The sequence below is a fragment of the Salvelinus namaycush genome, chromosome 34 (assembly GCF_016432855.1).
Source record: "Salvelinus namaycush isolate Seneca chromosome 34, SaNama_1.0, whole genome shotgun sequence".
In the NCBI taxonomy this organism is placed as follows: Eukaryota; Metazoa; Chordata; class Actinopteri; order Salmoniformes; family Salmonidae; genus Salvelinus; species Salvelinus namaycush.
The window spans coordinates 33,819,342-33,963,520 of record NC_052340.1 but is presented as its reverse complement, the minus strand read 5'-3'; the positions used below and the strand labels follow the sequence as shown (position 1 = coordinate 33,963,520).

General features: G+C 44.1%; 4 protein-coding genes across 4 annotated transcripts in view; 2 read left to right on the top strand and 2 right to left on the bottom strand.

Moving 5' to 3' along the window:
• Positions 1–10,495, top strand: part of LOC120028914 (glutamate receptor 4-like) — a gene marked incomplete at its 5' end in the record, with an annotated part of 83,180 nt that extends 72,685 nt beyond the window's left edge. The window contains 3 exons of the mRNA XM_038974182.1: positions 1,329–1,443; positions 4,296–4,433; positions 9,236–10,495. Of these exons, the coding sequence (XP_038830110.1) occupies positions 1,329–1,443; positions 4,296–4,433; positions 9,236–9,394 (412 nt within the window). The remainder of the gene's footprint in view (positions 1–1,328; positions 1,444–4,295; positions 4,434–9,235) is intronic.
• A 7,955-nt stretch (positions 10,496–18,450) lies between these two features.
• Positions 18,451–25,620, bottom strand: msantd4 (Myb/SANT-like DNA-binding domain containing 4 with coiled-coils). The gene is made up of 4 exons (XM_038974261.1): positions 25,529–25,620; positions 24,372–24,951; positions 23,488–23,757; positions 18,451–20,354 (listed from the first exon to the last, which is right to left on the bottom strand). Exons 2-4 carry the CDS (start codon positions 24,705–24,707, stop codon positions 19,623–19,625), a joined length of 1,338 nt encoding a protein of 445 aa, XP_038830189.1. The 5' UTR covers positions 24,708–24,951; positions 25,529–25,620; the 3' UTR covers positions 18,451–19,622.
• Positions 25,621–25,677: 57 nt separating this feature from the next.
• aasdhppt (aminoadipate-semialdehyde dehydrogenase-phosphopantetheinyl transferase) lies at positions 25,678–37,346 on the top strand. The gene is made up of 7 exons (XM_038974005.1): positions 25,678–26,111; positions 26,687–26,918; positions 27,734–27,855; positions 29,388–29,549; positions 36,601–36,669; positions 36,804–36,969; positions 37,120–37,346. The coding sequence occupies exons 1-6, from the start codon at positions 25,968–25,970 to the stop codon at positions 36,966–36,968; spliced, it is 894 nt and encodes a 297-aa protein (XP_038829933.1). The 5' UTR covers positions 25,678–25,967; the 3' UTR covers position 36,969; positions 37,120–37,346.
• Positions 37,347–75,245: 37,899 nt separating this feature from the next.
• On the bottom strand, positions 75,246–127,003 carry LOC120028864 (guanylate cyclase soluble subunit alpha-2-like). Its single transcript, XM_038974116.1, has 9 exons — positions 126,270–127,003; positions 119,962–120,023; positions 118,628–118,755; positions 115,136–115,995; positions 90,477–90,689; positions 89,968–90,240; positions 86,817–86,960; positions 78,844–78,998; positions 75,246–77,730 (listed from the first exon to the last, which is right to left on the bottom strand). The coding sequence occupies exons 1-9, from the start codon at positions 126,504–126,506 to the stop codon at positions 77,511–77,513; spliced, it is 2,292 nt and encodes a 763-aa protein (XP_038830044.1). The 5' UTR covers positions 126,507–127,003; the 3' UTR covers positions 75,246–77,510.
• Positions 127,004–144,179: the final 17,176 nt, after the last annotated feature.

Here is a 144,179-nt window from a genome sequence, read left to right as displayed (position 1 = left end):
AATGAGTGTGTGTGTTGGTGTGTGTGTGTGTTTGGACCAAGAGGTGTCCCATCTATAGCAGCAGGAATACTGACACCCTTTCTATAACTTTTCCTATAACTTCCCCCTGTGCACCGTGCAAAGAAGTCCTCCCACTCCCCTACCCCTTTACAAGGGTTCCTTTTCCACTGAGATAAATGAAGGTTTTCTGTTTCCGAGGGAAAAGTGACAGCCAGTGGACGATAGTCCCCATCTGGCCTATCACTATTCTGGGACTATCGACTGCTGTCTATGGCTTCTCCTGATCATGGGAAAACCTACCGGGACCATGCACGTGGACAGGAGAGCGCACGTCAGGCGAGTGCCCCTGCTCGCGGCAAGCCATTCAAAGCCCTGATTTGATATGATGAATCTTATTATTAGTTTTAAGATATGTAGTTTAAACCATATGTTGGTAATTCATATGATAATATATATTGCTTATATAATTCAAATTATTTTCCATGTTTGTAAAGCCTTATTCCTTCCCCCTATCCTTCTTATGATGGTGATATTTTCCATGGCTTGCAGCACACCTCGGAGAACTCTCTCTCTCTCTCTCTAGCCTCTCAGCCATGGGGCAGCTCAGTGTACAATTCCACAATAATGACTGTCTTTCTGACTCCCTGTCTGTCCATACCAGACACACACACACACACACACACACACACACACACACACACACACACACACACACACACACACACACACACACACACACACACACACACACACACACACACACACACACACACACACACACACAGTGCCAGTGTGAGTGTGTGCTATTTTAGCCCACAGTCCGTTTTTAGAGGTCGTTTCCCCTCAGGGGTGTGAGGTAGAGAGCTGCCGGGGATTAGGACAGGAGCGGCAGGGACCAGAACACCAGCAGCAGGGTATTAGCTCTGTGTCAGCAGGGGACTGAGATAGGCTTTAACACAACATTTAACCAGGGCTCCACCACTCCCCTTTACTTGCCCTGCTGCACATCATTCAGACAATAGCCTGGTAAAGGTGGACTGAATGAAAGGGGTTTGGGCTATTTGCCTCTGTTGTCTCTCTCTATAGGCTCTATATGTTGAAAGGGTGGGCATTCAATGTTGCAAATATATCTCTACAATAAAGTGGGATGTAAAAGCTGGAAAAGAGAGAGAAAGAGAAAGAGAGAGGGTTGTCTGGAGGTTTGTACATGTCCACTAATCTGATGCCTTCCAACCAATCCCCGGCGTTCCTTTTTCCTCATCCCATTGGCTCATCATTGGCTGATACTCCATCCCTCCTCTGACCAACTATGTTTTATCCCTCTGAAGAAATGCGGTCAACCTGGCCGTGTTAAAACTCAACGAGCAGGGCCTGTTGGACAAATTGAAAAATAAATGGTGGTACGACAAGGGAGAGTGTGGCAGCGGGGGAGGGGACTCCAAGGTTAGCCTCTCTGTCTCCGAACACGGTTCAACCGTGTTCGGGAAGTAATGTGTGCATCTGCCCCAGCCACACAGATCACTGATGAACATAACCTCCCCCCCCCCCCCCCCCCCCCCACACACACACTTCGACTCCCCCTGTACTGAAACGAGGGAGGAAAGAAGAGAGATAGGAGAGCAATTACTGTCAAAGCAAGAATATTGGCCCTCTAGTGGATGCTCTGGAGAGAGGAGTGTGGACCAGAACCCTGTAGTGGATGCTCTGGAGAGAGGAGTGTGGACCAGAACCCTGTAGTGGATGCTCTGGAGAGAGGAGTGTGGACCAGAACCCTGTAGTGGATGCTCTGGAGAGAGGAGTGTGGACCAGAAGGCTGTCAGAACATAGAGCAGGGTTCCCCAACTGGCCTGCGTGTGGTTTTATTTGAGAAAAAAAAAATCAGGAAATCAGATCCAAGTGATTTTAATTTCGTAAATTTGTTCCCAAGTATTCCCACACATACAGTATGTGTTTGTATGCAAATAATAATAATGAATACTATTTGATTGGATTTATATAGCACTTTTCTACCAACTGAGATACTCAAAGCGCTTTACATAGTTGGGGGAAATATTCACCTTATTCACCATCAATGTGTAGCACCCACCTCAGTGATGCACAGCGACCATTTTTGTGGCAGAACTCTCACCACACATCAGCTATCAGGGGGAGAGGTGAGGAGGGATATATGCCAATTAGGAATAAAGGGAATGATGGAATGTGGCCAGGTTGGGAATTTAGCCATGACACCGGGGTGAACAAGACACCCGTTTTAACGTCCCATCCAAAACACGGCACCCTACGCAGGACAATGTTCCCAAATGTAATCAAGGTATGAAATTATTATGGTTTAGTGAAATATTATATCTGTTTAGGCTTCTTGTGGTCAATTTGCAGTATAATAATATATATTTTTATTATGTTCCGGCCCCCTGACCATCTGCTCAAGAAAGAATTCGCCCGTGGCTGAATCTAGTTGATGATCCCTGACGTAGAGGGAGAGATAGAGAGGAAGGATGGACGGATGAACTAGAGCGATGATATACTTCATGTTTTGATTTACTTTATTGTTTGGTGCCTTTTAGATTCATTTTCAGATCTCTTACCCAGGTCTTGTTAATGACGTGCAGTAAATTGCCCCATGCAGTCCCCTCTCTCCCAGTGTGAGTAGGCCATGCCAATAGTCCTGTGTTCACAGTAATTGCCTCTGCTTGTGTAGCGCCGGCTGGGGCAGCATGGGCACGTTACCTGAAGTGATGCAGGGGGGTCCCACTCATATGTCTGTAGCTCGCTTAGCTCTCGCCCCCCTCAGCCCCCCAACGAGCATACACACATGTACTCAGTGGGACCCAGACTGGGTCACTTTTACCAAGCAGTACCATTTATGTGACAGTTCTGACTGTATGTGACCTAATAACATAAAATAACATGACCTATGATGTTATTTATGTTATTTTTACACGCCAAGAACCCCGGTAAACCTTGCGGTTTTGAAACTGAGTGAAGCAGGCGTCTTAGACAAACTGAAAAACAAATGGTGGTACGATAAGGGCGAGTGTGGACCCAAGGACTCGGGAAGTAAGGTCAGTGTCACGGGCAGAGTGGGGGACCAAACACCCTCACTGTGTGACAGACAGGCACGACTCTAGATTAGCCTGGAGACTAAGATTAGCATTAGGATTAGCATCAGGATTAGCATCAGTTACATTTTGATATAATCTAATAATAATATTTGATTGATTACTGTTGAATAGTTCTATCACTGTTAGTATTCTGCCTATGCCACATCTGCCTGTATAATGTGATTATGGCCTTCATAATAATGGCCTTACTCTCAGAATACCATTCAGTTGACTATTCTCTGGTTTACTCTGGGTAGAAGACAAGTCAAAGAGTGGAGAGGTTCTTTGAAACATAATGAGTCTTATAAAACTACAGATAATCTTAGAACATGTAAATTGTCTTTAGAAGAACACTAGAGAGATTCATAGAACATGTGAGTTGTCTTTAGAACACTAGAGAGATTCATAGAACATGTGAGTTGTCTTTAGAACACTAGAGAGATTCTTAGAACATGTGAGTTGTCTTTAGAAGAACACTAGAGAGATTCATAGAACATGTGAGTTGTCTTTAGAACACTAGAGAGATTCTTAGAACATGTGAGTTGTCTTTAGAAAAACACTAGAGAGATTCATAGAACATGTGAGTTGTCTTTAGAACACTAGAGAGATTCTTAGAACATGTGAGTTGTCTTTAGAAAAACACTAGAGAGATTCATAGAACATGTGAGTTGTCTTTAGAAGAACACTAGAGAGATTCTTAGAATATCAGAGAACTTTTAAGAATGCCAGTGAAGTTCTTAAAATACCGGGGACCTTCACCAAGACTGTCTGAATAGAATACTTTATCATCACTCATCCAAAAGCCTGACTAATACGATGACTGAATATACTTTAATTGGTATGATGTACTAGTCATCCTCGACTTAATACTTAATACTTGTAGCAATATTAAAATGTTTATTTACTTAAATTGTAGTCATGCATTAGTAGTAGATATGCAGTTGATGTAGTACTACTGTCATAGTAGTAGTAATAGATATATTATATGCACTTGTAGATAATACGCTTTAATGATGGTAGTAGTAGAAGTGCTTCCCGTAGTAGACTAGTCATAGTAGTGGTAGATGCTGTAGTTGTTTGTAGAAGTAGACGTTATTGTGCTGAAAACTAAATAACTAAGCTGCCTGTTCTGTGTCTCACTAGCTCCACTGTCTCTCTCTCTCTAACCCCTGTGCTCTCCGTCCCCCCTCCCAGGACAAGTCCTCCCAGGCCCTGAGCCTGAGCAACGTGGCTGGGGTCTTCTACATCCTGGTGGGGGGTCTGGGCCTAGCCATGCTGGTGGCCCTGGTCGAGTTCTGCTACAAGTCGCGTGCCGAGGCCAAGCGCATGAAGGTGGACCTTAGCCCCCCTCACTGCCCCAGCCCCTCTCCCAGCACCCAGAATTTAGCCACTTATAGAGAGGGGTACAACGTATACGGCTCCGAGGGGGTCAAGATATAGGGGTAGGACTTAGGGCCTCCTATAGGTGGGCTGGTGTGAAGTTTCTTGTGCGTGTAGCCTCTAGCAACAGCAAACCAGTGTTGTTGTGACTGTGGTGAAGCATTGTGGAACCAATGTGCTTTTGTTTTTCCCTTTATTTTCCTGTTGTGACAGCTTCTTATGTTTCAGTTTTTGTTTGTTTTTCTGATCGTTGATGTGTAGCGCTTCACCCCAGAGCACTCTGGGGGCAGGTGGCAGATTGGTTCCATCGTCTTTGGCTGCAGATGATGATGATGATGAGGATGTTCTACACCTGCATTCTGTCCATACTCAGTACACTACACATACAGCACATAAGACATAGAACATTGGTGCACATCTCCTGTCCTCAAGGCCCGCACTGTCTGCTGGTTTTAACACTGTTCTAATAAGTGACTGATTTAGACCTTGGTAAGCAGGTGTATGGACCATCTCTCTATTCAATCAATAACATTGATTGACCAGTTAGGTACTAAGGAGAACAGAAAACCAGCAGGACTGCTTCATTGGAGGACTGGAGTTTAACAGACAAGTTAAGCCCCCTGTCAGAGTTCTAGAATTGTAGAATTGTTCTAGAAATGCCCAAACATCCTGAATGAGGTGGAGTTAGAAAAACATCCCGAATGAGGTAGTTAGAAAAACATCCTGAATGAGGTGGAGTTAGAAAAACATCCCGAATGAGGTAGTTAGAAAAACATCCTGAATGAGGTGGAGTTAGAAAAACATCCCGAATGAGGTGGAGTTAGAAAAACATCCTGAATGAGGTAGTTAGAAAAACATCCTGAATGAGGTGGAGTTAGAAAAACATCCCGAATGAGGTAGTTAGAAAAACATCCTGAATGAGGTGGAGTTAGAAAAACATCCCGAATGAGGTGGAGTTAGAAAACCATCCTGAATGAGGTAGTTAGAAAAACATCCCGAATGAGGTAGTTAGAAAAACATCCTGAATGAGGTGGAGTTAGAAAAACATCCCGAATGAGGTGGAGTTAGAAAAACATCCCGAATGAGGTGGAGTTAGAAAAACATCCTGAATGAGGTGGAGTTAGAAAAACATCCTGAATGAGGTGGAGTTAGAAAAACATCCTGAATGAGGTAGTTAGAAAAACATCCTGAATGAGGTAGTTAGAAAAACATCCTGAATGAGGTGGAGTTAGAAAAACATCCTGAATGAGGTGGAGTTAGAAAAACATCCCGAATGAGGTGGAGTTAGAAAAACATCCCGAATGAGGTGGAGTTAGAAAAACATCCTGAATGAGGTGGAGTTAGAAAAACATCCTGAATGGGGTGGAGTTAGAAAAACATCCCGAATGAGGTGGAGTTAGAAAAACATCCCGAATGAGGTGGAGTTAGAAAAACATCCTGAATGAGGTGGAGTTAGAAAAACATCCTGAATGAGGTGGAGTTAGAAAAACATCCTGAATGAGGTGGAGTTAGAAAAACATCCCGAATGAGGTGGAGTTAGAAAAACATCCTGAATGAGGTGGAGTTAGAAAAACTGTACAAAACCTCACCTCACCGTACAAACCTCACTTTACAAAACCCTCACCTTACTGTACAAAACCTAACCTTACTGTACAAAATCTCACCTTACAAACCCTCACCTTACTGTACAAAACCTCACCTTACAAAACCTCACCTTACTGTACAAAACCTCACCTTACAAACCTCACCTTACTGTACAAAACCTCACCTTACAAACCTCACCTTACTGTACAAAACCTCACCTTACTGTACAAATCCTCACTTTACAAAACCTCACCTTACTGTAAAAAATCTCACCTTACAAACCTCACCTTACTGTACAAAACCCCACCTTACTGTACAAATCCTCACTTTACAAAACCTCCCCTTACTGTACAAAATCTCACCTTACAAACCTCACCTTACTAACCTCACCTTACTGTACAAAACCTCACCTTACTGTACAAATCCTCACCTTACAAACCTCACCTTACTGTACAAAATCTCACCTTACAAACCTCACCTTACTGTACAAAATCTCACCTTACAAACCTCACCTTACAGTACAAAAACTCACCTTGCAAACCTCACCTTACTGTACAAAACCTCACCTTACTGTACAAAATCTCACCTTACAAACCTCACCTTACTGTACAAAACCTCACCTTACTGTACAAATCCTCACTTTACAAAACCTCACCTTACTGTACAAAACCTCACCTTACAAAACCTCACTTTACAAAACCTCACCTTACAGTCGTGGCCAAAAGTTTTGAGAATGACACAAATATTACATTTCACAAAGTTTGCTGCTTCAGTGTCTTTAGATATTTTTGTCAGATGTTACTATGGAATACTGAAGTATAATTACAAGCATTTCATAAGTGTCAAAGGCTTTTATTGACAATTACATGAAGTTGATGCAAAGAGTCAATATTTGCCGTGTTGACCCTTCCTTTTCAAGACCTCTGCAATCCGCCCTGGCATGCTGTCAATTAACTTCTGGGCCACATCCTGACTGATGGCAGCCCATTCTTGCATAATCAATGCTTAGAGTTTGTCAGAATTTGTGGGTTTTTGTTTGTCCACCCGCCTCTTGAGGCTTGACCACAAGTCAATTAAATTAAGGTCTGGGGAGTTTCCTGGCCATGGACCCAAAATATCGATGTTTTGTTCCCCGAGCTACTTAGTTATCACTTTTGCCTTATGGCAAGGTGCTCCATCATGCTGGAAAAGGCATTGTTCGTCACCAAACTGTTCCTGGATGGTTGGGAGAAGTTGCTATCGGAGGATGTGTTGGTACCATTCTTTATTCATGGATGTGTTCTTAGGCAAAATTGTGAGTGAGCCCACTCCCTTGGCTGAGAAGCAACCCCACCAATGAATCGTCTCAGGATGCTATACTGTTGGCATGACACAGGACTGATGGTAGCGCTCATCTTGTCTTCCCCGGACAAGCTTTTTTCCGGATGCCTCAAACAATCGGAAAGGGGATTCATCAGAGAAATTGACTTTACCCCAGTCCTCAGCAGTCCAATCCCGGTACGTTTTGCAGAATATCAGTCTGTCCCTGATGTTTTTCCTGGAGAGAAGTGGCTTCTTTGCTGCCCTTCTTGACACCAGACCATCCTCCAAAAGTATTTGCCTCACTGTGTGTGCAGATGCACTCACACCTGCCTGCTGCCATTCCTGAGCAAGCTCTGTACTGGTGGTGCCCCGATCCCGCAGCTGAATCAACTTTAGGAGACGGTCCTGGCACTTGCTGGACTTTCTTGGGCGCACTGAAGCCTTCTTCACAACAATTGAACTGCTCTCCTTGAAGTTCTTGATGATCCGATAAATGGTTGATTTAGGTGCAATCTTACTGGCAGCAAATTCCTTGCCTGTGAAGCCCTTTTTGTGCAAAGCAATGATGACGGCACGTGTTTCCTTGCAGGTAACCATGGATGACAGAGGAAGAACAATGATTCCAAGCACCACCCTCCTTTTGAAGCTTCCAGTCTGTTATTCGAACTCAATCAGCATGACAGAGTGATCTCCAGCCTTGTCCTCGTCAACACTCACACCTGTGTTAACGAGAGAATCACTGACATGATCTCAGCTGGTCCTTTTGTGGCAGGGCTGAAATGCAGTGGAAATGTTTTTGGGGGATTCAGTTCATTTGCATGGCAAAGAGGGACTTTGCGATTAATTGCAATTCATCTGATCACTCTTCATAACATTCTGGAGTATATGCAAATTGCCATCATACAAACTGAGGCAGCAGACTTTGTGAAAATTAATATTTGTGTCATTCTCAAAACTTTTGGCCACAACTGTACTGTACAAAACCTCACCTTACTGTACAAATCCTAAATTTACAAAACCTCACCTTCCATGTTTTTCAAACCAAGACCCCAGAAATGCATGGTCACCTTGAAATGCAGATGTCTCACAAAAACGTATTTGAAACGTATCCTAAGCATCTGTGTGTTTGTTTTTGCCTGCCTTTTTTATACAATGCTAGTTTAAGTAGTCATATACAGGTAACAGCCAAAATAAAGGAAACACCAACATAAAGTGTCTGAACAGGGCGTTGGGTCCCTACGAGCCGCCAGAACACCTTCAGTGCACCTTGGCATAGATTCTACAAGTGTCTGGAACTCTATTGGAGGGATGCGACATCATTCTTCTACAATAAATTACATAATGTGGTGTTTTGTTGATGGTGGTGGTGGAAAACTGTCTCAGGCGTCGCTCCAGAATCTCCCACAAGTGTTCAATTGTGTTGAGATCTGGTGACAGACACACACACACCTTAATGAGACCAGTCTTTCAAAGTCACTGAGATCTCTTCTAGCCATAGTACTGGGTACTTTTATACATGACCATAAGCATGATGTAATGTTAACTGCTTAATTAACTCAGGAATCACACCTGTGTGGAATCACCTGCCTTCATTATACTTTGTATCCCTCATTTACCCAAGTTTTCCCTTTATTTTGGCAGTTACCTGTATGTTCCAATTCTTGTGTGTGTGTGTGTGTGTGCATTAATTTGTGCTTATGAGCATATGAACATGTATTTGTGTGTTCCTATGTTTTGACAGTGAATTATGTATATGATTCATTAGGGTCATATTACAAAAACTCACAAGTGTTTCTTTCTTTCCTCTTTTCCCATTGCCCATCCCACTCTAATCACCCTGTCATCCTCCCCTGGCTCTTCCCCTCCAGCTGCCCTTTACAGAAGCCATGCGGAACAAGGCTCGGCTGTCAATCACGGGCAGTGTGGGTGAGAATGGGCGTGTCTTAACACCGGACTGCCCTAAGGCCGTCCATGCTGGCCACTCCCTCAGACACCCAGGGCTTACCCTACCATCGGGCCTACCCTGAAAACCAAAAACACACACTGTGCCTTAACCACACACACGGCTACGTCATTACCACCCCGACGCCACACACACAGACACACAGACCAGAGACCGCCAGCAAGCTAACAGCAACAACAGGGAGAGAGGAGGGACAAATATGATGATCACCATCACACTAAAATCCTAATTTGAGCTCCATGAAACAAGGACAACAAGGTGACAAACTAACAGTGTTAGAACACTGACGACGTGGAACCGGAAAGAAAAACTGAGAAAGATAAAAAGATGAAAATGGTGATGATGATGGTGATGATGAAGACTTTGAGCACTGTCATGAGCAGGCAGACGTGACTTTATCTGCCCCAATGTGATAGACTGCGTCCTCTAACAAGCCACACCCCTGATCCCCTACCAGGAAACAATGCTTTAGGACAAATCTTCATCATCTTCACTTGCCTACGAAGAATAAGCTCCAGGCGAATCACTTATAAGACCAGAAAACTGTAAACCTGAAAACGTTGGACTGTACAAACCTGCTCTTTCTCCATGAACTGTTCAGACGAACATGCTTTTACAACGCTTTGGTTAGCGTCTCGCAAACACAATGCAGAGATCACTGAAGTTACCGTAATAGATGAAAACTCAACTGATATCTCCAAACTCTTATGGCTAACACGACCGTAGGATTCACAGGGGTTTGTAAAAAATGAAAATAAAAAGAGTAATAGCTACTGAAACGATCCATAATAATGACAGTAACGCTAAATAACAACTACATGTATCCCTTCTCTGGGCGGGAAACAGAGGTAAAGCTGTACATTCTGTGAAAAGTGAAGAAAACGTATAAAGGTAAATCCCCCATATAAGGTATTGTTTTTGACCAGGGCCAGATTTAGCCATCTAGAGCGCTGGTGTAAAGTAGTCCACTATATGGGGGACAGGGTGTCACGTGGGACATGTTGTTTTCCAGTGGAGAGGGAAGGTACTGACTGTTTCAGAAGCTTGCATTTTAAACTGTTGTAAATTACTGTGTAGCAAAACTGAACTCACCTCTCTTTTTTAACCATCTTAGGTAATAATTCATTGCAATAATGAATATAAGAAAATGCCACTTGTAATTATGAATACATCTTTTTATAAATACATATTATATATAATACAAATGAATATATATATATATATATATATATATATATATATATATATATATATATATATACACACGTCTATAGAGAGCTATAGAAAATGATATGATCACCATTGAGTGAGGCCATGACATATGTTCTGTTAAAGGGTGTTTTGATAATGATAATGATTATGTTCCACAGTCCTTGTATGTCCTAATCCACACTGAATGTCAATCTGACACCCACAAACAAATTTACAAACACGAACACACATCGTCACTTACACAGTGTCAACTCTTACAGAACGATCTTTGACACGAGATGTTTATTTTTTTCTAGTTGTTTGTTTGTTCCCCGTTTTTATTTCGTTTTTTTGTCCACCATTTTGAGCACATAGCCTCTGTTCGTACAATAGTCCCAGATCTTTGTGTTTATTCCTGTGAAAGGGTTATTTTGTCTGACCGTCTTCTGTTTTAAAGTCTATTGCAGCTGTCTGGATGGGCTAAGAGGAAAGGGAGAAAGAAAAAATAACTAAAATAACTAAATTCAAGTTTATTTTTAAGTACCACACGTTTAAAATGAAAGAGTTCTAACTGAATGGTGGAGTTTGGTGGCATTGACAGCAGTTGCGTGGGTAGTATTGCCTTGGCCCTGGCATTTTGAGCACTGTGTATCTCCTCTCCTCCACTCTTCTCCTCTCCTCCCACTGACAGGGTCCTGCCTAAACTGAGTGTCAATGCACACAAAGTCACCTTGACCTAACCCTTTTCATTAAACCTTTGACCTTCTCTAGCTTTGACCTTTCGACTCTTATAGGCACTGACATGACCAGTCAGTCTTTAAACTCTCACTCTAAGCCCTAGTCTTTTTCTCTCTCCCTCTCCTAACCCTCTAGAGTCTAGAGCTTACAAGATATTTAGATCGTTGTTTTAGTTTTCAATCTCCCACCAAATGAACTAACCCCAGGCAGGCACTCCTATCTGTGTATCGTTGAAGCAGACAGGCTGACTGCTGGCTGACTACTAACCACCTTAGGTTTTTCTGGGTTTAACACAATCTTTCTTTGTATTAGGTTTCTTTTTCTAGTAAAATATCAACCCCTCTTTTCTCTGCGTATTTCTTTAACCTCTATGGGAACGGTGTGTGTGTCCCCCCCCCCCCCCCCCCCGTGGGACGGTTGAGCTAACGTGGGCTAATGTGATTAGCATGAGGTTGTAAGTAACAAGAACATTTCCCAGGACATAGACATATCTGATATTGGCAGAAAGCTTAAATTCTTGTTAATCTAACTGCACTGTCCAATTTACAGTAGCTATTACAGTGAAATAATACCATGCTATTGTTTGAGGAGAGTGCACAGTTATGAACTTGAAAATGTATTAATAAACCAATTAGGCACATTTGGGCAGACTTGATACAACATTTTGAACATATATGCAATGGTTCATTGGATCAGACTAAAACTTTGCACATACACTGCTGCCATCTAGTAGCCAAAATCTAAATTGTGCCTGGGCTGGAATAATACATTGTGACCTTCCTCTTGCATTTCAAAGATGATGGTACAAAAAAAATACAAAGATCTAATGTGTTATATTCTCCCACATTCATTTCACATTTCCACAAACTTCAAAGTGTTTCTTTTCAAATGGTGTCAAGAATATGCATATCCTTGCTTCAGGTCCTGAGCTACAGGCAGTGAGATATGGGTATGTCATTTTTGGTGAAAATTGAAAAAAAGGGTTGGATCCTTAAGAAGTACTTATTTAACAACATATTTGGTTGTACTGTGTGGGACTTCAAGATTATAGTTTCTGAAGAGTTATTGGAGAAGACCCTTCCAGACATATAGTGTAGTTACTCATTTTCCACATGGAAATGATGACAATGACAATATTGGCAATAACTATAGATATCATTGACATTTACATTACATTTATATAGCCATTGGCACCATACATTGAGTGAACAAAATATTAGGAACACCTGCTCTTTCCCATGACACAGACTGACCAGGTGAATCAAGGTGAAATGATGATGCCTTATTGATGTCACCTGTTAAAACCACTTAAATCAGTGTAGATGAAGGGGCGGAGACAGGTTAAAGAAGGATTTTTAAGACTTGAGAAAATTGAGACATGGACTCTGTATGTGTCATTCAGAGGGTGAATGGGCTTGATTTTTTTTAAGTGCCTTTGAACGGGGTATGGTAATAGGTGCCAGGTGCACTGGTTCGAGTGTGTCAAGAACTGCAACGCTGATGGGTTTGAATGGTGAATGGACAGATATGATAACCACTAGGTATTTTACTGGACAGATATGATAACCAGCAGGTATTTTACTGGACAGATATGATAACCAGCAGGTATTTTACTGGACAGATATGATAACCACTAGGTATTTTACTGGACATATATGATAACCAGCAGGTATTTTACTGGACAGATATGATAACCACTAGGTATTTTACTGGACAGATATGATAACCAGCAGGTATTTTACTGGACAGATATGATAACCAGCAGGTATTTTACTGGACAGATATGATAACCAGCAGGTATTTTACTGGACAGATATGATAACCAGCAGGTATTTTACTGGACAGATATGATAACCAGCAGGTATTTTACTGGACAGATATGATAACCAGCAGGTATTTTACTGGACAGATATGATAACCAGCAGGTATTTTATGGACAGATATGATAACCAGCAGGTATTTTACTGGACAGATATGATAACCAGCAGGTATTTTACTGGACAGATATGATAACCACTAGGTATTTTACTGGACAGATATGATAACCAGCAGGGATTTTACTGGACAGATATGATAACCAGCAGGTATTTTATGGACAGATATGATAACCAGCAGGTATTTTACTGGACAGATATGATAACCAGCAGGGATTTTACTGGACAGATATGATAACCACTAGGTATTTTACTGGACAGATATGATAACCAGCAGGGATTTTACTGGACAGATATGATAACCACTAGGTATTTTACTGGACAGATATGATAACCAGCAGGGATTTTACTGGACAGATATGATAACCAGCAGGTATTTTACTGGACAGATATGATAACCAGCAGGTATTTTACTGGACATATATGATAACCACTAGGTATTTTACTGGACAGATATGATAACCAGCAGGGATTTTACTGGACAGATATGATAACCACTAGGTATTTTACTGGACAGATATGATAACCAGCAGGGATTTTACTGGACAGATATGATAACCAGCAGGTATTTTATGGACAGATATGATAACCAGCAGGTATTTTACTGGACAGATATGATAACCAGTAGGTATTTTACTGGACAGATATGATAACCACTAGGTATTTTACTGGACAGATATGATAACCACTAGGTATTTTATGGACAGATATGATAACCAGCAGGGATTTTACTGGACAGATATGATAACCAGCAGGGATTTTACTGGACAGATATGATAACCAGCAGGTATTTTACTGGACAGATATGATAACCAGCAGGTATTTTACTGGACAGATATGATAACCAGCAGGGATTTTACTGGACAGATATGATAACCACTAGGTATTTTACTGGACAGATATGATAACCAGCAGGTATTTTACTGGACAGATATGATAACCAGCAGGTATTTTACTGGACAGATATGATAACCAGCAGGTATTTTACTGGACAGATATGATAACCACTAGGTATTTTACTGGACATATATGATAACCAGCAGGTATTTTACTGGACAGATATGATAACCAGCAGGTATTTTACTGGACAGATATGATAACCACTAGGTATTTTACTGGACAGATATGATAACCACTAGGTATTTTACTGGACAGATATGATAACCAGCAGGTATTTTACTGGACAGATATGATAACCAGCAGGTATTTTACTGGACATATATGATAACCACTAGGTATTTTACTGGACAGATATGATAACCACTAGGTATTTTACTGGACAGATATGATAACCAGCAGGTATTTTACTGGACAGATATGATAACCAGCAGGTATTTTACTGGACAGATATGATAACCACTAGGTATTTTACTGGACAGATATGATAACCAGCAGGTATTTTACTGGACAGATATGATAACCAGCAGGTATTTTACTGGACAGATATGATAACCACTAGGTATTTTACTGGACAGATATGATAACCAGCAGGTATTTTACTGGACAGATATGATAACCAGCAGGTATTTTACTGGACAGATATGATAACCACTAGGTATTTTACTGGACAGATATGATAACCACTAGGTATTTTACTGGACAGATATGATAACCAGCAGGGATTTTACTGGACAGATATGATAACCACTAGATATTTTACTGGACAGATATAAGGGACATTTTCAGTTTTTTCACAGTTGGTGAGCCTAAGTGCTGCAAATATTTTCTATTCTACACACTTTGTTCTTTATTTAGTTATTAAACATAATTCAAGACACGTTTCACCAGTGAAAAAGCACCATTTAATCAAACATAATTTCACATTAAAATCCTAAGCCAGTCAGCAGCTGAAGCAGATCCTTTCATATAGGCTTTCCTTGCAGAAACAGACAACAGAAAATCCCAAAGTTTAACAAAAGCCTAGTCTTTGTGATTTAAACTTCCTACTCTGTGTGTGTGTGTGTGTGTGTGTGTGTGTGTGTGTGTGTGTGTGTGTGTGTGTGTGTGTGTGTGTGTGTGTATACAGTTGAAGTCAGAAGTTTACATACAGTTAGGTTGGAGTCATTAAAACTTGTTTTTCAACCACTCCACTAATTTCTTGTTAACAAACTATAGTTTTGGCAAGTCGGTTAGGACATCTACTTTGTGCATGACAAATAATTTTTCCAACAGTTGTTTACAGACAGGTTATTTCACTTTTAATTCACTGTATCAAAATTCCAGTGGGTCAGAAGTTTACATACACTAAGTTAACTGTGCCTTTAAACAGCTTGGAAAATTCCAGAAAATGATGTCATGGCTTAAGGAGCTTCTGTTTGGCTAATTGACATCATTTGAGTCAATTGGAGGTGTACCTGTTGATGTATTTCAAGGCCTAACTTCAAACAGTGCATCTTTGCTTGACATCATGGGAAAATCAAAAGAAATCAGCCAAATCCCCCAAAAAGAATTATAGACCTCCACAAGTCTGGTTCATCGTTGGGAGCAATTTCCAAAGGCCTGAAGGTACCACGTTCATCTGTACAATCAATAGCACGCAAGTATGAACACCATGGGACCACGCAGCCGTCATACCGCTCAGGAAGGAGACGTGTTCTGTCTCCTAGAGATGAACGTACATTGGTGCAAAAAGTGCAAATCAATCCCAGAACAACAGCAAAGGACCTTGTGAAAATGCTGGAGGAAACAGGTACAAAAGTATCTATATCCTCATTAAAACGAGTCCTATATCGAAATAACCTGAAAGGCTGCTCAGCAAGGTAGAAGCCACTGCTCCAAAACCGCCATAAAAAAGGCAGACTATGGTTTGCAACTGCACATGGGGACAAAGATCATTTTTTGGGGGGAGAAATGTCCTGTGGTCTGAGGAAACAAAACTAGAACTTTTTGGCCATAATGACCATCGTTATGTTTGGAGGAAAAAGGGGGAGGCTTGCAAGCCAAAGAACACCATCCCAACCGTGAAGCACGGGGGTGGCAGCATCATGTTGTGGGGTGCTTTGCTGCAGGAGGGACTGGTGCACTTCACAAAATAGATTGCATCATGAGGAAGGTAAATTATGTGGATATATTGAAGCAACATCAAGACATCAGTCAGAAAGTCAAAGCTTGGTCACAAATGGGTCTTCCAAATGGACAATGACCCTTAGCATACTTCCAAAGTTGTGGCAATATGGCTTAAGGACAACAAAGTCAACGTATTGGAGTGGCCATCACAAAGCCCTGACCTCAATCCTATAGAACATTTGTGGGCAGAACTGAAAAAGCGTGTGCGAGCAAGGAGGCCTTACAAACCTGACTCAGTTACACCAGCTCTGTCAGGAGGAATGGTCCAAAATTCACCCAACTTATTGTGGGAAGCTTGTGGAAAGCTACCCGAAACGTTTGACTCAAGTTAAACAATTTAAAAGGCAATGCTACCAAATACTAATTGAGTGTATGTAAACTTCTGACCCACTAGGAATGTGATGAAAGAAATAAAATCTGAAATAAATCATTTTCTCTACTATTATTCTTACATTTCACATTCTTAAAATAAAGTGGTGATTCTAACTGACCTTAAAACAGGGATTTTTTACAAAGATTAAATGTCAGGAATTATGACAAACTGAGTTTAAATGTATTTGGCTAAGGTGTGTGTAAACTTCCGACTTCAACTGTATTTACAGTGCATTTCAAAAGTAGTCAGACCTCTTGAGTTTTTCCACATTTCATTACGTTAAACCTTATTCTAAATGCATTGCTTTTTTCTCCCCATCAATCTACACACAATACTCCATCATGACAAAGCAAAAACAGGTTTTTAGGATATTTTGAAAATGTAAAAAAAATTAAAATAATGAAATATCACATTTACATAAGTATTCTGACTCTTTACTCAGTACTTTGTTGAAGAACTTTTGGCATCAATTGCAGCCTTGAGTATTCTTGGGTATGATGCTACAAGCTTGGCACACCTGTTTTTGAGGAGTTTCTCCCATTCTTCTCTGCAGATCCTCTCAAGCTCTGTCAGGTTGGATGGGGAGCGTTGCTGCACAGCTATTTCCAGGTCTCTCCAGAGATGTTCGATCGGGTTCATGTCCAGGCTCTGGCTGGGCCACACAAGGACATTCAGAGACTTATCCCAAAGTCACTCCTGCGTTGTCTTGGCTTTGTGCTTAGGGCCATTGTCCTTCTGGAAGGTGAACCTCCACCCCAGTCTGAGGTCCTGAGCAGTTTTTTAAAATCAAGGATCTCGCTGCAATTTGCTCCCTTCATCTTTCCCTTGATCCTGACTAGTCTCCCAGTCCCTGCCGCTGAAAAACATCCCCACAGCATGATGCTGCCACCACCATGCACCACCGTAGGGATGGAGCAGGGTTTCCTCCAGACATGACGCTTGAGATTCAGGACAAAGAGTACAATCTTGGTTTCATCATACCAGAGAATCTTGTTTCTCATGGTCTGAGAGTCCTTTAGGTACCTTTTGGCAAACTCCAAGCGGGCTGTCATGTGCCTTTTACTGAGGAGTGGCTTCCGTCTGGCCACTCTACCATAAAGGCCTGATTGGTGGAGTGCTGCAGATGGTTGTCCTTCTGGAAGGTTCTCCAATCTCCACAGAGAAACTGGAGAGCTCTGTCAGAGTGACCATCGGGTTCTTGGTCACCTCCCTGACAAGGGACCTTATCTCCTGATTGGCCAGTTTGTCCGTGCGGCCAGCTCTAGGAAGAGTCGTGGTGGTTTCAAACGTTCGTTTAGGAATGATGGAGGCCACTGGGTTCTTGGGGACATTCTATGCTGCAGATTTTCCTGAACCCTTCCCCAGATCTGTGCCTCAACACAATACTGTCTCGGAGCAACCTCATGGCTTGGCTTTTGTTCTGACATGCACTCTTTCCCCAATCAATTGCATTTACCACAGATTGACTTCAAGTCGTAGAAACATTCCAAGGATGATCAATGGAAACAGAATGCGCCTGAGTGCAATCTCGAGTCTCAATGCAAAGGGTCTGAATACTTATGTAAATAAGATACTTATGTTGCAAATATTTCTAAAAACCTGTTTGCCCTTTGTCATTAGGGGGTATTGTGTAGATTGATGAGGAAAAACATATATTCCATCCATTTTATAACAAGACTAACGTAACAAAATGTGGAAAAAGGGAAGGGGGTCTGAAAACTTTCCAAATGCACAGTATACATCAGGTGATTTAAGTGTGAATGTGGGGGTTACACCAGATGTATTCAAAAACAGGCAGATTAAAGTAAAAACACCCTATTCATGTATATCCTTTATTGTGAGTCAAGGCAATGCAGAAAACATATTCCATCTCTTTTTTCCCCTCCTTCTTAAATAGTTACTCAACTCTTTCCTTGGACGACAGGTGAACCAGCAGATATATTCAACTACAGGGCTACTATAGAACACCACACAAAACATTTCATCATAGTACCAAACCACACCCACTATCAAAATAAAACAATTATAAAAGACTTAGGTTTGGAAAAATAAAGACATATGTAAGGCCTGATATGACACTGGTTGGAAAACAGTCACACATAGAGCATTTTGTGCTTTGGAGTTTACAGCTATTCTACATGATGTCCACTTCCTATGCAGTACATGGATGGTACTACTGAGCTACACACAACTTTACCAGGGACAAAACCGTTTCTCCCAGTACACAACCACTTTATACAAAACACATTGTACAGACAGATTATCTTTGTTAAAATGAACCGCTCTTTTGAATTGAAAGAATCCCTGTTAATGCAAGTCCACAGACATAACAGAATGATTGGCAGGGAGATTTTTTTAATGTGATTGGATGAGGCTACTGAGTTTGAGTGGCAGTTTCAGTCTTGGTCCTGGCTCTACAGGAAATAAAACTGGATACAAATCCTCTGTCATCTACCTGGAGTTGGATGATGACACCCTGCTGATCTAAGGTCAGTTTGGTTGAGCTGTGCACCTCATTTCAACCATTGTGTATCAGACTGAACTGTAACAAGTAATTGGAGCTGTCAGAAACAGACAGGGAGGAGAGAGCCTCACTGGACCATGGAAGTGACTGCTCATATAGGCTTGTAGCTGGCCTGCCTACACTGAGATAACCCCCCTCGTTTGCTCTTCTTCCAGGCACTTCTCTCATAGATATCCTTTAATGCTCACCACATACGCTGCTTCTAAGGTTTACTCTGTACATCTCTTTCTCTCAATTACCTCGTACCACTGCATATCGACTCGGTACCTGTACCACTTGTATATAGCCAAGTTGTCGTTACTCATTGTGTATCTATGATTACGTGTTTTACTTTTCTATTTTCTTTCTCGCTGCGTTGGCGGGAAGGGCCCCTAAGCATTTCACTGTTTGTCTACACCTGTTGTTTACCAAGCATGTGACAAATACAATTTGATGCTATCCTTCCTCTCTCCTTCCTCCCGCTCCCTCAGCGACCCTGATCCTGGTGAAGCTGTATTCTCTCCTTCTCCACCTCTAGTCTCTCCCGCTCTATCTGCAGTCGTCCAGACTCAAACTTAAAGAACTGCAGCCTCTCTTTCTCTAACTGCAGTCGCTCCTTCTCCAGCCTCAGTCTCTCACCCTCCAGATCTATCATAGAAGGCCAGGGTTTATTCTCCCTTCTCTCATTCTGTCCATCCACAGCAGAGGAAGAGGTGGTGGTAGGGGTGGAGGAAGAGGGAGGGCTTTGCTGGGGGGGAGCTGCGGCCCGTTCTGATTGGTTCATGAGCAACACCCGAAGTCGCTCTTTCTCCAGCTGCAATCTCTCCTTCTCCAGCTGCAATCTCTCTTTCTCCACATCAGACTGACTCAGTCTTTCCTTCTCCAGTAGGAGTCGCTCCCTCTCCACCGCTAGCCGCTCCGTTTCCACAGCCAGACGCTGCTTCTCAAGCTCCACACGCTGCTTCTCCAAGGCAACCAGAAGTCCCGCACTCTCGTGATTGGCTAGTCCTAAGCCAGCAAAGCCCAGTCCACCCAGGCCGGTCGATGAGAGGTCCCGATTCATTGAGGCCGCCGCCCCCTTTGATGCGCTGAGCATTCCAAACTCATCAATGTGTGAAAAGACTTCAGGGATACGTCCATCTCGCTCTCCCATGTCGGGTAGGAGGGAGGGGAAACAATCATCATCCTCTACCTCACCCTCACCACTATCACCTTCCAGCTGACAGAGACAGAGACAGATCATTGATATACTGATTAATATCATACACACATCCTGACACGCACACTAGTGATGCACAGGTCAGCGATTTGTTCACCCGCAATTGCTAATAACCCATTCACCACCGCCCAACTATGTGACAGTAAAAATCTGAGGCCCGCACCCGACCCTAACCCACAATATAGAAAATGTGCTGTACAGACGTAAAGATCCGCCGCTTAGAATTGATGACATTTTAGTAGACTATTTGTTAGTCAAAAATACCCATACTAACATGCTGTATACAATTAGTTCATTTTAGTATACTGTAAACAAACTATCCTTTCAGTTGAGCGTACTAGCTCGTCGCCCGTCTACCGGAAGTTGATGCTGTTGCTACGCAACCTCTTACTAGCTAGTTAGTATAACAAATTACTAGTTAGACATTTTACGACTTCGGGTGTGTTCTTAAATTCAAATCTGGAGTGCGCTCGTAAATTCAGAGCGTTGCAAGATTGTCAGTTTGTAAATTCAGAGCGTTGTCAGATTGTCAGTTTGTAAATTCAGAGCGTGTCGTTCTTGGAGCGCACACTGGACGCTCAGGCCGAGGAGTAGGGTTGATTTGAGCGTTCTGACCTTACAACGGAAGTCAAGCACCCAAGCTAATGTTGGCTAGCTACTTCCATACACAAATGAGACCACTGACCATTTCTCGCCCTAGCAGAGATGGTTAGGCAGTTTAAGTTATCCAGAGCGTTGGTGACCAACTGAGCTGCTGACAATTTAATTATGCTTTTTGCTGACTTTTACTGACACCGGCCATATTCAACGGGTATTGAGCGTTCGTAAATTAATTATTCTGCGCTCTGATTCACTCAGACGAGAGTGCTCTGAAATCAGAGTAGATTGCCAGAGCGAATTTACAAAAGCACCTTAATGTCCATTGAGAACGCACTAAGACTATACCATAAAGCTAAGCTAAAAATGACATGAATAATCAAGTAAATGTTGGGTAGTTAGTTAGCCTATAGTTATTATACTGCCATATTTAATGTATAAGTAGCCAACTAATGTTAGCTAGCTAGCAACGTAGCGGTACATACTGCTGTAATGAAATGCTACGTGGTTCGTAAGGACAGCGTAGATAACAAATTGTCAGCCAATATAACGTGTAACGTAACTTATTTGAAAAGTCATTACTTTATTACATTCACTAATTATGACAAATGTTGAGCAAAACAATAAATTTGTATCCGCTCTCGTACTTCGGCTGCATTTTCTCTGCCATTTTCTTCAAATCTGAAAACGATGTGAAGCCACGCCCATTTCCTGAAATGCATTATGGGCCCGAAAGTACAGAAATAGTGTCCCCTGTGTGTATACTTCATATTTTGGCGAATTTAGTACGACATCCGTGAACTTGGCATACTAACTATATCCATACTATGACCAATAACCATACTATATACTCAATTCACGTCACAAAAACTCAGCAAAAAAAGAAACGTCCCTTTTTCAGGACCCTGTCTTTCAAAGATAATTCATAAAAATCGAAATAACTTCACAGATCTTCATTGTAAAGGGTTTAAACACTGTTTCCCATGCTTGTTCAATGAACCATAAACAATTAATGAACATGCACCTGTGGAACGGTCGTTAAGACACTAACAGCTTACAGACAGTAGGCAATTAAGGTCACAGTTATGAAAATGTAGGACACTAAAGAGGCCTTGCTACTGACTCTGGAAAAACACCAAAAGAAAGATGCCCAGGGTCCCTGCTTATCTGCGTGAACGTGCCTGAGGCATGCGGCAAGGAGGCATGAGGACTGCAGATGTGGCCAGGGCAATACATTGCAATGTCCGTACTGTGAGACGCCTAAGACAGCGCTACAGGAAGACAGGACAGACAGCTGATCTTCCTCACAGTGACAGACCATGTGTAACAACACCTGCACAGGATCGGTACATCCGAACATCACACCTGCAGGACAGGTACAGGATGGCAACAACAACTGCCCGAGTTACAACAGGAACGCACAATCCCTCCATCAGTGCTCAGACTGTCCGCAATAGGCTGAGAGAGGCTGGACTGAGGGCTTGTAGGCCTGTTGTAAAGCAGGTCCTCACCAGACATCACCGGCAACAACGCCGCCTATGTATCGTTGAAGGAATGGACGTTACACAGAGGCCTGTACTCTGGAGCGGGATCGATTTGGAGGTGGAGGGTCCATCATGGTTTGGGGCGGTGTGTGTCATCATCGGACTGAGCTTGTTTTCATTGCAGGCAATATCAACACTGGTGCGTTACAGGGAAGACATCCTCCTCCCTCATGTGATACCCTTCCTGCAGGCTCATCCTGACATGACCCTCCAGCATAACAATGCCACCAGTCATACTGCTCATTCTGTGCCTGACTTCCTGCAAGACAGGAATGTCAGTGTTCTGCCATGGCCAGCAAAGATCCCGGCTCTCAAGCCCATTGAGCACGTCTGGGAACTGTTGGATCGGAGGGTGAGGGCTAGGGCCATTCCCCCCAGAAATGTCCAGGAACTTGCAGGTGCCTTGGAAGAGTGGGGTAACATCTCACAGCAAGAACTGACACAGTCCATGAGGAGATGCACTGCATTACTTAATGCAGCTGGTGGCCACACCAGAAACTGACTGTTACTTTCAATTTTGACCCCCCCCCCCTTTGTTCAGGGACACATTATTCCATTTCTGTTAGTCACATGTCTATGGAACTTGTTCAGTTTATGTCTCAGTTGTTGGATCTTATGTTCATACAAATATTTACACATGTTAAGTTTTCTGAAAATAAACACAGTTGACAGTGAGAGGACGTTTCTTTTTTTGCTGAGTTTAGTACGGTTAGTATGAGTATTCGAACACAGCCCTCGTCTTTCTTGCCTCAGTGGATTTACTTTTTCTGCCCAAGTTCCCAAAATCATTTGGCAATTGGCGTGTATTTGGCATTCCACAGTTAGGAACTAAAGCTTAGGCTACGCACTAACACCAGATAAAAATAAATATAAATGTAGCCTATGGATATCGATTGCGCAATAATTCTACAATTATGGATTTTTTTATGAATCATGTTCCCTTTATTCAACTCACAAATCAATAACGCACACACAAACACATGGATCCTCACCCTGTATCCATTGGCCTCCTCCTCCAGCTTAACCCCCGTAGACATCGAGTGTCCGCTGGGCTCTCCAAGATCCGCCAAGTCCTGCCAGTCACACTGGGACTCCTTGGGAAAGCCAGAGAGGTCGAGCGACTGGTCCCCTGAACCCAGTGAGGCGTCGTGTTCAGGGGAGGACGGATCATACTCTGCCTTCAGCCCTGTGGAGAGAGACAGCTCAGCACGGAGCTGCTTCCTCTTCATTAGCGACCGCCAGTCCAGGTAACGCCGCTTCACCTGGAACCACACACACAACCATTACAAACAGTGGTGATGTCACAACTCAAAATGCTTCAGGAAGTTTAGGTAAAATCGGCACTGGGAAGTGGGAGCCCAAAGGAACTCCTTCTAGTGAATCGGGGTGAATTAAACTATTGAAATGCGGCCCTTAAACGTAGGATACAAACTCTTTTTAGTGTTGTGTTTGATGCCACCTAAAGTGAGGGCAAAGAGAGAGAGCCACTACAAATTATCAATAACCCAAACAAGTCTATAATAAATAAAAACACTAAATATGTTCCAACTTCCCCTGGTCTCCCAACAGTATATGATTAAAGTAGGAAGCCCAAGTTTCAATAGGCGATAAGATATGAATGTGTCATAAAAGGAGTGAGGATATTTGGGCTTGCGAAGCAGTTTTATGCCATGACAATGGGAGCTGATAATTATGAGTTTTTTACACCACTTGTCTCTGGAAGAAATTATGAATCCTCATTGTCCAAGACCAAGTCAAGACGGAGTACAAATGTATCCGATACGAGACACTCAATGTGGTCTAGAGAACAGACTCGAGTGCCACAAAACTCTTTTAGAACATAATTTGTCACTATGGAAGCCCCCTCCACACACACCTCTGAAGCTGTGCGTAGTTCACCCTCTCCCAGTGCGTTGACGCCTCCTGCTACCTCCTCCCAGGCTCGTCTCTTCAGCTCGTTGATGGCGGTGTTCTGCTGGCGGGAGAACAGCACGTCTCGTCGCTTGTGGATCTCCCGGATCAGCGTCTGCGTCTCACGAACGCTGTAGTTACTCTTCCTCTTCCTCTTCAGGTGTTTCATTTGCAGGAAATCCAGCCTGGCGGTCAGGAGAGGTGCGCACGCAGATGGCGAGAGAGAGAGATCAAGGAGGGATGGAGATAGGGATGGAGAGACAGAAGTCTTACAGAGGGACTCTGAAATGGAGAAGGACATAATTGGGCAGAAGCATAGAGAAGTGTGAAAGAGGGAGGGATGAAAGGGGGGGAGAGACAGAGAGAGGTGGAGAGAGCAGTCAGGCTGTAGATCGCTGGATGAAGGACTGCTGTTGAGAAGAATCCCACTGTGCTGCCTCAGGTGACACTCCCTTAGTTCACTCAAAGGTCACACAAAATAGGTAAGTGCTACAGCAGATGTGTTCTCAGGCAACCAGAGCACCAGGACAGGGCTCAGCTTCCTCCTGAAAGACGAACACAGAGCAACCAGAGAACGATTAGTTGATTCAAACCAGTGGTAAACTTATCTTCAATAGAACTCAAAACGGGTCTGTTCTTTATCTGTCACAGGACAAGTGAATGCTTTGACAGACCCAAGACTGCATGTGTAAGAAGACTGCTGTGTATTTGAACTGCTGAGTATCGCAAAAGCAAAGATTTGCTTGCAGGTAACCATAATTTCAAAACATGCCACAACCTTGGTTCTTTATCATTTATTTGGGCCCACGATTGACGATGGGGAACAGATAGCTATCATATCTGTCTCTATTTTCCGAGGTGAGACGGGGATCAGGATAGGTTCCAGTTTGGACTATGTAAAAACTCAGTGCAGTGCTTAGCATTACGCTTTTTGTGAAACGCATCAGCTAGCTTGGTAATGTAGCATAATCGGCGGTGTTTGTGGAACCGATAGCTAGCTAGCACACCAGCACGTTTGCACCATAAAAACTCTAATCCCCACATATCCTTTTTATTGAGCCAACATGGTCACGCTCTCCCACGTAATGTAATGCTATTTATGATCATCGTAAAATAACTCACCTTATCAATCGTAGAGAATAAATCAGATGCTCATCAACGCCAAAATCTGAATCGGAAAGACACCTTTTGGCGACGCACCATAAACATCCTACCCATTGGTCCCTTCATTGCCACGCCCACTTTTGACGTGTCACGTCCCACCAGTTTTTCCGGGTGTGGGTCCGCCGTCGTGTTGTTATAGCTAGCATGTTCTTAAAGTGAAGCAAACACTATAGCTCAGGAGGTGACACTTATCAAGTTCTCATGCGTTGCTAGCTAACTATGTTTTTTGGTTTGCGGCATTTGTAGTGCCTACAATACCGACACACTTACCTCACAGTTAACAGTTAGCTAGCTAATCCACAAAAGCGGTCAGTGTTATCCAGCTGCATTACGAGAGGTAACGTTAGCTAAAAGCGGAACGTCGGTCTACCGGTTCTTAGCTCTGAAACTGGCCGTCATGGGAGGCGTTCGCTGGGCGTTCCGGTGTGGCTCGTGGACGCCGACCCGGTCCGAGTGGCTGTTGGCGGCCCGGTGTGTGCAGCGCGAAGAGAAAGAGCGAATCGGACAGTTCATGTTTGCCAAAGATGCCAAATCAGCTATGGTGCGTTGACTGTGTTATTCCGATAGAAAGTAATCACTGTGCCACGTTCTCCCTTGATTATCAAATAGCAATTTCCACGTTCTAGGTTTTTGTCACTTCCCAGCAGTTACACACCTGATTCTGCTAATTATCAGGCCTTGGTTAACCATGTCAGGCAAGGCTGTGATGTGTGGAGGTGTGATCAATGTCAGGAGGAGATGGAGGTAGTGGAACATGTTCTAATTCAGTGCCATTAAATATGGGAGGGAAAGGGAGCGATTTGTTATTAGATTTGAGGAGTAATGGGGTTGAAGAGAAAAGATTAAGTGAACTACTGGTGAAATCTCCTGGGGATCTAGTATTTCATTATTTAATTTGTTTCCTTTGGGAGATGAGAATATTGGGTAGGATTTAGACCTTCCCCTGTCTCTGGTCCACACTCCAGTCCAGTTGGTGGCGTTAATGCACCTTAAAGTTGGTTGCCAACCGCCAAAACTATCCACAGAAGAAGATAACGACGCTTCAGAGTTACCGTTCACTGGAGAGAGGAGAGGCAGCACCCTTATTGACACTCTCCTTTTCCCCTGCTCTTCCAGGCTGGCAGGTTGTTGTTGAGGAGGTTGGTGTGTGACAGGATGGGTGTTCCCTGGGCTGACATCCGCTTAGAGCGTTCTCCCAAAGGAAAGCCCTACCTGGCCAACCCAGCCTGCTCCAGCCATGAATCTTTGGGCTGGAGTTTTAACATCTCCCACCAGGGTGACTACGCTGTGCTGGCTGCAGAGCAGAGGCTGCAGGTCGGGGTGGACGTGATGAAGACCACCATGCCAGGTGTGTGTGTATCTGCACGTTCTTTAGTGCTTTGATGTGTCAGTTTGATTAAATAAGCAGCATTGCGAAGAGCTCACTCTTGCAGTAAACTGTCTTACTACATCCTGAACCCTTCTCTCTCCTGTTTGTGTGAGAGAGAAGTAACCCTTCAATCTTGTCTAACTCCCCTGCCTGAGTCTTTCTATTTCACCCTTCTCACCAAATCTCATTTGGCGTCCTCCTCTCCAAGCCTTCAGGACGCTAATCTGCTAACCCAGTCCTGTCACTCACCCAGACCTTCTCCCAAATCCCTCTTTAAATAGGCCTAGACCTCTTCATCTGAAAGGGTTGAGCGTTCTACGTAGCCTCATTCTCTTAAGGATGGTGATACCTTAAAGCACATACTTATCTTCCACATTGCCCCCCAGGGAGAATAGCTAGCTAGGCCCTTTATTAAACCTTATAGATGGGCTGTCATTCACAAATCCCTAAATCCATTTTACAAAGTTATCTAAAGGAAGTTTGCTGCAGTTCCTTTCTTTACCACATGATGCCACTGTTGTCTTTCATATTCCCTGAGAGTGATTTGGCAGTGCTCTATCACAGGGATCTCCTGCCGATTCCCATTCCGTCTATGTTTAAAGATGGTTGTAGGAGAGAAAGTGATGATCCCAAACAAAGTAGGAGAGTGTGTGTTGCTTTTCTCTCCATTTTCAACCTCTTCTCCCTCAACTGTTTCCTTATTGTCAGAGCTCAAACCCTTAGGTTTGTGTTTATTTTATTATTAAAAATGTTTTCCTTGCACCCTCCCTCTCTCTCCCTCCCTCTGTCTCCAGGTAGCAGTTCTGTGCCAGAGTTTTTCCGTATCATGACGAGGCAGTTTACTGATTATGAGTGGAGTGTTATCCGCAGAGCAGGATCGGAATGGGAGCAACTGACCATGTTCTACAGACACTGGGTAACCATCACTCTCACGTCCATGGTGACGCTTGGCACGCTTTACTTGCACACTGAGTCATACACATTACATGCAGGTCCTCCCCAATTAATTGAGCTGCTCAGTCGAGAAGTTGTCAGATTGAGAGAGCGGCACAAAGGACATTAAGTACTGGTATCATTGCCGTTGACTAATCTTAGTGCTTTCCCGTTGCCATAGTGACTTGCCTTGTAATTGTGTTACTGTGGCTTGCCCTCGTGTAACAAGGTTTGTTTGACTTCAGAGACACATCCACACACACCATGATCATCACACACAGAACCCTGTGTCAATGCCTGGGACAGGGAAAGTTTTCAACCTGATAACTGATGATTTTGAATGCCTTATGGTTACACCAATGGTTGTTCGCCATTTAAAATGATTATTGTGTACAGGCAGTGCCTTCAGAAAGTATTCACACCCCTTGACTTATTACACATTTTGTGTTACAGCCTGAATTCAAAGTGGATTAAATCGTTTTTTCCCCCTCACACAGTACACCCAGTACCCCCCCCCCCCCCCCCCCCCCCCCCCATATAATGACAAAGTGTAATTAATAACTTCACCATGCTCAAAGGGATATTCAGTGTCTCCTTTTTTGTTGTGTTTACCCATTACCAATAGGTGCCCTTCTTTGCGAGTCATTGGGAAACCTCCCAGGTCTTTGTGGTTGAATCAGTGTTTGAAATTCATAGTGAGTAGACTTATGTGACTCGTTAAGCAAATTTGTACCCCTGAACTTATTTAGGCTTGCCATAACAAACGGTTTGAATACTTATTGACTCACCATTTAAAGCTTTTAATTTTTTATTATTTTAAAAACGTAATTCCACTTTGACATTATGGGGTATTGTGTGTAGGCCAGTGACACAATCTCAATTTAATCAAGTTATATTCAGGCTTTAACGCAAACATTTTTGGAAAAAGTAAAGTGGTGTGAGTACTTTCTGAAGGCATTATATAATTAAGCAATAAGGCCCGAGAATGTGTGGTATATGGCCAATATACCTTGGCTAAGGACTGTTCATGGGGCGGCAGGTAGCCTAGTGGTTAGAGCGTTGAACTAGTAACCGAAAGGTTGCAAGGTCAGCTCGGGGATTCGACAAGGTTCAAATCTGTCGTTCTGCCCCTGAACAAGGCAGTTAACCCACTGTTCTTAGGCCGTCATTGAAAATAAGAATTTGTTCTTAACTGACTTGCCTAGTTAAATAAAAATAAGCGCAACGTGGAGTGCCTGGACACAGCCTTTAGCCGTGGTATATTGGCAATATACCACAAACCCCTGAGGTGCCTTATTGCTATTATAAACTGTGGTTACTAACGTAATTAGAGCAGTAAAAAAGTTTTGTCATACACGTAGTATACCACGGCTGTCAGCCAATCAGCATTCAGGGCTCAAACCACCCAGTTTCTTATCTCACTTGTACACAATAAGAGTAATTTAACTCTATTCTTTTTACACTACTCTTCATCTGATATTTTTGTGGCTCTGGTTATCTTTCCTGTCCGTCAAGGCATTGAAGGAAAGTTTCATCAAGGCGATTGGCACAGGGCTGGGCTTTAATCTACAGAGGGCGGAGTTTCACCTGTCACCTGAGCCAATTGCAGAGGGCAAGGTGTGTCGCCGGACCACAATGCACCTGGATGAGGAAGAAGAGGAGGTCTGGACCTTCGAGGTGAGCAGGGTCCAGTGGAGAGACGGAAAAAGGAGCAGGAAGAGTAAAGAAAGTTCAAGAGTGTCCAACCATCTCCCGCCTGTTTCTGTGTGTCCAGCCATCTCCCGCCTGTTTCTGTGTGTCCAGCCATCTCCCGCCTGTTTCTGTGTGTCCAGCCATCCCCCGCCTGTTTCTGTGACCAGCCATCCCCCGCCTGTTTCTGTGTGTCCAGCCATCTCCCGCCTGTTTCTGTGTGTCCAGCCATCCCCCGCCTGTTTCTGTGACCAGCCATCCCCCGCCTGTTTCTGTGTGTCCAGCCATCTCCCGCCTGTTTCTGTGTGTCCAACCATCTCCCGCCTGTTTCTGTGTGTCCAGCCATCTCCCGCCTGTTTCTGTGTGTCCAGCCATCTCCCGCCTGTTTCTGTGTGTCCAGCCATCTCCCGCCTGTTTCTGTGTGTCCAGCCATCTCCCGCCTGTTTCTGTGTGTCCAGCCATCTCCCGCCTGTTTCTGTGTGTCCAGCCATCTCCCGCCTGTTTCTGTGTGTCCAGCCATCTCCCGCCTGTTTCTGTGTGTCCAGCCATCTCCCGCCTGTTTCTGTGTGTCCAACCATCTCCCGCCTGTTTCTGTGTGTCCAACCATCTCCCGCCTGTTTCTGTGTGTCCAACCATCTCCCGCCTGTTTCTGTGTGTCCAGCCATCTCCCGCCTGTTTCTGTGTGTCCAGCCATCTCCCGCCTGTTTCTGTGTGTCCAGCCATCTCCCGCCTGTTTCTGTGTGTCCAACCATCTCCCGCCTGTTTCTGTGTGTCCAGCCATCCCCCGCCTGTTTCTGTGTGTCCAGCCATCTCCCGCCTGTTTCTGTGTGTCCAGCCATCTCCCGCCTGTTTCTGTGTGTCCAGCCATCTCCCGCCTGTTTCTGTGTGTCCAGCCATCTCCCGCCTGTTTCTGTGTGTCCAGCCATCTCCCGCCTGTTTCTGTGTGTCCAACCATCTCCCGCCTGTTTCTGTGTGTCCAGCCATCCCCCGCCTGTTTCTGTGTGTCCAGCCATCTCCCGCCTGTTTCTGTGTGTCCAGCCATCTCCCGCCTGTTTCTGTGTGTCCAACACACTATCACAGATTGTTGTGAAATGGACACAATTTTCTTGTTGTGGCTAATGTTAGCTAGGTTAGGGGTTAAGGTTAGGTTTGAGGGGTAGGGTTAGCTAACATGCTAGCTAAGTAGTTAAAAAGTAGTAAGTAGTTGCTAAAATGCTGAAGTTAGCCATCATTTGATTCAAACATGCAAGGTTTGGGTTGCTTGACCTTCCGGTTATACGCTCACCCATCCTCCCCGCTGGTTTCTGTCTTAAATAACCTACTGCCTTCATCAGTGATTGAACTGCGCTGTATACAAAATCACGTGGTGAACATGAACATTTGTAAAAATGTGTCACACTTATGCGAAATTTGTATTTCACTGTAATTTGTGATAGTGGGTTGATGTATTACAGACACGCTAAGCAGCAGGTGGTTTATAGTAATCTTTTTGGCGGCAGCTCAAATGCCGTTCCAATTCCACTAACAGCAGCTTAGCAGGGTCTCTTTAGCAGCTGTAGCTTACTCTATCAAATTTCAATTTAATCATTTCGCTTTACCGTTACCCACTAAAACTAATGCTACCCTGCTCCAATTTCATCAGTTAGCTTTAGAGTTACCCACTAAAGCTATTGCTATCCTTATTGCATTTCAGAACCACTAACGACAGATTAGCAAGGTCTTGTTAGCGGCTAATACATCGTATGGCTATCTCTTTATGATTGCTCTGGCCCTCTCTCTTTCTCGGAGTCTTTAAATTCTCCAACAATGTAACCTTGAAAGAATGTGTAAAGTACTTTTCTAGGAAATACTGGGGACCGTTACCTAGGATGCTCTCAGTACCTCTCACACCAAGGCTTTAGAGTTGTAAAAAGTGACCTCTTTATTTAGTCTCCTTTCCTCATCTCCCTCTTTTCATCCACACTAGTCTGAAGAAATACTGTATGTCAGGGGAAAGCAGTATTGTGGAAACCTATTGTTGGGTTGGATCTGACCTATAAAGCTGAAAATTATTAATGGTCCATCACAGAATCCGCTCTGTCCTCTGCACTGGTTTTTCGGGCTAATGGTGTTTCTGTTGTGACACTTCTGCCTCCAGAGAATAGCAATATACCTACAGTATTGATTGCCAGCTCAGGGACAGTACAGCTAAGCTGTGGATCTGCTGCAGAGATGTTTTCTAAATGGAAGCGGGAGGGAAGGATGGACGGAGGCAGTGAGGGAGCTAGGGAGGACTGGGAGAAAACTAACTGCCCAATTTCGGGAGCACCGGAGAGACCAGGTTTCAGTACTGGAGCACCGGAGAGACCAGGTTTCAGTACTGGAGCACCGGAGAGACCAGGTTTCAGTACTGGAGCACCGGAGAGACCAGGTTTCAGTACTGGAGCACCGGAGAGACCAGGTTTCAGTACTGGAGCACCGGAGAGACCAGGTTTTAGTACTGGAGCACCGGAGAGACCAGGTTTTAGTACTGGAGCACCGGAGAGACCAGGTTTCAGTACTGGAGCACCGGAGAGACCAGGTTTCAGTACTGGAGCACCGGAGAGACCAGGTTTCAGTACTGGAGCACCGGAGAGACCAGGTTTTAGTACTGGAACCAAGGGATTAAAATCATCACTTTTGGACCTTTCGCTGTTGGTTGGGTCATGTGCACACACACACACCTTTTGCCTGAGTGAGCAAGAGAAGAGATCATGTCCTTGTCTCCCCCCTCCCTCACTGCCATATTGATCAGAGTAATGAGAAACAACTAGGATGCTAGACTTCACATCTGATAAGGTCTGCAGAATGAATGTTTCTTCCAGATAGGCTGAATAACTGCAGAAACACTTGTCACACACACACACACACACACATTCAGCATCACAGCATCACCTATTAAGATACATACATACATACATACATACAGTACCAGTCAAAAGTTTGGACACACCTACTCATTCCAGGGTTTTTCTTTAGTTTTACTATTTTCTAACATTGTAGAATAATAGTGAAGACCTCAACTATGAAATAACACAAATGGAATCATGTAGTAACCAAAAAAGTGTTAAACAAATCAAAATATATTTACCTACCCTTTGCCTTGATGACTGCACACTCTTGGCATCCTCTTAACCAGGTAGTCACCTGGAATGCATTTCAATTAACAGGTGTGCCTTGTTAAAAGTTAATTTGTGGAATTTCTTTCCTTATTAATGCGTTTGAGTCAATCATTTGTGTTGTAACTGGTATACAGAAGATAGCCCTATTTGGTAAAAGACCAAGTCCATATTATGGCAGGAACAGCTCATATAAGCAAAGAGAATTTACTTTAAGACATGAAGGTCAGTCAATATGGAAAACTTTGAAAAGTTTCAAGTGCAGTCGCAAAAACCATCAAGCGCTATGATGAAACTGGCTCTCATGAGGACCGCCACAGGAAAGGAAGACCCAGAGTTACCTCTGCTGCAGAGGATACGTTCATTAGAGTTAACTGCACCTCAGATTGCAGCCCAAATAAATGCTTCACAGAGTTCAAGTTACACACATCTCAACATCAACTGATCAGAGGAGGCTGCGTGAATCAGGCCTTCACGGTCGAATTGCTACAAAGAAACCACCACTAAAGGTCAATAAGAAGAAGAGACTTGCTTGGGCCAAGAAACACGAGCAATTGACATTAGACCGGTGGAAATCTGTCCTTTGGTCTGAAGAGTCCAAATTTGAGATTTTTGGTTCTAACCGCCGTGTCTTTGATTGCTTTTATTTAGAATTCAAGGCACACTTAACCAGTATCCCATCTGGTTTGCACTTAGTGGGGGCTATCATTTGTTTTTCAACAGGACAATGACCCAACACACCTCCATGCTGTGTAAGGGCTATTTGACCAAGAAGGAGAGTGGAGTGCTGCATCAGATGACCTGGCCTCTACAATCACCTGACCTCAACCAAATTGAGATGGTTTTGGATGAGTTGGACCGCAGAGTGAAGGAAAAGCAGCCAACAAACGCTCTGCAAATGTGGGAACTCCTTCAAGACTGGTGGAAAAGCATTCCAGGTGAAGCTGGTGGAGAGAATGCCAACAGTTTGCAAAGCTGTCGTCAAGGCAAAGGATGGCTACTTTGAAGAATTTCAAATATAAAATGTTATATTTTGATTACTACATCATTCCATATGTGTTGTTTCATAGTTTTGATGTCTTCATTTTTATTCTACAATGTAGAAGATAGTAAAAATAATGAAAAACCATTGAATGAGTAGGTGTGTCCAAACTTTTGACTGGTATTGTTTGTATGTATGTGTACACACACGCACACTCAATTAACATACAGATGAGGCAAGCAGCAGTTCTGACCTGGTGCCCTCTGAGCGCTGCGTATTGATTGGCTGGCTTAATGAGTTGGCAACCAAGGTCTTTCCACTTCCTGGTGACCCTGTGTAATGTCATGACCCCACTGTGTTATGAGGTCATGACATTTGGTAGTGAGGGAATTAACAAGAGGACTCACGTACACAGAAACACATACAGGGTTCTTTACAACTCATACATGTACAGTCGTGGCCAAAAGTTTTGAGAATGACACAAATATTAGTTTTCACAAAGTTTGCTGCTTCAGTGTCTTTAGATATTTTTGTCAGATGTTACTATGGAATACTGAAGTATAATTACAAACATTTCATAAGTGTCAAAGCTTTTAGTGACAATTACATGAAGTTGATTCAAAGAGTTAATATTTGCAGTGTTGACCCTTCTTTTTCAAGACCTCTGCAATCCGCCCTGGCATGCTGTCAATTAACTTCTGGGCCACATCCTGACTGATGACAGCCCATTCTTGCATAATCAATGCTTGGAGTTTGTCAGAATTCGTGGGTTTTTGTTTGTCCACCCGCCTCTTGAGGATTGACCCCAAGTTCTCAATGGGATTAAGGTCTGGGGAGTTTCCTGGACATGGACGCAAAATTTTGATGTTTTGTTCCCCGAGCCACTTCGTTATCACTTTTGCCTTATGGCAAGGTGCTCCATCATGCTGGAAAAGGCATTGTTCGTCACCAAACTGTTCCTGGATGGTTGAGAGAAGTTGCTCTCGGAGGATGTGTTGATACCATTCTTTATTCATGGCTGTGTTCTTAGGAAAAATTGTGAGTGAGCCCACTCCCTTGGCTGAGAAGCAACCCCACACATGAATGGTCTCAGGATGCTTTACTGTTGGCATGGCACAGGACTGATGGTAGCACTCACCTTGTCTTCTCCGGACAATCTTTTTTGCGGATGCCACAAACAATCGGAAAGGCGATTCATCAGAGAAAATGACTTTACCCCAGTCCTCAGCAGTCCAAACCCTGTACCTTTTGCAGAATATCAGTCTGTCCCTGATGTTTTTCCTGGAGAGAAGTGGCCTCTTTGCTGCCCTTCTTGACACCAGGCCATCCTCCAAAAGTCTTCGCCTCACTTTGCGTGCAGATGCACTCACACCTACCTGCTGCCATTCTTGAGCAAGCTCTGTACTGATGGTGCCCCGATCCCACAGCTGAATCAACTTTAGGAGACGGTCCTGGCGCATGCTGGACTTTCTTGGGCGCCCTGAAGCCTTCTTCATAACAATTGAACTGCTCTCCTTGAAGTTCTTGATGATCCGATAAATGGTTGATTTAGGTGCAATCTTACTGGCAGCAATATCCTTGCCTGTGAAGCCCTTTTTGTGCAAAGCAATGATGACGGCACGTGTTTCCGTGCAGGTAACCATGGTTGACAGAGGAAGAACAATGATTCCAAGCACCACCCTCCTTTTGAAGCTTTCAGTCTGTTATTCGAACTCAATCAGCATGACAGAGGGATCTCCAGCCTTGTCCTCGTCAACACTCACACCTGTGTTAACGAGAGAATCACCGACATGATGTCAGCTGGTCCTTTTGTTGCAGGGCTGAAATGCAGTGGAAATGTTTTTGGGGGATTCAGTTCATTTGCATGGCGAAGAGGGACTTTGCAATTAATTGCAATTCATCTGATTACTCTTCATAACATTCAAATATGCAAATTGCCATCATACAAACTGAGGCAGCAGACTTTGTGGAAATTAATATTTGTGTCATACTCAAAACTTTTGGCCACGACTGTACACACACACTGTCACAATTATTTCACTCTTATCCAGACAGTTAGAATCAGATTGAATCCGCAGTAGGGGAAACAGCGCCCCTGTCTGCCACACAGCCGTTACTGTTTTTGTTTTGTTGACAATGATGTCTGGGCGAGAAAAAGTATTTGTTTTCAGTGACTTCTCTGCATCGCAAACAGATGTTGCAGGGAGTCATCCGTCCATTAAGAACATGAGATATAGATGGAGGATCTTAATTTGATCCAGTTTGCTCCTGCAAGAAAATAATCCTGCAGCAACAGGAAATGTGGATTATAATTAATGGACATGTTTGCAGTGGTTGATACATTTTTCGAAAGGGAAAATTTTAAGTCTAAAATTTCAAAGTGCAAATTACAAACTTCAGAAGCCTTTTTAAACCACAAATGCACTACATGTTTTAAATGTCCTACATTGCAGGAAAGTTCTCACGCTAAATGTTAGATCCTACATCTGTAACCTCCCTCCCTTTAACAAGTAAAGGAGCGAGGCTATTTTCTCCTTTCAATCTCCTCTCCCCTCTGTCTCCCCGGGGCGAGGCGTCCAGTACTCCTGGAAAGCCAGGCAGTGAGATGGAGATTGCTTGTCTGGGATGTACACAACTCCCCGAATGGGCCTATGATTAGGGCCAACTGTGGAATGAAAGAGAGAGAGAGGGGAACCGCGATGATGAACAGCCAGTATTAGGACACTGATGTGTTCGAACGGGGAGAGGAGAGTTGTGTGTGTGTGTGTGTGGCCGGCTGCATGCGTGATCCTTTCAGTAAACGAGAGCTATTTGTCACCTTAACCACTCTTATAAGTCAACACCTATAACCTCATGCTGTTTGTATGTTGTGTGTATTTCATGTAAACGTGTGTGTTTACCTGCTCCTGTCCTCTTTCAGGAGACTGTATTGGGTAATGACCACCATGTTGCTGTGGCACTGGGACCCAGCCATACAGTCAGATCTGTGGTGAGTCGTGTGTGTGTGTGCTGGTGCGTGTGCGTGTGCGTGTGTGTGTGGGAGGGAGGGAATGTAAGTGAGTCTGTGTGCTGGAGAAAAAACCCCACAATGAAGTAGATTTCTAACCTCTCCTTTTTCCTCAGCCTCCCCCTGCCCTCACCTATCCTCCCCCCTCCTTCACCTTCCTCTCCTTCAGTGACCTCATCAGCATGGCCACACCCCTCTTTGAAGAAGACTCCGCCTACTGGGAGAACTTCCAGAAAAAGGCTGAAGCCCCGGAAAGACAAAGACTCACAGCTACAGTATGAGGTAGACAGGTTAGGTTAGGACTGTGGGTAGAGTAATCTGATCCTAGATCTGTGGTTAGTGGCGACGTGTACCTGACCGTGGAGAAAAAAAAGTGAGGTGGAGTGGTCAAAGGGCAGACAGGTGATGTCACTCCTGTTGATCTCCATGCAGGACCGTACAGGAACAGTCGGTGAACAGCAGGGTTGGTGTGATGGAGGCATCTGGAGGAGCTGGCCACTCTGACAACAAATCAGACTTAAGCATTGAAATAATGTTGGTCCTCAGACCCACCCAGAGTCAATGTGTTATTCAAATGCCAGTGATGAAAAGGGTTCCATGACTGCAAATTGCTCTTAATCATGGTATTGCATGATAATAAAGCCACCACAGTAATACTATTTAAGGTGTGTGTGTGTGTGTGTGTTGATTTTGTAGGTTGCAATCACCTGAATTGATTGTGGTCATCTGTCATTACTACAGTGTTGTTGACCAACCTCCCTGTAATGTGATTAAAGGTTTGTATGGCTTCTTATCATAGGCTTTTCTGACATTCCATATTCATTCATGTTCATTTTAGTGACCCTGTATGACTCAGTTGGTTGGGAATGGTGCTTTCACCGCCAGGGTTGTGGGTTCGATTCCCGGGGCCACCTATATGTAAAGTCGCTTTGGATAAAATGTCTGCTAAATGGCATGTATACAGTACCACTCAATTTTGGACACACCTACTCATTCCAGGGTTTTTCTTTGTTTTTAATATTTTCTACATTGTAGAATAATAATGAAGACATCAAAACTATGAAATAACACATATGGACTCATGTAGTAGCCCAAAAAAATGTTAAACAAATCAAAATATATTTTATATTTGAGGTTCTTCAAAGTAGCCACCCTTTGCCTTGATGACAGCTTTGCACACTCTTGGCATTCTATCAGCCAGCTTCACCTCCACTGGCTTTGAGCATGTGTGATGCGTACTCTTTATAGCTCTCTCACATCTCTTCCCTGCTATCCCTCTCATCTTTCCTCTTTTTCCCCATGCCTAACCCTCTATCTCTTTCTCTTTTTCCCCATGCCTCACCCTCTATCTCTCTCTCCCTTACTCTCTCTCCATCTGGCTGTGCCTCTATTTTGGGCAGAGACATTTAGTGGGCCAATAGGAGCTTGTGTTTGGAAGACAGCAGGGCTTTTAACAGAGCAGGCGGACTTCAATTTCAAGTTAAGGGGCATTATTAGCATGGGAAACATATGTTTACATTGCCAAAGCAAGTGAACTAGATAATAAACAAATTAACAGTAAACATTACACTCACAAAAGTTCCAAAATAATAAAGACATTACAAATGTCATTATGTGCAAATAGAGAAAGTACAAATGGGAAAAAAATAAACATAAATATGGGTTGTATTTACAATGGCGTTTGTTCTTCACTGGTTGCCGTTTTCTTATGGCAACAGGTCACACATTTTTCTCTCTCTCAAATCAAATTGTATTTGTCAAATGCGCCGAATACAATAGGTGTAGATGTTACAGTGAAATGCTTACTTACAAGCCATGAACCAACAATGCAGTTTTAAGAAAAAAAAAAAAAAAAGGAAATAAAAGTAACAAATAATTAAAGAGCAGCAGTAAAATAACAATAGCGAGGCCATATACAGGGGGTACCGGTTAGTCAATGTAATTGTGGTAATATGTACATGTAGGTAAAGTTATTAAAGTGACTGAATAGATAATAACAGAGAGTAGCAGTAGCATAAAAGAGTGGGAGCAATGCAAATAGTCTGCGTAGCCATTTGATTATATGTTCAGGAGTCTTTTGGCTTGGTGGTAGAAGCTGTTTAGAAGCCTCTTGGACCTAGACTTTGCCCGCCGGTACCGCTTGCTGTGCGGTAGCAGAGAAAACAGTCTATGACTAGGGTGGCTGGAGTATTTGACCATTTTTAGGGCCTTCCTTTGACACCGCCTGGTATAGATGTCCTGGATGGCAGGAAGCTTGGCCCCAGTGATGTACTGGGCTGTGCACACTAGCCTCTGTCGTGCCTTGTGGTCGGAGGCCGAGCAGTTGCAATACCAGGCAGTGATGCAACCCGTCAGCATGCTCTCGATGGTGCAGCTGTAGAACCTTTTGAGGATCTGAAGGCCCTAAAAATTGTCTCTCCCTCTCTCTGTCAATTCAAAGGGCTTTATTGGCATGGGAAACATATGTTTGCCAGAGGAAGTGAAATAGAAAATAAACAATTTAAAAAACTAACAGTAAACATTACACTCACAAAAGTTCCAAAGGAATAGAGACATTTCAAATGTAATATTATGGCTATAAACAGTGTTTGTAACGATGTGCAAATAGTTAAGCAAAAATAAATAAACAAATAAATATGGGTTGTATTTACAATGGTGTTTGTTCTTCACTGGTTGGCCTTTTCTTGTGGCAACAGGTCACAAATCTAGCTGCTGTGATGGCACACTGGTATTTCACCAAGTAGATATGGGAGTTTATCAAAATTGGATTTGTTTTCGAATTCTTTGTGTGTCTGTGTACTCTGAGGGAAATATGTGTCTCTAATATGGTCTTACATTTGGCAGGAGGTTAGGAAGTGCAGCTCAGTTTCCACCTCATTTTATGGGCAGTGTGCACATAGCCTGTCTTCTCTTGAGAGCCAGGTCTGGTTTCAGCGGCCTTTCTCAATAGCAAGGCTATGCACACTGAGTCTGTACATAGTCAAAGCTTTCCTTCATTTTGGGTCAGTCACAGTGGTACTCTCTTTTTACTGTCAAATAGCATTCTAGTTTGCTCCGTTTTTTTTGTTAATTCCTTGAAATGTGTCAAGTAATTTTCTTTTTGTTTTCTCATGATTTGGTTGGGTCTAATTGTGTTGCTGTCCTGGGGCTCTGTGGGGTGTGTTTGTGTTTGTGAACAGAGCACCAGGACCAGCTTGCTTAGGGGACTCTTCTCCAGGTTCATCTCTATGTAGGTGATGGCTTTGTTATGGAAGGTTTGGGAATCGCTTATTTTTAGGTGGTTGTAGAATTTGAACGGCTCTATTCTGAATTTTTATAATTAGTGGGTATCAGCCTAATTCTGTTCTGCATGCATTATTTGGTATTTTACGTTGTACACAAAGGATATTTTTGCAGAATTCTACGTGCAGTCTCAATTTAGTGTTTGTCCCATTTTGTGAAACCTTTGTTGGTGAGCGGCGCCCAGACCTCACAACCATAAAGGGCAATAGGTTCTATAACTGATTCAAGTGTTTTTTGCCAGATCCTAATTGGTATGTGAAATTTTATGTTCCTTTTGATGGCATAGAAGGCCCTTCTTGCCTTGTCTCTCAGATTGTTCACAGCTTTGTGAAAGTTACCTGTGGCGCTGATGTTTAGGCCGAGGTATGTATAGTTTTTTGTGTGCTCTAGGGCAATGGTGTCTAGATGGAATGTGTATGTGTGGTCCTGGCAACTGGACCTTTTTTGGAACACCATTATTTAGTTCTTACTGAGATTTACTGTCAGGGCACAGGTCTGACAGAATCTGTGCAGAAGATCTAGGTGCTGCTGTAGGCCCTCCTTGGTTGGGGACAAGCACCAGATCATCAGCAAACAGTAGACATTTGACTTCAGATTCTAGTAGGGTGAGGCCGGGTGATGCAGACTGTTCTTGTGCCCTTGCCAATTCGTTGATATATATGTTGAAGAGGGTGGGGTTAAAGCTGCATCCTTGTCTGTGGAAAGAAATCTGTGTTTTTTTTGCCAATTTTAACCGCACACTTGTTGTTTGTGTCCATGGGTTTTATAATGTTTTTCCCCAACACAGCTTTCCATCAATTTATTTAGCAGACCCTCATGCCAAATTGAGTCAAAAGCTTTTTTGAAATCAACAAAGCATGAGAAGTCTTTGCCTTTGTTTTTGTTTGTTTGTTTGTCAATTAGGGTGTGCAAGGTGAATACGTGGTCTGTCGTACGGTCATTTGGTAAAAAGCCACTGTTGAGGATTTTCCCAAGGTTGCTGTTGACGCATATCCCACGGTAGTTATTGGGGTCAAATTTGTCTCCACTTTTGTGGATTGGGGTTTATCAGTCCTTGATTCCAAATATTGGGGATGATGCCAGAGCTGAGGATAATGTTAAAGAGTTTAAGTATAGCCAATTGGAATGTGTGGTCTGTATATTTTATAATTTCATTTAGGATACAATCAACCCCACAGGCCTTTTTGGGTTGGAGGGTTTGTATTTTGTCCTGTAGTTCATTCAATGTAGTTGGAGAATCCAGTGGGTTCTGGTAGTCTTTAATAGTTGATTCTAAGATTTGTATTTGATCATGTATATGTTTTTCCTATTTGTTTTTGTTATAGAGCCAAAAATATTGGAGAAGTGGTTTATCCATAGATCTCTGTTTTGGATAGATAAGTCTTCGTGTTGTTTTTTGTTTAGTGTTTTCCAATTTTCTCAGAAGTGGTTAGATTCTATGGATTCTTCAATTACATTGAACTGATTTCTGACGTGCTGTTCCTTCTTTTTCCGTAGTGTATTTCTGTATTGTTTTAGTGATTCACCATAGTGAAGGTGTAGGCTCAGGTTTTCTGGGTCTCTATGTTTTTGGTTGGATAGGTTTCTCAATGTCTTAGGTTTTTGCATTCTTCATCAAACCATTTGTCATTGTTGTTAATTTTCTTAGGCTGCCTGCTTGAAATGTTTGGATTTCATAGGGAAGCTGAGAGGTCAAATATACTCTTTAGATTTTCTAAGTTTACACCCTCATTATTACAGTGAAACCTTTTGTTCAGGAAGTTTTCTAGAAGGGATTGCATTTGTTGTTGCCTAATTGTTTTTTGGTAGGTTTTCTACACTACTTTCCTTCCCTCTATAGCATTTCTTAATATTATTCTGTTCCTTTGGCTTTGATGCCTCATGATTGAGTATTGCTCTGTTCAGGTAGACTTTCATTTTGCTGTGATCTTATAGGAGTGTCAGTGGGCTGACTGTGAACGCTCTGAGAGACTATGGGTTGAGGTCAGTGATAAAGTATTCTACAGTACTACTGCCAAGAAATGAGCTGTAGGTGTACCTACTGTAATTGTCCCCTCAAAGGCCTACAGTTGACTATATACAGACCCACCGTGCGACAGAGTGGCAGGAGTTGTAACCTGTTTTTGTTTGTAGTTTTGTCATAGTTGTGTCTAGGGGGAGGGAATGCTGTCACCTCCAGGTAGGTGTTTGTCAGGTTATTGTCCAGTGTTGGCATTTAGGTCGCCACAGACTAGTACATGTCCCTGAGCCAGGAAAGGGTTGATCTCCCCCTCTAGGATGGAAAAGCTGTCATCGTTAAAGTATGGGGATTCTACTGGGGGGATATAGGTAGCACACATGAGGACATTTTTTCTCTGTTAAGATAATTTCCTAAAAAATGTCTAGCCAGATGTAAAATGTTCCTGTTTTGACTAATTTAATAGAGTGGGTTAGGTCTGCTCTATACCAAATAAGCATACCCTCTGAGTCTCTTCCCTGTTTCACACCTGGTAGTTTGGTGGATGGGACTCTCTCTCTCTCTCTCTCTCTCTCTCTCTCTCTCTCTCTCTCTCTCTCTCTCTTTCTCTCTCTCTCTCTGTGCCTCTCTCTCTCTCTCTCTCTCTCTCTCTCTCTCCTCTCTCTCTCTCGGTGTGTGATTTGGGTATGTGTATGATATAGAGAAAGGTAGATCAGGGGGAGCAGAGTTGTGTGAGCAATATCTGTAATAAAACTGCCCACAAGCTCATCAAACTGGGGGGTTATTCCCTGCCTCCAACACTTAACAACTCCCTGGAATATTTTCATTGAGGAAGGGCGTATCATGGCTAGCCTGTAGCACTCTACATCTGAGCTGAATTTCTCTCCCTAGTATACACACAGGAGCAGACACACAAACACAGACAGACAAATACGCACGCACGCCCTTCAGAATGCAGGTCGTAAAAGAAGGCCTTCAGGCAAAGAGATGGCACTGGCCCTCTACACACTCGAGTACCCATCTTCCAATGTTTATCCCAGGTCTCTCTCTATGCTAGCCCAGTGGTTAACCCAGATCTCTCTCTATGCTAGCCCAGTGGTTAACCCAGATCTCTCTCTATGCTAGCCCAGTGGTTAATCCAGGTCTCTCTCTATGCTAGCCCAGTGGTTAACCCAGGTCTCTCTCTATGCTAGCCCAGTGGTTAACCCAGATCTCTCTCTATGCTAGCCCAGTGGTTAACCCAGGTCTCTCTCTATGCTAGCCCAGTGGTTAACCCAGGTCTCTCTCTATGCTAGCCCAGTAGTTAACCCAGGTCTCTCTCTATGCTAGCCCAGTGGTTAACCCAGGTCTCTCTCTATGCTAGCCCAGTGGTTAACCCAGGTCTCTCTCTATGCTAGCCCAGTTGTTAACCCAGATCTCTCTCTATGCTAGCCCAGTGGTTAACCCAGGTCTCTCTCTATGCTAGCCCAGTGGTTAACCCAGATCTCTCTCTATGCTAGCCCAGTGGTTAACCCAGGTCTCTCTCTATGCTAGCCCAGTGGTTAACCCAGATCTCTCTCTATGCTAGCCCAGTGGTTAACCCAGATCTCTCTCTATGCTAGCCCAGTGGTTAACCCAGGTCTCTCTCTATGCTAGCCCAGTGGTTAACCCAGGTCTCTCTCTATGCTAGCCCAGTGGTTAACCCAGATCTCTCTCTATGCTAGCCCAGTGGTTAACCCAGGTCTCTCTCTATGCTAGCCCAGTGGTTAACCCAGATCTCTCTCTATGCTAGCCCAGTGGTTAACCCAGGTCTCTCTCTATGCTAGCCCAGTGGTTAACCCAGGTCTCTCTCTATGCTAGCCCAGTGGTTAACCCAGGTCTCTCTCTATGCTAGCCCAGTGGTTAACCCAGGTCTATCTCTATGCTAGCCCAGTGGTTAACCCAGGTCTCTCTCTATGCTAGCCCAGTGGTTAACCCAGGTCTCTCTCTATGCTAGCCCAGTGGTTAACCCAGATCTCTCTCTATGCTAGCCCAGTGGTTAACCCAGGTCTCTCTCTGTGCTAGCCCAGTTGTTAACCCAGGTCTCTCTCTATGCTAGCCCAGTGGTTAACCCAGATCTCTCTCTATGCTAGCCCAGTGGTTAACCCAGGTCTCTCTCTATGCTAGCCCAGTTGTTAACCCAGGTCTCTCTATGCTAGCCCAGTGGTTAACCCAGGTCTCTCTCTATGCTAGCCCAGTGGTTAACCCAGATCTCTCTCTATGCTAGCCCAGTGGTTAACCCAGATCTCGCTTTATGCTAGCCCAGTGGTTAACCCAGGTCTCTCTCTATGCTAGCCCAGTGGTTAACCCAGATCTCTCTTTATGCTAGCCCAGTGGTTAACCCAGGTCTCTCTCTATGCTAGCCCAGTGGTTAACCCAGGTCTCTCTCTATGCTAGCCCAGTGGTTAACCCAGATCTCTCTCTATGCTAGCCCAGTGGTTAACCCAGGTCTCTCTCTATGCTAGCCCAGTGGTTAACCCAGGTCTCTCTCTATGCTAGCCCAGTGGTTAACCCAGATCTCTCTCTATGCTAGCCCAGTGGTTAACCCAGATCTCTCTCTATGCTAGCCCAGTGGTTAACCCAGGTCTCTCTCTATGCTAGCCCAGTGGTTAACCCAGGTCTCTCTCTATGCTAGCCCAGTGGTTAACCCAGGTCTCTCTCTATGCTAGCCCAGTGGTTAACCCAGGTCAGTCAATGAAGGTCAGTCAATCAGTAAAATTTCAAGAACTTGGAACGTTTCTTCAAGTCCAGTCACAAAACCACCAAGCACTATGATGAAACTGGCTCTAATGAGGACCGCCACAAGAAAGGAAGACCCAGAGTTAGCTCTGATGCAGAGGTCTGCACCTCATATTGCAGCCCAAATAAATGCTTCACAGAGTTCAAGTGACAGACACATCTCCACATCAGCTATTCAGAGTAGACTTTGTGAATCAGGCCTTCATGGTCGAATTGCAGCACAGAAACCACTACTAAAGGACACCAATAAGAATGAAGAATTAGAGACTTGCTTGGGCCAAGGAACACGAGCAATGGCGAAAGTGGGATACCTTGTCAGTTGTACAACTGAATGCCTTCAACTGAAATGTGTCTGAATCAGAGAGGTGCGGGGGGCTGCCTTAATTGACATCCACATCTTCAGCGCCTGGGGTACAGTGGATAAACTGCCTTGCTCAGGGGCAGAACGACAGATTTTTACCTTGTCAGCTCAGGGATTCGATCCAGAGTTGAAGAAAAAGCCATATCTCAGACTGGCCAATAAAAATAAAAGATTAATATGGACAAAAGAACACAGACACTGGACAGAGGAACTCTGCCTAGATGGCCAGCATCCCAGAGTCGCCTCTTCACTGTTGACATTGAGACTGGTGTTTTGCAGGTACTATTTAATGAAGCTGCCAGTTGAGGACTTGTGAGGCATCTGTTTCTCAAACTAGACACTCTAATGTACTTGTCCTCTTGCTCAGTTGTGCACCGGGGCCTCCCACTCCTCTTTCTATTCTGGTTAGAGCCAGTTTGCGCTGTTCTGTGAAGGGAGTAGTACACAGCGTTGCACAAGTCATTCAGTTTCTTGACAATTTCTCACATGGAATAGCCTTCATTTCTCAGAACAAGAATAGGCTGAAAGTTCTTTGTTTCTGGCCATTTTGAGTCTGTAATCGAACCCACAAATGCTGATGCTATCAGGTATCAAGGTAAGACCCAGATGCAGACCGGTGTCGAAGTAACAATTGTCATGACGTTGCCCTGTTGGGGGAGGTTTATGAGCCCCCCCCCCATAAATACCTTTCCCCCTTTTTCTCTCCACTCTACAGAATGTAATCCAACCAGTTGAAAGTCTCCGTTGGTACTGAAAGACTGATGTCAGATCAGTTGTCGTCTGAGACATTATTACTGATGATAGGATGACATAAACTTTATCTTTGAAAGTCTACACATTCTAGTTATCAGATTCACATGGAATTGTTGTGCAATTTAAATGTTTAAATAGGAAACTATTTGTGAAAAGATGAAATGTAATTTTAGCTTCTAAATGAGAGAATTGTTTTCATAAGTGAACTATGCTCACTCAGTGGCCCCGCCCAAGTGAACAGGCATTGGTTGTGAACTATGAAACACACCCTTCTCTCCCCCACTACAAAAGCCCATTGACAAAAGTTAACCTTATGTTCCCGATGACGTGAGGACTGCTGTCCATACGTTTAAGAGGGCTAATATAAAATACAGAACTAAGCCAACCTCAGCGTGAGCTCTGGTTGCGAATGGTTGAACGACTACAAGCTAACGAAATGAACATTGTGTTCCCGATGACGTGAGGACTGAGAGCGAACTTCAACGTGGAGGTGACGATCGCCACGCTAGAAGGATGAATGCGACTACACCAGCCAGAATATAGCATGAGCTTATAGTATGGCAACTTGGTATGAACTTTGAACTATTTTTCACTAAAGAAGTGATACATCCTAGACATTTTCCTTTTCCGAATGGGCGGTTATTTAGAATGCATAAGATTCTGTATTTACGATAGCATAGCTTCATAATGTCCGATAGAGACCCAATCCTTTTGTTACTTGGTCTTCCCGCACTTACATTCAAACCCAACCCCCTTTCTTTGTGTAACCAGCCGTCATATTAGTTTCGGCCGCTAGGGACGTTTTCTTTTATGACATAAGTAGTAATCAATGAATGATCCATCCTGCGTATATGTAATTCTGTGTGATTGTTTAGGTAATTAGTAAATAAATAATTAAACCGGATTTTGTATTGCTGATTCAAGTTGTTAGCCAAGGGTCGTGAATATAACCAAGAATTTTACATCGTTCAGATGAGACTGAATATGGTGACGATTAATAATTGACTGCTATTGATATAAAAGATTACCAGGTCTTTAAGAGTTTATTAGGAAGACAACAGCTCTATGAACATTCTTCCGTGGTGCCCCGACTTCCTAGTTAATTACATTTACATGATTAGTTTAATCAGGTAATATTGATTACAGAGAAATTATTTTATAAAATAGCATGTCATATCATTTAATCCATAGTAAAGACATGATACAATGTTTATTACAGCAAAGGTACAGGATGGCAGGCAGGGTCAGGGTCAGGTCAGGCAGAGGTCGGTAGTCCAGAGGTGGGGCAAAGGTACAGGACGGCAGGCAGGGTCAGGCAGGTGGGTACAGGGTCAAAAACCAGGAGGATGAGAAAAGAGAGGCTGGGGAAAAGCAGGAGCTGACACAAAAACGCGGGTAGGTTTGACAAACAAGACGAACTGGCAACAGACAAATAGAGAACACGGGTATAAATACACGGGATAATGGGGAAGATGGCCGACACCTGGAGAGGGGTGGAGACGATCACAAAGACAGGTGAAACAGATCAGGGTGTGACAGATGCTCCAGATACTCAATTAGTCTAAAGAAGGCCAGTTTTATTGCTTCTTTAATCATCACCACAGTTTTCAGCTGTGCTAACATAATTGCAAAAGGGTTTTGTAATGATCAATTAGCCTTTCAAAATGATAAACTTGGATTAGCTAACACAACGTGTCATTGGAACACAGGAGTGATGGTTGCTGATAATGGGCCTCTGTAGCTGATAATGGGCCTCTGTACGGCTATGTAGATATTCCATAAAAAATCTGCTGTTTCCAGCTACAATAGTCATTTACAACATTAACAATGTCTACACTGTATTTCTGATCAATTTGATGTTATTTTAATGGACAAAATATTTGCTTTTCTTTCAGAAACAAGGACATTTCTAAGTGACCCCAAACTTTTGAACGGTAGTGTGTATATATATACAGTATATATATACAGGTACAGTAGGTAGTGTACATACACTTATGTTGGAGTCATTAAAACTCGTTTTTCAACCACTCCACAAATTTCTTGTTAACAAACTATAGTTTTGGCAAGTCAGTTAGGACATCTACTTCGTACACAAGTCATTTTTCCAACAATTGTTTACAGACAGATTGTTTCACTTATAAATCACTGTATGATGTCATTGTCTTTAGAAGCTACTGATAGGCTAATTAACATAATTTGAGTCAATTGGAGGTGTACCTCGATGTTTTCAAGGCCTACCTTCAAACTCAGTGCCTCTTTGCTTGACATCATGGGAAAATCAATAGAAATCAAGACCTCAGAAAAAAAATTGTAGACCTCCACAAGTCTGGTTCATCCTTGGGAGCAATTTCCAAACGCCTGAAGGTACCACGTTCATCTGTACAAACAATAGTACGCAAGTTAAACACCATGAGACCACGCAGCCGTCATACCGCTCAGGAAGGAGACACGTTCTGTCTCCTAGATATGAATGTACTTTGGTGCAAAAAGTGAAAATAAATCCCAGAACAACAGCAAAGGTCCTTGTGAAGATGGTGGAGGAAACGGGTACAAAAGTATCTATATCCACAGTAAAACGAGTCCTATATCGACATAACCTGAAAGGCTGCTCAGCAAAGATGAAGCCACTTCTCCAAAACCACCATAAAAAAAGCCAGACTACGGTTTACAACTGCACATGGGGACAAGATCGTACTTTTTGGAGAAATGTCCAGCGGTCTGATGAAATAAAAATAGAACTGTTTGGCCATAATGACAATCGTTAGGTTTGGAGGAAAAGGGGGATGCTTGCAAGCCGAAGAACACCATCCCAACCGTGAAGCACAGGGGTGGCAGCATCATGTTGTGGGGGTGCTTTGCTGCAGGTGGGACTGGTGCACTTCACAAATTATATGGCATCATGAGGCAGGAAAATGATGTGGATATATTGAAGCAACATCTCAAGACATCAGTCAGTTTTACCCTCGGCTGCAAATGGGTCTTCCAAATGGGTCTTCCAAATGGACAATGACCCCAAGCATACTCCCAAAGTTGTGGCAAAATGGCCAATAAGGACAACAAAGTCAAGGTATTGGAGTGGCCATCACAAAGCCCTGACCTCAATCCTATAGAAAATTTGTGGGCAGAACTGAAAAAGCGTGTGTGAGCAAGGAGGCCAACAAACCTGACTCAGTTACATCAGCTCTGTCAGGAGGAATGGGACAAAATTCACCCGACTTATTGTGGAAAGCTTGTGGAAGGCTTCCTGAAACGTTTGGCCCAAGTTGAACATTTTATAGGCAATGCTACCAAATACTTATTGAGTGTATGTAAACTTCTGACCCACTGGGAATGTGATGAAAGAAATAAAAGCTGAAATAAATCATTCTCTCTACTTTTATTCTGACATTTCACATGCTTAAAATAAAGTGGTGATCCTAACTGACCTACAACAGGGAATTTTTACAAGGATTAAATGTCAGGAATTATGAAAAACTGAGTTTAAATGTAATTGGCTGGGGTGTATGTAAACTTCTGACTTCAACTGTATATGTGTGTATATACACACTGCATGACCAAAGTATAGATTCTGTTTGTGTGTGTGTGTGTGTGTGTGTGTGTATAAAATATAAATAATTTAGCAATTTGTTGATTTGAAATAGTCCGTTATGAACGACTGGCATGAAACCCTTTGATTACTGTGTGTGTGCGCATGCATGTGTGTGTATGTCCGTGTGTGCTTCGCCATGAGCCTGTGTGTCACTAGGTGTATTTGATTAGCTGAGCTCATCCCCACCTTAAATGATCTCTTCATAGACTGAAGGAGTGGGTGGAGAGGAGGAGGTTTAGAAGGAGGTAAAAGGATGTATTTGTATTTTGGCCAGAATTGATTTTGTATTTTGTAATTTAGTGTGCTGTCACGTCCTGACCATAGTTCTTGTGTGTTTTGCTTGTTTAGTGTTGGTCAGGACGTGAGCTGGGTGGGCATTCTATGTTGTGTGCCTAGTTTGTCTGTTTCTGTGTTCAGCCTAATATGGTTCTCAATCAGAGGCAGCTGTCAATCGTTGTCCCTGATTGAGAATCATATATAGGTGGCTTGTTTTGTGTTGGGGATTGTGGGTAGTTGTCTTCTGTCTTTGTGTTCTGCACCAGATAGGACTGTCTCGGTTTTCACGTTTGTTATTTTGTATTTTGTATAGTGTTCACGTTATCGTTTCTTTGTTTATTAAACATGTTGAACACTAGCCGCGCTGCATTTTGGTCCTCTCCTTCATCAACGGAAGAAAACCGTTACATGTGCTGTCAGAAACCAGACCCAGCAAAGCCTCTCTGGTGTTATAACCATGTTACCACTGTTAAAGGGGAAATATGCAGTTCAAACAACAAAAAGGTACCCCGCCACTGTTTTGGTAAACAGCTGAAGGATGGGGCTGGAGAAGGACTAACCATCAATGATATCAAAATGATATTTTGAGGCTACACAATGTTTTATTTACGATTACAATTTGTTGATTTGATATCAGTTATGAGCGACTGACTGGCATGAGACCCTGGGATTAGCCCTGCTCTGTGTGTGTGTGTGTGTGTGTGTGGTTGTGTTTGTAAGTGTGCGTGCTTTTGTGTGTGTGTGCGTCTCAAGACCATTTTATCCCTCTGAGCTAAAGCCTAGGTATTAGTTCTAGGAGATAACAGGACAAGGGGCGGATGATGTTTGGTCGGGTTCAAAACACACATTGTTCCCTTTCCACAGAGGTAGCATCTTCTCTCCTGTGTAGCGCTGTTGTGAAGTTAACACAGCGTACAAACACACCTCCTCCATTTAGGGGGAAAGAGTAGGACTGTCATTTATGCTTGTGTGACAATGACACACACACACACACACACACACATCAGTGTAGGTTTGCATTAGTGTGGTTGGATGCATGTATGTGCTCTACTTTCTCCACAGGGCAGGGAATAGGGCTGCGTTAACCAAGGTGTGTGTGTGTGTGTGTGTGTGTGTGTGTGTGTGTGTGTGTGTGTGTGTGTGTGTGTGTGTGTGTGTGTGCGCCATCCGTACTAATGCAATCTAGTTCTGCTGGCACAACACTGGCCTCGGTCATAAGGGCATGAGGTGGGAGAGAGACAAATACAGGCAGGGAGACAGAGAGAAGATGGGGGAGAGAGTTAAAGGGGAAGGGGGATACATAGTGAAGATGGGGGAGAGAGTTAAAGGGGAAGGGGGATACATAGAGAAGATGGGGGAGAGAGTTAAAGGGGAAGGGGGATACATAGAGAAGATGGGGGAGAGAGTTAAAGGGGAAGGGGGAGACAGAGAGAAGATGGGGGAGAGAGTTAAAGAGGAAGGGGGAGGTGGAGACAGAGAGAAGATGAGGGAGAGAGTTAAAGAGGAAGGGGGGAGGTGGAGACAGAGAGAAGATGGGGGAGAGAGTTAAAGAGGAAGGGGGAGGTGGAGACAGAGAGAAGATGAGGGAGAGAGTTAAAGAGGAAGGGGGGAGGTGGAGACAGAGAGAAGATGGGGGAGAGAGTTAAAGGGGAAGGGGGAAACATAGAGAAGATGGGGGAGAGAGTTAAAGGGAAAGGGGGATACATAGAGAAGATGGGGGAGAGAGTTAAAGGGGAAGGGGGAGACAGAGAGAAGATGGGGGAGAGAGTTAAAGGGGAAGGGGGATACATAGTGAAGATGGGGGAGAGAGTTAAAGGGAAAGGGGGATACATAGAGAAGATGGGGGAGAGAGTTAAAGGGGAAGGGGGATACATAGAGAAGATGGGGGAGAGAGTTAAAGGGGAAGGGGGATACATAGTGAAGATGGGGGAGAGAGTTAAAGGGGAAGGGGGATACATAGAGAAGATGGGGGAGAGAGTTAAAGGGGAAGGGGGATACATAGAGAAGATGGGGGAGAGAGTTAAAGGGGAAGGGGGGAGGTGGAGACAGAGAGAAGATGAGGGAGAGAGTTAAAGAGGAAGGGGGGAGGTGGAGACAGAGAGAAGATGAGGGAGAGAGTTAAAGAGGAAGGGGGGAGGTGGAGACAGAGAGAGAGAGAAGATGAGGGAGAGAGTTAAAGAGGAAGGGGGGAGGTGGAGACAGAGAGAAGATGGGGGAGAGAATTAAAGAGGCAGGTGGAGACAGAGAGAAGATGGGGGAGAGAGTTAAAGGGGAAGGGGGATACATAGAGAAGATGGGGGAGAGAGTTAAAGGGGAAGGGGGATACATAGTGAAGATGGGGGAGAGAGTTAAAGGGGAAGGGGGATACATAGAGAAGATGGGGGAGAGAGTTAAAGGGGAGTGGGGATACATAGAGAAGATGGGGGAGAGAGTTAAAGGGGCAGGTGGAGACAGAGAGATGGGGGAGAGAGAGAGAGAGAGACAGAGAGGTAGTAGGCAGTGGTGTAGTGTACCACATACTGGTCGGTCGGTCGGTCGGTCGGTCGGTCGGTCGGTCGGTGTCTTTCTGTCTGTGAACAGTCTGAATTTCATGTTAGAGTCCTGTCTATGTGGGCCTACATACAGTCATATTATATGGCAGAGGTTAAATTGGGAATTCAGAGGTGGGAAGCCCTGTTTGGGGGAGTTCTGCTTAGGTTTAGGGCTAAGCCAGCTTTGAACATAAGTTCAGGGTAAGGCTTGAACCTGGATGTGGACATGAAGCTAGGGTTAGGGTTAGGGTAGTGGTTGAGGCTAGGGTTAGGGTAGTGGTTGAGGCTAGGGTTAGGGTAGTGGTTGAGGGTTAGGGTAGCGGTTGAGGCTAGGGTTAGGGTAGTGGTTGAGGGTTAGGGTAGCGGTTGAGGCTAGGGTTAGGGTTGTGGTTGAGGCTAGGGTTAGGGTAGTGGTTTAGGCTAGGGTTAGGGTAGTGGTTGAGGCTAGGGTTAGGGTTGTGGTTGAAGCTGGGGTTAAGCTAGTGGTTGAGGCTAGGGTTAAGGTAGTGGTTGAGGCTAGGGTTAGGGTAGTGGTTGAGGGTTAGTGTAGTGGTTGAGGGTTAGGGTAGTGGATGAGGCTAGGGTTAGGGTAGTGGTTAGGGTTAGGGTTAGGGTTGTGGTTGAAGCTAGGGTTAGGGTAGTGGTTGAGGCTAGGGTTAGGGTAGTGGTTGAGGCTAGGGTTAGGGTAGTGGTTGAGGCTAGGGTTAGGGTAGTGGTTTAGGCTAGGGTTAGGGTTGTGGTTGAGGCTAGGGTTAGGGTAGTGGTTGAGGCTAGGGTTAGGGTAGTGGTTTAGGTTAGGGTTAAGGTAGTGGTTGAGGCTAGGGTTAGGGTTGTGGTTGAGGCTAGGGTTAGGGTAGTGGTTTAGGTTAGGGTTAAGGTAGTGGTTGAGGCTAGGGTTAGGGTAGTGGTTTAGGCTAGGGTTAGGGTAGTGGTTTAGGTTAGGGTTAAGGTAGTGGTTGAGGCTAGGGTTAGGGTAGTGGTTGAGGCTAGGGTTAGGGTAGTGGTTTAGGTTAGGGTTAAGGTAGTGGTTGAGGCTAGGGTTAGGGTAGTGGTTTAGGCTAGGGTTAGGGTAGTGGTTTAGGTTAGGGTTAAGGTAGTGGTTGAGGCTAGGGTTAGGGTAGTGGTTGAGGCTAGGGTTAGGGTAGTGGTTTAGGTTAGGGTAGTGGTTTAGGTTAGGGTTAGGGTAGTGGTTTAGGTTAGGGTAGTGGTTTAGGTTAGGGTTAGGGTAGTGGTTTAGGTTAGGGTAGTGGTTTAAGCTAGGGTTAGGGTAGTGGTTTAGGTTAGGGTAGTGGTTTAGGCTAGGGTTAGGGTAGTGGTTTAGGCTAGGGTTAGGGTAGTGGTTTAGGTTAGGGTAGTGGTTTAGGCTAGGGTTAGGGTAGTGGTTGAGGCTAGGGTTAGGGTAGTGGTTTAGGCTAGGGTTCGGGTTGTGGTTTAAGCTAGGGTTAGGGTAGTGGTTTAGGCTGGGGTTAGGGTAGTGGTTGAGGCTAGGGTTAGGGTAGTGGTTTAGGCTAGGGTTAGGGTAGTGGTTGAGGTTAGGGTAGTGGTTGAGGGTTAGGGTAGTGGATGAGGGTTAGGGTAGTGGTTAGGGGTTAGGGTAGTGGTTAGGGGTTAGGGTAGTGGTTAGGGTAGTGGTTAGGGGTTAGGGTAGTGGTTAGGGGTTAGGGTAGTGGTTAGGGGTTAGGGTAGTGGTTAGGGTTAGGGTAGTGGTTGAGGCTAGGGTAGTGGTTGAGGCTAGGGTTAGGGTAGTGGTTGTGGGTTAGGGTAGTAGTTGAGGGTTAGGGTAGTGGTTGAGGGTTAGGGTAGTAGTTGAGGGTTAGGGTAGTGGCTGAGGGTTAGGGTAGTGGCTGAGGGTTAGGGTAGTGGCTGAGGGTTAGGGTTAGGGTAGTGACTAAGGTTTAGGGTAGTGGCTGAGGGTTAGGGTAGTGGCTGAGGGTTAGGGTAGTGGCTGAGGCTAGTGTTAGGGTAGTGGTTGAGGGTTAGGGTAGTGGTTGAGGCTAGGGTTAGGGTAGTGGTTGAGGCTAGGGTTAGGGTAGTGGTTGAGGCTAGGGTTAGGGTAGTGGTTGAGGCTAGGGTTAGGGTAGTGGTTGAGGCTAGGGTTAGGGTAGTGGTTGAGGCTAGGGTTAGGGTAGTGGTTGAGGCTAGGGTTAGGGTAGTGGTTTAGGTTAGGGTTAAGGTAGTGGTTGAGGCTAGGGTTAGGGTTGTGGTTGAGGCTAGGGTTAGGGTAGTGGTTTAGGCTAGGGTTAGGGTAGTGGTTTAGGTTAGGGTTAGGGTAGTGGTTGAGGCTAGGGTTAAGGTAGTGGTTGAGGCTAGGGTTAAGGTAGTGGTTGAGGCTAGGGTTAGGGTAGTGGTTGAGGCTAGGGTTAGGGTAGTGGTTTAGGTTAGGGTTAGGGTAGTGGTTTAGGTTAGGGTAGTGGTTTAGGTTAGGGTTAGGGTAGTGGTTTAGGTTAGGGTAGTGGTTTAGGTTAGGGTTAGGGTAGTGGTTTAGGTTAGGGTAGTGGTTTAGGTTAGGGTTAGGGTAGTGGTTTAGGTTAGGGTAGTGGTTTAAGCTAGGGTTAGGGTAGTGGTTTAGGTTAGGGTAGTGGTTTAGGCTAGGGTTAGGGTAGTGGTTGAGGCTAGTGTTAGGGTAGTGGTTTAGGCTAGGGTTAGGGTAGTGGTTGAGGCTAGGGTTAGGGTAGTGGTTGAGGCTAGGGTTAGGGTAGTGGTTTAGGCTAGGGTTAGGGTAGTGGTTTAGGTTAGGGTAGTGGTTTAGGCTAGGGTTAGGGTAGTGGTTGAGGCTAGGGTTAGGGTAGTGGTTTAGGCTAGGGTTCGGGTTGTGGTTTAAGCTAGGGTTAGGGTAGTGGTTTAGGCTGGGGTTAGGGTAGTGGTTGAGGCTAGGGTTAGGGTAGTGGTTTAGGCTAGGGTTAGGGTAGTGGTTGAGGCTAGGGTAGTGGTTGAGGGTTAGGGTAGTGGATGAGGGTTAGGGTAGTGGTTGAGGGTTAGGGTAGTGGTTGAGGCTAGGGTTAGGGTAGTGGTTGAGGCTAGGGTAGTGGTTGAGGCTAGGGTTAGGGTAGTGGTTGAGGGTTAGGGTAGTGGTTAGGGTTAGGGTAGTGGTTGAGGCTAGGGTAGTGGTTGAGGCTAGGGTTAGGGTAGTGGTTGTGGGTTAGGGTAGTAGTTGAGGGTTAGGGTAGTGGTTGAGGGTTAGGGTAGTAGTTGAGGGTTAGGGTAGTGGCTGAGGGTTAGGGTAGTGGCTGAGGGTTAGGGTTAGGGTAGTGACTAAGGTTTAGGGTAGTGGCTGAGGGTTTGGGTAGTGGCTGAGGGTTAGGGTAGTGGCTGAGGCTAGTGTTAGGGTAGTGGTTGAGGGTCAGGGTTAGGGTAGTGGATGAGGGTTAGGGTAGTGGTTGAGGGTTAGGGTAGTGGATGAGAGTTAGGGTAGTGGCTGAGGGTTAGGGTAGTGGTTGAGGGTCAGGGTTAGGGTAGTGGCTGAGGGTTAGGGTAGTGGTTGTGGTTGCGGTTGCGGTTAGGGTAGTGGCTGAGGTTAGGGTTAGGGTCGTGACTGAGGGTTAGGGTAGTGGCTGAGGCTAGTGTTAGGGTTGTGACTGAGGGTTAGGGTAGTGGTTGAGGCTAGGGTAGTGGTTGTTGTTGAGGCTAGGGTTAGAGGTGAACCAAAGTGTGGACATGAAGCTGATGGGGGAATGACTCAGGGATTTCCCAGACACAAATCAGATAGTAATTTGAGCTGTCAGTGTCCATGGTAACACATGTCATCCAATAACAGGGCTATTAATTTCAAGCCTACCCTTGGTTTGTGAGAACAACCTCTGGTAGGCTGTAGGTTATCAAATTAGGATGGACAGTTTAGGCCCTGTCATCGCCGTGTGTGTGTGCATGGGGAAATAGAGAGATGTGACAGAAAAGCAAATGAGGGATTAGAGAGACATGGAAAGAGAGAGAGATGGAGAGAGAGGATGAGGGAGAGATACATTTGTTTGGGGCGGCAGGTAGCCTAGTGGTTAGAGCGTTGGGCCAGTAACTGAAAGGTTGCTGGATCGAATTCCCGAGCTGACATGGTAAATGTATGTCGTTCTGCCCCTGAACTAGGCAGTTAACCCACTGTTCCTAGGCTGTCTTTGTAAATAAGAATGTGTTCTTGACTGACTTGCCTAGTTAAATAAAGGTTAAATAGAAAATACAAAATTCATGGATACTGGAACATGGATCTTTCCTGTCAACTGTTGCCGGTAGCAACACATCCATGTCATGTGTAACATGTTTATTGAGTTATTCAGTATGATGGTGATTGATATTTGGTTATTGAACTTCAATAGCATTGAGGAAATACATTCCACTGACAAGTACATGCAGCACACATTTATCTGAGTGGTGGGTTTCACCAGTTTGAGAGGGAATCCCTCATGGGTCGAAGAAATCAAAATCAAATCAAATTTGATTTGTCACATGCGCCCAATACAACAGGTTTAGACCTTACAGTGAAATGCTTACTTACAAGCCCTTAACCAACAATGCAGTTTTAAGAAGGAAAAAAAAGTGTTAAGGTATTTACAAAAATACTAAACTGAAGTAAAAGAAGGAATAAAATAAAATCTAAAAATAACGAATAATTAAGGAGCGACAATAAAATAACAGTAGCGGGGCTAAATACAGGGGGTACCGGTACAGAGTCAATGTGCGGGGGTACCGGGTAGTTGAGGTAATTGAGGTAATATGTACATGTGGGTAGAGGTAAACTGACTATGCGTAGATAATAAACAGAGAGTAGCAGCAGCGTAAAAATGGGGGTGGGGGAGGGACAATGCAAATAGTCCGGGTATCCATTTGATTGTTCAGGAGTCTTATGGCTTGGTGGTAGAAGCTGTTAAGAAGCCTTTTTTTATAGACTTGGTGCTCCGGTACCGCTTGCCGTGCGTTAGCAGAGAGAACAGTCTATGACTTGGGTGGTTGGAGTCTTTGGCAATTTTTTGCGCCTTCATCTGACACTGCCTGGTATAGAGGTCCTGGTTGGCAGGAAGCTTGGCCCCAGTGATTTACTGGGCGTCCGCATTACCCTCTGTAGTGCCTTGCTGTCGGAGGCCGTTCCTTTAGGGGTCAATACACACACACACGCTGGGCCTAAACAGTTAACGTCAGATGAACATCGGACCAACGTCAGACCTGCCACTCTGAATCAGGCCTCTCCCTTTCAGTCTGTGACTTTGTAGCTCTCCCCGAGGTGTGGGGAGACACACACGCACACACACACATTAATACATGCGCATACACACACATTAAATCACACACACATGTACACAGCAGAACCCCTACCCCGTCCCAAGCACAAACACAGGGACAATGATGAGCTGTGACAGTGTGTCCTGTAGGAAGGAACCATCACCCCAAAATAAACCTCTCCTGAGGGCAAAAGGGCAGACACCCCTACAGACAACAGACTACACACACTACTCAACACAACCCTCTAACCGTATTGCAAACACACACACACACACACAAACAGGAAACCCCTCTACCTCAATCTAACACACACACACTGGGTGCCCCGTAGACTGTGTGAGTACGCATTGGAACAGATGCTGTAATTGCATGTGAATGTGGTGCTGTTATTTATTCATGTTGTGATGGGCGATGCAGTCAGATGAAATGTGATGCTTATCGCTCTAAACTACAGACCAACACACACGTGCAGTCAGGCATGCTGAAATGGGATGCTTATCACTCTAATAATATCCACGAACAAGAGACATGACACAGACCACAAACACAAGCCGAGAGATAGAAGGGGAGGAGAGTAAGAGGGTGGCAGTGAGGGGGAAGATGGAGTGAATGAAAGATGGCGGCAGAGAGAGGAAGTCAGAGAGAGCGGGAGGGAGTGGGAGATATAGAAAGTGAAGTTGGGAGGTTGGCGTGTTGGAGTAAGGGAATGAGAGAGGAAGTCAGAGAGAGCGGGAGGGAGTGGGAGATATAGAAAGTGAAGTTGGGAGGTTGGCGTGTTGGAGTAAGGGAATGAGAGAGGAAGTCAGAGAGAGCGGGAGGGAGTGGGAGATATAGAAAGTGAAGTTGGGAGGTTGGTGTGTTGGAGTAAGGGAATGAGAGAGGAAGTCAGAGAGAGCGGGAGGGAGTGGGAGATATAGAAAGTGAAGTTGGGAGGTTGGCGTGTTGGAGTAAGGGAATGAGAGAGGAAGGGATAGAGGGTGAATAACCGAGGCACTGGACAATAGCAGTATCGCAATACTCGTTAGTATCGTGGTAAGGAAACAAAACACAATACACAATTTAACTACTTTAGGAAAACAGCCCTAAAGAAACAAACATCATTATGTAGTCATCCAGAGTCACAAGTATTACAACACACATTCCAGCGTTCACCACTGTAACAAGACGCTTCCAATTGCAATGTCCGAGATAGTTATAACGCCGGAAGCTGCTTGCTGATTTGACAGCTCCAACGTCGCTCCGACTAGGGCTGTAGCGGTCATTACATTTTGTCAGCCTGTGAATGTCAAGCAAATAACTGCCGGTCTCACGGTAATTGACCGTTAATTAACATAAACAAGAGGAGGTAGACAAGGGTGTCCGCTGTCACCATATCTATTCGTTATGGCCATCGAAATGCTAGCTGTTAAAATCAGATCCAATAACAACATTAGAGGATTAGAAATCCAAGGCTTAAAAACAAAGGTGTCCATGTATGCCGGTGACTCAAGTTTTATGTTGAGTCCGCAAGTTAGATCCCTGCAATGTCTCATTAAAGATCTAGATAACTTTTCTGTACTCTCTGGACTAAAACCTAATTATGATAAGTGTACAATATTACATATTTGATCTTTAAAACATACAACTTTTACATTACCCTGCAGTTTACCTATAAAATGGGCTGATGGTGAAGTAGACATACTTGGTATTCATATCACAAAATATATAAATAAGCTCTCCACAATGAATTTCAATAGAAAACTTGTAAAAATAGACAAGATCCTGCAACCATGTAGAGGTAAATACCTGTCTATTTATAGAAAAATTGCCCTGATTAACTCCTTATTCATATCTCAGTTTACTCACTTGCTTATGGCGCTGCCTACTCCTGATGATTCGTTTTTCAAATCGTATGAGCAAATAATATTTTGTTTTATCTGGGACGCTAATCCAGACAAAATAAAGCGTGCCTATCAACAGTTGAAGTTGGAAGTTTACATACACTTGGGTTGGAGTCATTAAAACTCGTTTTTCAACCACTCCGCAAATTTCTTGTTGACAAACTATAGTTTTGGCAAGTCGGTTAGGACATCTACTTTGTGCATGACACAAGTAATTTTTCCAACATTTGTTTACAGACAGATTATTTCACTTATTCACTGTATCACAATTGCAGTGGGTCAGAAGTTTACATACACCAAGTTAACTGTGCGTTTAAACAGCTTGGAAAATTCCAGGAAATTATGTCATGGCTTTAGAAGCTACTGATAAGCTAATTGACATCATTTGAGTCAATTGGAGGTGTACCTGTTGATGTATTTCAAGGCCTACCTTCAAACTCAGTGCCTCTTTGCTTGACATCATGGGAAAATCAAAACAAATCAGCCAAGACCTCAGAAAAGAAATTGTAGACCTCCACAAGTCTGGTTCATCATTGGGAGCAATCTCCAAATGCCTGAAGTTACCACGTTCATCTGTACAAACAATAGTACGCAAGTATAAATACCATGGGACCAAGCGGCCGTCATACCGCTCAGGAAAAAGACGCGTTCTGTCTCCTAGAGATGAATGTACTTTGGTGCAAAAAGTGCAAATCAATCCCAGAACAACAGCAAAGGACCTTGTGAAGATGCTGGAGGAAACGGGTACAAAAGTATCTATATCCACAGTAAAACAAGTCCTATATCGACATAACCCGAAAGGCCGCTCAGCAAGGAAGAAACCACTGCTCCAAAACCGCCATAAAAATGCCAGACTACGGTTTGCAACTGCACATGGGGACAAAGATCATACTTTTTGGAGAAATGTCCTCTGGTCTGATGAAACAAAAATATAACTGTTTGGCCATAATGAACATCATTATGTTTGGAGGAAAAAGGGGGAGACTTGCAAACTGAAGAACACCATCCCAACTGTGAAGCACGGGGTGGCAGCATCATGTTGTGGGGGTGCTTTTCTGCAGGTGGGACTGGTGCACTTCACATAATAGATGGCATCATGAGGCAGGAAGATTATGTGGATATATTGAAGCAACATCTCAAGACATCAGTCTGGAAGTTAAAGCTTGGTCGCAAATGGGTCTTCCAAATGGACAATGACCCCAAGCATACTTCCAAAGTTGTGTCAAAATGGCTTAAGTACAACAAAGTCAAGGTATTGGTGTGGCCATCACAAAGCCCTGACCTCAATCCCATAGAACATTTGTGAGCAGTACTGCCTACAAACCTGACTCAGTTACACCAGCTGTCAGGAGTAATGGGCCAAAATTCACCCAACTTATTTTGGGAAGCTTGTGGAAGGCTCCCCGAATCGTTTGACCCAAGTTAAACAATTTAAAGGCAATGCTACCAAATACTAATTGAGTGTATGTAAACTTCTGACCCACTGGCAATGTGATGAAAGAAATAAAAGCTGAATTAAATCATTCTCTCTACTATTATTCTGACATTTCAGATGCTTAAAATAAAGTGGTGATCCTAACTGACCTACAACAGGGAATTATTACTAGGATTAAATGTCAGGAATTGTGAAAAACTGAGTTTAAATGTATTTGGCTAAGTATGTAATGTAAACCTCCGACTTCAACTGTATATAATGAATATGAATTGGGTGGGTTGAGATTATTAAATATAAAAGCACTAAACCTCTCTCTAAAAGCTTCACTTATTCAAAAATTTTACTTGAACCCTAAATGGTTATCAAGTAGATTACTAAGAAAAACTCATCCATTGTTTAAAAATGGCCTTTTTGCCTTTGTGCAGATTGCCATGTCTCATTTTCGATGAATTGAAAATGATACTTTTTTCAAAGTATCTCCCTTTTTCAAACAAGCATTGCAGAGCTGGCTACAATTTCAATTTCATGTCCCTGAAAAGATAGAACAAATATTATGTCTGAACTCAAATGTGCTGGTTGATAAAATACCTGTATTTATGGGAAAGAAGTTTGAAAAGGGTATTTTGTTCTTAAAAATGATATAGAGTTATGTCCTTTATGGAGTTATCAGAATTGTTCAGGAAGGTCTGCTCAATCCAAGAGTACAACCAATTGATTACAGCCTTACCCCAAAAATGGAGGAGGCAGGTGGCAGCAGGAGGAGGTAGGGAACTGGTCTGTCTGCCCAATATAAAGGATCAAAATGGAGGAGGCAGGTGGCAGCTGGAGGAGGTAGGGAACTGGTCTGTCTGCCCAATATAAAGGATCAAAATGGAGGAGGTGATGTAGTTGTTGGGTGGCTTCACTGCAAGTATATTGTATGTTTCAGATATTCAATAAAATAATAAAAAATAATAAAACATTAACATAAATACGTTTAGCATCTCCTGGCTTCCACGCACAGCCTACAAGCCTCTGATGCAAACCTTTGGAACATCTACATTTTAAAAAGTTGAATAAATCCATGTTAGATAGCCTACACCAGTGGTTCGCAAACTTTTTATAGTCCCGTACCCCTTCAAACATTCAACCTCCATCTGCGTACCCCCTCTAGCACCAGGGTCAGCACACTCTCAAATGTTGTTTTTTACATCATTATAAGCCTGCCACACACACACTCTACGATACATTTATTAAACATAAGAATGAGTGTGTCTCTGTCACAACCCGGCTCGTGGGAAGTGACAAAGAGCTCTTATAGGACCAGGGCACAAATAATAATATAATAATAATCAATAAATTGACTCTTTATTTAGCCATTTTACAATTAAAACCGTATTTGTTCATCAAAATCTGTGAATAACCTACCACAGGTTAATGAGAATGGTGTGCTTGAAAGGATGCACATAACTCTGCAATGTTGGGTTGTATTGGAGAGAGTCTCAGTCTTAAATCATTCTCCACACACAGTCTGTGCCTGTATTTAGTTTTCATGCTAGTGAGGGCTGAGAATCCACCCTCACATAGGTACGTGGTTGCAAAGGGCAAGAAACTCTGAGCGCAGCCCTATCCAGAAATCTGTCAGTGGCTTCTGATTAAATTACATTTTCACATAACCACTTGTTGTAATTTCGATGAGGCTCTCTGGAGGCAGGGCATGAAAGGGATAACGAATCCAGTTGTTTGTGTGGTCCATTTCGGGAAAGTACCTGCATAATTGCGCACCCAGCTCACTCAGGTGCTTCGCTATATCACATTTGACATTGTCCGTAAGCTTGAGTTCATTTGCACACAAAAAATCATACAATGATGGAAAGACCTGTGTGTTGTCCTTGTTAATGCAGACAGAAAAGAGCTCCAACTTCTTAATCATAGCCTCAATTTTGTCCCGCACATTGAATATAGTTGCGGAGAGTCCCTGTAATCCTAGATTCAGATCATTCAGGTGAGAAAAACATCACCCAAAAACATTCTAGTGTGAGAAACTCGTCATCATGCAAGCAGTCAGATAAGTGAAAATTATGGTCAGTAAAGAAAACTTCAAACTCGTCCCTCAATTTAAAAAATGTGTCAATACTTTGCCCCTTAATAACCAGCGCACTTCTGTATGTTGTAAAAGCGTTACATGGTCGCTGCCCATATCATTGCATAATGCAGAAAATATACGAGAGTTCAGGGGCCTTGCTTTAACAAAGTTAACCATTTTCACTGTAGTGTCCAAAACATCTTTCAAGCTTTCAGGCATTCCCTTGGCAGCAAGAGCCTCTTGGTGGATGCTGCAGTTTTCCCAAGTGTTGTTGGGAGCAACTGCTTGCACGCGCGTTACCACTCCACTATGTCTCCCTTTCATGGCTTTTGCACCATCAGTACAGATACCAACACATCTTGACCACCAAAGTCCATTTGATGTCACAAAGCTGTCCAGTACTTTAAAAATATCCTCTCATGTTGTCCTGGTTTCCAGTGGTTTGCAGAAGAGGATATCTTCCTTAAGTGACCCCTCATAAACTTAACGGACATATACCAGGAGTTGTGCCAGGCCCGCCACGTCTGTTGTCTCATCTGGCTGTAATGCATATATTTCCCTGGCTTGTATGCAAAGCAGTAATTGTTTCAAAACATCTTCTGCCATGTCACTGATGCGTCATGAAACAGTGTTGTTTGATGAAGACATTGTCTGTATAGTTTTTTTTGCCTTTTCCCCCAGCATTGCCACAGCCATATCCGCAGCAGCAGGAAGAATTAAGTCCTCCACAATAGTATGGGGCTTGCCTGTCCTAGCCACTCGGTAGCTCACCATATAAGACGCTTCTAGCCCCTTCTTATTAATGGTATCTGTTGCTTTTATACATGTCTTACTACTGGAAAGTCGTATTTTGTCTGGCAAAACTTTTCATGTTTCGTTTCTAAATGTCTGCGCAAGAGTGGAGGTCTCCCGTGAGAGAGTAACGGTTAATGTGATTCGATGTTAAATATTTGACTAGGCTACCTGCATTTGACATTGTGTTGTTATTTAGCTGAAAACTAGATGGTGTAATGAACATGATGGGAGGTCATACACAGGGGGTCCAAAAGTGCCACAGTACATGCAGGGAAAAGGCCAGTAACGTCGTCCGGGAGATCAGGCAATAGGTTGATAACAGGAAATCCGATAGGCTAAAGTACAGGCAGGGAATAAGCAAAAGGCTTCGTTATTGAGGCAGGCCAAAACTATCATACACGGGAGGAGTAAATTACGGGAAAAACAGAGCTCCGAATAGAAGTGTGTCACAAAACAAACAATACCTCACAGTGATGGGGTGTAAAGAACTGAACTAAATGGTGTGTTAATGACATACAGGTGTGTGAACAGGTGATCAGAATTCAGGTGATTGGGATCTGGAGAGTGAGCTGTGTTCAGGGGATCTATGTGTTTGAGAGTGTGAGCTGGAAAGTGAGATGCGTTCAGGGGATCTACAGTTGAAGTCGGAAGTTTACGTACACCTTAACCAAATACATTTAAAGTAAGTTATTCACAATCCCTGACATTTAATCCTAGTAAAAATTCCCTGTTTTAGGTCAGTTAGGATCACCACTTTATTTTAAGAATGTGAAATGTCAGAATAATATTAGAGAGAATGATTTATTTCAGCTTTTATTTATTTCATCACATTCCCAGTGGGTCAGAAGTTCACATACACTCAATTAGTATTTGGTAGCATTGCCTTTAAATTGTTTAACTTGGGTCAAACATTTCGATTAGCTTTCCACAAGCTTCCCACAATAAGTTGGGTGAATTTTGGCCCATTCCTCCTGACAGAGCTGGTGTAACTGTGTCAGGTTTGTAGGCCTCTTTGCTCGAACACGCTTTTTCAGTTCTGCCCACAATTTCTATAGGATTGAGGTCAGGGCTTTGTGATGGCCACTCCAATACGTTGACTTTGTTGTCCTTAAGCCATTTTGCCACAACCTTGGAAGTATGCTTGGGATCATTTTCCATTTGGAAGACCCATTTGCGACCAAGTTTTAACTTCCAGACTGAAGTCTTGAGATGTTGCTTCAATATATCCACATAATTTACCTTCCTCATGATATTTTGTGAAGTACACCAGTCCCTCCTGCAGAAAAGCATCCCCACAACATGATGCTGCCACCCCGTGCTTCACAGTTGGGATGGTGTTCTTCAGTTTGCAAGTCTCCCCCTTTTTCCTCCAAACATAATGATGTTCATTATGGCCAAACAGTTATATTTTTGTTTCATCAGACCAGAGGACATTTCTCCAAAAAGTACGATCTTTGTCCCCATGTGCAGTTGCAAACCGTAGTCTGGCTTTTTTATGGCAGTTTTGGAGAAGTGACTTCTTCCTTGCTGAGCGGCCTTTCAAGTTATGTTGATATAGGACTTGTTTTACTGTGGATATAGATACTTTTGTACCTGTTTCCTCCAGCATCTTCACAAGGTCCTTTGCTGTTGTTCTGGGATTGATTTGCACTTTTTGCACCAAAGTACATTCATCTCTAGGAGACAGAACGCGTCTTCTTCCTGAGCAGTATGACGGCTGCGTGGTCTCATGGTGTTTATACTTGCGTACTATTGTTTGTACAGATGAACGTGGTACCTTCAGGCGTTTGTAAATTGCACCCAAGGATGAACCAGGAGGTCTACAATTTTTTTTCTGAGGTCTTGGCTGATTTCTTTTGATTTTCCCATGATGTCAAGCATAGAGGCACAGAGTTTGAAGGTAGGCCTTGAAGTACATCCACAGGTACACCTCCAATTGACTCAAAGTATGTCAATTAGCCTATCAGAAGCTCCTAAAGCCATGACATAATTTTCTAGAATTTTCCAAGCTGTTTAAAGGCACAGTCAACTTATTGTATGTAAACTTCTGACCCAGTGGAATTGTGATACAGTGAAATTTAAGTGAAATAATCTGTCTGTAAACAATTGCTGGAAAAATGACTTGTGTCATGCACAAAGTAGATGTTCTAACCGACTTGACAAAACTATAGTTTGTTAACAAGAAATTTGTGGAGTGGTTGAAAAATGAGTTTTAATGACTCCAACCTATGTGTATGTAAACTTCCGACTTGAACTGTACGTCTTTGAGAGGGTTGGAAGCATACGTTACAGATGGTTCCATTTTATTTTGGCCAGTGAAACGAGGCTACTCAGGTGAGAAAAAAAGCTCACCCAAATGTATAGCCCCGTTGGAAAATGTAAATGTACTTTTGAAAATGTGAGATAAAATATATATATTTGGCGAACCCCCGACGGCATTGCGCGTACACCAGTTTGGGAATACCTGGCCTACACCATCACAATAAATCCATTACTTATTTTAGACAGGTCTAAAGGAACATAATATGAAGAAAATGTCATCTATTTCAGAAGAACAGAATAGCATTCTCTGTTGTCCTTATGTTAGGCCCTGATCTGGCTATGTCATATGGCTGTGGGCTACACTAGTTCATTTAGCAGACAAGATTTGCTTAGAATTTTATATATATTTTTTAATATTATTTTATAGTATGAAGAATACAATTGAACATAGCTAAAATTGAAAGTATATTTTCTCCAAATGACTTGAGGGAGTGTACTATTCTATTCTGTGTTAGGCGGTTAAGAAAGAAACAGGTACTCCTATATGCTTAATTTAGAGTTATTTATGTAACTTTAGTTGTGATACAAATGTTGGGATATATGTTTTGATTTGTAATACATTCTAAGGCTGCATGATGCGACTCTAATGATGATTTCAAAAAGTTGCATGAAAGGCATATGCTCTGCTTTTTTTACGCAGGCTGTACACACTTCATCACTCTCTCATTCACAATTTGACAAGCACTTGATAATGCCTCGGATTTCCTGGCTGCTTCCTTTTTGTGTGGCCGTAATGCCCCCTAAATAAATTCATGCCTTTTGTGGCCAGTGACCTCTCACTCATATGGCTCTCCGTCATGTGATCGGGTCTTTCTCACAGGCTACAAGTGAAGACAGACACATCGGGGACGCAACTGCACGCGTCCTTATCCAATTCCGAGGCGCATATTGAAGAGCTCTTCACATTTACTTTTCGTCAGCCAACAAAATGAATAGGCCTAACGAACAACAAAAACACTATCCCCCATTTTACATAAGTTTACCTATTCTATTCTGTGCGAGAAATAAATATTCCAAACATAGTCTGGGACAGTGGTGGGTTATGATAGATCCCAAATTAATACAACCACTAGAATTTAAAAAACAGTTTTAAGCAATGAGCCTGACGTAACAGATGAGAATGTTTATGTTAAAATGTTGATAAACTATTGGGCTATTTCTTCACGTAAGTGCAGCAATGCACACACGGCAGTAGGCTATAAGCGCTAATGTTCCATTAGCAGGAAAACAGCCTTCTCAAAAGTGACCACAAATGTGATTATGTATGTAATGCTTTTATTATAAAGGTGCATTTTTATGGTGAAAATGATCTTCCCCCAACTTGAAACTCACGTGCTGCTTATGTATGTCAGTTATGCTCTACACTTGTTGTAAAGCCGATTAATGTGCTTCATTTTATCAAAACATATTCACCTTATCAAAACATATAGGCCTATGGGCTGGGCAACATGAGGTGTGCTGTTTGTTGCATTAAACTGGGCATCATTCACAAATGATAATATATAATTTACAAGTGATAGGCTAATAGAGTGATTTATTTCACCTTTATTTAACTAGGCAAGTCAGTTAAGAACAAATTCTTATTTATGGCCTAGGAAGAGTGGGTTAACTGCTTTGTTCAGGTGCAGAACGACAGATTTTTACCTTGTCAGCTCTCGGATTCAATCTAGCAACCTTTCGGTTACTGGCCCAACGCTCTAACCACTAGGCTACCTGACGCCCCCATGATGACAATGACAATGACACTATTCTTTATTTAATATTGTCTTTACATATAGTAAATAATATATGTGTGAAATTTGTTTTGATTTAGAATGGACCATTGTAATGCACCGGTCTCAAAACAGAGGCAGCAGGGGAAAAATACGTAATCTATGCACTTAAATAGTGAATGGAATCTGCTTTTCCCGTGGTTAATTTTCATGCCAGCCAGTTAGGCTATACACCTGTTGTAAAGAGAAGCAATGTGCTTAATATTAGAGGTGTGTGTGTGTGTGTGTGTGTGTGTGTGTGTGTGTGTGTGTGTGTGTGTGTGTGTGTGTGTGTGTGTGTGTGTGTGTGTGTGTGTGTGTGTGTGTGTGTGTGTGTGTGTGTAAGCGAGCGTGTGTAAGCGAGCTTGTGTAAGCGAGCGTGTGTAAGCGAGCGTGGATTGTTCTAAGGGACATACACTGTGTCCTCTTCCTTCTTCCAGGAACATGCTGTAATCTCATTAGCGTATTCATACACTCATTAGTCAGTCATTTATACCAATCACACCAGGGTAATCGAATCATTCGGCATATATTATCAGAACAAGCCATTATTTCTCCAGTCAGTCTCTCCTCAGTCTTCCAGGCTGCATCAGTCATGAGCCAGGGATTCAGTCATGACTTCATGAGACCAGAAATAAACCACAAGAGGACCACTGGGGCGGCAGGTAGCCTATTGGTTAGAGCGTTGGGCCAATAACCGGAAGGTTGAAGGATCGAATCCCCAAGCTGATAAGGTAAAAAATGTGTCGTTCTGACCCCTGAACAAGGCAGTTAACCCACTGTTCCCTGGTAGGCCGTCATTGTAAATAAGAATTTGTTCGTAACTGACTTATCTAGTTAAATAAAGGTAACCTAAAATCACAACCACAATTAAACCACAGTAAGAATTACACCGCAGTCAAAGAACTAATGACATCAAAACACCATCAATTCCAACAATTTCAGCCTAACACTAAACTTCCTTCTGCCCTACATGACCTCTATATGACCTCTAAACATCCCTCTGAACTCCACGCCTCAGCTGCAACAACAGTCTGGCATGTCTGCTTACATACACAGATGTGTGTGTGTGTGTGTGTGTGTGTGTGTGTGAGAGAGAGAGAGTGCCACTGTCCAAAAGTCAAGAGTCAATTTTGTTGTCATGTTGATGGCCGGTGATCATACTCTGTGACCGCCCAACACTGTCACAGGAAGGGAGGAAGAGGTGATTTTTAACATATAGGTGCACTCTGGGTAATAGAGTTCATGTGGTAAGGCTATTTTAAACCCAGAGTTAGACTAACAAAAACATGTTGACTGGAGCATCAGTTTGCTATCCTGGATATCCTCGTATCAACATTGTCATACATACACTAATCACATTAGGTGCAATGTGAAACATCTCCACATAGAGACAAGAAGACAATAGCCTTTTGTCTCCAATATACCATTAATAAGTAATACAATGTTTCAGTTCAAGGTCAAACCAGGCAGATAACCACCTAGACTGAAACACTGTCACAGTGAATGTGCTATGGGACCAATATGTGCAGCCAATTTTGTTTCTCTATCCTGAATATTTATAACGTTGCTGTTCCCACACCCCTCGGGTCCCCCCATCCCCCCTCACAACAACACCCCCACCTCCTGGTCACACTCTAGTATCATCAGGGATCTCTGTCACAAATGCTCATGGGTTTGCATCTTAGATTAGCAGCTTCCTGTCAGAAAAATTGCAAAACGGTATCACATAGCGCCGCATGGGCTCTTAGAAAACAAACACATACACACATGTACACTCTTTCTCTCTCTATCTCTCTCTCTCTCTCTTTCTCTCTCTATCTATCTCTATCTGTCTATCTATCTCACTCTCTATCTCTCTCACTCTCTCGCTCTCTTCCTCCCTTAAGCTATCCCTCCAGCCATTGGCAGTGAGCTGAGGGAAAATAAAAGGCAGACAGGGTTGTCAGGGGAGAAGTGATGGGGGAGAGAGGGGTAGAGGGAGGTGTGGTAGGGGGGAGAGAGGGAGAGGTGAAGGGGAGAGGGGGTTAGGAGGGGGAGAGGTGATGGGGAGAGAAGGTAGGAGGGGAAAGGGCAGGGGTGATGGAGGAGAGGGGTAGGAGGGGAAGAGGGGGAGAGGAGGCTAGGACGAGGAGAGGTGATGGGTAGAGAAGGTAGAAGGGGGAAAAGGACTGAGGTGTTTGGGAGATGGGAAGAGGGGGAGAGGGGGTTTTGAGTGGGAGAGGTGATGGGGAGAGAAGGTATGAGGGAAAGAGGGGCAGAGGTGATAGGGGAGTGGGGTAGGAGAAGGAGATGGGGAGAGGTGAAGGGGAGAGGGGTAGGAGGGGGAGATGGGGTTAGGAGGGGGAAAGGTGATGGGGAGATGGGGTTAGGAGGGGGAGAGGTGATGGGGAGAGAAGGTAGGAGGGGTAGGAGGGGGAGAGGTGATAGGGGAGAGAGGGGTAGGGGGAGGGCGGGGAAAGGTGATGGGGAGAGAGGGGTAGGAGGGTGAGGAGGACACAGGTGTTAGTTAGAATATGTGGGTGTGTGCGTGCATGTGTATGCATCACATGTTGTCTACAAATGGCAGAGACTCATAAGGCCTGAGAGACAGAGACTCTTAAGGCCTGAGAGACAGAGACTCATAAGGCCTGAGACAGAGACTCTTAAGGCCTGAGAGACAGAGACTCTTAAGGCCTGAGAGACAGAGACTCTTAAGGCCTGAGAGACAGAGACTCTTAAGGCCTGAGAGACAGAGACTCAAGGCCTGAGAGACAGAGACTCTTAAGGCCTGAGAGACAGAGACTCTTAAGGCCTGAGAGACAGAGACTCTTAAGGCCTGAGAGACAGAGACTCTTAAGGCCTGAGAGACAGAGACTCTTAAGGCCTGAGACAGAGACTCTTAAGGCCTGAGACAGAGACTCTTAAGGCCTGAGAGACAGAGACTCAAGGCCTGAGAGACAGAGACTCTTAAGGCCTGAGAGACAGAGACTCTTAAGGCCTGAGAGACAGAGACTCATTAGTTCTGAGAGACAGAGACTCACTTCTTATGGCTACAGTCCCGTTAACGGGATCGATATGACAACAGCCAGTCGAAGTGCAGGGCGCCAAATAAAAAAAACAGAAATCTCATAATTAAAATTCCTCAGACATTCATGTGTCTTATATCATTTTAAAGGTAATCTTGTTGTTAATCCCACCAAAGTGTCCGATTTCAAATAGGCTTTTCAGCGAAAGCACTACAAACGATTATGTTAGGTCACCACAAAACCACAATAACCACAGCCATTTTTTCCAGCTAAAGATAGCTTCACAAAAACCAGAATAGAGATAAAATGAATCACTAACCTTCGATTATTTTCATCAGATGACACTCATAGGACTTCATGTTACACAATACATGCATGTTTTGTTTGATTAAATTCATATTTATATAAAAAAATCTGAGTTTACATTGAGGCGACTAGATTCACTAGTGGCAAAAACATCAAGTGACTTTGCATAGCCACATCGTTTCAACAGAAATACTCATGAATATAGATGATAATACAAGTTATACACATGGAATTATAGATATACCTCTCCTTAATGCAACCGCTGTGTCAGATTACAAAAAAACTTTACAAAGATGGCGTCAACATAAACAAGAAAATATATGATAAATATTCCCTTACCTTTGATGATCTACATCAGAAAGCACACCAGGAATCCCAGGTCCACAATAAATGTTTGTTTTGTTCGAAAAAATCTGTTATTTATGTCCAAATACCTTCTTTTGTTAGCGCGTCTGGTTTACATATCCAAACGCTAATTCTGGTCAGCGTTATATCGGACAAAAACTTCAAAAAGTGATATTACCAGTCGAAGAAACATTTCAAACTAAGTACAGAATCAATCATTAGGATGTTTTTAACATATTGCTTCAATAAAGTTCCAACCGGAGTATTCTTTCTTGTCTTCGTGAGCAATGGAACGCAAGTGACTACCATGAGGAAAAAGCATGATCAGAAAATGGCTGCTTGATGTACACCTGACTAATTCTGCTATCATTCTTTCTCTCCCACAACATCATAGAAGTCTCATTATAATTTCTATTGATGGTTGACATCTAGTGGAACCCCTAGGCAGTGCACAATCATTCATATCTCAAGGGGATTTCATTGGGGACTCTGGTGAATACATACAAGCTCAGATTTCTGACTTCCTGTTTTGATATCAACTCAGGATTTTGCCTGCCAATATGAGTTCTGTTAATCTCACAGACATAATTCAAACAGTTTTAGAAACTTTAGAGTGTTTTCTATCCAATACTAATAATAATATGCAAATATTAGCAACTATGACTGAGTAGCAGGCCGTTTGATATGGGCACCTTTAATCCAAGTTACTCAATACTGCCCCTTCAGCCATAAGAAGTTAAGGCCTGAGAGACAGAGACTCATAAAGCCTGAGAGACAGAGACTCTTAAGGCCTGAGAGACAGAGACTCATAAAGCCTGAGAGGCAGTGACTCAAAAGGCCTGAGAGGCAGAGACTCATAAAGCCTGAGAGGCAAAGGCAGGGGAGAAAAAATTGGTGGAAATGTATGCAGGTGCGTGTGTGTATGCAAGGGTATCTTTGTAATGTAGTGTTGTTTGTGTTTTAGGATGAGCTATATCTGATCTAGCATCTGGCTCACCAAGGTCACGACTCTCAGGTCAACCTCACCATCATGGAGCAGACACTCTGCCTGCACGGTCTAAACAGTTGCTGGAAAACAACTGGAGTATAGGTGACAAGCCAGGTCCTAGTGGGCTAACATCATACTATCATGTTATCAGCCATCCTCTCTGTGCACACGCAAAAGTGTGTGTGACAGAGAGATGGGTGTGGTTCTGCACTATATATCAGAGGAGGGGTGTGGTTCTGCACTATATATCAGAGGAGGGGTGTGGTTCTGCACTATATATCAGAGGAGGGGTGTGGTTCTGCACTATATATCAGAGGAGGGGTGTGGTTCTGCACTATATATCAGAGGAGGGGTGTGGTTCTGCACTATATATCAGAGGAGGGGTGTGGTTCTACACTATATATCAGAGGTGGGGTGTGGTTCTGCACTATATATCAGAGGAGGGGTGTGGTTCTGCACTATATATCAGAGGGGTGTGGTTCTGCACTATATATCAGAGGGGTGTGGTTCTACACTATATATCAGAGGAGGGGTTTGGTTCTGCACTATATATCAGAGGGGTGTGGTTCTGCACTATATATCAGAGGAGGCGTGTGGTTCTGCACTATATATCAGAGGAGGGGTGTGGTTCTGCACTATATATCAGAGGAGGGGTGTGGTTCTGCACTATATATCAGAGGAGGGGTGTGGTTCTCAATAATGAAACAGCATGTTCTGTCAGTCACAGAGGAAACACGGTGTGTGTATGTCTGTGTGAGTGTGTGTCTGTGTGTATGCGTGAACGTTTGTCTGATTTCCTGTTTAGCTATACTGAACAAAAATATAAACGCAACATGTAAAGTGTTGGTCACGTTTCATGAGCTGAAATAAAAGATCCCAGTGATTTTCCATATGCACAAAAAACTTATTTCTCTGAAATGTTGTGCACAAATTTGTTTACACCCCTGATTGGGCGCATTTCTCCAATGCCAAGGTAATCCATCCACCTGACAGGTGTGGCATATCAAGAAGCTGATTAAAAAGTATGATCATTACACAGGTGCACCTTGTGCTGGGGACAATGAAAGGCCACTCTAAAATGTGCATTTTGGTCACACAACACAATGCCACAGATGTTTCATGTTTTGAGGGAGCGTGCAATTGGCATGCTGACTGCAGGAATGTCCACCAGAGCTGTTGCCAGAACATGTCATGTTCATTTCTCTATTATACATCATTGTTTTGATAATTTGTCAGTACGTCCAACCGGCCACGTGTAACAACGCCAGCCAAGGACCTCCACATACGGCTTCTTCACCTGTGGAATCATCTGAGACCAGCCACCCAGACAGCTGATGAAACTGAGAAGTATTTCTGTCTGTAATGAAGCCCTTTTATGGGGAAAAACTCTGATTGGCTGATTGGCTGGCCCTGGCTCCCCAGTGGGTGGGCCTGGCTCCCAAGTGGCTGGGTCTATACCCTCCCAGGCCCATCAATGGCTGCACCCCTGTCCATCATGTGATGAACATAATAAACTAAACACATTCTTCATTTTTAAACATATCTGGTGATTTTTATTGACAACTTATTTGACAGAGGATGTGCTTTACTACTCAGTCATTCAACATATTTCAACATGTTTCCAACCAGGTACATCAGTAATGTTATTTATAGGCCTAGATAACAGACGACTCAGACATGTCAAATAATTTTACCAAAAAGAGAAAAAAGTCAACAGAAATGTGAATGTATTCATCTAAACTTGTGAATAATACCAAAAAGTACAACATAGAATGATCTTTAAAATTTAATATTTTCTGTTGAATTATTAAATATATCTAAATTGTACATATTTAATATAGATATAGGCCTTTTTACATACAAGTTATTTTGTACAGAGTTTAATGCAATAACAGATCCACAGGTTATCTTACACTTACTTCTCGCTCGCACGCACGCACACACACACACACACACACACCCACACACACACACTTGTGTTTTTACAGGTTATTTTACATGGCGAAGTTGTTTGGTGTAGAACTCCAACATGGGATGGAACGTTTGATTATGATGCTGTTGGTGTAGAACTCCAACATGGGATGGAACGTTTGATTATGATGCTGTTGGTGTAGAACTCCAACATGGGATGGAACGTTTGATTATGATGCTGTTGGTGTAGAACTCCAACATGGGATGGAACGTTTGATTATGATGCTGTTGGTGTAGAACTCCAACATGGGATGGAACGTTTGATTATGATGCTGTTGGTGTAGAACTCCAACATGGGATGGAACGTTTGATTATGATGCTGTTGGTGTAGAACTCCAACATGGGATGGAACGTTTGATTATGATGCAGTTGGTGTAGAACTCCAACATGGGATGGAACGTTTGATTATGATGCTGTTGGTGTAGAACTCCAACATGGGATGGAACGTTTGATTATGATGCAGTTGGTGTAGAACTCCAACATGGGATGGAACGTTTGATTATGATGCAGTTGGTGTAGAACTCCAACATGGGATGGAACGTTTGATTATGATGCTGTTGGTGTAGAACTCCAACATGGGATGGAACGTTTGATTATGATGCTGTTGGTGTAGAACTCCAACATGGGATGGAACGTTTGATTATGATGCAGTTGGTGTAGAACTCCAACATGGGATGGAACGTTTGATTATGATGCTGTTGGTGTAGAACTCCAACATGGGATGGAACGTTTGATTATGATGCTGTTGGTGTAGAACTCCAACATGGGATGGAACGTTTGATTATGATGCTGTTGGTGTAGAACTCCAACATGGGATGGAACGTTTGATTATGATGCTGTTGGTGTAGAACTCCAACATGGGATGGAACGTTTGATTATGATGCTGTTGGAAAGCCAACATGGGATGGAACGTTTGATTATGATGCTGTTGGTGTAGAACTCCAACATGGGATGGAACGTTTGATTATGATGCTGTTGGTGTAGAACTCCAACATGGGATGGAACGTTTGATTATGATGCTGTTGGTGTAGAACTCCAACATGGGATGGAACGTTTGATTATGATGCTGTTGGTGTAGAACTCCAACATGGGATGGGACGTTTGATTATGATGCTGTTGGAAAGCCAACATGGGATGGAACGTTTGATTATGATGCAGTTGGTGTAGAACTCCAACATGGGATGGAACGTTTGATTATGATGCTGTTGGAAAGCCAACATGGGATGGGACGTTTGATTATGATGCTGTTGGTGTAGAACTCCAACATGGGATGGAACGTTTGATTATGATGCTGTTGGAAAGCCAACATGGGATGGGACGTTTGATTATGATGCTGTTGGAAAGCCAACATGGGATGGGACGTTTGATTATGATGCTGTTGGAAAGCCAACATGGGATGGAACGTTTGATTATGATGCAGTTGGTGTAGAACTCCAACATGGGATGGAGCGTTTGATTATGATGCTGTTGGTGTAGAACTCCAACATGGGATGGAACGTTTGATTATGATGCAGTTGGAAAGCCAACATGGGATGGGACGTTTGATTATGATGCTGTTAGAAAGCCAACATGGGATGGAACGTTTGATTATGATGCTGTTGGAAAGCCAACATGGGATGGGACGTTTGATTATGATGCTGTTGGAAAGCCAACATGGGATGGGACGTTTGATTATGATGCTGTTGGAAAGCCAACATGGGATGGGACGTTTGATTATGATGCTGTTGGAAAGCCAACATGGGATGGGACGTTTGATTATGATGCTGTTGGAAAGCCAACATGGGATGGGACGTTTGATTATGATGCTGTTGGAAAGCCAACATGGGATGGGACGTTTGATTATGATGCTGTTGGTGTAGAACTCCAACATGGGATGGAACGTTTGATTATGATGCAGTTGGAAAGCCAACATGGGATGGGACGTTTGATTATGATGCTGTTGGAAAGCCAACATGGGATGGGACGTTTGATTATGATGCTGTTGGAAAGCCAACATGGGATGGGACGTTTGATTATGATGCTGTTGGAAAGCCAACATGGGATGGAACGTTTGATTATGATGCTGTTGGAAAGCCAACATGGGATGGAACGTTTGATTATGATGCTGTTGGAAAGCCAACATGGGATGGGACTTTGATTATGATGCTGTTGGAAAGCCAACAGTCTTAATGGGGTGACTGACTGTTTGATTATTTTGTTTCATTTATTATCTTTAATGCTTTAACCTCACAACTAAATCAATGACATCAAAAACCACTTCCAGCACAAATATGTTTAGAATGGTATTTGATTGAAGCGGGCCATTTCTTACTTGTAACAAGCCAATGTGTGTTTGTGTGTGTGAGAGAGAAATGAGGTTGGGGACTAGAGTGGTGACAGAGAGATAGGATCCTAAGGTTATTGCTCTAAAAACATAGAATGACGTAGAGAGCCCCCCCCAGGCATACTTCCTATCCACACCTTGGTTATTAGAGTTGGTGGATGGAGGGGAGGGGGGTGGATGGATAAACGTGCTGCTTGCTCATGTCCATGGTTTAGTGTTGACAGATGGGCTGGGAGGTGGATGCATTCAGCTAACTGAAAGAGAAAATGTCCGAACATCTCAGTGGTTCAGCTGCTAGCTGGACCGAAACAACATAGACTCCCCACGGTGACTCATTTTGGAGAGTCACACACATCACTGTGGGGAGTATCAGAGCTGCAGACCTCGTTCCATTTCCCCGCGTGTTCAGCCAGCTCACATGTTGGGGGTTTGAGAGTGTATGTCTGAGTGTTCTAGTGAAGAAGGCACTGAGTTGTGAGCGATGTTGATAATAACACAGTACCTGCCATGCCCAGACTGACAGCCAGCCGTGGTATCCATGGTTACAGTACGCTGTGTTCTACAAGCAGAAGGCTTTAGTTTAGTTTTGAAGTTGCTAGATTATTCTATTATATTGTCTCTATTGATTGATTTTGTTGTTTTCCCTCCTCTTCTGTCAACCTTCAAAGTCTGGTTTGTGGTGGGGTTGAAGGGTAAAGGGTGGTTGCCCTTGGTAACAACAGGTTGTAGTTGGTGAAGCGAGGAGTGTCTGTTTCTAGATGGAAAAGCGAGGGGGGTTGTAAAGAGGACTGCGTCCTGGTTTGGGGTAGGAGGGTATTGTCATCCCTATAAGTCTCCCATTTAAACATGGGGTAGGGTTTGGGCTATAGGTTTAGAGTTGTGTGTGTATGTTGATGCAGTGTGTGTGTGTGTGTTTTGGGAGCCTATAGACTGGTCTCTCGCAGGAACATGGTGCCGATGCTGTAGGACACTTTTCTCAGGGGCGCTGGGGGGGCGGAGCGGGAGCTTGTCAGGGAGGTGTGGCTATGGGAAGTCCCTCCCTCCAGGAAGTAGCATGTTCCCGGGATCTCCTTCGGAAAATTATCAGGAAGCTCCAACCGGGAACGAGGGACGAAAGAGAAGGAGCAATCGTCTTTCAGCAGCCTGGAGAGAGGGAAAGAAAGAGGAGAGAGATTTAAAAACACATTATGACTGTGTGTTATATTTGGCTGCAGAGTGGGATTTGGCTATTTCTCCAAACAGCAGACTCTCCAGGGAGTGATGCAGCCTTGTTCAGAATGAGAAAAGGCCAATCACAAACCCAGGCATTATTCACAAGCTACAGGTGTGTGTTCGTGCTGCAGGGGGGGTATGTACACACACGCACACACACACAAGCAAGCAATTACACAGTGTGTACATATGCTGAGTCCACAGAGATATTAGCAGAGGAGGCAGAACACACACTGGATTTATTAATCACCATTCACACACACACACACAGGTTGGTTTAAATCTACAACAATTAGCCCTCATTGTGTCGTGCAAATAATTTGTGATTCTGAGGAGAGAACGTCCTTGACTGCAAAAATAGAGAGGTTTCCAAGGCAACGCTTTTGACTCACTGACTCACATAAGGGACACCATAGAGAGGGAGAGAGAGGGAAAAAGAGAGATAAGAAGGAGAGAGAGAGAAAGGGAGAAAGAGAGGGAGAGAACACTATGATCAGCTCTCATCACAAAGTGTCTCCACAGGCAGCGTTTGACTCAACATCAGAGTGTGTGTGTGTGTATGTGTGTGTGTGTGTGTGTCTGTGCTTGCGGGCGTGTGTTTATGACGTATCACAAATGCAGTGACTGGACGTGACTGTTTCTTACTCAAATGTCCTTAGAGACTGAAAGCTGCTCTATTGTCATTCATTCTCCCCCCCCCCACACACACACACAGACCACACACACTCACACACACACACAGACCACACACACACACACACACACACACACACACATACACACACACACACACACACACACACACACACACACACACACACACACACACAGACCACACACACACACTCCACACACACACACACAGACCACACACACTCACACACACACACAGACCACACACACTCCACACACACACACACTCCACACACACTCACACACACACCACACACACACAGACAGACCACACACACACACACACTCCACACACACACACACACTCCACACACACTCACACACACTCCACACGCACACAGGTGTACTCACCGGTATGTGGTTGGGCTGACGTTGATGCATCGAGGGTGGCTCCCAGACTCAAACTTGCTGGCCAGTGTGACGTTGTTGCCAAACAGACAGTACCTGGGCATCCTCACCCCAACCACCCCCGCCAACACTGAGCCTGTATGGATACCTATACGCAGCTGAAGGACGGAGAGAGGGAGGGAGAGTAGAGGGAGAAGCAGAGAGAGAGATATCAGCTGAACATTGTTTCAGTAAAGGGTTAAGCTGTAACACACTGTTGGAGTTAGTAACATGACAAAACAGACATATACACTGAGTATACTAAACACTAGGAACACCTTCCTGATATTGAGTTGCACCCCCCCCCCCCCCCCCCCCCCCCCCCCCCCTCTCAGGACAGCTTCAATTCGTCTGGGCATGGACTGTACAAGGTGTCGAAAGCGTTCCACAGGGATGCTGGCCCATGTTGACTCCAATGCTTCCTACAGTTTTGTCAAGTTGGCTGAATGTCCTTTGTGCGGTGGACCATTCTTGATACACACAGGAAACTGTTGAGCGTGAAAAACTCAGCAGTGTTGCAGTCCATGTCTTAATTGTATCAAGGCTTAAAAATCCTTCTTTAACCTGTCTCTACCCTTCATCTACACTGATTGAAGTGGATTTAACAAGTGTCATCAATAAAGGATCATAGCTTTCACCTGGATTCACCTGGATTTACCTGGTCAGTCTATGTCATGGAAAGAGCAGGTGTAATTATAAGTATATTATTATAGCTGGGATTTAAATGTGATCATCGCACTTCAAACCCACTCCATTGTAGGTCTGACACACAACACACAAACACACATCATCTCTAATGATCCACTTCAGTATCTCATCTCCACGGTTACTAACGGCACTGAGCACATGCCAGCACACTAATGTGGGTAACCTTGGCAATGAGAGAGAGCGAGAGCAGAGAGAGATTGAAAAGGGGGAGGAAGAGAGAGCGAGGAAAACGTGAGGGCAAAGGTGTGCTATTCTGATCACACTGCTACAGAGATGGACAGATTGGTTTTGGCTAGTTCTGATCACACTGCTATAGAGATGGACAGATTGGTTTTGGCTAGTTCTGATCACACTGCTATAGAGATGGACAGATTGGTTTTGGTGAGTTCTGATCACACTGCTATAGAGATGGACAGATTGGTTTTAGCTAGTTCTGATCACACTGCTACAGAGATGGACAGATTGGTTTTGGTGAGTTCTGATCACACTGCTACAGAGATGGACAGATTGGTATTGGCTAGTTCTGATCACACTGCTACAGAGATGGACAGATTGGTATTGGCTAGTTCTGATCACACTGTTACAGAGATGGACAGATTGGTTTTGGCTAGTTCTGATCACACTGCTATAGAGATGGACAGATTGGTTTTGGCTAGTTCTGATCACACTGCTATAGAGATGGACAGATTGGTATTGGCTAGTTCTGATCACACTGCTATAGAGATGGACAGATTGGTTTTGGTGAGTTCTGATCACACTGCTATAGAGATGGACAGATTGGTTTTGGCTAGTTCTGATCACACTGCTATAGAGATGGACAGATTGGTTTTGGCTAGGTCTGATCACACTGCTATAGAGATGGACAGATTGGTTTTGGCTAGTTCTGATCACACTGCTATAGAGATGGACAGATTGGTTTTGGCTAGGTCTGATCACACTGCTATAGAGATGGACAGATTGGTTTTGGTGAGTTCTGATCACACTGCTATAGAGATGGACAGATTGGTTTTGGCTAGTTCTGATCACACTGCTATAGAGATGGACAGATTGCCAGATGTTATGAGGAAAGAGTGAGGGGAGATAGATAGAAAGAGATGGAGAAGGAGAGACAAGTTAAGGTGTTGTATTTTGATCTTTCTCTCTTGTACAAATGGACCCCCTCTCCTCCCTGTTTCTCTATCCCCCCCTCCCCTCTGTTTCTCTGTTTCTCTATCCCCTCTCTGTTTCTCTGTTTCTCTGTCCCCCTCTCCCCTCTCTGTTTCTCTATCCCCTCTCTGTTTCTCTGTTTCTCTGTCCCCCTCTCCCCTCTCTGTTTCTCTATCCCCTCTCTCTTTCTCTATTTCTCTGTCCCCCCTCTCCTACTTTATCCCCCCTCTCCTACTTTATCCCCCCCCTCTATCTCTCACTCTTCTGTGAGTCAGCACAGAGTCGGAACAGACCAATCAAAACACACTGCAGCTCTAAAGCAGCCAATCCCAACCGACAGCTGTGAGGTACATTGAACACTGTTCTCTAGCACATTGTGATGTTCTGTGTTCTGGAATATGTGATTTTAAAACAGTAATATGGGTCAAAACTATCTATCTCTCTCTCTCTCTCTCTCTCGCTCTCTCTCTCTCTCTCTCTCTCTCTCTCTCTCTCTCTCTCTCTCTCTCTCTCTCTCTCTCTCTCTCGCGCTCGCTCTCTCTCTCTCTCTCTCTCTCGCGCTCGCTCTCTCTCTCTCTCTCTCTCTCTCTCTCTCTCTCGCTCTCTCTCTCTCTCTCTCTCTCTCTCTCTCGCTCTCTCTCTCTCTCTCGCTCTCTCTCTCTCTCTCTCTCTCTCTCTCTCTCTCTCTCTCTCTCGCTCGCTCTCTCTCTCTCTCTCTCTCTCTCTCTCTCTCTCTCTCTCTCTCTCTCTCTCTCTCGCTCTCTCTCTCTCTCTCTCTCTCTCTCGCTCTCTCTCTCTCTCTCTCTCTCTCTCTCTCTCATAGACTAGTTTACATAACACAGTGGTATTGGCTAGTTGTGAACACGCTGACTGAAGAGCGTTTATCCGGCTGAAGTGGTTTGAACGAGCAGAGCATCTCTCCTCTTTTCCTCAGAGCAAGGGAACAAAGAATGAGAGAGACAGAGAGAGAGAGAGAAAGAAAGAGGGAGAGAGACAGAGAACAGGGCTACAGGGCATAGCTATGCCAGTCTATTTCTGGAACAATGGCCAGTGAATTAATCACAACTATAGGCCACAAACACACACCAGACACGCGCACACATACACACACAGACGCATAGCTACACGCATTAACATACACATACACACACACCAGACACGCGCACACATACACACACAGACGCATAGCTACACGCATTAACATACACAAACACACACAAGCACAGACACACACCAGACACGCGCACACATACACACACAGACGCATAGCTACATGCATTAACATACACAAACACACACAAGCACAGACACACACCAGACACGCGCACACATACACACACAGACGCATAGCTACACGCATTAACATACACATACACACACATATATATGCACACACACCAGACACATGCACTCACGTGCACAGACTGATACAGGCATACACATGTATGGCCACACGCATCATGCACACACACACACAACATTAGAAATGTGTAGTTGCCGTTTTTAAGGACAAAAGGACTCTCGTTCTCTCTCTCTGAAATGTCCTCTTCGCTGGGCATCAGAGTTAGAATGAATAGAGAGCTGAATGAGATCATGCAGCTCTACAGACAGACAGTTTAAACAGTGCTAGGTTCCTTCTGGACAACCAGCAGAGCTCTCCTACAGGAGCCTGGTTTGAGCCAGGACACACAGTGCATTCAGAAAATATTCAAACCCCTTGACATTTTCCACATTTTGTTACGTTACAGCCTTATTCTAAAATGGATTTCCCTCATCAATCTACACACAATACTCCATAATGACAAATCAAAAACAGGTTTTTAGAAATTTGTGGAAATGTATTAAAAATAAAAAACAGAAATACCTTATTTATATAAGTATTCAGACCCTTTGCTATGAGACTCAAAATTGAGCTTGATTGGAGTCCACCTGTGGTAAATTAAATTGATTGGACATGACTTGGAAAGGCACACACCTGTCTATATTAGATCCCACAGTTGACAGTGCATGTCAGAGCAAAAACCAAGCCATGAGCTCGAAGGAATTGTCCGTAGAGCTCCGAGACAATATTGTGTTGAGGCACGAATCTGGGGAAGGTTACACAAACATTTCTGCAGCATTGAAGGTCCCCAAGAACATAGTGGCCTCCATCATTCTTAAAATGAAAAGGTTTGGAACCACCAAGACTCTTCCCAGAGCTGGCCGCCCGGCCAAACTGAGCAATCAGTGGAGAAGGGCCTTGGTCTGGGAGGTGACCAAGAACCCAATGATCACTCTGACAGATCTCCAGAGTTCTTCTGTGGAGATGTGAGAACCTTCCAGAAGGACAACCATCTCTGCAGCACTCTACCAATCAGACCTTTATGGTAGAGTGGCCAGACAGAAGCCACTCCTCAGTAAAAGGCACATGACAGCCTGCTTGGAATTTGCGAAAAGGCACCTAAAGGACTCTCAGACCATGAGAAACAAGATTCTCTGGTATGATGAAACCAAGATTGAACTCTTTGGCCTGAATGCCAAGTGTCACGTCTGGAGGAAACCTGGCACCATCCCTACTGTGAAGCATGGTGGTGGCAGCATCATGCTGTGGGGATGTTTTTCAGCGACAGGGACTGGGAGACTAGTCAGGATCGAGGGAAAGATTTACGGAGCAACGCACAGAGATATCCTTAATGAAAACCTGCTCCAGAGCGCTCAGGACCTCAGACTGGGGCGAAGATTCACCTTCCAACAGGACAACGACCCTAAGCACACAGCCAAGACAATACAGGAGTGAGCCCGGACTTTAACCCGATCTAACATCTCTGTAGAGACCTGAAAATAGTTGTACAGCGACGCTCGCCATCCAGCCTGACAGAGCTTGAGAAGATCTGCAGAGAAGAATGGGAGAAACTCCCCAAATACAGGTTTGCCAAGCCTGTAGCGTCATACCTAAGAGTCGAGGCTGTAATCGCTGCCAAAGGTGCTTCAACAAAGTACTGAGTAAAGGGTCTGAATACTTATGTAAATGTGATATTTCAGTACTTTATTTATTTATTTTGCAAAAACATCTAAAAACCCGTCTTTGCTTTGTTATTATGGGGTATTGTGTATAGATTGATGGGGGGGGGGGGACTATTTAATCCATTTTAGAATAAGGCTGTAATGTAACGAAATGTCGAAAAGTCAAGGGGTCTGAATTCTTTCCGAATGCACTGTACCCAGCTCACCACATAGCTCACTACATACACTCTCGACCGAAATTATTGGCACCCTTCGTAAAGATGAGCACAAAATACAGCATTAATAAATAATATAAATACTGAGCTGTATTGTATGGTCAAAAGTGCTAAATTATATTGTTTTATACAAACACAATTGCTCTAGAAAAATATTTTGTTAAACAAGGAATACTTTTTTTCTCAAAAAGATAGGGGCTTAAATAATTGAAACCCCATTTTTCTGTGAGTAATTGTACTGGTATAAAATAATATAATTTTCCCATGTTCAGTATTTGTATTATTTATTTTATACACTCTTTTTTACTCATCTTTATCAAGGGTGCCAATAATTTTGGTCGTGACTGTTCATGTGATCCCCAGCACCCTTGTTGTCATGCCGATAGACAGAGACAGAGATTCTGTGAGGTTGGTTATTTTTATTGCTGGTTGCCATAAATAGAAAGTCTAGGTTGAAGCATGCTAGAAGCCAACACGCACACACACACACACACACACACACACACACACACACACACACACACACACACACACACACACACACACACACACACACACACACACACACACACCATGTTTTGTATTGTCAGTGTTGACTCTGACTCTGGATGTAACAGAAAAGAGCCTCTACCTATGGAGATGGGAGAAAGATAGACTGCCTGAACGTGACCTTCTCTCTAACGTAACACAATACAGCCCAACACAAAGCTCATGTATTTCCTGTAAGACATTAAAACAACAGCGTAACAGAAACAACCGTCATTAATTAGCCAAAAACAGCCCCTGCTGCCATGTCACGATTCTCCCATCACCATGGCAACTGCACACTACGCATTCCCATGTTCTATCCATCACGTGACGACCGGTGTGTTGGCAATTACACACATACGTGCTGTGATCACACACTGCAAGCATAAATATACACATGGACATCCACAAACACTAATTTATTGTACATACACAAAAACACAAACCCATTGTAGTGTCGGTCCGTGTGTGTGTGTGTGTGTGTGTGTGCATGCCGTGTGCTCTCTTCCTTGTGAAGACACGTTTCATCTCATCAGTCGTCAGTAAAGGGGAAGATGAGAGGGGCTCCATTGTCAGCATCTACAGCTGGTTAAGAACTTCCTTTTCAATGGCCCACGACGATTATAACACACACACATCTGGGACTGTCAGCCAGCCAATGGGAGCGAAGCAGCTAGTACAACACAGCTAACACAACACAGCTAGCACAACACAGCTAGAACAACACAGCTACCACAACACATCTAACACAACACAGCTAGCACGACACAACACAGTTACCACAACACAACACAACTCAGCTACCACAACACAACAGCGCTAGCACAACACAGCACAACACAACTGGCACAACACCACACAGCTATCACAACACAACACGGCTAGCACAACACAGCTAGCCAACACAGCTAGCAAAACACAATACAGGTAGCACGACACAACACAGCTAGCATGACACAACACAACACAGCTACCACAACACAGCACAACACAGCACAACACAGCACAACACAGCAAGCACAACACACCACAGATAACACAACACAATATAGCACAACATAACACAACACAATATAGCACAACATAACACAACACAGCTAGCACAACACAGCTAGCACAACACAACACAGCTAGCACAACACAACACAGCTAGCACAACATAACACAGCTAGCACAACACAGCACAATATAGCACAACATAACACAACACAGCTAGCACAACACATCACAACACAGCTAGCACAACACAACACAGCTAGCACAACACAGCACAATATAGCACAACATAACACAACACAGCACAGCTAGCACAACAAATCACAATATAGCACAACATAACACAACACAGCTAGCACAACACATCACAATATAACACAACATAACACAACACAGCTAGCACAACACATCACAATATAACACAACATAACACAACACAGCTAGCACAACACATCACAATATAACACAACATAACACAACACAGCTAGCACAACACAGCACAATATAGCACAACATAACACAACACAGCTAGCACAACACATCACAACACAGCTAGCACAACACAACACAGATAGCACAACACAGCTAGCACAACACAACACAATATAGCACAACATAACACAACACAGCTAGCACAACACATCACAACACAGCTAGCACAACACAACACATTACAGTGGGAGCATATTAAGCATAGTCGGAAGAACAAGCAAGGAAGTGGGCAAAGCCAAGCACGAGCTAGCGAGATTCTATTAATGTGTTGTAGCATGTATTCCATTAGGGAATGCCTCCTCTGTGAAGTGTGCATGTGCACAAACTCAATTCGACCTTGCACTTCTACTAAAAAACTGTTTTTAAACTTATAAAACTTAGTGCACTGTGTTCATAGCGGATTCTAGTTTTGGGAACAGAAGCATTTATTGAGATCAGATGTTTCATCGATGACAACTTGGGCCAGTTTCACCTAGTTCCATCCTCTCCCACTACCAGCGACTGGACTTCCTCTCACTAACATATTTGGTGGTAAGAAAACTTTCTAAATGGATGTTTCAGCTTTATAGCCCCTGTGACGTGTCTGGGTTACCCCTTCTGTCTGTGGCACAACACAGCACCGCACTGATAAGCTGATAGATGCTTTAAATTCGAGGTGTAAACCACATATACATTTGAATGAGAAGAGAGACAGACAGTAGGAGGAGAAGGTGAAAAGGGATAGAAAGAAAGAGAGAGAGGAAGTGAGAGAAACAGAGGGGGAGTGAAAAGGGAGTTAGAGAAGATGACAGAAAAAGAGAGTGAGGGAGAAATAGCCCATCCCCTCTCCTGTGCCAAGCGAAGACTCACCTTGATGGATTTGCCGTCCGGCGTTAACACCTCCTCTGACAGCTCCATCATCTTCAGGGCCATGAGTGCGATTGGCTTGGCATGGCTGTCAATCTTCCGGTGGAGCCCGCCCGCAACACAGTAGGCGTCGCCTATAGTCTCAATCTATATGGGGATTGGAGAAGAGTCCATGAAGCCATGACGATTTCATTTGATTTGAGTTCTATACCTTAATCAAATTTAAATATTTTCATAATAACATTTATCCTGACAGGGTTATTGGCAGAATTAAAATAAACACTCAGACAAGCTGTACCTGACAACAAGAAACACAACTCTCATTTTCTTCCAGTCACAGTCATTTATCCAGAGTAACCATGACAATGGGAACATATGGGACTCCTCTCTCCTCACATGGAGCAGGAAAAGAGAGGGGGAGAGGAGAAAGTGGAGACGAGAGAAAATGGAAGTAGAAAGAGAGAAGGGGAAGAGTCAAGTAAAAAAGTGGAAGGGTGAGGAGAAAGGAAGGGAAGGGGAAGAAAAGGTGCTGTATCTGTGCTGACTCAAACCCTGGCAAAGGACAAGAGTAGTGCTAGTGCCTGATGGATGGAGGGATGGATAGAGGGAATGATGGTTGTTAATGGACGCACTGGGCCTTGTTGTAATACCACTATGTCAGGCAGCCAGTATTGACACACTGTTGTTAAGCACTGTTGCATTAGCCATTAATCAGTGTGTTTTTCCACCCGATACATATGCACGCACGCACACACACAGTGCTGATATAAAACACAACTTGATTGATCCTTGTATTTACCCACGGCAGCACCATCACTCAATTGCACTATACCTCTCTTATGTGGACAGATGACACGTATCAGGGTTGAAGTCAATTCAGTATTTCTGAATTTAATCCAATTCAAACAATGAATTTCAATTGAATTTCAATTGGCCATACTCCACAGGAAGCAGAATTTGAATTTGATTTGAGTCAACTGAGATGTGAAACATGAAAATCTCATTAATTTGACAAATCTACCACTTATGAATACAACGAATACACATACCATTTGAAATATGAGTTTTATTTTAACTCAAATATGTCAAACAGTTTGATCTAATGCGTTATGGGAAAACATTTTGTTTCTGATATTTAAAAACATTTAAGGGAGTTATTAATTATTAATGACAATCCACAACATGATCTTAGAGTATTTCTAGACCACTAATCATTTTTTATTGTTTTAGGAAAATTAGTTTTAAAGATGAAATGTTTCAACCTAATGCTAAATGGTATTGGTAACCAAGTCAAAATATACATTGCTATGGTGATGTGCAGAATGAATAAGGCATTTGAATTTAATTAAATTAAATTACTACTACTTCCTTTAATTTGAATGCAATCCAAATTCTGCTTCCTGTGGGGTGTGGCCAATTAAAATTCAATTCAAATACAATAATTGAAATGGAACTAAAGAGCAATTCGTAACTCAATTCAGAATCGACCCAAACCCTGAAACATAAAACAACAAGCATGCACTGAGTGTACAGTTTGTGACGTGCAAACAGGTGTGTTCCCACCTTATACACATCCAGGATTCCACACTGGTAGTCAAACAGGTGTGTTCCCACCTTATACACATCCAGGATTCCACACTGGTAGTCAAACAGGTGTGTTCCCACCTTATACACATCCAGGATTCCACACTGGTAGTCAAACAGGTGTGTTCCCACCTTATACACATCCAGTATTCCGCACTGGTAGTCAAACAAGTGTGTTCCCACCTTATTCACATCCAGGATTCCACACTGGTAGTCAAACAGGTGTGTTCCCACCTTATACACATCCAGTATTCCACACTGGTAGTCAAACAGGTGTGTTCCCACCTTATACACATCCAGGATTCCACACTGGTAGTCAAACAAGTGTGTTCCCACCTTATTCACATCCAGGATTCCACACTGGTAGTCAAACAGGTGTGTTCCCACCTTATACACATCCAGGATTCCACACTGGTAGTCAAACAAGTGTGTTCCCACCTTATTCACATCCAGGATTCCACACTGGTAGTCAAACAGGTGTGTTCCCACCTTATTCACATCCAGGATTCCACACTGGTAGTCAAACAGGTGTGTTCCCACCTTATACACATCCAGTATTCCGCACTGGTAGTCAAACAAGTGTGTTCCCACCTTATTCACATCCAGGATTCCACACTGGTAGTCAAACAGGTGTGTTCCCACCTTATACACATCCAGTATTCCACACTGGTAGTCAAACAGGTGTGTTCCCACCTTATACACATCCAGGATTCCACACTGGTAGTCAAACAAGTGTGTTCCCACCTTATTCACATCCAGGATTCCACACTGGTAGTCAAACAGGTGTGTTCCCACCTTATTCACATCCAGGATTCCACACTGGTAGTCAAACAGGTGTGTTCCCACCTTATTCACATCCAGGATTCCACACTGGTAGTCAAACAAGTGTGTTCCCACCTTATTCACATCCAGGATTCCACACTGGTAGTCAAACAGGTGTGTTCCCACCTTATACACATCCAGGATTCCACACTGGTAGTCAAACAGGTGTGTTCCCACCTTATTCACATCCAGGATTCCACACTGGTAGTCAAACAGGTGTGTTCCCACCTTATTCACATCCAGTATTCCACACTGGTAGTCAAACAGGTGTGTGTTCCTACCTTATACACATCCAGTATTCCACACTGGTAGTCAAACAGGTGTGTTCCTACCTTATACACATCCAGGATTCCACACTGGTAGTCAAACAGGTGTGTTCCTACCTTATACACATCCAGGATTCCACACTGGTGGTCAAACAGGTGTTTGTTCCTACCTTATACACATCCAGGATTCCACACTGGTAGTCAAACAGGTGTGTTCCTACCTTATACACATCCAGTATTCCGCACTGGTAGTCAAACAGGTGTGTTCCCACCTTATACACATCCAGGATTACACACTGGTAGTCAAACAAGTGTGTGTTCCCACCTTATACACATCCAGGATTCCACACTGGTAGTCAAACAGGTGTGTGTTCCCACCTTATACACATCCAGGATTCCACACTGGTGGTCAAACAGGTGTGTGTTCCTACCTTATACACATCCAGGATTCCACACTGGTAGTCAAACAGGTGTGTTCCTACCTTATACACATCCAAGATTCCACACTGGTAGTCGAAGCGTGTGTAGAGCTCGTTGAGCATGCTGATGACCTGCATGGGGGTACACTGGGCACACACTGCCGTGAAGCCCACGATGTCAGAGAACAGCATGGTGACATCATCAAACTTCCTGGCGGGGACAGACTCCCCCTGCCATAGCTTCTGGGCCACGTCACCAGGAAAGATGGAGTAGAGAAGGTCTACTGTCCTCCTCTTCTCCTCTTCTAGAGCTTGGTGTGTCTTTTCTAGAGTGGCCTGGGGAAGAGCACAGGGATAGAAATACAATTAGTAGAATGGGGATGATTGAGTAGAGGTTTAGTGACCAACGCGTTTTCTCTTTTTCTGAAGCTGGATGAGTCGGCTGCTGAATGTCTACGTGACAGAATAATGAGTATGAGCACACGTGTATGTGTGTGTGTGCACTTGTGCGTGTGTGCATATTGCATGTGTGTGTGTGTGTGTGTGCATATTGCATGTGTGTGTGACTGTACCTTGAGTTTGTCCATCCTGTTCTTGAGGCCGTCCTGTGCCTTGGCCTGCTGTCCCACCAGTATGACATCACGCGTGGCGTCGTGGATGGGGATGTCTGACAGGTAGAGGCCCCTGCCCATCAGCTCCTCCAGCTTGTCCACCCGGGGGGAACCCAGGAACATCAGAGTAGAGGATTCTGGGACATGAATCATCTGACCCTTCACCTCCATCACCTGGCAAAGAGAGAGAAAGAGCAAGAGAGAGAGAGAGAGGGTGTGGGGCAGAAGACAGGGAGAGGGGTTGTTCATATGATAAAGAGATCAATGGAATGCAGACTGTGGGAAATACAGTGCCTTCAGAAAGTATTCACACTCTTTGATTTTGTTGTGTTACAAAGTGAGATTAAAATTGATTTCATTGTCCTTATTTTGTCAATGATCTACACAAAATACTCTAATGTCAAAGTGGAAGAAAAATGTGAAAACTTCAACACTATTATATGTTGATGAGATAAGTATTCAACCCCCTGAGTCAATACATGTTAGAATGACCTTTGGCAGCAATTACACCTTTCTGGGTACAGTCTCGAAGAGTTATCCACACCTGGATTGTGCAACATTTGCCCATTATTCTTTTCAGAAATGTTCAACCTCTGTAAAATTGGTTGTTGATCGTTGCCAAACAACCATTTTCAAGTCTAGCCATACATTTTCTAGAAGATTTAAGTCAAAACTGTAAGTTAGCCCCTCAGGAACATTGACTGTCTTCTTGGTAAGAAACTCCAGTGTAGATTTGGCATTGTGTTTTAGGTTATTGTCCTGCTGAAGGTGAATTCATCACCCAGTGTCTGGTGGAAAGCAGACTGAACCATGTTTTCCTCTAGGATTTTGCCTGTGCTTAGCTCTATTACGTCACTTTTTTATCAGGAAAATCTCCTAGTCCTTAACGATTACAAGCATACACATAACATGATGCAGCCACCACTATGCTTGAAAATATGGAGAGTGGTACTCAGTAATGTGGTGTATTAGATTTGCCCCAAACATAACACTTTGTATTCAGGACAAAAAGTGAATTGCTTTGCCACATTTTTTGCAGTATTACTTCAGTGCCTTGTTGCAAACAGGATGCATGTTTTGGAATATTTTTTATTCTGTACAGGCTTCCTTCTTTTCACTCTGTCAGTTAGGTTAGTATTGTGGAGCCATCCTTAGTTTTCTCCTATCACAGCCATTCAACTCTGTAACTGTTTTAAAGTCACTCTTTGCCTCGTGGTGAAATCCCTGAGCGTTTTCCTTCCTCTCCGTTAACTGAGTTAGGAAGGACGCCTGTGTCTTTGTAGTGATTGGGTGTATTGATACACCACCCAAAGTGTAATTAATAACTTCACCATGCTCAAAGGGATATTCAATGTCTGCTTAATTTTTTTTTATCCATCTACCAATAGGTGCCCTTCTTTGTGAGTCATTGGAAAACCTCCCTCTGATTCAGAGGGGTTTGGTTAAATGCGGAAGACACATTTCAGTTGAATTAATTCAGTTGTGCAACTGCTCAAGTGTCCCCATCTCCCTCTCCCTGTTCTTTGTGGGTGAATCTGTGTTTGTAATTCACAGCTTGACTGAGGGACCTTACAGATAATTGTATAGTTGGAGTACAGAGATGAGGTAGTCATTCAAAAATCATGTCAAACACTATTATTGCACACAGAGTGAGTCCATGTTATTATGTGACTTGTTAAGCACATTTTAACTCCAGAACGTATTTATGCCATAACAAAGGGGTTGAATACTTATTGACTCAAGACATTTTAGCTTTTCATTTATTATTCATTTGTAAAAACAAAATTATAAAAACATAATTATGAAATGTGTGTTGGCCAGTGACAGAAAATGGAAATGTAATACATTTCAAATTCAGGCTGTAACACAACAAAATGAAGGGGCGTGAATACATTCTGAAGGCACTGTAGAAGAAGGAAGCCGTCATTGGCATCAACTGGCCCACAATGTGGTTACTGAAATCCGATTTGACTACATTTGGCTGTTTTCGCTGTATAATTATTATTATATATATATATTATTTTTTTTGCTAAACGCTAACCCGTTCAAAAAAGCTGGTAGCATAGCTAGCCAAACAGAAATTGGTGGTGGTAGTTTAAGTCATTTTTAAGTGTAATGCAGTTGATTGGTGAAGATGACATGAACATGAATTGGGATTGACATCCATACAGCATTATACTCCGATGTTTACCTCAACGTAGTGTGAAATACACATATAAACAGTAGGTTAAATTTAGGATCATGTTGATGGGCGGCAATGTAGAGATTCTGGATCTATCCTCCACGGAGGGACACGTGGCGTTTCCATTACCTGATCTATAAACACAACCATAGAAATACTACTCAGAACGTTAAGAGGAGGTTGTAGTCCAAACACAACAATGTTTTCAGAAGACCCTAATCCCCTTCACAATGGGGATGTACTGCTGCACATTCCAACATCATCTAGGCAACAAATGAGATGTCCTTCACCCATTCTCCAAAACACACCAGTTCAAGAGAACAGTGGCCCTGCGGTAATAAGTCCAGCCGTAGCCTATAGACAATACAGGATTAAATTGAAACGTGTTCAGGGTTGAAAACATCTCTCTGGCTCTCAGCTGACTGAAAAAAGTCAGGTTAGTCTGCTACTGTATCTTCGGTTGCGGTTCTGGTGGAATACCAGAACATAGGAACACCATTCTCACCCAAGACGAATAACCAAACAATGAAGGGTTTACCCACCCCCTGAGTTTACACACAAGTACAATGGCAGCACTTTGACCTGAAGTGAAAGCTACATATTGTTATTTTAACCAGGGGAAGCCAGGTCTCTCTCAGGTTCCAGGCCTGGTTTAAGATCCTAGCATCTTCTCTCTCTCTCTCTCCCTCGGTTTCTCTCTCCCTCGGTTTCTCTCTCTCCCTCAGTTTCTCTCTCTCCCTCGGTTTCTCTCTCTCCCTCAGTTTCTCTCTCTCCCTCGGTTTCTCTCTCTCTCTCCCCCTCGGTTTTTCTCTTTCCCTCGGTTTCTCTCTCTCTCCCCCTGGTGTCAGATAGATTATTCTGCCTGTGAGCCCACTGCAGCCCACTGCAGGCTGATTTATTTATAGAAACCTCTCCTAGCTCTGCATAATGCATACAACCTACATATACAGAGAGCTAACAAACACACTACCTACATATAGTCTACAGAGAGACAGAGCACTGCACACACGCTTAGCTACAGAAAGTAGAAACATACACACAGACACACACACTATATACAGTCGCAGTGTGTATTGTGGGAGGATGTGAACAGCTGTCTTCTGTGGTTGTGGCGGGGAGAGTGGGAGGAGTCACATTGCTGACACACTAATGGGAATCTCCATGGAGACGACAGGAACACCAGGAACGCTGGCACTCCGGAAAACCAAGCGACTGTATCTCGGAAAAATACCCTCAAACTTAACAGAACGCTCATACACACAAACACACACATATTCATATACACACACATACAAGTATGCATGCATAGACACACACACACACACAATTACACACACAAGCACTAATACACACACAAATGCACCGATCTACGTATGTAGAGTACTCTACCTATATGTAACATGTAGAGTATGCACACTCACTCACAAGCAAACGATTGTGCTAACTTACACACACACACACACACACACACACACACACACACACACACACACACACACACACACACACACACACACACACACACACACACACACACACACACACACACACACACACACACACAAGGCTGTTCTGCTGGTCTCGTTTTGTGTCTCCCCGCTTTAACACAGTTCCTTCCTGTTTCCATCTCGCTCATCAGTACAGACTGATCTCCACTCTCAGTAACACACAGCAGTAACACACAGACCACAGAGGACCACAGCCCTACTCTCAACCAGAGGACAGAGAAGGAGAGCAGAGAGGTGGAGAGAGAGAAAGGGAGAGAGAATGAGAGATAGAAAGGGAAAATGAGAGAGAAAAGGAGAGGTGGGTAGAGAGGGAGAAACAACAGAGAGAGGGAGAAAGAGAGGATTTAAGCAGACTGGCATATAAACAGACTCGTTTGCATAGAAGCACAGAGCACAAGTCAATGAGTCACACACACACATACACACACACAAATGCACACGTACATTGCACGCAGGCCATGCACATACATGGTATCTCCCTGTATACCCACTCAGATCTATTGAAAGATGATGTGAGACCTCTAGGCCAACCGGTGCTCAGACACTAATCTCTCCTCTAGTCCAACTCGGCTTGTGTCTGGCGCTTTACGCCTTTGATTTCTCTGTTGATCTGTTATTGTGGAGGCTGTTTTACATGACAAGGCTATGTGTGTGTGTGTGTGTGTGTGTGTGTGTGTGTGTGTGTGTGTGTGTGTGTGTGTGTGTGTGTGTGTGTGTGTGTGTGTGTGTGTGTGTGTGTGTGTGTGTGTGTGTGTGTGTGTGTGTGTGTATGTGTGCGCTGCCTGTGTGTGTTTGTGTGCGTGCGTACAAGTGTGGGTGTGTGTGTGTGTGCATGTGTGATAGGGAACAAAAAGGATTGAGACATTTAGCGAACCTTTGATCCGATGCCCCAGTCAACACTGTGTTGTTTTACTGTTTGTTGTTCAGGAGAACAACAAGAGAGGAGGTTTTGAACGTCACTGCTCTACCTTACTCTCTGGGTCACAATGAAAGTCACCGCTCTACCTTACTCTCTGGGTCACAATGAAAGTCACCGCTCTACCTTACTCTCTGGGTCATTATGAAAGTCACCGCTCTCCCTTACTCTCTGGGTCATTATGAAAGTCACCGCTCTCCCTTACTCTCTGGGTCATTATGAAAGTCACCGCTCTCCCTTACTCTCTGGGTCATTCTGAAAGTCACTGCTCTCCCTTACTCTCTGGGTCATTCTGAAAGTCACTGCTCTCCCTTACTCTCTGGGTCATTATGAAAGTCACCGCTCTTCCTTACTCTCTGGGTCATTCTGAAAGTCACTGCTCTCCCTTACTCTCTGGGTCATTATGAAAGTCACCGCTCTCCCTTACTCTCTGGGTCATTATGAAAGTCACCGCTCTCCCTTACTCTCTGGGTCATATTTACACTACAGAGAGTGGAGAGGATGACCATATGATACCAGTGATAAAAACAGGTTCATGATGTAGGTGCTCTTAAGGTTGCACAGTAACACGCTGCGCAAATTCAAACTGACGATAGTGGTTGGAGAAGATGGATTACTGTGGGTGGGGTGTTCTGGGTAGGTGAAGCGAAGAATTATTTTATTTTTTATTTAACCTTTATTTAACTAAGCAAGTCAGTTAAGAACAAATTCTTATTTACAATGACGGCCTACCAAAAGGCAAAAGGCCTCCTACAGGGACGAGGGCTGGGATTAAAAATAAAAATATAGGACAAAACACACATCACGACAAGAGAGAAACCACAACACTACATAAAGAGAGACCAGCACAAAACATGGTACAAACATTATTGGGCAGGATGGGAAGGGGTGATTTACTGGTTAGAAGGTGAAGACAGGGGTTTGGAGTGAAGGAGCTACAGACAGAGGAGGAGTGTACGGTGCTGGGTAGATGAGAGCGGTCCTGACGGCGTGCCAATAAGATGTCTCCTCTGTGTGCAGAAAGGTGTACACACACACAGCTGGAGGGCTCCCAGCATCAGTGTGTGTGTGTGTGTGTGTGTGTGTGTGTGTGTGTGTGTGTGTGTGTGTGTGTGTGTGTGTGTGTGTGTGTGTGTGTGTGTGTGTGTGTGTGTGTGTGTGTGTGTGTGTGTGTGTGTGTGTGTGTGTGTGTGAGAGAGAGAGAGAGAGGGGGAAGTTAAAGGAGTAAAGGAAAAGGAGAGTGAGACATTGGTACCACAGACAGAGAAGAGAGAGACAAAGAGAGAGAGGGAGAGAAAGAGAGAGAGAGAGGGATAAAGAGAGAGAGAGAGAGTGAGAGAGACAGACAGAGAGAGAGAGGGAGAGAGAGGGAGAGAGAGAGACAAGGCAAGAAGGGCCTTTATGCCATCAAAAGGAACATCAAATTCGACATACCAATTTGGATGTGTCTAAAAATACTTGAATCAGTTATAGAACACATTGCCCTTTATGGTTGTGAGGTCTGGGGTCCGCTCACCAACCAAGAATTCCCAAAATGTGACAAACACCAAATAAAGATTCTGCTAAAATATCCTCAGTGTAAAATGTAAAACACCAAATAATGCAAGCAGAGGAGAATTTGTCCGATACCCGCTAATTATCAAAATCCAGAAAAGAGACGTTAAATTCTACAACCACCTAAAAGGATGCGATTCCCAAACCTTCCATAACAAAGCCATCACCTACACAGAGATGAACCTGGAGAAGAGTCCCCTAAGCAAGCTGGTCCTGGGGCTCTGTTCACAAACACAAACACACCCCACAGAGCCCCAGGACAGCAACACAATTAGACCCAACCAAATCATGAGAAAACAAAAATTAAATTACTTGACACATTGGAAAGAATTAACAAAAACACAGACCAAACTAGAATGTTATTTGGCCCTAAAAACAGAGACTATACAGTGGCAGAATACCTGACCACTTTGACTGACCCAAACTTAAGGAAAGCTTTGACTGTGTACAGACTCAGTGAGCATAGCCTTGCTGCCGTAGGCAGACCTGGCTCTCAAGAGAAGACAGGCTATGTGCACAGTGCACACAAAATGAGGTGGAAACTAAGCTGAACTTCCTAACCTCCTGCCAAATGTATGACCATATTAGAGACACATTTTTCCCTCAGATTACACAGATCCACAAAGAATTCAAATAAACTCCCATATCGATTGGGTGAAATACCACAGTGTGTCATCACAGCAGCAAGATTTGTGACCTGTTGCCACAAGAAAAGGGCAACCAGTGAAGGACAAACACCATTGTAAATACAACCCATAATTATGTTTATTTATTTTCCCTTTGTATTTTAACTATTTGCACATAATATATACATTTGAAATGTCTTTATTCTTCTGGAACTTTTGTGAGTGTAATGCTTACTGTTAATTTGTATTGTTAATTTCACTTTAGTTTATTATCTACTTCACTTGCTTTGGCAATGTTAACATATGTTTCCCATGTCAATAAAGCCCTTAAATTGAAATTGAATTGCGAGAGAAAGAGAGAGAAATGGAGAGAGAGACCTATTAGATCACAGCAAAATCACAGTCTACTTGAACAGCGCAATACTAAATCATGAGGCATGAAAGCCAAAGGAACAGAATAATATTAAAAAATGCTGTAGATGGAAGGAAAGTAGTGTAGAAAACCTACCAAAAAACAATTGGGCAACAACAAATTCAATCCCTTTTAGACAACTTCTTGGACAAAACGTTTCACTGTAATAGTAAAGGTGTAAACTTGACAGTAAAAAACCTAAACAGTATATTTGACCTCTCAGCTCCCCCATCAAATCTAGAAATGTCAAACATAAAACCGAAGAAACTTAACAATGACAAATGGTTTGAAGAATGCAAAAACCTAAGAAAGAAATTCATAAACCTATCCAACCAAAAACATAGAGACCCAGAAGACCTGAGCCTACGCCTTCACTATGGTGAATCACTAAAACAATACAGACATACACTAGAGAGAGAGAGAGAGAGAGAGAGAGAGAGAGAGAGAGAGAGAGAGAGAGAGAGAGAGAGAGAGAGAGAGAGAGAGAGAGAGAGAGAGAGAGAGAGAGAGAGAGAGAGAGAGAGAGAGAGAGAGAGAGAGAGAGAGAGAGCTAAGTGACCTTTCCAGTAGGTCTACGCTCAAGCCCTGGGGGGAGGATGGATGGACAAACAGACACTGTCGAGAGGGAGAGAGGGAGTCTGGGTGGGGGGGTATGGACTCAGCTTCAGACTATGTCCTGTCGCCTCCACTCTCTGCCCTTTCTGATGAAAATGTCAGCTCATCCCCCTTCTCTGAAAAAACACACACACTTGCTTTAATTCACTTTCTCTCTAACTCGTTGGCTAACTCCCTCACTGATCCAGGTGCTCTGACTATCTCCACTGTCCTGTATGCCTCTTAATGTGTCTTAATGTTGCATACATCACTGTCCCTAATGACTCTTAATGTGTCTTACTGTTGCATACATTACTGTCCGTAATGACTCTTAATGTGTCTTACTGTTGCATACATCACTGTCCGTAATGACTCTTAATGTGTCTTACTGTTGCATACATCACTGTCCCTGCTATGACTCTTAATGTGTCTTATTGGTGCATACATCACTGCCCCTGCTATGACTCTTAATGTGTCTTACTGTTGCATACATCCCTGTCCCTGCTATGGCTCTTAATGTGTCTTACTGTTGCATACATCACTGTCCCTGCTATGACTCTTAATGTGTCTTACTGTTGCATACCTCACTGTTTGTATTTAGTAGTCCTCTCCTACAGTCTAATTACCAAATCACCCTCTAGTGGTCTCATGGGTGGAACGTTATTAATGTTTTTTTTATAATTTCATAGTTAATCAACATTATTTTTAAAAAGCAGCCCAAAATCCGGTGTTTCTATGTCAAACAGTTTTGTTATATGTCAGCCGTCTGTGATGTATATAAAGTGTAATATTGAGATGCAAACTCAAAATGTAATACATTTCAACTCTATATCTGACATGGTACAGGTGTCTTCTTTTTTTAAGCCCATAACCATGTGTGTGAGGTGTATACGTTTGTTTCAAAGTAGATTTGTTTAAGACCAAGACCAAGAAACACTGATTTAGCCCACTGCAAATAAGGATCCCCATTAGCTGCTGCAGCAGCTACTCTTCCTGGGGTCCAGCAACATTAAGGCAGTTATATACAATTTACAGATTTCACAACACATTAAGTGTATGCCCTCAGGCCACTTCCGTTTTGAGAGTGTCACTTGTCTCCGTGCTGCTGTGCTGTTTGTTGGTACTTGGCTACCTGCCAACCTTTACGTTTTTTACTTTTGTTATAACCGTTTAATTAAAATGGCCATTTAACACATTTACCAACATCTTAGTTATTTTTTCTCTCTCGCTGGACTTCTTTCATACAACTTTATCTGGACATGGTTCTACAGGACCTCCACCAGCCCAAAAAAAGTTAAGTAGTAACATTAACACTATGCCATAATTGTAGCCGCTGTACTCATAATATACAGGAGAAATATTGCCTTATGGTGAGGATAGACGTATTGCAAGCTCAGCTTCAGATGCAATCGTTAGGCAAAGACAATTTAAGTGTAGGAAAGGATGAAACAACGTCTGTGTTGGAGGTCGACCGATTATGATTTTTCAACGCCGATACCGATTATTAGAGGACCAAAAAAAGCCGATACCGATTAATCGGCCGATTTTTTATTTCTATATGTAATAATGACAATTACAACAATAATGAATGAACACCTATTTTAACTTAATATAATACATCAATAAAATCAATTTAGCCTCAAATAAATAATTAAACATGTTCAATTTGGTTTAAATAATGCAAAAACAAAGTGTTGGAGAAGAAAGTTAAAGTGCAATATGTGCTATGTAAGAAAGCTAACATTTAAGTTCCTTGCTCAGAACATGAGAACATATGAAAGCTGGTGGTTCCTTTTAACATGAGTCTTCAATATTCCCAGGTAAGAAGTTTTAGGTTGTAGTTATTATAGGAATTATAGGACTATTTCTCTCTCTACCATGTGTATTTCATATCCCGTTGACTATTGGATGTTCTTATAGGCACTTTAGTATTGCCAGTGTAACAGTATAGCTTCCGTCCCTCTCCTCGCCCCTACCTGGGCTCAAACCAGGAACACATCGACAACAGCCACCCTCGAAGCATCGTTACCCATCGCTCCACAAAAGCCGCGGCCCTTGTCTCAGAGCGAGTGACGTCACCAATTGAAACGCTATTAGCGCGCACCCCGCTAACTAGCTAGCCATTTCACATCGGTTACACCAGCCTAATCTCGGGAGTTGATAGGCTTGAAGTCATAAACAGCTCAATGCTTGATGCATTGTGAAGAGCTTCTGGCAAACGCACGAAAGTGCTGTTTGAATGAATGCTTACGAGCCTGCTGCTGCCTACCATCGCTCAGTCAGACTGCTCTATCAAATATCAAATCATAGACTTAATTATAACATAATAACACACAGAAATACGAGTATTTGGTCATTAATATGGTTGAATCCGGAAACTATCATTTCGAAAACAAAACGTTTATTCTTTCAGTGAAATACGGAACCGTTCCGTATTTTATCTAACGGGGGCATCCCTAAGTCTAAATATTGCTGTTACATTGTACAACCTTCAATGTTATGTCATAATTATGTACAATTCTGGCAAATTAATTACGGTCTTTGTTAGGAATAAACGGAACGCAAGAGAAGTGACACAATTTCCCTAATTATGAGAAATTCATGTTAGCAGGCAATATTAACTAAATATGCAGGTTTAGAAATATATACTTGTGTGTTGATTTTAAAGAAAGGCATTGATGTTTATGGCTAGGTGCAACGACAGTGCTAAATCATCACAAACTAAGGTGGGAAAAAGGCTGCCTAAGTATGATCCCCAATCAGAGACAACGATAGACAGCTGCCTCTGATTGGGAACCATGCCAGGCCAAACAAAGAAATAGGAAAACTAGATTGCCCACCCTAGTCACACCCTGACCTAACCAAAATAGAGAATTAAAAGGATCTCTAAGGTCAGGGCGTGACAGCACCGCATTGATTATATGCAACGCAGGACACTCTAGATAAACTAGTAATATCATCAACCATGTGTAGTTAACTAGTGATTATGTGAAGATTGATTGTTTTTTATAAGTTTAATGCTACCTAGCAACTTGCCTTGGCTTCTTTCTGCCCTCACGTAACAGGTAGTCAGCCTGCCACGCAGGCTCCTCGTGGAGTGCAATGTAAGGCAGGTGGTTAGAGCGTTGGACTAGTAACCGGAAAGTTGCAAAAACGAATCCCCGATCTGACAAGGTAAAAATCTGTCGTTCTGCCCCTGAACAAGGCAGTTAACCCACCGTTCCTAGGCCATCATTGAAAATAAGAATGTGTTCTTAACTGACTTGCCTAGTTAACCTGTTTGGTATAGGGGGCAGCATTTTCACGTTCGGATGAAAAGCGTGCCCAGAGTAAACTTCCTGCTACTCAGGCCAAGAAGCTAATATTTGCATATTATTAGTAGTATTGGATAGAAAACACTCTGAAGTTTCTAAAACTGTTTGAATGATGTCTGTGAGTATAACAGAACTCATATGGCAGGCGAAAACCTGAGAAAAATCCAACCAGGAAGTGGGAAATCTGAGGTTTGTAGTTTTTCAACTCATTGCCTTTCTAATATACAGTGTAAATGGGATCATATTGCACTTCCTAAGGCTTCCACTAGATATCAACAGTCTTTAGAACCTTGTTTCAGGCTTCTACTGTGAAGGAGGAGAGAATAAGAGCTGATTGAGTAAGAGGTCTGGCAGAATGCTATGAGTTGGTCATGCGCGTAGCCGTGAGAGCGACCTGCGTTCCATTGCATTTCTAAAGACAAAGGAATTGCCCGGTTGAAACATTATTGAAGATTTATGTTAAAAACATCCTAAAGATTGATTCTATACATCGTTTGACATGTTTCTACAAACTGTAATATAACCTTTTGGACTTTTTTTGTCTGAACTTTCGCCTGGACTTGCCCGCGCCTCGTGAGTTTGGATTTGTGAACTAAACGTGCTAACAAAAAGGAGGTATTTGGACATAAATTATGGACTTTATTGAACAAAACAAACATTTATTGTGGAACTGGGATCCCTGGGAGTGCATTCTGATGAAGATCATCAAAGTTAAGTGAATATTTATAATGCTATTTCTGACTTCTGTTGACTCCAACATGGCGGATATCTGTTTGAGTCGTTTTGGTCTCTGAGCGCCGTACTCAGATTATTGCATGGTTTGCTTTTTCCGTAAAGTTTTTTTGAAATCTGACACAGCGGTTGCATTAAGGAGAAGTATATCTTTAATTCTGTGAATAACACTTGTATCTTTTATCAATGTTTATTATGAGTATTTCTGTAAATTGATGTGGCTCTGTGCAAATTCACGGGATGTTTTGGAGGCAAAGCCAAATGTAAACTGAGGTTTTTGGATATAAATATGAACTTGATCGAACAAAACATACATGTATTGTGTAACATGTTGTCCCGGGAGTGTCATCTGATGAAGAATATCAAAGGTTAGTAATTAATTTGATCTCTATTTCTGCTTTTTGTGACTCCTCTCTTTGGTTGGAAAATCGCTGTATGCTTTCTGTGACTAGTTGCTGACCTAACATAGTGATATGTTCTGCTTTCGCCGAAAAGCCTTTTTGAAATCGAACACTGTGGTTGGATTAACGAGAATTTTATCTTTAAAATGGTGTCTAATACTTGTATGTTTGAGAAATTTGAATTATGAGATTTCTGTTGATTGAATTTGGCGCCCTGCAATTTCATTGGCTGTTGGCGAGGGTGTTGGCGTCCGCTAGCGGAATCCCGTTCCCAGACAGGTTAACAAGAAGTTAAGCTTTAATTTGGTGTATTGCACTTGTGAATGTATGAAAAATATTTTTGAATTTCACGCTCTGCCTTTTCAGCGGATGTTGTCGAGGGGTTCCGCTAGCCTCAAAAAGTTTTTAAATAAAGGTGTAAAAATTATTATATAAATATATGTCCAAAAATACCGATTTCCGATTGTTATGAAAACTTGAAATCGGCCCTAATTAATCGGCCATTCCGATTAATCGGTCGACCTCTAGTCTGTGCCACCAGTAAGTACAGATAGTAAATCCCCTCGCACGGTCCCCGCAGCCGGACAACTTTCTCATGGCTTCTAGAAAAAAATGCTGTCGGCATGCTCAACCGGTGTCGCTCATTCAGCCGACAATAACTTCCAACAGGTTCTCCCCATTAAGCAACGAGTCGGAGTCAGAGACTGAGCCTTCTCAGGTCTCTCCTCCACCCATAACGGGGTATGAGCCGCCGAATCCTCACTCCATTATCTCTGACAAATTGAAAACCCTAATCATTGGTGACTCCATTACCGCAATATTAGACTTAAAAAGAAGCATCCAATCCAGCAATCATACACTGTTACCAGGGGGCAGGGCTACCGACGTTAAGGCTAATTTGAAAATGGTTCTGGCTAAGGCTAAAACTGGCAAGTGTAGAGAGTATTGAGATATTGTTATCCACTTCTGAACCAACGATGTTAGGATGAAACAGTCAGAGGTCGCCATGATCAACATAGCATCCGTGTGTAAATTAGCTAGAAAGATGTGTTGACATCAAGTAATTGTCTAGGGTCCCCTCCCAGTTAGGTGGAGTGATGAGCTCTACAGCAGTCTCACAACTCAATCGCTGGTTGAAACTCAATCGCTGGTTTTCTGCCCCTCCCAAAAGATAGAATTTGTAGATAATTGGAGATTATCTGGGACTCACCCACAAACAGGACCAAGCCTGGCCTGTTGAGGAGTGACAGACTCCATCCTAGCTGGAGGGGTGCTCTCATCTTATCTACGAACATAGACAGGGCTCTAACTCCCCTAGCTCCACAATGAGATAGGATGCAGGCCAGGCAGCAGGCTGTTAGCCAGCCTGCCAGCTTAGTGGAGTCTACCACTAGCGCAGTCAGTATAGTCAGCTCAGCTATCCCTATTGAGACCTTGTCTGTGCCTCGATCTAGGTTGGGCAAAACTAAACATGGCGGTGTTCGCCTTAGCAATCTCACTGGAATAAAGACCTCCTCCATTCCTGTCATTATTGAAAGAGATCGTGAAAGAGATCCCTCAATTCCAAGGCAGTTATAGTCAATGAACTAATCACTGATCATAATCTTGATGTGATTGGCCTGACTGAAACATGGCTCATGCCTTATGAATTTACTGTGTTAAATGAGACCTCTCCTCCTGGTTACACGAGTGACCATATCCCCCGCGCATCCCGCAAAGGCAGAGGTGTTGCTAACATTTACGATAGCAAATTTCAATTTACCCACCCCAAAATGACAGCGTTTTCATCTTTTGAGCTTCAAGTCATGAAATCTATGCACTCGATCACGTTTAATATCTACTGTTTACAGGCCTCCTGGGCCGAATACAGAGTTCCTCACTGAGTTCCCTGAATTCCTATCGGACCTTGTAGTCATGGCAGATAATATTCATATTTTTGGTGACTTTAATATTCACACGGAAAAGTGCACAGACTCACTCCAAAAGGCCTTTGGAGCCATCATCGACTCAGTGGGTTTTGTCTAACATGTCTCCGGACCTACTCATTGCCACAAGTTTTGTCTAAATGTTTTTCCTCATAATCCTGGACTATCGGACCACCATCTTATTACGTTTGCAATGGCAACAAATAATCTGCTAAGACCCCAACCAAGGATCATCAAAAGCTGTGCTATAAATTCTCGGACAACCCAAACATTCCTAGATGCCCATCCAGACTCCCTCCACCTTCCCAAGGATGTCAGAGTACAAAAATCTGAGGATCTAAATTTAACCTTACGTAATACACTAGATGCAGACGCATCCCTAAAAACAAAAAAACATTTGTCACAAGAAACTAGCTCCCTGGTATACAGAAAATACCCGAGCCCTGAAGCAAGCTTCCAGAAAATTGGAACGGAAATGGCGCTCCACCAAACTGAAAGTCTTCCTACTAGCTTGGAAAGAAAGCACCATGCAATATCAAAGAGCCTCACTGCTACTCGATCATCCTATTTTTTCAATCTAATTGAGGAGAATAAGAACAATCCAAAATGTATATTCGATACTGTCGCAAAGCTAACTAAAAAGCAGTATTTCCCAAGAGAGGATGCCTTTCACTTCAGCAGTGATGAATTCATGAACTTCTTCGATGAAAAGATCATGATCATTAGAAAGAAAATTACGGACTCCTTTTTGAATATGCGTATTTCTCCAAAGTTCAGCTGTCCTGAGTCTGCACAAAACTGCCAGGACCTAGGATCGATGGAAACAGTCAAGTTTTTTAATCCTATAACTCTTGACACATTCATGAAGATAGCCATGGCCTTCAAACCTTCAAGCTGCATAATGGACCCCATTCCTACTAAACTATTGAAAGAGCTACTTCCTGTGCTTGGCCCTCCTATGTCGAACATAATAAACAGCTCCCTATCCACCGGATGTGTACCAAACTCACTAAAAGTGGCAGTAATAAAGCCTCTATTGAAAATGCCAAACCGTGACCCAGAAAATATAAAAAACTATCATCTTATATCGAATCTCCCATTCCTCTCAATTTTTTTTAAAGTTGTGCAGCAGCTCACTGCCTTCCTGAAGACAAATAATGTATACGAAACGCTTGAGTCTGGTTTTAGACCCCATCATAGCACTGAGACTCCACTCGTGAAGGTGGTAAATTACCTGTTAATGGCGTCAGACCAAGGCTCTGCATCTGTTCTCGTGCTCTTAGACCTTAGTGCTGCTTTTGATACCATCGATCACCACATTCTTTTGGAGAGATTGGAAACCTTAATTGGTCTACATGGACAAGTTCTTGCCTGTCGGAAAGATATCAGTTCATCTCTGCGAATGGTTTGTCCTCTGACAAATCAATTGTAATTTCCTGTGTTCCTCAAGTTTTCGTTTTAGGACCACTATTGTTTTCACTTTATATTTAAACTCTTGGTGATGTCATTCGGAAACACAATGTTAACTTTAATTGCCAAGCGGACAACACACAGCTGTAGATTTCGATGAAACACGGTGAAGCCCAAAAATTGCCTACCCTGGAAGCCTGTGTTTCAGACATAAGGAAGTGGATGGCAGCACATTTTTACTTTAAAACAGACAAAACAGAGATGCTAGTTCTAGGTCCCAAGAAATAATGAGATCTTCTGTTGGATCTGAGAATGAATCTTGATGGTTGTACAGTCGTCTCAAATCAAACTGTGAAGGACCTCGGCATTACTCTGGTCCCTGATCTCTCTTTTGACAAACATATCAAGAATATTTCAAGGACAGCTTTTTTCCATCTTCGTAACATTGCAATAATCAGAAGCTTTTTTTACAAAAAGGATGCAGAAAAGCTAATCCATGCTTTTATCACTTCTAGATTAGACTACTGAAATGCTCTACTCTCCGGTTACCCAGATAAAGCACTAAATAAACTTCAGTTAGTGCTAAACACGGCTGCTAGAATCTTGACTAGAATCAAAAATGTGATCATATTACTCCAGTGCTAGCCTCCCTACACTGGCTTCCTGTTAAGGCAAGGGCTGATTTCAAGGTTTTACTGCTAACCTACAAAGAATTACATGGGCTTGCTTCTACCTATCTCTCCGATTTGGTCCTGCCGTACATAACTACACATACGCTACGGTCACTATACACAGGCCTCCTTACTGTCCCTAGAATTTATAAGCAAACAGCTGGAGTCAGGGCTTTCTCCTATAGAGCAAATTTTTATGGAATGGTCTGCCTATCCATGTGAGAGACCTTTAAGTCTTTACTGAAGACTCAAATCATCAGTAGGTCCTATGATAGAGTGTAGTCTGGCCCAGGGGTGCGAAGGTGAACGGAAAGGCACTGGAGCGACGAACTGCCCTGGCCGGTTCCCCTCTCGCCATTGGAATTCTATCCCTCTGACCCTATTACGGGGGCTGAGTCACTGACTTACTGGTGCTCTTCCATGCCGTCCCTAGGAGGGGTGCGTCACTTGAGTTGGTTGAGTCACTGACATGATCTTCCTGTCCGTTTTGTCGCCCTTTCTGGCTCGCGTGGTGGAGGATATCTTCGTGGGCTATACTCACCCTTGTCTCAGGGTAGTAGGTTGGTGGTCTGTTGATATCCCTCTGGTAGTGTGGGGGCTGTGCGTTTGAAAAGTGGGTGGTGTTATATACTGCCTGGTTGGCCCTGTCCGGGGGTATCGTCATAAGGGGCCACAGTGTCTCCCAACCCCCCGTGTCTCAGCCTCCAGTATCTATGCTGCAATAGTCTATGTGCCGGGAGGCTAGGGTCAGTCTGTTATATCTCTTGTTACTCTCCGCATCTTATTCCGGTGTCCTGTGTAAATTTAAGTATGCTCCCTCTAATTCTCTCTCTCCCTCTCTCACTCTCCTCCCAGAAGACCTGAGCCCTAGGACCATGTCTCAGGACTACCTGGGCTGATGACTCCTTGCTGTCCCCAGTCCACCTGGTCATGCTGCTGTTCCAGTTTCAACTCTTCTGCCTGCGGTTATGGAAATCTGACCTGTTCACCGGACGTGCTACCTTGTCCCAGACCTGCTGTTTTCAACTCTCTCTCTCTACCGCACATGCTATTTCGACCTCTGAATGCCCGGCTATGAAAAGCCAACTGACATTTACTCCTGAGATGCTGACCTGTTGCACCCTCTACAACCATGTCACGTTCCTGACCGGTTTTCTGTTATTTTGTATGTGTTTGACGGTCAGGGCGTGAGTTTGGGTGGGTAGTCTATGTTATGTGTTTCTATGTTTGTTAAAGGGTGACCTGATATGGTTCTCAATTATAGGCAGGTGGTTTTCATTTCCTCTGATTGAGAGCCATATTAAGGTAGGTGTTTTCACATTGTTTGTTGTGGGTGGTTGTCTCCTGTGTCTGTGTTTGTCGCGCCACACGGGACTGTCTCGGTTTGTTTGTACGTTCGTTCTTTTGTGTAGTCATTTTCCTGTTCGTGAGTTCTTCGTTGTATGTAAGTTCGCATGTCCAGGTCTGTCTACTTCGTTTGTTATTTTGTTAGTTATTCAAGTATAGTTCGTTTTTGTCTTGTTCAATAAATTCATTATGTCCTATGACAACGCTGCGTTTTGGTCGAATCCCTGCTCCTCCTCTTCGGATGAAGAGGAGGAGGAAATCCGTTACAGAACCACCCACCGAACCAGGACCAAGCAGCGGGACTGCGAGCAGTGGAATACGAAACAGGAATCCTGGACATGGGAAGAAGTATTGGAGGGAAAAGGACACTGGGCTCATATTGGGGAATATCGCCGCGCTCGTGAGGAGATGGAAGCAGCGAGAGCCCAGGAGCGGTGGTATGAGGAGGCAGCAAGGAGACGTGGCTGGAAGCCCGCGAAGAAACCCCAAACATTTCTTGGGGGGGGGGGCTAAGAGGTAGTGGGCCAAGGGCAGGTAGGAGACCTGCGCCCACTTCCCAGGCTAACCGTGGAGAGCGGGAGTACGGGCAGACACCGTGTTACGCAGTAGAGCGCACGGTGTCTCCTGTACGTGTTCATAGCCCGGTGCGGGTTATTCCACCTCCCCGCACTGGTAGGGCTAGATTGAGCATTGAGCCAAGTGCCATGAAGCCGGCTCTACACATCTGGCCACCAGTGCGTCTCCTCGGGCCGGCTTACATGGCACCAGCCTTACGCATGGTGTCCCCGGTTCGCCTACATAGCCCGGTGCGGGTTATTCCACCTCCCCGCACTGGGCGGGCGACGGGGAGCATTCAATCAGGTAAGGTTGGGCAGGCTCAGTGCTCAAGGGAGCCAGTACGCCTGCACGGTCCGGTATTTCCGGCGCCACCTCCCCGCCCCAGCCCAGTACCACCAGTGCCTACTCCACGCACCAGGCTTCCAGTGCGTTTCCAGAGCCCTGTTCCTCCTCCACGCACTCTCCCTATGGTGCGTGTCTCCAGCCCAGTGCCTCCAGTTCCGGCACCACGCACTAAGCCACCTGTGCGTCTCCAGAGCCCTGTACACACTGTTCCTTCTCCCCGTACTCGTCCTGATGTGCGTGCCCTCAGGCCGGTGCCACCAGTGCCGGTACCACGCACCAGGTCCATAGTGCGTTTTGAGAGTCCAGTGTGCCCTGTCCCTGCTCCCCGCACTAGCCTGAAGGTGCGTGTCCTTAGCCCGGTGCCTCCAGTTCCGGCACCACGCACCAGGCCTACAGTGCGCCTCATCCGGCCATCTGAGCCATCCGTCTCCCCAGTGCCATCTGAGCCATCCGTCTCCCCAGCGCCATCTGAGCCATCCGTCTCCCCAGCGCCATCTGAGCCATCCGTCTCCCCAGCGCCATCTGAGCCATCCGTCTCCCCAGCGCCATCTGAGCCATCCGTCTCCCCAGCGCCATCTGAGCCATCCGTCTGCCCAGCGCCATCTGAGCCATCCGTCTGCCCAGTGCCGTCTGAGCCATCCGTCTGTCCCGAGCCATTAGAGCCGCCCGTCTGTCCCGAGCCGTCAGAGCCGTTAGTCAGTCAGGAGCCGCTAGAGCCATTCGTCAGTCAGGATCTGCCAGAGCCGCCAACCAGACAGGATCTGCCAGAGCCGCCAACCAGACAGGATCTGCCAGAGCCGCCAACCAGACAGGATCTGCCAGAGCCGCCAACCAGACAGGATCTGCCAGAGCCACCAACCAGACAGGATCTGCCAGAGCCGCCAACCACACAGGATCTGCCAGAGCCGCCAACCAGACAGGATCTGCCAGAGCCGTCAGCCAGCCATGAGCGTCCAGAGCCGTCAGCCAGCCATGAGCGTCCAGAGCCGTCAGCCAGCCATGAGCGTCCAGAGCCGTCAGCCAGCCATGAGCGTCCAGAGCCGTCAGCCAGCCATGAGCGTCCAGAGCCGTCAGCCAGCCATGAGCTGTCCCTCAGCCCAGAGCTGCTATTTATCCAGAACTGCCCCTCAGTCCAGAGCTGTCTCTCTGTCCGGAGCTGCCCTTCAGTCCGGAGTTGCCCCTCTATCCTGAGCTACCTCTCTATCCTGACCTACCTCTCTGTCCTGAGCTATCTCTCTGTCCTGAGCTACCTTATCCCGGTGCTGCCCCTTGTCCCGGTGCTGCCCCTTATCTTAAGGTTACCCTTTAAATTAAGTGGGTGTAATATGAGGGTGGTCATTCTAAGGGGGAGACGTAAGCTGGGATTGACTATGGTGGGGTGGGGACCTCGCCCAGAGCCTGAGCCACCCCCGTGGTCAGACGCCCACCCAGACCCTCCCCTAGACTTTTGGTGGTGCGTTCGGAGTACGCACCTTGAGGGGGGGGTTATGTCACGTTCCTGACCGGTTTTCTGTTATTTTGTATGTGTTTGACGGTCAGGGCGTGAGTTTGGGTGGGTAGTCTATGTTATGTGTTTCTATGTTTGTTAAAGGGTGACCTGATATGGTTCTCAATTAGAGGCAGGTGGTTTTCATTTCCTCTGATTGAGAGCCATATTAAGGTAGATGTTTTCACATTGTTTGTTGTGGGTGGTTGTCTCCTGTGTCTGTGTTTGTCGCGCCACACGGGACTGTCTCGGTTTGTTTGTACGTTCGTTCTTTTGTGTAGTCATTTTCCTGTTCGTGAGTTCTTCGTTGTATGTAAGTTCGCATGTCCAGGTCTGTCTACGTCGTTTGTTATTTTGTTAGTTATTCAAGTATAGTTCGTTTTTGTCTTGTTCAATAAATTCATTATGTCCTATGACAACGCTGCGTTTTGGTCGAATCCCTGCTCCTCCTCTTCGGATGAAGAGGAGGAGGAAATCCGTTACAAACCACTGTAATTATTATTTGACCCTGCTGGTCATCTATGAACATTTGAATATCTTGTAGAACAATCTGGCCTTAATGGCCATGTACTGTTATAATCTCCACCCGGCACAGCCAGAAGAGGACTGGACACCCCTCAAAGCCTGGTTCCTCTCTAGGTTTCTGCCTTTCTAGGGAGTTTTTCCTAGCCACCATGCTTCTACATCTGCATTACTTGGTGTTTGAGGTTTTAGGCTGGGTTTCTGTACAGCACTTTGAGATATCAGCTGATGTAAACATGGCTTCATAAATACATTTGATTGATTGATTGCTACTATACTATGACATATCTACAACGCAAAATCAATGTGTGTATATAATGCTTATGTTATCATATGTGTGTGTCTGTGCCTGTGTGTGTCTCTTCACTGTCCCCGCTGTTCCATAAGGTGTATTTGCATTATTTCATGAGTTACTTGATGTGGAAAGTTGCATATTGTTGCATACATTACTGTCCATAATGACTCTTAATGTGTCTTACTGTTGCATACATCACTGTCCCTAATGACGCTTAATGTGTCTTACTGTTGCATACATCACTGTCCCTGCTATGACTATTAAAGGTCAACTGCCCCTTAGAACCAACTTCTTTGGTTTTAAACGGCCCCTGTGTCAGTGATATGCGACAAAAACATTATTTGTCGTGTCAAAATTAACCACAAAGTGTAAACAGGTCAATGTCGGTTATGTGTAACCAACTAGCCTACCTGGTTAAATAAATCATTTTAACTAGGCAAGTCAGTTAAGAACAAATTCTTACGTACAATGACGGGCTCCCGGGGAACAGTGGGTTAACTGCCTTGTTCAGGGGCAGAATGACACATTTCTTTTTTTTACCTTGTCAGCTCTGGGATTCGATCCAGGAGCTGACAACTACTAGGCTGCCTGCCGCCCCATAAAGTAAGTCTTGTCCTAAACTGAGTTTGGTAAGTGACTGTGTCATGACTTACTTGGGGTTCGGTTTGGATTAGAATTACGTCAACAATTTATGCCTCCTTTCACCTATTAACATTATGGCACTGTGTTTTCTGGGATAAACACTGGGCGACTGGGCGAGTTCACCATCTGTTAACGCTGTTAACTTCAAGTAGGTTTCGGTTTTGCTAGGGCATTGTGGATCGGGATTGGCAAGTTCAAATACAGCGATAGAAAGTGTTTTTTTATATATTTTTTTAGTTTTAAGCCTATCCCAAACCTTTTCCTTAACCATTCAGAGTGAATGCCTAACCTTAACCTTAAACACTTCGAAATTTGACATTTGAGAAACATGGATGAACGTCTAATTCTGACATGAAACTGTGTGAGCTAGTTGAAAGGCAGGTTGTTGTGTTATTCAAACTGAGGTTTGTTTCCACTCACTCAGCCAGACCTGCTCTACACGTCACACTGCTTTCTGATTCATCACTGTGGTTACCCAACCACTGCTGACAGAGAGACCTGGGTGACGCACAGATACCCATTTCATCTGCAATAACTGTGTATTTCCGTGAGTGTGTGCGTGCGTGCGTGTGTGCGTGCGTGCGTGCGTGTGTGCGTGCGTGCGTGCGTGCGTGTGTGTGAGAGAAAGGTGCCCAACCAAGCTAAAACGGACAAATCCAGGTCCAACTAAGGCCCTCTAAAACAGGGGACTAATATTCTATTCTCAGAGATAGGAAAGGAGAGCTAAGAAGAGGAACCCTGTGAGAGAGAGCGAGCAGAGTGGGAGTGAGGAGAGAAAGATAAAAGCGAGGGAGTGAGCGGGAGAGAGGATGATAGAGAGATGTAGTGGTGCTTGAGTTCTGACTGTGGAGATGAGGTCCTGGTACTGTGGTGTGTGTGTGTCTCTGTGTGTGTCTTAGTCTGTGTGTGTGTGTGTGTGTGTGGACGTGTTTAACAAGAATAGTAAATGAACATAAATTTGACCAACTGGGGACATTTTGTTAGTCCCCACAAAATCCCCAGGAGGTCAAATGCTATTTCTAAGGAGTTTAGGGTTAAGGTTAGAATCAGTGTTAGGTTTAGAATTAGGTTTAGGGTTAGGAGCTAGGGTTAGTTTTAGGGGTTAGGGTTACGAGCTAAGGTTAGGTTTAGGGTTAGGTTTTTGGGTTAAGGTTAGGGTAAGAGTACAGGTTAGGGTTAGGTTTAGGTTAGGGGTTAGGGAAAATAGGATTTTGAATGGGATAGGGTTAAGGTTAGGGTAAGAGTTAGGGGTTAGGTTTAGGTTAGGGAAAATAGGATTTTGAATGGGACTGGATTGTGTGTCCCCATAAGGTTAGCTGTACAATACTGTGTGTGTGTGTGTGTGTGTGTGTGTGTGTGTGTGTGTGTGTGTGTGTGTGTGTGTATGTGTGTGTGTGTGTGTGTGTGTGTGTGTGTGTGTGTGTGTGTGTGTGTGTGTGTGTGTGTGTGTGTGTGTGTGTGTGTGTGTGTGTGTGTTCCTATCCTGGTGGGTACTGGAAATCCCAGGAAATGTCCCAGGTCCCCATGAGGACAAAGGCTATTTTAGGGTTAGAATGAAGGTTTAGATTGGTGTGTGTGGGTTGGTTCTTCTATCCTTGTAGGGACCTAAAATCCCCCAAAGTCCCCACAAGGATAGTAAGACAAGGAACATTCTCCCTCGTGGGGACATTTCCCACGTCCCCATGAGGACAAAGGCTTATTTAACATTTGGGTTTAGGTTAAGGGTTAGGGTTACAATTAGGGTTAGGGTTACAATTTCAAATAGATTTTGATTGGAAATTATGATTTTTAAAGGATTTTGAATGGAAGTTATGATTTTGAATGGATTTTGAATGGAAATTATGATTTTGAATGGATTTTGAATGAAAATTAATTATAGATTCCCACAAGGATAGAAGAATATAACATGGCATGTGTGTGTGTGTGTGTGTGTAGTTGTGTGTGCGTGCATATGGCCATGTGTGTGTGTTAAGATGGTGTTTTGTGTGGGAGGTCTATAATAATGGAGCAGGCCAGCAGGGTAACGCTCTTTCATATGAAAACATAAACTGGTCTATTTCATAATCATCTGTCTAGATTACCACAGTAAGCCCTGGTTGGCATTAGTCTGTCAACAGCCTCCCTCTGAACCCCACTGCAACGCCACAATTATCCAATTAAAACCCCTGTACAAAACAGCAACACACACACACACACACAACTACTAAATCGTGTACATTTGAGTTGGTAATCTCAAAATAAGCTTATATTGTGCAGATGTATCATACAGCAATCATGAATTGATATAGTGAATATAGTTTACTAGACTCCCTGATACTTTGAACTCAACGTATGGTAAAAAAACAGTAGCTTGGAAAGATGGTTCGTTCTGCAAAGCAGCAGACCTTACGGTATATTTTCAACTTATTGCAATCAAAAATATCTACATTTCCGACTTATATCACTAGCTGATGTATGGCTAACACGGTGTTACTGTCCATAGACGACAGAAACATGACCTGAAAAGACTTCCTGAACACAGTCAGTTAAAAGCATTCAAATGAGTTCAGCTGGGACAGATAGGCCCCCAGAGGACAACTAACCTACAGAAATAGACCGGTAGAAAAGGACGGACAAATCCTAGAAGAAATGAGTAACAACACAGACTTTTAAAGCTGTAACCCAGACGAACAGAACTAATAGAGGAGAGAAAGGCAGGAAGACTGGAACAGAAAAATAGGTGAGAAATAAGAAGATGGAGAGAGCAGTGTGTTAGCTTGTTGACAGAGGAGACTGCAGATCAGCTCAGAGGTTATTACACAACAGGGTCATTTTTGCCTCTTTTTCTAATGCGCTCACACACACGCGCACACACACACACACACACACGCACACACACGTAATCACACACACACACACACACGCACATGCACACACGCACGAAAGCACACACCCACACACACACACACACACACACACGCACGCACACACACACACACACACATGCACGCACGCACACACAGACACACACACGCCTGCACAGACACAATGTAATTGTGCTTTCATTTTCTACGCAGACTGAGACTCATGGACATAAACCATCTCTCTTTCACACACACTCACACACACAAATACACACGCACACATACACACAAACACACGCACACACACAGTACATACACACACACAGTACATAAATACCTTCTCCTTGGTGCCTGACTGGGAGCAGTCTGGCCGGGTGCGGATGGTGAAGGGGGAGGCCAGGCGCAGCAGTATGGCCTGGAAGGTGGGCTGGATCCTGGGGGAGATAATCTCAAAGCAGTCCCTGAAGGAGAGGGTCCGGTGAGGCTCGATCCGTGCCTGCCTTCTCAGACCTTCCCCTAGCTGCAGCAGCTCCATGCTGGGGCCCAGCACCAGGTGGAAGGGGAAGGCCCTGCAGAATGTTGCCGGACCGATGCGCAGGTCAGTGGGGGAGAGGGAGAGGGGCGGGAGGGTCTGCTTGGAGGTCTCTGATGGAAGGGTGACAGAGGGAGGGATGGAGGAAGAGGAGGGGAAGGTTTCTCTGATGAGGAAGGACAGTGAGACGGGGGCAGACAATGAAGGGGGTGAGGGAGACGAGGAAGGAGAAGCGGTGGGAGTAGGGATGGAGTCTCCTCCTGAGTGTGCTGCGTCCTCATTGGGCGACAAGGACGCTAGGGGAGGGGCTTCCTTCACCACAACTTGGGAGTGGAAGATTCGGCGTGCGACACCTCGAATCAGACCAGGCATAGCCAATCCCACGACAGGGGCGGGGTTAAAGCAGTGGAGGAGGAGAAGCTTTCCTCCCACCCTCTCCCCTCCTCCTCTCTCCTCCTGGTGAGGGTCTTTGCATTGAAAGGAGGGGCTCTCTGAAGAGGCGCGGCGTCCGGTCGAGGTTCTGATGTGTTCTAAGATGGCGTCAAAGCCGTTAAAGAAGTCCTGCAGGTTCCCTCCCACTGCTCTTAGAACACGCTCGTTCTCCTCGAAACACAGACCGAAGAACTCCTCCCCGAAACGCTCCCTCAGCTCACAGAACCGCACACCTAGAACACAGCGCAAACAGAACCTCAGGACAATGTAAGAACAACACAACCACAACATCAAGACGATGCAAGGACAACACAACCACAACATCAGGACAACGTAAGGACAACACAACCACAACATCAGGACAACGTAAGGACAACACAACCACAACATCAGGACAACGTAAGGACAACACAACCAGAACATCAGGACAACGTAAGGACAACACAACCACAACATCAGGACAACATAAGGACAACACAACCACAACATCAGGATAACGTAAGGACAACACAACCACAACATCAGGACAACGTAAGGACAACACAACCACAACATCAGGACAACGTAAGGACAACACAACCACAACATCAGGACAACGTAAGGACAACACAACCACAACATCAGGACAACGTAAGGACAACACAACCACAACATCAGGACAACGTAAGGACAACACAACCACAACATCAGAACAACGTAAGGACAACACAACCACAACATCAGGACAACGTAAGGACAACACAACTTCAAAATAAACAAACACAGCTGGAGTGCCATGGCTAGGCTGTGGGGAGTTATTTACTGTGAAGGAGAGGCAGAGCAGAACACTGATCTGGAGTCTGCTTTAGACTCCAGATCACACACACACACACACACACACACACACAGACACAGACACACACACACACACACACACACACACACACACACACACACACACACACACACACACACACACACACACACACACACACACACACACACACAGCTGCTGTTTGTCTGACTGATCAGTCAACCCTGATGCATAACAAACAGAGAGATCACTACAGGCTGGACAACACACAAAAAACTACAAAACACACACACACACACACACACACACACACACACACACACACACACACACACACACACACACACACACACACACACACACACACACACACACACACACACACACACACACACACACACACAGGTGGGTTAGGTAATGAGGGTATGGTGAGGAGCATGCTGACATTTACAGGCATGTCACGGCTGAGACAGATATGGAGAGAGGGAGGTAGAGAGAGATGGAGGGAGGGAGATTGTAACGGCAGATTTCCTCCTCTTCGTCTGGTGTAGCAGGGATCGGACCAAGACGCAGCGTGGTAAGTGTCCATGTTTTAATAGAACAAACTGAACAAGACACAATACAAAATAACAAAGAGTATCTAACCGAAAACAGTCCCGTGTGGCACAAACACTGACACACTGACACTGACACTGACACACAAACACCCACAAACCAACAGTGAAAACAGGCTACCTAAATATGGTTCCCAATCAGAGACAATGAAAAACACCTGCCTCTGATTGAGAACCATATCAGGCCAAATGACAAACCTAAACATAGAAACACAGAACATAGACTGCCCACCCCAACTCACGCCCTGACCATACTAACTAAAGACAAAACAAAGGAAAATAAAGGAAATAAGGTCAGAAACGTGACAGAGATAGAGAAATGGAGAGAGGAAGGTAGAGAGATGGAGGAAGGGAGGTAGAGAGAGCTGTAGAGAGGGAGATAGAGAAATGGAGAGAGGAAGGTAGAGGGAGGTAGAGAGAGATGGAGGGAGGAAGGTAGAGAGAGCTGTACGGAGGGAATTAGAGAGATGGAGAGAGGAAGGTAGAGGGACCGAGGTACAGAGAGAGATGGAGGGAGGGAGGGAGAGGTGGAGGGAGGGATGGAGGTAGAGAGAGATGGAGGGAGGGAGGTAGAGGTGGAGGGAGGGATGGAGGTAGAGAGAGATGGAGGGAGGGATGGAGGTAGAGAGAGATGGAGGGAGGGAGGTAGAGAGAGATGGAGGGAGGGATGGAGGTAGAGAGAGATGGAGGGAGGGAGGTAGAGGTGGAGGGAGGGATGGAGGTAGAGAGAGATGGAGGGAGGGAGGTAGAGGTGGAGGGAGGGATGGAGGTAGAGAGAGAGATGGAGGGAGGGAGGGAGGTAGAGGGATGGAGGTAGAGAGAGAGATGGAGGGAGGGAGGTAGAGGTGGAGGGAGATGGACGGAGCTAGAGATTGATGTCGGGAGGGAGGTAGAGGTACAGAGAAGGAGTACACTGAGGAACAGGTTGTGCTTTAACCTAATGACCATCAGTACTGCAGCACAAGGATGGAGGGAGGAGGAGAAAGAGGGAGGGAGGGTGACAGATAGGAGAGCCAGGAAAGGGAGAGGAAGGAGGAGACAAAAGAGAAAAGCAGAAAGAGGTGAAGTGTGTGTTTGTCAGAACTCCACCCAGATGTGTCTCCTCCTCATTAGAAGGTAGCTGTAGGGTTCCAGAGGGGTTTGTGTTCATGCATGTGGAGAGGCTGCTTTTAGTTGCAGAGTCCAGCTGAAGAATCATTCTAGTGTAAGCACCAAGTAAGCATTATAAATCACACGCCCATTCCACACACACAAATTTATTTTTTGGGGTGAAATTCCAGGACTTTTGGGGAGTCAAAATGACACACATACGCACACACTAACACACACACACACTAACACACACACACACACACACACACACACACACACACACACACACACACACACACACACACACACACACACACACACACACACACACACACACACACACACGCATGGTAGAGTGATACTGACCCTGTAGAGTAGCCATGTACTGTAGTATTCCAGAGACGTCCGCCTCTTCTCCAGAACCACAATGATCCACAAAGGGACACTTCTCCAAAGTAACACTTTTCTTTTCCTCCTTCCCATCCTCTCTGCACCTTTGGCACACACACACACACACACACACACACACACACACATACACACACACACACACACACACACACACACACACACACACACACACACACACACACACACACACACACACACACACACACACGTGCGGAATGGAGACATAAAGATGATATAACAGGCTAGAGAGCACCTACACACACACACACATAAACACACACGCACACACACACGGTCTTCTACAGCTAACCTTGTGGGGACACACAATTTAGTCCCATTCAAAATCCTATTTTCCCTAACCCCTTACCCTAACCTTAAACCTAACCTTCACCCTAAACCTAACCCTAGCTCCTGACCCTAAAACTAACCCTCCTAACCCTAACCTAATTCTAACCGTGGCACTAATTCTAACCTTAACCCTAATCCCCCTAGAAATAGCATTTGACCTTGTGGGGATTTTGTGGGGACTAACAAAATGTCCCCAGTTGGTCAAATTGTTATTCATTTACTATTCAAGTATAGTTAAGCAAACACCCCCCCCCCCCCCCCCCCCCCCACACACACACACACACACACACACAGAGCATTGAACAGAAACTCACACCAACACAAACAGACAGTAATACTCTACTAATTCAAAGAAGGACACAGAGCAATGTTCACACAAAATACAAACACATGTTACGTAACGGATAAATTAGTTACATGCTTTTCTCAATTATAACAATTAGATGAAAAGGAACAATGGCCTTGCTCTTTTGTGACCTCACTATGTTACTAGAGATTATTACTCACAGAGTCTTTATCCACTCTTACCAAGGTCTATAGCTACAGCTAGTACACCATTCTCAAGGGCACAGACACACACATACACACACACACACACACGCATACACACACACATGCATACACTCACACACATACATGCATAAACACACACACACTCACACACACACATACACACACACATACACACACACATACGCGTACACACACGCATACACACACACATGCGCACACACACACACAAACGTACACATATACACGCGTACACACACACACACACACACGCGCACACACACACAAACACACGCATACACAGATGCATACACACACATGTGTGCACACACACACACACACACACACACACACACACACGCATACACAGATGCATACACACACACACAAACACACGTGTGCACACACACACGCAGCACAGCAGTCCTTACCTGATCTCTTTCTGTCTGTAGAACTCTAAGGTTCTCTGTAAAGACTGTTGAACCATCTGGGTCTGAAAGAAGATGGGAAAACAAATGTTACTGGGCCAGTAACCAAAAGGTCACTGGTTCGAAACCCTGAGACAATAAGGGGGAAAGTCTGGCGATGTGCCCTTGAGCAAGTGACTTAACCCTAATTGTTGATAATGTCAGACCCTGGCCGTGACCTCGCTCTCCGAGGGTTTCTCAGGGAGATTTGGGATATGAAAAAACACATTTCCAATTCACACATACGTATTAATACACACTAGTACATGTGTGGAATAGGACAAATATAAGAACATTGTTGTCCTGGTCGTAACTAAAACCTCAGGGCCCTATATATAAAAACAGATAATTTCAACAGCCTGCATTTAAAGCTGACATCACAACGCTTTACAAACGGTCCAGTAATGTATAACTGGCGCACAAAAAAACTATATTTTCCTATCAACAACAAAAAAAAATAATACAGAAAGCTTTAAATATTCAAAATCCAGTTTTACCTCTAAATTCCTCTGCAGTGGGCTCTGACTGAGACAGTGTGTGTGTGTGTGTGTGTGTGTGTGTGTGTGTGTGTGTGTGTGTGTGTGTGTGTGTGTGTGTGTGTGTGTGTGTGCCCGCGTACATGCCATGTGTTTGTGTGTAAGAGAGAGTGGTGTTAATATGATGAACATTAATACAATCCTGTAGCAACGCTAAAAGAACACTGTGTCAGTCTGTGATCATCCTACGGCCTCTGCTGAAACCTGCTGTACAGGACACCAGCATCTGGGGTCATCCTACGGCCTCTGCTGAAACCTGCTGTACAGGACACCAGCATCTGGGGTCATCCTACGGCCTCTGCTGAAACCTGCTGTACAGGACACCAGCATCTGGGGTCATCCTACGGCCTCTGCTGAAACCTGCTGTAAAGGACACCAGCATCTGGGGTCATCCTACGGCCTCTGCTGAAACCTGCTGTGCAGGACACCAGCATCTGGGGTCATCCTACGGCCTCTGCTGAAACCTGCTGTGCAGGACACCAGCATCTGGGGTCATCCTACGGCCTCTGCTGAAACCTGCTGTACAGGACACCAGCATTTGGGGTCATCCTACAGCCTCTGCTGAAACCTAATGTACAGGACACCAGCATCTGGGGTCATCCTACGGCCTCTGCTGAAACCTGCTGTACAGGACACCAGCATCTGGGGTCATCCTACGGCCTCTGCTGAAACCTGCTGTACAGGACACCAGCATCTGGGGTCATCCTACGGCCTCTGCTGAAACCTGCTGTACAGGACACCAGCATCTGGGGTCATCCTACAGCCTCTGCTGAAACCTGCTGTACAGGACACTAGCATCTGGGGTCATCCTACGGCCTTTGCTGAAACCTGCTGTTCAGGACACCAGCATCTGGGGTCATCCTACGGCCTCTGCTGAAACCTGCTGTACAGGACACCAGCATCTGGGGTCATCCTACGGCCTCTGCTGAAACCTGATATACAGGACACCAGCATCTGGGGTCATCCTACGGCCTCTGCTGAAACCTGCTGTACAGGACACCAGCATCTGGGGTCATCCTACGGCCTCTGCTGAAACCTGCTGCACAGGACACCAGCATCTGGGGTCATCCTACAGCCTCTGCTGAAACCTGCTGTACAGGACACCAGCATCTGGGGTCATCCTACGGCCTCTGCTGAAACCTGCTGTACAGGACACCAGCATCTGGGGTCATCCTACGGCCTCTGCTGAAACCTGCTGTACAGGACACCAGCATCTGGGGTCATCCTACAGCCTCTGCTGAAACCTGCTGCACAGGACACCAGCATCTGGGGTCATCCTACAGCCTCTGCTGAAACCTGCTGTACAGGACACCAGCATCTGGGGTCATCCTACGGCCTCTGCTGAAACCTGCTGTACAGGACACCAGCATCTGGGGTCATCCTACAGCCTCTGCTGAAACCTGCTGTACAGGACACCAGCATCTGGGGTCATCCTACAGCCTCTGCTGAAACCTGCTGTACAGGACACCAGCATATGGGGTCATCCTACAGCCTCTGCTGAAACCTGCTGTACAGGACACCAGCATCTGGCTCATCCAACGCTACTGCTTTTTCACTGTCTTTTTACTGTTGTTTTTATTTCTTTGCTTACCTATTGTTCACCGAATACCTTTTTTTTGCACTGTTGGTTAGAGCCTGTAAGTAAGCATTTCACTGTAAGGTCTACACCTGTTGTATTCGGCGCACATGACAAATAAACTTTGATTTGATTTAATTGATATATACAGACATAGTGTATCCGGGTCCTGGTGTATAGGAGACCAGCATCTGGCTCATCCAACGTTATATATACAGGCATAGTGTGTTTGTGTCCTATGAGAGTATCCTTGTCTTAGCCATTCATTCACAGAACATACGTCATCGACACACACACTTACTCTCTCCACACATTACCAGCAGCAAACCAGTAAACACAATGACAAGCACACATCTTTTATCAAAATTCACCGACACAGACAAGCAAACATTCACATCACAAAGACTTGTACATGAATCCATACAAACACACACACATACATATGCTATGAAAGGCGGGTTGGCTTGTTAATTAACACAGTGGATACAAACACACACACATACACACACACACACATACACACACACACACACACACACACACACACACACACACACAAAATGAAAAAAGTGTCAATTATTTGCGTCTTTAGTTTTAATTTCTCAGCATCTCTCTCTCTTCTTTCCTCTCCCCTCTCCCTCCATCATCCATATCCTTCCTCTGCCCTCCTTTCCTCTCTCCTCTCCCTCCATCATCCGTATCCTTCCTATGCCCTCCTTTCCTCTCTCCTCTCCCTCCATCATCCGTATCCTTCCTCTGCCCTCCTTTCCTCTCTCCTCTCCCTCCATCATCCGTATCCTTCCTCTGCCCTCCTTTCCTCTCTCCTCTCCCTCCATCATCCGTATCCATCCTCTGCCCTCCTTTCCTCTCTCCTCTCCCTCCATCATCCGTATCCTTCCTCTGCCCTCCTTTCCTCTCTCCTCTCCCTCCATCATCCGTATCCTTCCTCTGCCCTCCTTTCCTCTCTCCTCTCCCTCCATCATCCGTATCCTTCCTCTGCCCTCCTTTCCTCTCTCCTCTACCTCCCTCATCCGTATCCTTCCTCTGCCCTCCTTTCCTCTCAATTCAATTCAATTAAATTCAAGGGGCTTTATTGGCATGGGAAACATGTGTTAACATTGCCAAAGCAAGTGAGGTAGACAATACACAAAAGTGAAACAAACAATACAAATTAACAGTAAACATTACACATACAGAAGTTTCAAAACAATAAAGACATTACAAATGTCATATTATATAGATACAGTGTTGTAACAATGTACAAATGGTTAAAGCACACAAGTTAAAATAAATAAGCATAAATATGGGTTGTATTTACAATGGTGTTTGTTCTTCACTGGTTGCCCTTTTCTTGTGACCTCCTCTCCCTCCATCATCCGTATCCTTCCTCTGCCCTCCTTTCCTCTCTCCTCTCCCTCCATCATCCGTATCCTTCCTCTGCCCTCCTTTCCTCTCTCCTCTCCCTCCATCATCCGTATCCTTCCTCTGCCCTCCTTTCCTCTCTCCTCTCCCTCCATCATCCGTATCCTTCCTCTGCCCTCCTTTCCTCTCTCCTCTCCCTCCATCATCCGTATCCTTCCTCTGCCCTCCTTTCCTCTCTCCTCTCCCTCCATCATCCGTATCCTTCCTCTGCCCTCCTTTCCTCTCTCCTCTCCCTCCATCATCCGTATCCTTCCTCTGCCCTCCTTTCCTCTCTCCTCTCCCTCCATCATCCGTATCCTTCCTCTGCCCTCCTTTCCTCTCTCCTCTACCTCCTTCACCCGTATCCTTCCTCTGCCCTCCTTTCCTCTCTCCTCTCCCTCCATCATCCGTATCCTTCCTATGCCCTCCTTTCCTCTCTCCTCTCCCTCCATCATCCGTATCCTTCCTATGCCCTCCTTTCCTCTCTCCTCTCCCTCCATCATCCGTATCCTTCCTCTGCCCTCCTTTCCTCTCTCCTCTCCCTCCATCATCCGTATCCTTCCTCTGCCCTCCTTTCCTCTCTCCTCTCCCTCCATCATCCGTATCCTTCCTCTGCCCTCCTTTCCTCTCTCCTCTCCCTCCATCATCCGTATCCTTCCTCTGCCCTCCTTTCCTCTCTCCTCTACCTCCTTGATCCGTATCCTTCCTCTGCCCTCCTTTCCTCTCTCCTCTCCCTCCATCATCCGTATCCTTCCTCTGCCCTCCTTTCCTCTCTCCTCTACCTCCTTCATCCGTATCCTTCCTCTGCCCTCCTTTCCTCTCTCCTCTCCCTCCATCATCCGTATCCTTCCTCTGCCCTCCTTTCCTCTCTCCTCTACCTCCTTGATCCGTATCCTTCCTCTGCCCTCCTTTCCTCTCTCCTCTCCCTCCATCATCCGTATCCTTCCTCTGCCCTCCTTTCCTCTCTCCTCTCCCTCCATCATCCGTATCCTTCCTCTGCCCTCCTTTCCTCTCTCCTCTACCTCCTTCATCCGTATCCTTCCTCTGCCCTCCTTTCCTCTCTCCTCTCCCTCCATCATCCGTATCCTTCCTCTGCCCTCCTTTCCTCTCTCCTCTCCCTCCATCATCCGTATCCTTCCTCTGCCCTCCTTTCCTCTCTCCTCTCCCTCCATCATCTGTATCCTTCCTCTGCCCTCCTTTCCTCTCCCCTCTCCCTCCATAATCCGTATCCTTCCTCTGCCCTCCTTTCCTCTCTCCACTCCCTCCATCATCCGTATCCTTCCTCTGCCCTCCTTTCCTCTCTCCTCTACCTCCTTCATCCGTATCCTTCCTCTGCCCTCCTTTCCTCTCTCCTCTCCCTCCATCATCCGTATCCTTCCTCTGCCCTCCTTTCCTCTCTCCTCTCCCTCCATCATCTGTATCCTTCCTCTGCCCTCCTTTCTTCTCTCCTCTCCCTCCATAATCCGTATCCTTCCTCTGCCCTCCTTTCCTCTCCCTCCTTCATCCGTATCCTTCCTCTGCCCTCCTTTCCTCTCTCCTCTCCCTCCATCATCCGTATCCTTCCTCTGCCCTCCTTTCCTCTCTCCTCTCCCTCCTTCATCCGTATCCTTCCTCTGCCCTCCTTTCCTCTCTCCTCTCCCTCCATCCTCCGTATCCTTCCTCTGCCCTCCTTTCCTCTCTCCTCTCCCTCCATCATCCGTATCCTTCCTCTGCCCTCTATCTCTCTTCTCAAGCAGTTCTCCTCCCTCCTCTTTCTCTCTCCTCTAAGGCAGTATGTTTGTATGTGACTGTGTCTGTGTACGGCTTTAATTAGGGAATGTAGTGTAAGTTACGGCACAGTTCCATGTCCCACAGTACACACACAGCCTTGGAAGTTGATGATCTACAGTACTGTAGAACAGTTATGGCTCACACCACTAACTACCACCTCCCTGCATATATTTATGTGTGTGTAATGTGTGGTGACAGGAGGAGGATATGTCCATTTGTGTTTGAAGATGCTGTGTGTGTCCTCTGTTCTGGGTCACTGTGGCTGGCCTGGTTGACAGTATCAGGACCATGAAGTGAACACCAAGTACATGCTCTGTTCTCCGGGTCATGGTTGACTGGTTGCTAAGAGTGGTTCACTCATTGCTTTGCTCTTGTACGATTGGGTCACCATGATTGCAGTCTCTGTGTGTGTGTGTGTGTGTGGGGGGGGGGGGGGGGGGGGGATGGGGGGGGGGCATCTCTGCTTTTGGCCAGGGCGTAGCAAGCTAAACACTTCCTTCCCTAAGACCAAGGAAATTAAAAACAGCATTGTATAAGACCAGGATATCTTTATCACCATCATCATCATTATCAAGTGCATCTCTAATCTCTAATATCTATTTTCCCCTAGTTTCTGTTCCTTATTGTACACTGTTCTGAAAACACAGGTTAATGATGCTGTAAACTGAAGGCCTCCCAACCAGGTATTTTATTTAACCTGTCCACTTCTTTCACTTCAGTGCAGGTGGAGGAGAGGAAGCTACACTAGGTAAACAGATACAGTCTCACCAAATCTCACCCTGAATAACCTCATCGCTCAGTAAGGAGTGATATAGAATAGGCCTAATCTACTACCCATTCTTCTATCTCTCTCTATCTCGCTCTCTCTGTATTCTAACAGTCATCTCTAGCGTGCTGGTCCTTTTGTAACCACGCAGGTGACGCATGCAGAGGAGAGAGAAATACCGGAGAAAATCTCTCTATCTGTGTTTTTTGTAAATGTATCCTACCGTGGGCGACGTTAACCTCCTCAAGCTCTCCCCGAGCGAGTCCAGGTTCACGCGCTTCCGTCTGTTCGCTCGTTTGGGTCCTGGTGCGTCCTCGAACGGGCACGCGAGCTTCTCCACCGGGCTCTTGCCGTTCCAGATGCGTGAAAAGGGGCAGGCGTCGCCATCATCTCCGGGGCTCTCCAGGCACTCCGAGCCCATCGAGCTGAACGACTCCGAAGAGATCTTGCGCGAGGACATGCTGCTGCTGCTATGCGCGAAAAGTCTGGGCGCGTACGCGTGCGGCGGCGAAACAACACACCGCCACCGGGACTCATCAGATTCACTCGCGTGGGAAAGATGGGGAGGCGCGCGCACCGGTCAAGAGCGTGAGCGACACGAGCTAGAGAACAAATGTATTACCCAAACCAAGATGCTCTCGCGACGGCCAGAGAGGGACTATATTCACCAGCTGAATCTCATGTCTAACGGTTTTAACCGTTGTCCTTTTTGTTTCCCCTTTGAAATCCCAGTTGAAGTATTGTCTGCTGCGCACCTCTCCACTATCACATCCTCTGTGGATTCACGGCTTTCTGACTCTCTCTCTCTGTGGACTATTCATGCTTTCATTCCTTCACCCTCGCATCCCTGCAGTTGGCTGTATTCCTCCCCTCTCCAGAGGGCAGGAAACGGTGTGTCCAGGTGCGGGCCTGAGAAGGATCGGGAGATACAGAGAGATGCTTGCGGAGTCAGCTTGCAGTCAAACACCAGCTCGAGCCGCTACCTCGTGGAGTTCTATCTGTCCGCTCGAGCTCTACAGCATCACTATTTTACCTCCATCCGGCTCAGCCAATCAGATATAATATCAGTCTAAACCCTGCCCCCCCCCCCCCCCCCCCCCCCCCCCCCTCCTTACCATCCCTGTGAGAGAGATACTTTAGTTTAGGGCTAGGCTGCTGTTTGGCGCAGATATTGACGGAGGAGACACTATAGTCAAAAATACAAGTAACTGCAGGATAAAGCAAAACCATAACCTACAAATCAAATAGGCCTAGTGTTTGCATGTGATTTGATCCTTCATAATTTGTTTTCATGCCACACATATGCCAGTTGCCCACACTGTGATTATTATTATCTGACTTTGCTGGTCATCTATGAACGTTTGAACATCTTGGTGCTGTTATAATCACCACCTGGAACAGCCAGAAGAGAACTGGCCTCCCCTCAGAGCCGGGTTCCTCTCTAGGTTTCTTCCTAGGTTCTGGCCTTTCTAGGGAGTTTTTCCTAGCTACCGTGCTTCTACACCTGCATTGTTCGCTGTTTGGGGTTTTAGGCTGGGTTTCTGTAGGGCACTTTGTGACATCGGCTGATGTAAAAAGGGATTTATAAATACATTTGATTGATTGATTGACTGTGCAATGCCAGCAGAACATATTCAGTGTGTTTGTATACTAGACCAATTTGTCATAATTAACTGAACACTGACCATTGTAAATAATTTACTTCTTATTTTACTCAAGGTCATAGAAATAAAACAATAATTTAAGGTAGACTTGGTTCTAGTAGACTAGACTATGGTATATGTCAACAATAGTACACCACTAAAGTCAACGGGTGTGTTTGGTTCACCCAGCCTCCTCTCCCAAATGAACCGACTCTGTCCCCATAATAAACACATGATAATGGTAACTGACGGTATCAGCCATTTAAAACCACAGAGCCGTAGCAGGCGACAGGGCGTAATTCATGTCGAACACTAATCGCTTTGGTGACCTTGACCTCTTCTTTGCCCATGTGCCAGACTATCCCCCCAGCCTGAGGCCCGAGACACACAAACTGAAGAAATCACTACCAGGTTAGTGCATACATATACCCTGGATAAACACACACACTGCATATGCAGTACCAGTCAAAGGTTTGGACACACCTACTCATTCAAGGGTTTTTCTTTATTTGTACTATTTTCTACATTGTAGAATAAAACCGAAGACATCCAAAATAACACTTTTTTTATTTTACTAGGCAAGTCAGTTAAGAACAAATTCTTATTTACATTGACGGCCCACACCAGCCAAACCCTAACGACGCTGGGCCAATTGTGCGCCGCCCTATGGGACTCGCAATCACAGCCAGTTATGATACAGCCTGGAATTGAACCAGGGTCTGTAGTGACACCTCTAGCATTGAGATGCAGTGCCTTAGACTGCTGTGCCACTCGGGAGCCATGTATTAACCAAAAAAGTGTTAAACAAATCAAAAAAGATTTTACATTTTAGATTTTAGATTCTTCAAAGTAGCCACCCTTTGCCTTGATGAGAGCTTTGCACACTCTTGGCATTCTCTCAACCAGCTCTCAACCCACATATGCTGAGCACTTGTTGGCTACTTTTCCTTCACTCTGCGATCCAACTCATCCCATACCATCTCAATTGGGTTGAGGTCGGGTGATTGTGGAGGTCAGGTCATCTGATGCATCACTCCATCACTCTCCTTGGTCATATAGCCCTTACACAGCCTGGAGGTGTGTTTTGGGTCATTTCCCAGTTGAGAAGAAATTATAGTCCCACTAAGCGCAAACCAGATGGGATGGCATATCGCTGCAGAATGCTGTGGTAGCCATGCTTGTTAAGTGTGCCTTGAATTCTAAATAAATCCCAGACAGTGTCACCAGCAAAGAACCACTGCACCTCTTCCTCCGTGCTTCACGGTGGGAACCACACATGCGGAGATCATCTTCACCTACTCTGCGTTTCACAAAGAAATGGTGGTTGGAACCAAAATTCTCAAATTAGGAATCGTCAGACCAAATGACAGATTTCCACCAGTCTAATGTCCATTGCTCGTGTTTCTTGGCCCAAGCAAGTCTCTTCTTAATATTGGTGTCCTTTAGTAGTGGTTTCTTTGCAGCAATTCGACCATGAAGGCCGGATTCACGATGTCTGCTCTGAACAGTTGATGTTGAGATGTGTCTGTTATTTGAACTCTATGAAGCATTTATTTGGCCTTAAATCTGAGGCTGGTCACTTTTCCTCTGCAGCAGAGGTAACTCTGGGTCTTCCATTCCTGTGGCGGTCCTCATGAGAACCAGTTTCATCATACACTGTGAAAAAGGACCCACAGGCTTAGTAAATATTGCAAAAGAAAATCAATGATTTTTACTTAAAATAATTGTTTTTTGGTTTTACTTACATTTTTGAATATAGTACTTAATTTATATGTGTTGAAAAAGACTGGCATTTGCTAATAAAAATCCAATCTAATATACTGCTAAATTTGAACAAATATTTCTAGGTCACAACCAACAATGTAAAAATATGATATTAAATTATCATTATTATGTTGGACTGACATGCCAGATCTTGTTCTGAACGTATTGTAACGATCCTGGGTTTATAAGCGCGGAAATCGTCTCTGCCGCAGGTGCATGCTTTTGCGGCACAGACGATAGCGCGCCGGACCTCGGGCTAGAAGGTCGAGGGTTCGATATCTGCCCCCTGCTGTTTCATTACATTGGTGTCAGAAGTGATCCCCCCTGCATCCACGACAGTGCGTGTGCTTGGTCGGTGAGCGCGTTCCTGTAAGACGTAGAGTCGCAAGCTAGCGCGAGGACGCGCTCTTTGAACTCTTTGAAAGGAGGAAGTAGTGTAACGACCCTGGGTTTATAAGCGCGGAAATCGTCTCTGCCGCAGGAGCATGCTTTTGCGGCACAGTCGATAGCGCGCCGAACCTCGGGCTAAAAGGTCGAGGGTTCGAGACCTGCTCCCTGCCGTTTCATTACAGTATTGTGCTTGGAACACTTCAACTGACGTTGTGTTGATCTTTCTCCTCTGGAATGGTCATGCGGCAGGTAAGGACCGAATTATAACTTGGAATGTAGTTTGGATCTCTACACATATTTTTATAGTTAGCTAGTGGTGGGCATGCTACTAGCTAGTAAGTTAGCAGTGCATTTACTCGCCTCCACGCTGTTTCTAACCTTTGTCGTTTTTGTGTAAGTTTTGTATTAACCGAAATAACCATGTAACGTATTAGCTACCTAACTTACCAAAAAATGCTTCGTCAGCAAACATTACAACATACAGTAGAACTGAACACATGTGCCCCTTCAATTTAATGTTTGCCTGCTAGGCAAGCTAGCCAGGCTGAGACAGGAACAAACAATACGTAACTAGCTAGCTAACTACACCTAGCTATCTAGCTACACCTGTCCTTGCAGAAACCTTCTTGTTGTTCACGTATTCACAACATGTTCAAGGCAGCACTGCAAACGTTAACCTTGTGCAGTAGTTATCTAGTCAATAATCTAACAGCCAAACTAGCTAAATTAAATAACTGGGCTGGCTAGTAAGATAACAAGCAGCTCTTCCAAGTCAGCTAGGATTGCGATGTTTCCGTTTTTTTAGCTAGCTAGCTATCTAAAGCTGAAGTCATTCAAGTTTAATTTTCCTGACATTGTCATAGATTTTAATACAACTCCTCTGCTTTAGGTATAGGTATTTACGTATTCAGACATTCCTGAGTACTGGACAGACCATATTTTCCAGAATACATTGACAAGGTATGTACATTTATTCAAATGTCTGTGTGTTTTCATTGTAGCTCACATTAGGGCTTGTAGGGCCCTATGATTTCCGCAGTGTGGAAACTCAGACGTATTCCAGAAATGTAAACAGAATACACGGTACCCCTCGGACAGGATACACTGGATATTTTTATTACAGTAACCCAACATTAGTGTGAATAATAGGTATTAGATATATACTGTATTTTTAAATCAACAAAATGGATTGAACACGTTAGGTGTTCAAAAAATAATAATAATCACCTTTATTTAACCAGGTAGACCAGTTGAGAACATGTTCTCATTTACAACTGCGACCTGGCCAAGATAAAGCAAAGCAGTGCGACAACACAACAACACAGAGTTACACATGAGATAATCAAACATACTGTCAATAACACAATAGAAAAATCTGTATACAGTGTCTGCAAATTAAGGAGGTAAGGCAATAAATAGGCCAATAGTAGCGAAGTAATTGCAATTGATCAATTTACACTGGAGTGATATATGTGCAGATGAGGATGTACAAGTAGAAATACTGGTGTGCAAAAGAGCAGGAAAACAAATATGCGGATGAGGTAGGTAGTTGGTTGGATGGGCTATTTACAGATTGGCTGTATACAGCTGCAGCGATCGGTAAGCTGCTCTGACAGCTGACGCTTAAAGTTAGAGTAGGAGATACAAGTCTCCAACTTCAGGGATTTTTTGCAATTCGTTCCAGTCATTGGCAGCAGAGAACTGTAAGGAAAGGCGGCTTAAGCAGGTGTTGGCTTTGAGGATGGCCAGTGAAATATGCCTGCTGGAGTTCGTGCTACGGGTGGGTGTTGCTATGGTTACCAGTGAGCTGAGATAAGGCGGAGCTATACCTAGCAAAGACTTACAGATGACCTGGAGCCAGTGGGTTTGGCGACGAATATGTGACGAGGACCAGCCAACGAGAGCATACAGGTTGCAGTGGTGGGTAGTGTATGGGGCTTTGGTGACAAAACGAATGGCACTGTGATAGACTGCATCTAATTTGCAGAGTAGAGTGTTGGAGGCTAATTTGTAAATGACATCGCCGAAGTCAAGGATCGGTAGGGTAGTCAGTTTTATGAGGGTAAGTTTAGCAGCATGAGTGAAGGAGGCTTTGTGCGAAATAGGAAGCTGATTCTAGATTTAACTTTTGATTGGAGATGCTTAATGTGAGTCTGGAAGGAGAGTTTACAGTCTAGCCAGACACCTAGGTATTTATAGTTGTCCACATATTTTAAGTCAGAACCGTCCAGAGTAGTGATGCTGGACAGGCGGGTGCGGGCAGCGATCGGTTGAAGAATATGCATTTTGTTTTTCTAGCATTTAAGCGCAGTTGGAGGCCACGGAAGGAGTGTTGTATTGCGTTGAAGCTCGTTTGTAGGTTTGTTAACACAGTGTCCAAAGAAGGGCCAGAAGTATACAGAATGGTGTCGTCTGTGTAGAGGTGGATCAAAGAATCACCCGCAGCAAGAGCAACATCATTGATTTATACAGAGAAAAGAGTCGGCCCGAGAATTGAACCCTGTGGCACCCCCATAGAGACTGCCAGAGGTCCGGACAACAGGCCCTCCGATTTGACACACTGAACTCTATCCGAGAAGTAGTTAGTGAACCAGGCGAGGCAGTCATTAGAGAAACAAAGGCTGCTGAGTAAGGCTGATAAGAATGTGGTGATTGACAGAGTCGAAAGCCTTGGCCAGGTTGATAAAGATGGCTGCACAGTACTGTCTTTTATCGCTGGCGGTTATGATATTGTTTAGGACCTTGAGCGGGGCTGAGGTGCACTCGTGACCAGCTCGGAAACCAGATTGCATAGCGGAGAAGGTACGGTGGGATTCAAAATGGTGTGTGATCTGATTGTTCACTTGGCTTTCAAAGACTTTAGAAAGGCAGAGCAGGATGGATATATGTCTGTAACAGTTTTGGTCTCGAGTGTCTCCCCCTTTGAAGAGGGGGATGACCGCGGCCGCTTTCCAATCTTTAGGAATCTCAGACGATACGAAAGATATGTTGAACAGACTAGTAATAGGGGTTGCAACAATGGCGGCAGATACTTTTAGGAAGAGAGGGTCCAGACTGTCCAGCCCAGCTGATTTGTAGGGGTCCAGGTATTGAAGCTCTTTCAGAACATCAGCTGTCTGGATTCGGGTGAATGAGAAGTGGGGGGGGGGGGGGCTTGGGCCAGTTGCTGCGGGGGGTGCAGAGCTGTTGGCCGGAGTTGGTGTAGCCAGGTGGAAAGCATGGCCAGCCGTAGAGAAATGCTTATTGAAATTCTCGATTATCGTGGATTTTTCAGTGGTGACAGTGTTTCCTAGTCTCAGTGCAGTGGGCAGCTGGGAGGAGGTACTCTTATTCTCCATTTACTTTACAGTGTCCCAAAACGTTTCGGAATTAGTGCAGCGGGATGCAAATTTCTGTTTGAAAAAGCTAGCCTTAGCTTTCCTAACTGACTGTGTGTATTGGTTCCTGAATTCCCTGAAAAGTTCGATGCTAGTGCAGTATGCCACAGGGTGTTTTTGTGCTGGTCAAGGGCAGTCAAGTCTGGAGTGAACCAATGGCTATATCTGTTCTTAGTTCAACATTTTTTGAATGGGGCATGCTTATTTAAGATGGTGAGGAAAGCACTTTTAAAGAAACATGCATCCTCTACTGTTTATGGAGCGTTTGACAGTGATGAGAGGTGGTCATTTGACCGCGGACCCATAACGGACTCAGGCAATGAGGCAGTGATTGCTGAGATCTTGGTTGAAAACAGCGGAGGTGTATTTAGAGTTGGTCAGGATGATATCTATGAGGGTGCCCATGTTTACGGATTTGGGGTTGTACCTGGTAGGATCTTTGATAATTTGTGTGAGATTGAGGGCATCCAGCTTAGATTGTAGGACGGTCAGGGTGTTAACTTCTCTAGGATAGGGGGCAGCATTTTCACGTTTGGATGAAAAGCGTGCCCAGAGTAAACTGCCTCCTACTCAGTCACAGATGCTAATACATGCATATTATTATTAGTATTGGATAGAAAACACTCTGAAGTTTCCAAAACTGTTTGAATCATGTCTGTGACTAAAACAGAACTTATTTGGCAGGCACATACCGTCCCACATATCCCAGAGAGGTTAAGCATATCCCAATATAGGTCACCTAGCAGTACGAACTCTGACAATAGATGGGGGAAAATCAATTCACATATAGTGTCCAGGGCACAGCTGGGAGCTGAGGGGGGTCTATAACAAGCAGCAACAGTGAAGGACTTATTTCTGGAGAGATGGATCTTTAAAAGTAGAAGCTCAAACTGTTTGGGCATGGACCTCGATAGTATGACAGAACTCTGCAGCCTATCTCTGCAGTAGATTTCAATTCCGCCCCCTTTAGCAGTTCTGTCTTGACAGAAAATGTTGTAATTGGGGATGGAAATTTCAGAAGTTTTGGTGGCCTTCCTAAGCCAGGATTCAGACACAGCTAGGACATCAGCGTTGGTGGAGTTTGCTAAAGCAGTAAATAAAGCAAACTTAGGGAGGAGGCTTCTGATGTTAACATGCATGAACTGTCGTAGCTAAATCAGAATTAGTTAGGTAACATAGATAAATAAGATGTTTTATTTACTTTCATAATATGCTTATGTGAGATACTTGTCATATGTACTGTCGGCAGTTGCATTTTCCTTTCTTCTCTAGGGAAAAGTCACTTGGGGCCCAGAGAGGGGAGAGGTCAGGCTTGTCTTTTACATGTCTGGTAATATGCAGAATATCAGAAAGGGACAAGTCAGGTTTGAATATTGTCTTCATAGGTGAATATATCTGTGAAACCATGTGAAGGGCTCCACTATGTCTGTACTCCAGTCACTCCCTCATTTTCCCATTGGGGGGAGGAGTATGGCAGTGTCTGGAACCATTGTATTACCCCTCTGATGTTGCATGAATCTTGACCTAGTATATGACCTAGAGGCTCACTCCCCTCCGTGAGCTTGTCCAGGAGGTTGTGTATTTGAGATGGGAGAATCTAGAATTGACAATTGATATATGCCATTGGATGAGGTAATGTTTTGGTACTAGGAAGTACCAAGAACGAGAAGTAGAACCTCGTCTAAGAGACCAAGCTGAACGATAATTTATAGCTAATGCTATCTGGCTATGGGATACTCCTCTTTCAAGTAAAAGGCCCTTTGTGAAGTTCCTAAGATCTGTGGTTTGTCATGTAAGTTGAGAGGGTTGTATCTTGGCTATAAAATATACTAATTATTCTTTTGTAAGCACTCTCAGAGAATTCATTTATAGACACTGAATTGATCTGAGAGTCAAAGGGCTATGGTGAAGCTCATATAATTAAAGATGGAGTTTAAAATATAACTCTGACTTGTGTGTGGTTTGTAAACTCATTTAGTAATACAGGAAATTACCACGACAGAACCCAAGGCTTTTACAGTTGCAGAAGTCAACAAATGAGAGCGCCTGGGGACACACAGGGCCTGGGTTAACCTCTACATAACCAGAAGAACAGAGGAGGAGTAGGATGAGGGTACAGCTAAAGGCTATAAGAACTGGTCGTGTAGTGCTTTGGGAACAGAGAATTAAAAGAGCAGATTTCTGGGCGTGGTAGGATAGATTCAGGGCATAGTGTAAAGACAAGGGTATGGTAGGGTGCGAGTAATAATATATTTTAAGCTTATGTATACACACAAAAATAATGAATTGTATCTTTATTCCATCGGGAACAGGCTGCATTCAAACAAACATAACTTTTGAAGCACTATAGACTGAGACATGGACATGATTGCATCTGTTCCTTCAAAACATGGGGTTCCCTTAAGGTACATTTGTCAAGGCAACATGCAACTGACAAGTCAGTATTGCCAGGAGAGATCTTTTCTTTTAAATGTGAAATTTGCAGAGCTTGCAGTTTCTCAAGAGAATAATTTTTTTTAACCCTTGGACACCATCTAAAGAAACACAAAACTGTCCTCTGCGTATTTGACAAGTGCAGATTTATAACAAATGTATATGGAACCTTTGTATCTCATAGGAGTCAAAACCCCAATCCTCATTCTCTGGTCGTACAAAAGTCGTACAAAAACATATTGTCCATTCAAATATACAAGTCCATGAAGAGGAGGAAACTTTAGAAGAATCAGAATTGCAAAATGACATTGAGCAAAAAATAGGTCACCTTTTGCTCAAATTTGAAAGTATTTACAACGTGTCAAGCAAGTGTATCAATGAGGTAGTAGAGTATAACAGAACTCATATGGCAGGCAAAAACCTGAGAAAAAATCCAAACAGGAAGTGAGAATTCTGAGACTGGTCAATGTTCAACTCATCGCCTATTCAATTCCCTGTAAGATATGGATCTGTTTGCACTTCCTACGCCTTCCACCATTCATCCAAAAGTTACCCTACATTACTCATCTCATATGTATAAACTGTACTCTATATCATCTACTGCATCTTGCCATCTTTATGTAATACATGTATCACTAGCCACTTTAAACTATGCCACTTTATGTTTATATACCCTACATTACTCATCTCATATGTATATACTGTACTCTATACCATCTACTGCATCTTGCCTATGCTGTTCTGTACCATCACTCATTCATATATCTTTATGTACATATTCTTTATCCCTTTACACTTGTGTGTGTGTATAAGGTAGTAGTTGTGGAATTGTTAGGTTAGATTACTCGTTGGTTATTACTGCATTGTCGGAACTAGAAGCACAAGCATTTCGCTACACTCGCATTAACATCTGCTAACAATGTGTATGTGACAAATAAATTTGATTTGACTAGATGTCAACAGTCTGTAGAACGTGGAATGAAGCCTCTAGTGTGATGTGGGGCCGGATGGGAGGTGTTTCAGTCATTGGTCTGGCAGAATGCCAGTTCCTGGTCACGCGCGTTCCAAACTATTTTGTCTTGCTTTCTAGAGACACAAAGGAATTCTCCGGTTGGAACGTTATTGGATAGTTATGATAACAACATCCTGAAGATTGATTCTCTACTTAGTTTGACCAGTTTATTCGACCTGTTATATAACTTTTTGAAGTTTTCGTCCGAGTTCGCCTGCATCTGCGTGAGCGTTTGGACATGTGCACTAAACATGCTAGCAAAAGTAGCTACTTAGACATAAGTAATGAACATTATCGAACAAAACAACGATTTATTGTGGAACTAGGATTCCTGGGAGTGCATTCTAATGAAGATCATCAAAGGTAAGGGAATATTTATGATGTAATTTCGTATTTCTGTTGACTCCAACATGGCGAAGAAATTTTGTTATTTTTTAGCGCCGTCTCAGATTATTGCATGGTGTGCTTTTTACGTAAAGTTTTTTTGAAATCTGACACAGCGGTTGCATTAAGAACAAGTGTATCTTTAATTCTATGTAAAACGTGTATCTTTCATCAAAGTTTATGATGAGTATTTCTGTTATTTGACGTGGCTCTCTGCAATATCTCCGGATATTTTGGAGGCATTTCTGAACATGGCGCCAATGTAAACCGAGATTTGTGTATATAAATATGCACATTATCGAACAAAACATAAATGTATTGTGTAACATGATGTCCTATAAGTGTCATCTGATGAAGATCATCAAAGGTTAGTGATTAATTTTATCTCTATTTCTGCTTTTTGTGACTACTATCTTTTGCTGGGGAAATGGCTGTGTTTTTCTGTGGCTATGTACTGAGCTAACATAATCGTTTGGTGTGCTTTCGCCGTAAATCCTTTTTGAAATCAGACATGTTGGCTGGATTCACAACATGTGTAGCTTTAATTTGGTGTCTTTCATGTGTGATTTCATGAAAGATTGATTTTTATAGTAATATATTTGAATTTGGGGCGCTACATTTTTCTGGCTTTTGGCCAAGTGGGACGCTACCGTCCCACATATCCCAGAGAAGTTAAGGAAACATGACTGTGTTAATGACAATTACATAATCTTAGATTTTGTTCAAGATGTCTGTGAGACAAATCCCATGAGCACAGTTTTAGGGCCGGATGGACCCCTCGCCACACCGTACAAGATGAAGCAGTTTTTTAAGAAAACGTTTCTGTGGTGGAGCCGGTAGAACATTTAGTTGATGCAAAGAAAAGAAGAAGCTTACACTATGTTCCTATTCTGCTGTCACTGTTACAAGTATTTAGCAACAAGGACATTCAGGAGAAAGCTTTAAAAAGAAGGCCTATGAGTTTCTCGATACGAGTCTTTTTATGATGGCACACATTTCAAAGAAAATTACTGTTTATCAGGAGATTAATTAACCCTATCTTTACTTCTCTATGTTGATGACTTTGTGCAATCCCCTTGGAAGATCCCGCAAAACGCACAAAATCACAGGAGTCTATTGGGTGTTGGCAAATGTTTTTATTCCTGCGCTGGGAAAGATACTGAAGGGCACTTTTTTTTGTGGCGGCAGATAATTTTGGAGCCCACTCTTATTGGTGGATTTGTAGAAAGTTTTAGTGCAATGCATGTCTGCAGGTTCTGTTTGGCTGAGAAATCTGAGATCCAGATAAAATAAGTGAGAACTGGGGCATTCCAACCCAGAACAAAGCAGCAACATTCTGAACAGATATAGACAGTTTTGGAAAATCCCACCTTAATACATTGCTATGGTGTGAAAAAGTAGTGTGCTTTGACTGAAAGATGTGAACATTTTGACGTACTGTCTGGCTATCCACCAGATGTGCTGCATGACCTTTTTGAGGGAATCCTGCTTCTGCAACTGGCATTGTGCTTAAAGGTTTTAAAGGTTTTAATCAATATGTTACTCTGTTGGAACTCAACATTCATATCACACAGTTCCCCCTGTAAGTGAAGTGATAAAACTGACTGCCCAGAATCAATTCCTCTTGACTTGATGAATCGAAGGAAAATAAGTATTGGAGGAAATGCTGATGAAAACTGGTGCCTACTGCGTCTGCTTCCATTCATTATAGGAACTAAAATACCTGTAGGTGAACCATCATGGGAAATTCTTATGGACCTCAAAGATATTGTTGAACTTGTGGTTTCGCCAATTCACACAGAAGAATCAATTTGGTACCTTGACAGCAAGATATCCGAGCACAGGCATAGATTCTTAGAGGTTTTTCCCCGGGATAGTCTTATCCGGAAACATCATTTCATTGAACACTACCCGCAGCCGATAAAGGCATTTGGACCTCTTATAGCTTTTTGGACTATGCGCTTTGCAGCTAAACACAGCTTTTTGAAGCGGATTGTCGACAGACCAACAACTTTCGAAACATTTTGCTGTCTCTTGCAGTTAAGCATCAACTAATGCTTGCGTACCATCTGCATGGCACCAATCTTGTCAAGCTTGCCCTATCTACTACAAAGCTGTCCACTATTGCTTAGGAAGTGTCAAAGGATGACATAAAATAAATGGTACAATGTTCTTTTCCAAATGAGACTTTTGTTCAGATAGCAAACACACTTTCCTGCAATGGTACCAACTACTCGGTTGGAATGATCCTAACCTACGGATCCTCTGGAGGTCTACCAGATTGTGTTGAAATACTTCTAACGATTGTTGTTTATGGTGAACTTGCTTTTATTGCCGTGTCAGAATGTTTGGTATAATGAGCACCTTAGGGGGTTTGAGCTGGAATCCACACAGAAGCTTAAGGTCATTGAGCAAAATGAATTGGTAGACATTTACCCACTAACAGCATACGCTGTTGGCCAAAAGTGCATGGTAACCCTGAAGCACCATATTTGTCTGCAATATTAGGTAACAATATTTTAAAATGTAACAGTTTTAAATGTGGTGTATTTATACATGGGTACATGGGTTTAAAAACAATGCATTGCTCATAGAGCTCATGTCGAATTTAGTTTTTTTTCATAGAATAGAAATTCTTGGTTTTGCACGTTTATTATGAGATCTAGTAAGCAGCACTTGATAACGATTTAAGGGGATACCCATGTTTGACATCATACACATTTGATAACTTTTATGCATTTTTTTCTTGACAGGATCACTTTCGCTACAACAGAACAGAAATGTCTGCCCGGCTACGGGTCCTATTGGAGGGCCCTGATATCCGTAAGCTAACATTGCCTTCCGGAATCCCTGCTACTGTGGCTGAGCTTGGCACAATTGTGCAAGAGACATTTCAGCTTCAAAAATAATTTGTTCTACTGTACATGGACAGTGAATTTGGAGATCAGTTATTTTCTTCGCTTGATACTGAAGACCTAAAGGATAAAGACACCAACAAAGTGGTTGACCTTGACCCCCCCCCAACACCTCTTATTACTTGAAATGTACAAGACCTCAAGAACAGCTCCACAGAGACATGGGATGTGAGGGGCTCCTGTGGATCACGTGATACTGTGATATTGTCCTCTCCAGAATGTACCTCTTCCCAACGCTCCAGTCCGTGGCCGTCTGAGTTTGAAGTTCCTCGCTTTGCTTATGATACAGAGCTCATTCTTGAGGCAGCTAATGAAGCACACATGAAGGATAAAACACTATTCAACACTTCTGTCTGTGAAATCAGACATCCTGGAAAAACTGAATGAAAGGATCTTGCAATTTAGAGCCTATCCGTCAAGTCCACAAATTTGGCAGGTTGCAGAAGCTTTGGTAAAAAAGTAGCCATGCCTTAAAGAGCCTGGGTCCTTGGCATGCCTGTACGGATGGCAAACCAGCCTGAAGTACAAGATGGGCAATTACAGATTGAAACTGAGAGGAATTGGTTGCCCAGAACTGGAAGTGAACTCTGTCAAGAGAAAATCACCAGAGGACAGGCCTGTTGCCAAGAACATAAAAAAACAAAGAAGGCAGAGGTATATTACCTCCCACCCCACCCTGCTGGAGAAACAGATGAGACCCTGGAGAGAGAGCGAGTGGAGCACCTGGGAGAAGTACAAATACGTGACAACCACAACATTGTGAGTGCCAAAATGGCAAAGACATTCTCATATCGAAGACAAGATGTCGTTCAGGCCCTTCCTGTGAAGGACTTCAAAGAAAGATGGCCAGGCCTGTTTGAGCCCACTCAGGTACAAAATACAGATGAATGAAAATAGTCCATGTAGGTAAAAAAATGTATATAGATTTAAATATTTTGTATTGTCTTGACCTAATATTCTAATCTACAATTAAATATGCATTAAAGATTAGTCTCTCGCTCTCTCTCTCGCTCTCTCTCTCGCTCTCTCTCTCGCTCTCTCTCTCGCTCTCTCTCGCTCTACTATGCATAGTGAAACCTTCACCATGGTATATAGGTTGTATTGAGTGCAATTATTTGTATAACATCATATTACAGTGCAACACCATCCAGGAAAGAATAGACAGTGTGATCCGTGGCCTGATCATAAAGTGGCAATTTTCCTATTTTGTTTCCTTACAACCTGGAATTAAAATATATTTTGGGGGGGTTTGTATCATTTGATTTACACAACATGCCTACCACTTTGTAACCATGCCAACCCAGGACCTCCACATGCGGCTTCTTCACCCGCGGGATTGTCTGAGACCAGCCAGCTGGACATCTGATGAAACTGAGAAGTATATCTGTCTGTAATAAAACCATTTTGTGGGGAAAAACTCATTCTGATTGACTGGCCCTTGCCCAGTCATGTGAAATCCATATATTAGGGCCTAATGAAAGGATTTCCATTGACTGATGGAACTGTAGTAAAATCATTGAAATTGCTGCATGTTCCGTTAATATTCTTGTTTCAGTATACATAGACATGCACATGCCAAACAGACAGACAGACCAACAGACCAAAAGATGGATAGACAGACACACACAGAGAGCTAGATATAGAGAGACAACCATAGGATGCAACACACATACACTGCGGTCATTTTCCTGGATGTGCAATTCTGGGAAAAAAGAAAAATCCCAAGCAGTGTGCCCTGACCCTAATAGATTACATTACATGGAAATATGTTTGGTCTCTCTCTGTCTCTCCTCACAACCCCCCCCCCCCCCCCTATCTCGCTACATAAAACGATACATCAAAAACACTGTCTGACGGATATTTAATAAACCTGCAGCAACAATTTAACCATAGTTCTCTAAAGATTAAAAGCAAGGGAAAGCCTTGACCGTGTGTGCTCAGGTCGATTGTATAATACCTCAAACAGTGACATTAAAGATGATTAGGTTTATTGAAGATTATCATTAAATGTTACGTGAAGAAGACAACAATATCCTACAATATGAAGACTCATCCCTTTGAGATGACATTCCATTACCGAAAACTCTACTTACATTTTAAAATCATTATTTAGATTGTGGTATGTGTGTGTGTTTTACCATAAAAGTCCTATTGGCCAGACTGAATATTCCATGTGTCTCCCTCCAGATCAACAGGCAGTAAAAACAGGGTTTTCAACAGTCAGATTTATGGTTGTAATTCCCCTAAGGTATGACTTTTCTAAAGGTGTTGCACAAGAGACAGCCAATCATCACAATGCACCTAAATACCATACATAGAAAAAACGGTCAAAATAATGTTAATCTCACTCACGCTCACACACATTATTCCGTTAGTCACGTGAAATTAGCGGCGCTAGCAGAGATGGTACATGAAGTGGCTCCGAGGTGCCTACTGTTGAGTCACACAGGTGTCTCAAGTCATTCAGATATACACACTTGTATGACCTATTTCCAACTGATTGCAGGCTAGCATCTATTTTGTCACTGGCCTACACACAATACCCCACATGTGGAATTATGTTATTATTCTTTTTTTTAATGATCAAAACATTTAAAGCTGAAATGTCTTGAGTCAATAAGTGTTCAACCCCTTTGTTTTTGGTAAGCCTACAGTGGCTTGCGAAAGTATTCACCCCCTGGGCATTTTTCCTATTTTGTTGCCTTACAACCTGGAATTAAAATGTATTTTTTGGGGGGTTTGTATCATTTGATTTACATAACATGCCTACCACTTTGAGATGCAAAATATTTTTTCTGGTGAAACAAACAGGAAATAAGACAAAAAAAACAGAAAACTTGAGTGTGCATAACTATTCACCCCCCAAAGTCAATACTTTGTAGAGCCACCTTTTGCAGTAATTATAGCTGCAAGTCTCTTGGGGTATGTCTCTATAAGCTTGGCACATCTAGCCACTGGGATTTTTGCCCATTCTTCAAGACAAAACTGCTCCAGCTCCTTCAAGTTGAATGGGTTCCGCTGGTGTACAGCAATCTTTAAGTCGTTACTAGCCTCAGAAATTGCAGCCCAAATAAAGGATTCATAGTTCAACTAACAGTCACATCTCAACATTAACTGTTCAGAGGACACTGTGTGAAATCAGGCCTTCAAAGTCGAATTGCAGCAAAGAAGCCACTACTAAAGGACACAAATAAGAAGAAGACACTTGCTTGGGCCAAGAAACAAGAGCAATGGACATGAGACCATTGCAAATCGGTCCTTTGGTCTGATGAGTCCAAATTTGAGAAAATTGAATTATTTTGTTATTTTTACCCATTTTTCTCCACAATTTTTTGTCATATTCAAATGGTAGTTACAGTCTTGTCCCATTTCTTTATCTCCCGTACGGACTCGGGAGAGGCGAAGGTCGAGAGCCGTGTCACCTCCGAAACACAATGCACATTCAACCCGGAAGCTAGCCGCACTAATGTGTCGGTGGAAACATCGTACACCTGGCGACCGTGTCAGCGTGCATGCACCCAGCCTGCCACAGGAGTCGCTAGAGCGCGATGGGACAAGGACATCCCGGCCGGCCAAACTCTCCCCTAACCCGGATGACGCTGGGCCTATTGTGTGTCGCCTCGGGGGTCTCCTGGTCGCGGCCGTTTGCGACACAGCCCGGTATCGATCCAGGATCTGTAGTAACACAGCTCATGCTGCGATGCAGTGCCTTAGACCGCTGCGCCACTCAGGAGGCCCCAAATTTGAGATCTTTTATTCCAACCGCCATATATTTGTGAGACGCAGAGTAGGTGAACGGATGGTGGTTCCCACCATGAAGCATGGAGGAGGAGGTGTGATGGTGCTTTGCTGGTGACACTGTCAGTCATTTATTTAGAATTCAAGGCACACTTAACCAGCACGGCTACCACAAAATTCTGCAGCGATACACCATCCCATCTGTTTTGCGCTTAGTGGGACTATCATTTGTGTTCAACAGGACAATGACCCAACACACTTCCAGGCTGTGTATGGGCTATTTGTACAAGAAGGAGAGTGATGGAGTGCTGCATCAGATGACCTGGCCTCCACAATCACCCAACCGCAACCCAATTGCAATGGTTTGGGGTGAGTTGGACCGCAGAGTGAAGGAAAAGCAGTCAACAAATGCTCAGCATATGTGGGAACTCCTTTCAGGTGAAGCTGGATGAGAGAATGCCAAGAGTGTGCAAAGCT

What these genes read in the sequence shown, in the direction of transcription:
- LOC120028864 (XM_038974116.1), bottom strand. Translation starts at nt 126,506, where the DNA reads ATGTCCTCGCGCAAGATCTCTTCGGAGTCGTTCAGCTCGATGGGCTCG. An exon ending in TACAGACAGAAAGAGATCAG is followed by an intron (nt 118,756 to 119,961) that starts GTAAGGACTGCT and finishes TGTGTGCCAAAG; the next exon opens with GTGCAGAGAGGATGGGAAGG. An exon ending in ACAGGATGGACAAACTCAAG is followed by an intron (nt 90,241 to 90,476) that starts GTACAGTCACAC and finishes GCTCTTCCCCAG; the next exon opens with GCCACTCTAGAAAAGACACA.
- msantd4 (XM_038974261.1), bottom strand. Translation starts at nt 24,707, where the DNA reads ATGTCCTTCTCCATTTCAGAGTCCCTCTGTAAGACTTCTGTCTCTCCA. An exon ending in AACTACGCACAGCTTCAGAG is followed by an intron (nt 23,758 to 24,371) that starts GTGTGTGTGGAG and finishes GTGTGGTTCCAG; the next exon opens with GTGAAGCGGCGTTACCTGGA. An exon ending in AGGAGGCCAATGGATACAGG is followed by an intron (nt 20,355 to 23,487) that starts GTGAGGATCCAT and finishes TGTCTCTGTCAG; the next exon opens with CTGGAAGGTGATAGTGGTGA.
- aasdhppt (XM_038974005.1), top strand. Translation starts at nt 25,968, where the DNA reads ATGGGAGGCGTTCGCTGGGCGTTCCGGTGTGGCTCGTGGACGCCGACC. An exon ending in AAGATGCCAAATCAGCTATG is followed by an intron (nt 26,112 to 26,686) that starts GTGCGTTGACTG and finishes CTGCTCTTCCAG; the next exon opens with GCTGGCAGGTTGTTGTTGAG. An exon ending in GATGAAGACCACCATGCCAG is followed by an intron (nt 26,919 to 27,733) that starts GTGTGTGTGTAT and finishes CTCTGTCTCCAG; the next exon opens with GTAGCAGTTCTGTGCCAGAG.